Here is a 129,395-nt window from a genome sequence, read left to right on the forward strand (position 1 = left end):
CAGGCAAATATCTACTATAAATTAAAGTTTTTGAATTATTTCACCCTATAAAATTACACATTAACATATAATTATAAACATGTACCATGATCACGAGGCTCGATTTCTTAAACAGTGTTTTAGAGATTTTGTAATCAAAATACGAAGTGTGCAACTCTTGTCCGTTTAATTGTAATAAGTTCGTATACCAAATACGGAATTGTTTAGTTGAAATTATGTACGAATACAACGGAATCTCTTTTGCTCTGCCAATTCTTATGGATTGCTGGATTAGTTATTATTTCTAATTCTAATTTCTAGCAATTGCATACAATAGGCCAGATAAAAGCGAATCCGGTCGAGTGGTAATTGCACAAGGGGATAATTTTCATGTATAATTTAAAAATTCATTTCAATAAAGATTATTCAATTATATTTCATTTGATTCTATTGCATAGCACTCCTATAATAACATTTTACTTTAATCGAAAAAAAATATAGTGAAAAATTCATTTAGAAATTGTCAGAACCATTATAGTGTTGATACCTTTTTCTCAAAATTTTAAAAAATATTACATTATTATGGAAAGGGAAAAAATATAGTTACTTTTCCCAACTTTGGGATACATATTTGTGCCTGCAGTTTTTAAGAACACAACTTCTTAAAAATAATTAAACGCAACGTTTATTATCAATTAATTTGTGGTTAATTTTTCCACCAATTCCTTTTTTCCACTAACTACTTTTTTGTATCAAACTCAATTTACTACAAATAGCATCTTAATGTTTTAAATTAACAATAAAAAGCATAAAATATATGAAACTTCTTAATAACACAGTACAAGTTAGCAATTATGAAATGCCGATTACGCCGTCACTGCGCCGAATTCATAAAAGTATAGGCTTTGGTATTCAACATACGAATGTTGAATTTTCAAAATAGAATTTTACCATACCCGCTCTCTTATTACATAACATCCGAGAAAGATGTATGAAAACAAAAAAATGTCTGAAATAAAAAGAAAAATAGAAAAAATTCAATGACAAAAGTTATTATAAAAAAAAAACATATATAAAAGAGGGATAAACATAAAAATAAAATGAAGGTCTAGGTCACTTTACAGAAAAAATAACAAAAAACAAAAAATTAACTATAGCACTGTCATGTCATTATGACACTTCCTTCAGCCACGTTATCCTATTTTAATGTACTCTCCATCATCATAACACCCCCGTTTAATTGATTTTTGTTTTTTTTTTTAATTTAGATATTTTCAAGTTTGCGTGTTTGTACCGAAACAAATTTAAGGTTTTTAAATTATTTAATTTTTAATAAAAATATCAAAATATAAAAAAATTACAGAAAAAATATTGTTTTTTTTAAAAGGATTTCTAATGCACTATTGTATTACATAACATAAACGCGAAAAGAATGGGAGGGAAATGTTATTTTTGTTTTTTACAATTGCAATTATTAAAACTACTTTGCATTAAAAATCAACTACACATATTTAATGTCCAAAACAATTAGTGTGTTTCAGAATTTTATGACTTAAATTCATTCAAATGGAAATTAAAATGTTCAAATTTTCATTTTATGCATAAATAAATTAATATTTTTCATAATAGTTACTGTCATAATAGTTATATTGCAAAAGCATTTGCGTATTGTCATAAAAATATCGTGTTAAAATTAAAATGAGAAATTCATGTCAACGAGAGTAAAAATTTTAATGTTTTCAAATTGGTTTTCAGTGAAGCAACCATATCTTATTAGATTTAATACTTTGACTAATAATATTTTAAAATTTATTGCCATTATAGAATTTAAATTTTAATCATATTAAACTTATTTTAAAAAATTATAACAAAAATATTTCGAATATAACAATAAATTAAGCCACATAATTCTTTCCTGATATTAACTATAACTTTCATATTTATAACACTCAAGTTACACTTGGGTATTATCTCAATTTTTAATAAAATAATAAAATTTGGTTATTGAAAAAGTAAATTAACCCTTACCACTCTTATATATCGCACATTGGGAAGAATAACGACACAACTCAAAAATATAACCTCGACTTCCGGAATTTAAGGTATATATAGCCGAATGTAAATTGGTAAACAACTGTTCTACAAGTTTATGAACAAATTTTCTGTATTATTTTGTTATAGAAAAGATTTGTAGATTTGTAGATTTGTATATTTGTACAACGGGGGCAACAGTGCACCGCGACCACGTATAAGGATCTACTGTGCGCCCCCATCCGAGTGCGGGGCATGCCCTACAACACACGCTTGAGACCCAACCTTCTGATAAACTCAAGCAACTTTTGAGGACCAGAAGACCGTAACTCCGCCACCGTTAGAGCAAAGCCCCCCAGCACCTTCCTCGTCCTATGAGGAAGAGCATCACACTCCCCCAGGAGGTGCCCCGAGGTCTGTCCATACTTCTCACAGAATCTGCAAGTATCCTCATTTTACAGGCCCAGCCGACTAAGGTGTCCCCTAAGCCTGCAGTGACCCGTCAAAATGCCGGTGAGGACTCTCACCTGGTTCTTGCCCATCCCTATAATTTTTTTAAATCGCTTCTGGACATAATCTCCCAGGAGCTCCTCGGCTTGCCGCAGCCCCGGAAACTTCTCCAGCGCACCGACCCCCTTCTTTCTGATTCCTTCCTTAATTCCCAACGAATAGTATGTGGTCCGATTCCGCAGAAGAGCTCCGGCCTAAGAATAGGTGTTTTCCCCTTCCTTGCAAGCGCATCAGCGACCTCATTTCCTTCCACAATCACATGGCCCAGCACCCAATACAGTGTGACTCGGTTACATCTGCCTAACTCATTGAGCTTCTCAAGACAGCTCCATACTGCCGCGGAGGATACTGAAAACGAGTTCAGCGCTCCGTTCGCAGCCCGGCTATCCGACATAATCATTACCTCCTGTCCCCGATACCCACTTTCCAGGCTGAACAGCACGCACATTTCAATGGCGTGCAACTCAGCCCAAAACACACTCGGAAAAGTTCCCATAGGTTCGGAGAATTTGGTTCTTGGCCCAAATACCCCCGCACCCGTCCCAATACTGGTCTTTGACCCATCCGCGTACCATCTGATGGCGACCTGAAAAGTCACACTCCCAGTTCCTTCTGTTACTCAGCAACGAGGCAAAATTTTTGTCGAAGCTGTAACTCTTTACCATGAGATCCCGAAGCATCGATAGTAGCGGAACCTCCACGACAAGACGACCTCGATCTCTCACTCCGATTATTCCGGCTCCATTTCTCCCCAAGTAGCCTTCGCTGCCATCTTCACAACGAGGTGCAAAGGGGTTAGTCCCGAAATCACCTCCATTGCCGCCGTTGGACAAGTTCTCATAGCCCCTGTGATGCAGACGCATGCGAGTCTCTGCAATCGTTCCAGGTTTTTTCTAGTCGTACCAAGAGCCGCCCTTCTTACCCATGCCACTGCTCCATAAGTTAGGAGCGGCACGACCATCATGGTATACATCCGCAACATGACAGATGAGGAGCAGCTCCACGACCTGCCCGAGATGGCCCTGCAAACCATAAGTGCCCGGGTTGCCCGTGTACACACAGCTTCCTCGTGACTTCGCCAAAGAAGCTTTGAATCAAATACCACTCCTAGGTATTTGACCTCCGATTTTCTCTCTACAGCCGCGAGCGCACACGTACATTGTGCGCAGATGCTCCAGCTTCCTTCTCCTAGTGAAAACTTTGCGACTCTGCATTTTGACTTATGTTATTGTTCTCGCAAATGTACGATATATTAAATTTACAGTAATTTTATTCTTATACACAAAAACAACAACCAATAATATTTTTCTACACTTTTACTCCACATATTATACGTATACGCGGCTACGTTGGCCGCCCATCCAAGTTATTATATTTCTCCTATATATTATGTAAACTAAAAAAATAAAAAAAAAATATATTTACGTTAATCGAATTGAACCAACATTTATATTTTATTAAATTACATTTACATGAATATTATAATACATATATATGCATATATATAATATACATATAGATTTTTGTGTAATATGATAATGTAAATATTATTCTATATATATGTATATTAAATTATATTGGTTTATACTTACATAGATTCCTTTTAGAAAATGTTAAAGGTAAATATTTGCACAAGAAATAAGTATGGTATGAATATATGAGTATAATGGAAGAAAATCTAACATTTTTGTTATTATTGTTGTAATGTTATATACAGACATCCTTTAAAAAACTCGGATTTTTAATTGTATAATGTATATAACCAAAATCGGCTTATTCTTATATATTAAGTTGAACAAGAATAATAGGAAATTCAAGTAGAAAAAATTTAAAAACAAGAAATAGAAATGCAAAAATTTCATAAACTTGGTAACTTTTAACAAAATTTTGATATCTGACATTTTACAAAGAATTATAAATTTTTCTTAGTTTTGTTATTTTAATAAACTATTGTAATAAATACAATTTCCAGTCAATGTATAACAGATTTTAAAGAAGATTAGTATAAGACAATCGTAAATTTCCTGACCACTTTAACGTTATGTTATATATGTATAAATATAATATAAAATCTACTTCATGTTTACTCATATTTTCGTGTATAATGCCAATCGTTTCCAAATTAGTACTTTAGCTTACGTGGAGGCTTCTATATACGTGGAGGTTCATAATATGGTTACGAAGCCAGATAGCCACTTAATAGACGAAAGAAATATACGCATTTTTCGAGGGATAACTGTACTTTTACGACATATTCTCTCTATATAATATAGTATTTCATAAATCATATTAGCTATATTAAATAATATAACAGTTTTATAGCTCATATATACAAGTATATTATACGATCATAAAAGTATTTTAGAAAACATCAATAAAAATAAAAGTCCTTTCTCTTTTCATTTTGTTTTTATTTTTTTATTTTGTTTTTTTTCCAAGAATATATTTCATATTCATCACCTTTTAATTCATCGTTCAATATTTTTGTTGATTTCAAGGATTAGAATTTATTCTTTTCTCTTTCTTTGTATTTTTTTTTTGTTTTTTCTTTATATTTACATACTCACTTACGCACAATATACTCAATTTATGATGAGAATATAAGTATAAATCAATATTTTTTTATTTATTAGAGAGAAATGTAGAAATTTTTTTTAAATTCAAGGAACTGAATGATAAAATTAATGTAAATTTCAGGAATCAATCATAAAAAGTTTTGACTTGAGTTTTATGTCAATGTTTTATAAATTGTAAAATTTATACGAGTATACGCGTTAAATTTTGAATTTTAAAATAAAAAAAAAAAATTAAATTTTTTTATAGCTTTTCAATTTATATTTCATTACTAGATAACAAATTTTTGGTTCGATTTATGGAATTTATAATCTATTTGGTATTGTAGGTATTTAAAATGAAATCAGAAAAGTTTTCAACATAAAATTTATTGCTCTAAAAGCAAGAAGTGTTAGAGAAAGAAATTATTTCAATTTTTTGTTCATTAATTCATAATTGATATGGAAAATAAGCAGAAAATCCAATACAGTGTGGCTCATTAGATCAAACCAAGAAGAATTTACAAAAAGAATTCAATGTGGTACCGGTATATGGGCGAGGAACTGAAAATCTTAAATAATCAAGTCATAAAAATCAAATTTTGATATAATCACAGAAATAATTTTCGAGGGTTATAATTAAAATTACATAACCCCATATTATTGTCGCATAATTGCTTCTACTTCTTAAATGACCTGTAGTTCAAAAATTTATTGCAAAATAAAAAAATTTGCGCGTATTTTGAACTTTTAGTTGTGTAGCTTTAACATTTTTTTTATTACATTTATATTCAGAGCTCCTTCACCTGGCATACGACAGGGCTGATCTCAGCGAACTGGTCCTCTTGCGGAAAATGTCCAAATGGAAAATGTGAAATATGTTCTTTGTGCCTGTCCGTCCCTGATGTGGAAAAGACAGCGCATCAGGGGGCTTGTTTTCTAATGGCCTAAGGATACTGTCGCGTGAGTCTTTGGAGCGGTTTCAGAGATTTCGGTTTATGGTTTTTGTATTATATGGTGGTTGAGGGATATTAATCCAAGGGTTGCTGATGGGACTTTGTTCATGGAATTCACGTTGGGGGCCAAGCGGTGGGTAAGGGGGCCAATCACCTCCCTTACTACTACTACCACTCTACTACTAGTATTGCTACTACTCCTACTGCTATTCATAGCTCCAAATACATAAAAAATTTGAACTCTACCTAAAAGTATGCAATTTTTATGATTAATGTTTTCTGTAAAATATTCAATCATTAAACACTACTACACGGATGTAAGCTATTTAAAACTCGAAAATACAAATTTTATCAGTCAAGGTTTCCCAAAATAAATTCCCATATCATTGACTATTTAATTCAACCAATCAAAAATTATTAATTTATTTTTATTGCATAACCAAAAATGTTTTTATTTTAACAAAATACAAAAATTTTTTTTTATGTTTTTGACATTAAATTAAAGTTCAAAATTAATTTTTTTTTTAAATTTCCAATGAGAACTTTTTTCGATTTAAGAACTTTCTTTTTTTTTCTTAAAACAAAACCTAAAGTAATGAACAAAATTTATTGCTTTCATTTTCTTTTTATTTTCTTTTCCTTTAAATATATAAAGAATTCGAAAAATACCAATCATAACTTGTATTACAAAAATGTCATTCCAAAAACATAAATACATATATAAATAAGCTTTTGAATAAATTTTCTTCAAATTAATTTCAATTAATTTTATTGTGCCATGTATAACTAAAATGTGGGCGTCAAACAATTTACGATTTATTTTAAATAAAATTAAGTACATAATTTTATAAATAATAGTATGTATAATAGTATACCACGGTACCATTAAAATATACACAATGTAAATACAATTGTAATATTTACGATTTCGTAAAATTTTGAAATTACATTTAGATTTTGGTAAATTTTTTATGATGAGAAGAGTACGTATATATAATGTCCTTACACGACTACACCATAAATTATTAATGTATACTGCATATATTATAAATTCAATTATTCTCTAACTTATACCAAATGGCAAATTTTGGATGTTGAAAGTATCCTTTTAAAACATAAAAATTACTATTTACTCTTAAATTATAGTTTCGTAACCAAACGTGACTTCAAACAATGTAACAAAAAGAAAATAATAAAACTATGCGTTGTCCCTTACGTTGATGTTCTTCCAGTTGATACTATCTACATACAAGCAACAGTATAAAGTAAGAATACGGGAGAATAAATAAAAAATTTTGAGTAGAAATGAAATTTTCGAAAAAAAATGAAAAAAAAAAATTTTAATATATTTTGAAATTAGTATGAAATCTGAAGTGGAATACTAAATAACTTTCATATTTCTTAAAGGATTTTCTTTTTATTGTTCAGTATTTCGTATACAATACCGATACATAAATTTACAGAGTGCTCTGTAAATGGGAAATTATAATGCAAAATACATTTATGTTATAAGCAACAGAGCATCACAACGCTCTAACTAACAGTCATCCTATCGCAAACAAAATTTTCTATAGTATGTAGAGTATTTTGTCCGCGATAGGGTTAACAAAAGCCAAAAAATTTTTCGTTCTAAATATCACATTATATATTTCTTCCAAGTTTTTCAAGGGAGACCGAATTTAATTTAAATGTGTTTTAAGTAAATATTCTGTACGAAAGAAAGGGTTTATTGTTTTAATTGTTCTAATTCATTCAATAATTCTATAGTAAGAACTTCATATTACAAAATAGGCGCAATTCAAAGATTTTCGAAAAATTCCCATAATTCTGTTCACCAATTCTTTCATTCCCAAACAAATTCTTTTGTATGGCCTTTTGATCTAGTATACCTAATATCCTTAAATTCATATTCTTTATAATTCTTTCGAGAATTTTCTTTTATTTCATATAAGTATACGCAAAAGAAAACCTCAAAACAACCTGGAATTATCGTATAAAGAATGTAATACCTTAACCATTAAAATATTTATATTTTTTCCATCATATATACATACAAATTTATAACAATACAAATTTTTCTTGCGAATACATATAAAAATTACTACTATATGCAATAAAGTCATGTTAAATCTATGTAATGAACATAATGCTAAATAATGATGAAATATGTATTTACAGTCAGTCATATAGTGTTTGGAACAACACATTTTATTCTAGAAATATAAAATATTTTCATTGTAAACATTCATATGTACTTATACAGTACGGTATAAACATAAAGTTTGTACACGGAATTGAATAAAATTTTAAAAATTTTCATAAGAAGAACACATATTTTGACTATTCAAATAAATTTGTAATTTTACAAAATATTTTCTACAAGTTTTTACGAAAATTTTTACATTATTATTAAATTTGAAAATTAATAAAACATTTTGGAATGCAAAATTATCGTCATGTATACGCAATTTTGCATTTTGGAAAATTTTAAATAATTTTAAATGATGATTTAGTGATTTAGTTGTAATTAAATTCAATTTATAAAATGTTTTTAAATTGCTTACAACCACAATATTTGTTAATTCAATAAATTTCATGTACAATATTATTATTTTATTCTATGAGTATTATAAATACGTCACATAATCACAATGACACACGTCATGGAAGAAAAATCACTCAGCTGTCATAGATTAACAATTAAAAAATCAGAGAATTAGTACACACAACACTTCTCTAGCTTTAAATTCATAAAATATGTACAAAATTACATTATAAATATATCGTCATCTCTCAATATTGGAATCTTGTCATCTTTCAGTCGGTTATCTCTATTCTCTCTAAGCTCTTTAATTATGAAAAATCACTGATAAAAGAGCAATTTGTCATATAATTTTTCTGCTCATTCTCAATTTTGAAATAAAAAAAAAAAATTTATAAATAATTTGCAATGAGACCAAACATTTTTTGTTCTCTCCCTGCATAAAATGTATAATATCTCTGTAAAAGATTGAGAACATAAAAATATTTTATTTTAGTTTTTACGTTAACAATAAGGAATGTTAATGGTTAAAGTTATAAATGATTAGGGAATTTAAGTTGTTAAATTTTTCTTTATACTAAAAGTAAAAGAATAAATTTATAAACGTAAACCATTCTGTTATTTTTATGTAATATACACACATGTACATATACGTATATCATCAACCCACAATAGCAACAAATAGCAAAAAATACGAACATATTGTATTTATACTCATGTACTCCTATATATGCAAGATAGAGTTAAGAATACTTTGAACTTTATGTTGTGAATAAAAGTGAACACAATACTGTTGCACACAATAAAATTACTGAAGACAGTAAATGTAATTTTAATCTCATCAGGTATAAAATATTTTGCAATCTGTGTTGCATTTTTCAAACTCATATAACAATATTTTTTTTCTCTATTGTTATACTCTCATAATATTTTATACATTTTTGGATCCTTATAAATTAATATTTTTCTTAGAAAATATAATTAAAATTATTTTTAAAAGAATTTTCATAACCTTTTCTTCATTTATAATATTATACGTGCAATATATACGTACTTATATGATTAAAAACTAGAATTCAATCCATCATTTGTGCATCTTGAACTAATCCATTTTAGAATAAAATAATTAAATTGTTCTATATATGAGTTAGTGTTATATAATACTACTATTCATACTTATACTCTTCAATTTATTAGATTACATAGATTACATGAGTATAACAAGTATGTAGTATATGTGATATGAAATATTAGAGTGGGTCATCGAAAACTTTTATCAGATCAGTTTTAAATAATGAAAATAATATGTTACCCATTGTGGTCAATTTCTATTTTGTAAAATTTTGATGCAAATCATTTGATGTTAGTATCAGAGCCTACACATCGCTCTCGACTATACGTATAGGCTTGTATTAGAACCTTCAATGCACTATATAAATTATTTTTTCGACTTATGACGTACAATAATGTTTCTTTTAAAGTTTGTTTCTACATACATAGCTTTATAAAACGGAATCTGAATGTAGTTATAGCTTCGGTCATACGATGGTGTCATTATTTTGGTTTTCCTTTAATGTAGCTTTGGTTTTCCTTTAATTTTCCTTAAACGTTTTTCTCTTACACCAACGGCTTATCCCTATAAACAAATTTATTTCAAAAATTTATGTTAATGCCCAATGCTTCCTCATATTCATATGTGTGTATGCTATGAATATCCATATGTATGGTATGAACCAATACAACACAAAATTTTTTTGGAATTTGAAATTGAAGTATACACAAAATTTTAATGCAATAAATAGTTTTACAAAATTTTAATATTATTATTAAAATAATTCATTTGTAATTTTATCTTAATATTTAAAATATTTGAAACTTCTAATAACTGGAAATTAACATGAATTATTAACAGAATGCTCACTGTTATTTTCTTGCTCTTAACTTGGAGAATGTAAAATTATTATTGCTACCACATAATTACGGTACGTAAACAGTAAAGAATTTTAATCATACTTCATAAAATTCTTTAAAATATAAAATTAATACTTGAATTTCGTTTTTGCTATGCAATGCTCAATTGTGCACATAAAATTTATTTACAGGTGAATAACATGTAAGGGTAAACCCTAAATACGTAATTCTTTTCTTCAACATTTTTAACCTCATTAAAAATATTTTTCAATTCTAATTTTTTTTTTGGAAATGAATAGATGAAAATACCAAAGGTGATTTGCTTCGGATTTCATTAAAGCCGAATGTAAAAAAATTTTTCTTTTACCTTGGAATACAATGACTTTGCGATGTAGATTTCAACAGATTTCTATTTTGGAAGATTTTCTAGATTCTAGTAGTATAACATAAAAAAAAGAGAAAATAGAGAAAAACTAAGTAGAACGATAAGAAAAATTAGAAAAAAATATTAATAAATTTAATTTCACCTTTGTATCTCCTTATCCTTTTAGATTTCATTACAAAAATTTAGTTTTTAGGATAAAATTATGATAAATGCCACACTTAACACCCTTAACATTAATAAATCAAATGTTAAAAATTCCATATAAGAGAAAAATGAAGACGTAATTTATCGTGTAAATAAGGATAAGTCAACAGGCTCAAAAAGTACATAATCATTCATGAGCAACGACCACGCAATGTAACCTAACCTAGATGGAAGATCCCGCATTTGACTTAATACAAAACATTGACTCACAGAATACCTACGAGCTCAATTCTCTCGAATAGGTCTGAAAATTTGGAAACTTTAACATTTGTTTATACTTACATAAAAATGCGGGATCATTTCTTCTTTTTCGCCTCAACTTTCAACTCCGTACTCTCCCAGAAGGCATATATCCAACTGCAGACAAAGTTTCTAAGGTATTATCTACTATATATTTTGGAATTCTAACAAAGTATTATCTGTTCTGATTTTTCTGTTTGAGTACTTTTGGTCGTATTTTCTTCAAGGAACCTAAATTCGATTAAGGTAATTTTCTGTTTTTTTCGTTCACAAACATATTCCAAATACCTACCTCTATTTATAATAAATTATATTTATACAAAATTAGTCATATATCTATTGGCATACAAAAACTATTGATATATACATATTGTTGTTTAACTCAGAAGAATTTTAGTACCCATACATGATATTATGCATATAAGATGTAAGAGAGCAGAAGTAATAATAAAATTTCAATTCTTATACAAAAGTAATAAAATTCAATATAACTGTTAATTTAATATTCAATTTTTACGGCACATACATATACGTTACATACTAATTTTCTTGAAGAAAAGCGAATTCACAATAATTGCAAAAATAAAATATAAAAAAATTAAAGTTTGATTGATTTACAAAAAGTAATTTATTTCTTTAATACCAGCAAAAATAATAATTTATTCATTTTTTATAACTTTTTCGTAAAAACAAAAAATTGTATATGAGTCCCACCGATGACAGTCGTAATTTGAATATTATGACAGGATTAAATTGTATTTCAGAATTAATTGGAAAATTTAGTTTTAATAGTGCGGCTTAAAAAGTTCTCTCCTTCTCTCAATTGTTGTGTACCAAAGTATACCAAAAGTTAAAGGAATAATTTTCATATTGAAATCTAAGCCAACCCCTAAGGTAATGGAAATGACTAAAAAAATTATGGTTTACCCTTAATGAATTCAAAATTCAAATCATCTTAGTTTTCATCTAAAATGGATGCATAACTTTCTTTAATAAAAATTTATTCATTTATTCATTTCGAAATGAACTCAAAATTATCCTTTCAACACAGAACAAGAATTTTGAAAACTACATGCATGACATTTCATTTTCTACTTCATAGAAATATCAAAAATTTCTCTATACTTCAAATTTATCTTTCATTAAAATCAAATTGCAAAAATAAATTATGTGATAAATTTGAATTCATGTTCTCTTTCCAATCTTTTTTCTTCTAATAAAAATAAAAAGACAATCTAAATTGAAAAAATTTCCTTCTCTCTTTCACAAAAACCCATAGTTTATCACAAAATCAAATTGAATTGAAAAATTTTTAAATTAATTGAGATTATTGGTTTGTTTTTCTCCTGATACAATCATATAATTTCTTAAATGTAATTTTATAGTGAATTTGATTAAATTATTCACGTATTCCAAACCTCAAAGGGAACATGGAAATTATTTAAGAATTAAACGAGTGAAAGAAATTTGAAATGAATTGTGCATTAATAAAATTTCATAAAATTTTTTATAATATTTTTAATTTCAAAGCATTTTTATAATTTTATTAAAATGGAAATTGAATATTTTATTTTTCAATTATCGTTCAAAAACTTACATTGTAATTACATTTAGCGTATAAATAAAATTTGCATAAAATTTTGAATAAAATTGAAAATTTCATACTAAATTGCGAATTCATTTAATAATTGAGTGGAATCAAAAAATGCATAATGTGACATATTTTAGAAAATCTGATATTACAAATCGAAATGATACTCTAAATTTTTATGATGTGGACGAAAAGAACTTCATATTTTATAGTATTATATTTGCAAATTAAACGTAGGACCCTCAAAACCAAAATCTTTATACTGGAATGAATTTATAACGAGAAATACTTCATATAAATGAAAAGCCTTTAATATCATTGCCGGATTTGTCAAAAATCTTATTCTTTAAAACAGAGGAGGAAAACTATAGATGGCACTATCAATAAAGTCGATATAATATTATAGTGGAATAACCATTAATTCTTGTACATTTGAAAATTTTGTTTTTATATTATTTTTATGTTCTTTTTTTCCATTCCAAATATTTCGTGAAGATCTGGAGCTAGCGTTAAGTTTCATAATATTCTTAATATTCCTTCTTTGAAATGAACAAGCGAAAACACTTATTAGTAGGTCAAAGTCGATGTTTAATACACAACATGACGTTTGATTAATGAATTCAATCGAATGTTCACATAAGCAAGTTATTGGCATAAATGTTTTAATGCGTACAATAATTTTATTAATAATCTGAAATATTTCAACTTATACCAGTTTATTGTCAACTACTTGACAAAAATAGATGCCTGTGTAATCCGTTAATTAAGCTTATCAGTTTACAGTTGATATTTTTGAAATAATATTATTGATATGCTATTTTATCCATTCCATGTTTGGTTAAATAATAACATTACGAGTATTATGTATAAAATACTATCACATACTTCTTTACAAATTAATTTCAGAGCATCGGTGCCTTATACTATACAACAAGTTGCGTTACAAAAATATCGATATATCACGGTAATTTTGCGAAGATATATCGAAAATATCGATGGTTGAATATTTCGATTTCTATTGCTTCAATATTTTTAGAATTTTAATAAAATTTCAATTTAATCCATTCTTACTTATCTAGAGTGCTTATTACCACCTCTTACATTTATTAAAATTTACTTTAATATAATTTCAATAATTTTAACAAGAAATTTTTCTTATTAAACAAAATTTAACTACAGTTGCTTGCAAAACTTTTAGAAAAAAACTAATTTAAATTTATTTACAGCAATTTATAACATTTTTTTTTTGATAAATTTAAAATAAATGTTATTAAAACTTTAACCGTAATTGAATGTTTAATAGAAATAACACGCCCTTCAAAAGTTGATGTCTTTTCTCAATATTTTCGTATCATAAAAAATTTTATCAAATATAAGAGTTTTTAATTTAATAATTTTAAGTGTATATGCAATATGAATGTAAAAGTTATGAACAAATTAGGGTTTTGAGAAAAGTACATTTTTACTTAGCATACTAAATTTTTATGTTTTTGATAATAGTGGCAGTAATTTCGATACCTTTAGTAAATAAGGAACTACATGTACAGTTTAAGTTTCAAGAAACAAAGTTCAGTTCAATATGATTTTGTTATTAATTTTCATCAAGGCTGTTTCTGGTAAATTTCTGAAATCTGTTCAAAATAATTTCGAAAAATTGTTTTCACTAAAATCTGTTAAATCACTAAACTCAGAGTTTTACATTCATTTCTCTGACACCTAAGGGTTAAAATATTAATTTTTAATTCAAAACTTTTTTGCAAATTGAAAAATGAAAACAAAACCGGCAAACCAACCTTAAATAGTAAAATTTATCTATAATTTTTTTCATAACATACTAAAAATACTAATTTAGATTGCATTTCAATTTATTCTTTCGTTCTTTACATATAAGAACGTGTAATAAAGGGAACGTAACAAAAATCCAAAATTTTGCACAGTAATAGAATAAAATTATTGTAACCACAGAACGATAAGCACACATACATACACCACATATCATCCATAACAATCTTTATTTTTCTAAAAGGTAAAAAAAAAACAAACTAAAAGGTCAAAAGTATATGAACACCAAAAAATTTGTATTAACCTTTTTTGTTCATTCGTTTCAATTCCAAGATATTTTTTTTTTCTCCCTTTATTCTTTCCTTTATCCCTTATTGCATTAAAAATTCGTAATAACTTTATGGATGACGTTTAAATTTTGCTTTTATTAAAATATAAGTAAGTAAAAAACAAGAGAACAACAAAAATGAAGCATGAAGTGGAATAAAAAAAAAAATTATTTACTATCCAATTAACTTTAATCCTGTAATTGATTGTGTTCAAATATGATGGAAAAACGTGATCAATAAAAGTTTACCTTTACCTGTTTATTTTCATTTTTTTTTTTTTTTCTCTCATTTCACAAAACGATTTTCTACGAAATTGACCTTATTATGATTTTCTCTCTCTTTTTTTATTCTTAAAGATTCGTATACTACGTAAGTAAGTGAGAGTATAAATAAAGTTTGAAGTAGTTGGAAAACTTATTTTAAAATACTAAAAGAGAGAAATTGAGGAGAATACAGTAGGTTCCTGATGTTGCCAGCAGTACTGACAAATAAATTAGCCGAAATATCTTAATTTTGAAGATTTGATAAAGAATAAAATTTTGATGAACCCTTCGAGATCTTCAATTGAAGTGCAAATGAAAAAAGTAGGAGTCCGAAATATTACGATTTGAATTCGAACCAAATCAAACCTTAATTTTGAGAATATTTTTGATAAAATCTTATTTTGAAGTTTTGAACAAAAAATATGACCAAACAATCTTCATTTTGAAGAAAAATTTTCATTTTTGGTAACGCCATTTGATGTTCGGCCATTAGGAGAATAAAGTAGTAGGTTTTTGTTGGATTGCACTTTGTAAAGTAATTTTGTGTATGAAACCTTAACATTTTAGTAAAGTTTAAAAGGGATACAAAATAAATGAAAATTATATTGAATAAAATAAAAAAAAAATAAATAAAAAAAAACTTTTTTTTTAGTGTACTTTTCTAAGAAAATAAGAAAAGGAAAGAGCAACAAGTTCTTATAATCTTTTTTTTTTTAGTTTTTACTTGACTTTATAAACTCTAGAATAACGTAAATAACTTGTAAGAAAAAAATATTGAAATTCAATTAAATCTTTTAAGTATACAGAAAAGAGTTCACTTATTTGATATTTAAGGGAAATTGAGAAAAAAACGATGAAAGGTTAAATAACTTAGAAAATAATATAAAAAAAAAAATAAAAAAAATTAAATAGAAAAATTTTATAATGTCCTTTTAAAAATTATTTTACCACACTTTTACTAATTACATGGTCAATTAGATTTGAATAAAAAAATTAAAAGAAAATTTTATAGGAAAGAAAATCGTGAAACTGCAGTGCTTTTAAAATGAAAATATTCGAAACTATTCTTAGTTATAAGCAATTAAAATTCTATTTGCATTAAAATAATGCGAAGAGTAATTTGAATAAAAAATTTTAACAATTTTTATTTTAATATTTAAGAAAATCTGTGGTGGTTATAGATGGTCGATTATACCGTCATGTGATCAATTATTAATTTAATTGTAAGTTTTATGTAGTTCATAAAATCAATTATTATATTAGAATAACCATACCTAGTATCACTTCCACTACACTGTCGCACTAATTATTGAGAAGGAGTTAAATTTGAAGAAGAACCATATTGCTTTTATAAGTAAAATTCAATATTCGTTGTAGTCAATAAGCGGTATTCGTGGGGATGCTACGAGAGTTCGATTTTACGATATTATTTTAGTTATAATAATTACCGCTAGAAATTCACGCACTAATTTGATTTAATTAATTGTAATTCCCACTACAAAGTGCTTTTGATTCCATTTAGATACCTAAAATTTCTTTCATCAAATATCGTAATATAATTTGTTCGAGTAATAATTATTTATACTAGTGTTTGCAATATACTGTTATAATTATTTATACTATAATTGTAATAAATTATATTTTTAACAAAAAAAGTATAAGATTAAAAAATCGAAATTTTTGCATGTTTTAAAACAACATTTACGACTTTTAAAAGGCGCGACTTTTAAAAGGTCCTATATTTAAGCAATTGAATATTATATAATTAAATATTTGCTAAAGTTTCCAAAACAACATGAATTTATTGAAAAATTCAATATTGCTCATCATTAATCAAAATTATTGCTTAAACGCATGCCTAATTTTATTATGAAAATTAAATGCAATTAATCAAATATAATGAAACAAAGAGACTGCTCTACGAATCTAATGGGCTAATCGAACAAAAGCAAACTCCCTCTCTCTCTATCTTTCTCTCTCTGCGTTCTAATGAAAGTAATTATCAAGTAATTTGAAAATAAAAAAAAAAAAACAAAATTATTAACATGCACAGTGTTGTGTTGTTATGCCTACATGAGATTTTTATTCTCTTTTATCTTTTTTCTTTGCATTTTTTTATTCTTTTCAATTTTATAACATCATCGTAAAAATTCGTATGTAATTACTCTTTCTTATATACCTACCAAAAGCAGTGTTTTTTTTTTCTTTGAAATTCCCTTGTGGTTTCCTTTTAATTATTGTTATGGGAAAAATAATTTTAAAAATAATTTTTAAGAAATAACCACCATCAAATTTTTTTAACTGATTTTTACAAATTTTTTTTCTGAGCGTGCAAAAATGTAAATTTTTTTTAATCAAATTTTTTTTTTGTTTCTTCTGTTTTTATTTTCGGTATCAACTTTTCAACTCATATCATAAAAAATATTCAATTTTTCTTTCTCTCATTTTCTTTAGCAATATTAAAGAATTACTATAATTTACGCTGTAGGAACATCTTTATTCAATTAAAAATAAAAAGAAAAGAAAAAAAAAATAAAATTTTCAAAAGAGTTAAAATAAAAAAAAAAAAAATAAATTATCCTTTCATTTCTTGTCCTGTAGTTTTCTTTTACATACCCCGAATACCATTTTCATAACGTATTTTTTTTTTTTTGTAATTCTTGATTTTACCATCATAATATAAATTCTCATGTTCTGTTAGATTAGAATACTCTATGCATATATATACTTGTATTCTTATAACCTACCTACATTAACAGAAAGTACAAGGTTTATAATTACAAAAGTAACAACAACAATTATAACAATAATAATAATAACAATCGCAATATTTACATAACACAGAAAAAGATAATTTTTTCAAACATTACCCACCTGTTATGAGAATACTGCCAAGATAATAAGATGTTATTGTTTTAATTTTCTCTTTTGTTTGTTTTTTGGTTTCATTTTGTTTTTTCTTTATTATTGTTATTTTTGTTTTAAAAATAATTATAAAGTAGCTTTATATATACCCTATTTCTCTCTCTCTCTCGAATAATATGCTTTCGTTTTATAGGTATACATAAGAAATTTTTAAACAGTACAGGAAATAAAAAAGTTTTAAATGAAGAAAAAAAAACAAGTATAAAATAGAATATTCTTTTCATATCTAAGCATTGATAATGAAAGAAGGTGCTCAATTTTTAAATAACAGCATTAAAATATTAGGGTTAATATTAATTTACATAAAGCTGTCCAATCCTGGTATTTTTATTGAGCAAACCAATGTTATAAATGAATATTTTAATAACATGTACAGATTTCAACTAAGCAAATGCATTTAGCAAAAGACTTACATTTTGCTCCAATGTAATTGCCACTTCATTTAATTTCTAAAATATTCTAATATCTAAATATGTAATTTGTTAAATGAATTTTAAGGATACATTTATTATTCCATAATATACATATTTCTTATAAGTATATAATTAATACATGCAATTTTTTTTTATTTTAGGATTTAAACAGATTCATTGATAGAGAATTTTCTCACAAATTTAAAATTTTAAATTAAAAAAGTAAAATATAGCATACTTACAGGGGCACGAATTTTATTTTTATGTGCCTAATGTGATTTTAATTTAATGTGCCTAATTTTGAGTAAAAAATTTCGCTCGTTCAAAAAAAAAAATAAATATTTTACAACAAGTGTTAATAGTTTCATTCTTTGGAGAATCAAAAATGCTGACCTTCTATATCTACAATTCTTCCTTTTTTTGTGTAGGTAGGCGTTGTAAGATATCTCAAATCATACATTACTGTCAAATTCATCTGACAACATTAATTTCGAAATTTTTAATGATATCAAATACAAGTTAAATAACACAATTACAAATAATTTTTGAAACATTTTAACAATAGAATCACAACGCACAAAAAATACAATCATAAAACAGAAAATTTGTTGAAAATCTCATACTCTTCTTCTTAATCCAAATTGAATTATTTGTTTTTGTTTTTTTCTAATTTAGTAAATATAAATTAAATCAATATGACATTTTATTTTCTGACAATTTCTTACAATTTATCATAAGTTTTTTTTTTCAGATTACTTTTACGCACTTTGATTCAACTTAAAGTTATCGAAAGAGATAAAAAAGGAAAAACCAGAATAGGAAAAATGTGAGAAATTGCGTGTTAACTTGTTAAAGGACAAAAGAAAAATAACAAATTTTTTTCCCTTTTTTTTGTTATTTATGAGAAAAAAACTGTTCATAGTGTACAAGAAAAGGAAAATATAAGATTTTTCTCTTTATTTTTTTCTTTCTGGTTTTTGTTTTTGGATCATAAATTAATGTTATAATTCGAAAGATAACAGAGCATATAAAAACATTACTATTTTTTTCATTATTATCTTCGTCCTACGCAATAATTACTGGAAATTTTCTTTTTCCCACTCCCATCTTCTGTTAATTTATTTATAATAAATAAATTTTCATTTCCTGGACTTCTCTTTTTGTTTCTCACTCGGCATTAAACTGGAAAAAATATCATTGAATGTGTTATCATCATACTTTTAATTGCGAAATCTCGAAATAATTTTAAAAAATTATCAAGAGGAATCCAAAACTAATTGGAATTTTTATTATTTTAATTGGAAGGTTAAAATATACAGATTGTTTTTTAGGCACAAGCATAATTGCCATAATATTGAACTCCTCTCCAAAACTACTATGATTTATTAATGCTCTAGTGTGCCAAAAATTTAAAAAGCGAATCAAAAGCATGTAAAAAATTTGTTTGCCAAAAAAAAAATGTGAAATTTCCTATTTTATTTCCAGCTTTTTTATAAATTTTCAATTCTCGTTGCAATAAAACGATTTTAAGCCGCAAATAGTTCATGGATTCCATATTTAACACATGCTGTGTACAAATTCTATAACACCTCATAAACCTTTCACATATACATAAACATTTAAGATTTAGTAAAATAACTAAATTTCCCTTACATTTTCACTTAATAAAGCGAAAAAAAAAAGAAAAAATTTATGAATAAATACCTAGTATATTAAGCCGTTCTAAATCCCAAAACGAAAATACACACATAAAAATTCAATTAGAGTGTAAATGATATTATTTTGTGTATATGTTCACGCACATATACTTTTATATATGTACATATTATATTAAGGAAAAATTAACAATGTTATGAACTAAGAAAAAAGTAATAAACGACAAAATGAGAATGATAAAAAAATTTTTTTACTTAATATTAATGTGAGTAATAAAAATGCTTCTGTTTCCTCTAGAACTCTCTCAGAAAACTCAATTTATACACGAATATATATGATGTTTGGTTGTTATAGTAAAATTTTCGGCTTACCATATTTAAAGATATTCGCAAAAAAATATTTATATATGTGATTTTTCTTCAAAATATTTATAACAATAAAGTCCTTCCATTATTTTAAAAAACATAAGAAAAATAAAAAAAAAAATTTACCACATACACGCACTTATTAAACGCGTGTATATTCTCCCATTTCGTATCAAATGAGTATGATAATAATTTTTTATAGCTTGTCTTTTCATCCGTTCAATGAACAAGAAAAATTTTCACTTGTAATTTTCTCGTCTCTCTTGGTTTCTTTCTTGATCCTTTAAATTGAAAACATTTTCTTATAAGTTTCGGGATTATTTTAGATTTTTTTCTTATATTTTATTTTTGTGTGTGTTTTACTTTTTGTTTTCTGGCCAAATTGATAAATAAAATATGAAATCAATTGAATTTTAAATATTTATAAACCAACCTCTATAATTTAAATACAGGGTGTTTTTTTTCACGTAAGGTGGGAAATAATTTCAGGGATGATTCAAAGAAAGGAAATTGATCAAAGAATCATCCCTGAATGCAATTCCCTTCTTATGCGAAACACCCTGTATAGCAACATAAAAAGTTTTATTAAAATTAATTTCCCGTTTTTCATATTATTTTTTAATAATAATTTTTGAAAGAAGTCAAAAAAGAAAATTATAAATAAGGGACAACATTAAATATTCCCAAAGTTTTTCTAAATTAAGATGATAACAAAAGAACAAATCACAAAAATTAATTTTAAATATAAGGAGGATATGCTTACTCATAATCATCATGCCATATGTGTGTGTATAGGGTTTTTTTAAGGAAATCTTTCTGATTTGTTTAAGTTATATGAAGCTAGAATAAGTCAAATATGACTGCGATGGCTCAGTAGGAGTTCTCCTGCGCCAAACGGTTCCCTTAAAATCTGCAATCTACACTCTACAAGATATACGAAACAGAATATGATTAATACCGTATATTTACTCATAGTATCTGTTTTTCTAACACTATATATAAACATTTTCTTAGAAAAAAAGTGGAATGTTTGTCCGTGATTTGTTGTTGTCCGTGATTTTAGGTGAATATAATTTTTACCGACATTGTAAGAATAATTCACTTAAAATAGCTAGAAATAAATTAATCGAAAAGCTTACCTTATTAGAGCTTCTTGCAAGCTGAAAAGTTCAGATTGTTTTTATATATACGCCACAGGTGCTTTAGGTATAAATTTATTTCACTTATAATTGTTACCGACCAGTTTAGGCCGTCAAGTCATCGTTATAAGAAATGCTCGGAACTTTCACTCAAACTCGAAATTCTGTTAAAAAAATTCTATTCTGTAAATTTGCATACATAGATTTCAATAAATTTTTTAGTAATATTTTATATATTTTATAACTATAAATACAATAAGTTTTAAAGTTATATATACGCTTTACATACGTTGGGTATGTAATGTATGTTCATAATATATGAAAAATAAGATGAAATTACTTAAAATACAAATTTTTCTCATATTTCTAACTGACAGCATACATATAACAGATAACTGCTATATACTTAAAAGATCCTTTATCTTAGATAGCATTATGTTGTCAGAAACAACAATCATTTTTTTTTTTGAACAGAGAAAAATCAAACAGGTGGAAAAAAAAGGAATATCTCTCATATTAAATTCATATTCTAAATCTTTCATTCTCCAACAGAGAATTAAAATTTTTTTGTTTTTTTTTTTTTTAATTTGTTGTTTTGAAAATAATTTTTGATTCTCAATTTAATTCCTCATTTTCCTTTATAGTGTGTATAGAGTGTTAGAAAAACTCAAACAGAAAAAAAAAACAACAAAACAAAATTAAAAAAAAATTTTTGTTTTCTTCTTTTACAGGATAATTTTCGTCCTTTTTCTCTTTTTTAATGTTATGTTGGCTTTTTTTTCCCAGACACAAAAGAACGGAAAATTATTATAAAAATAAAAAAAAACTTTTATGATTTTTGTAATGTCGATGAAAAGTTTTTCTTCTTCATTTCTCGTTTGGATTTTCATTTGTTTTTTTGTTTAGAGGATTAAAAAAGTTTTATTCAATTTTTATTTTATTCTGTTTTTTTTTGCGCTTTCTTTTAAGACTTTCATGGCCTTCAAATTATTTTAATCAAACAAATAAAATCAAAATAAAATTAAAATTATTTTTATGGGAAATTTTTCGTCCAACTAGATCAAATTAATTTTATTGCTAAAAATTTAAAACTGAACAATGGCCGCTTATGGATTAAAAATTATTTGAATTTAAACAGGAAATGAATTTTCTTTCACTGAGAAATAGAAGGCAAATTTCGAATTGAATTCAAAAATATTCTCATAATTTCACAACTTTTATTTATTGCCACGCTCAGACAATTTCTCAGGAGAAAAAATAATTACTGATTTGAGTATACAATGTTTTTGTGTATATATGCGTATTTGACAACCTACACCAAATCTGATTTAAGTAATTTTTTTTTAACTCCTCAAAATGTAATGAAAATTCAAGGTCCGTAAAAAAAATTGAAATCGTAATAATTTTATAGAACGCTAAAGGCATTGAAAAAAATCTTCAAAATAAATAGTAATAATAAATTTTATATCTAGATTGGGAGAGATGAGAGAGTAATCCACAAACAATCGAATTATTCTCATTTATTGTGGTGTTGTAGCAATAACGAACATAAAAATGAGTAAAAACGAACAGGCTTTAGTTAATTAGCGATTAATTTTATACCAGCAATGTTGTTATATTAATTTTACCTTTAATAATTATTCAAGTGCTGTAATTAAGGGTACTGCTAATAAGACGACCCTGTTATTAGCTATCCCAAAAATTTTTATAATAAAATTTGCTGTCATGAGTGAATTTGTGAATGAGTGAATAATAAGCCAAAATATATTAAAACCAAATATTATTTTAAAGCTTCTGTTGATTATGAAAAATTTTGCCATATAAAAAATAATTTCTAAGCCATAACGAATTTTTTTTTTTCTAGAAGACTATATTAAATAAAATCGCTACAGTAATAATTTTTCTTCCATTTTTATTTTAAAATTCAAGGACATTTGTATTTTTAACATTTAGACAATTAACAGTGGAAAGTCATTTTTGTATTTTAATCTTGTAAATGCACTTCAATTTTTAATGTGCTACTTAATATGGCTGCCATCAGAACATACACACAAAAACAAAATTAAAATTCGAATAAAATTTGTGATTAGCAAATTATTTTTTCGTTTTCTCTTTCTTTTTTCTAATTTCATTTGTCGAAAAATTAATTTTTACCATAAAATAATTTTTTTATCTGAAGTAATCGAAATTGTGAGAAATTGTTATTAAAATGGAGGCAATTTTATTGGTATAATAAGGTCGTAAAATCTAAATTTAAAAATTAAATATTTTTTTTTTGATTTTATGTTAAAAATTTCTGGTTTTATTAATATTAAATTTAAAAAAATTATTTTGGTAAAAATGAAAACAAAACTGCCTTGCGTTCACTTGAAATTAACTTTAAAGACAAAATACTATAAGCTGGACGTTTCTTTTCTTGAATTAATTTCTATTCTGGAAGAACGGTAATGTCAGTTTGAGTTTTTAATATCAAATTGTGGTGAGCAACCTGTGTATACTTCAAAGTAATGAGAGGCTGCGTAAATTTACCCTAATTTTGTGAGTATCTAATGAATTTAAGTTCCGGAACTTTTGTTTGAGGTTTCCCTTACTGTTTACTGCATTTATTTTGATAAACTCCAATTTCAACTACTCCTATACTATTTAGGACTAGTCACATAATTTTGTAACTGCTACATAATTATGTGACAAGTCGTATATGCATATTCTATTCATTAATTTACCATTGTGTCAGTATAATAGAAACTAAATTTCAAATTTATCAAACGTTTACAGTACATTGTACCTTTAATGTGTTAATAATAATTTAAATACCATTTATCGCACAAGACAATATTGTAGGAGAGAAAAATATCACCCCCGAGAATAAAATTTGCTGTCATGAATGAATGAGTAAATGAGTGAATGAATGATGCATATATGAACATAACACCTGTGTTCCCACTTATAACATAAAAAAAAAATAAGTTAAATTTCATGTTTTCTTCTTTTTACTCTGTACTTTATTTTTAATGTCCTTTTGTTTTTCTGGGAATATTATTTAAGGGCAATTTAAGTTTTTATTTTTTTCTTGTTGCTTTTTACTCTTTTTTGTTTTTTATATAATAAATTTCTGTGAAAACAACAAAATGAGTTGACTGAAAATGGCTAATAATAAAAATTAAGCATTATTTTTTTAGTTTTTTTTTTTGTGGGTTTTTAAAAGTTGTTATTTAAGTGCATGTATAATGTATGATAAATTATTGTAATTCATTTTAAGATATTATAAAGGACACTAAGGTATGCTTTGCTATATAATTAAAAATTAAATATTCCGTCAATCATATTTAATGTGGTTATAAACAAAATTTTAATCTATATACTTTATTAGACTTTAAAAAAAAAATTAAACATTTTCATTTGATAAAGGTCTTTGCACTATTTGAAACAATAAAAGTCTGGAATATTAAGCAAAGACATGTTATATCAAATAAAATTTTTGGAAAATAATTGCGGTTATTGGCTTCGAGAAGATATTCCTGAAATGACGTTTGCTTATTTCCATATATTCCTGATGTGTCGTTTTGGTACCGTTCTCTCCTAACTTATGTGTTTAACTAAAGGCAGTTCATTATATCCACTTCATTCTTTTAAGGTCTACATCCCTGATACTTTTGCTAAGAAATGAATTATTTGTAGTCCAATCATACCCACCGCGATTAACGAGAGCAATCTTGCTGCCTGCAAATTCGGACACTTTACAGAAGTAATGTAAGAGCGTATCTTTTTTATCAAACTCCTGATAACTGCAATTGATTTAAAGAAAATTTTGATTTGCTCGCGTGTTCACGGAGAGGAAAAGGCTCGTAATAGAAAAATCAAAAACCAAGCTCTCGTTTATTCGGTCAAATTTATGCCACATTTTCGCCCTCGTGCATTTGATCAAAGCACACCCATTCAGTGTAACTAATAGTTGAATACATCCGCGGCTATGATGCTAATGTAAACGAAAAACTGTTGCACCGTTGAGCTGTCTTCTATATGACCGATTACAGCTGGGTCAACTCATCCATCCGTTCATTACATTTACTTGCTATTTAATCTAATTTTATGGAATATTTTGAACTTTACAAATTTTACTTAATAAAAAATAGAATTTAAAATAATTTCAAAATTAAAGGCCAATCACTTTTGCATATTAAAACTTAATATGGCCGACTTATAAGAGCAGAACATAAAAATAATAACGATGACAGAACCATTTATTGCACTTCAAGTTCCTGTTCTTTTGTCTCCTCTTCTCTCTCTATGGTAATAAGTACATACATAAAAGGAAGACTAAATTTATTTCAAATTAAAATACTTTTACACTCTGTTAAAATTATCATTATTCCAAAAGTAAGTAATTTTTTTCAAATTTTTTATCTTAATTCAATAGACTGTTTGCTTAACTCAATGTACTTTATAATCTTTAATTAAAAGAGAAAAGTTTTTGATTAGAAATATTTACATACACATAAATATGAATGAATAAATAATCTCGTTTTATGAAAAGTTAACAAAAATATGAATTGAAATGAATTTATGAATAGACCTATTTTGTTATAAAGAAAAAAAATTTAATGTAAAAATGTAAATTGCATTGAAAACAGTTTTTTTGTGTAATCCCTTGCAATATACACACATAGTATGTACTCGTATATGTGTAGACATAGACTCTTCTTGAAACTCATAAATAAATTGCGTTCTATTTCTTTTTTCGGGATTTACTTATCAAAAGAATTTTTTCAAAATTTTTTTTTTCTAATTTTCTTTATAATTTTTGATGTCTTAATCATACTCGTAAATATGAACAGTATACATGACAGTCCGATGCGATAGTGCAATGCGTCTGGTTTAATACGAGATATTGTTGCCATAACCCTTATTCAAGAATTTCTTTTGAAAATTTCTAATTTATTTTACGTATGAGTATAATGTTTTGATATAACAGCAAAAGTATAACAGTAAATGGCAGAAGTTTCTGTTATTTGAAATATTTTACGTTATTCCTAATAAAACGTTTTAGACACCCGCCAAACTTAATTTTATACACACATGAGATTAATAAGAATTTCTTTTTGACTTAAAATTTTGAAATTTTTTTTGCGAAAAGTTAAAATCTTAAATATTAATCAATCATAAAATAATCATAATATATACGTATTGAAATTAGAAATTTTTTACAAAAGCTAATTTCAAATAAATATTAAAAAATAAATTCGTATTTTTTTTATAAATTTTCTTAAAATAAGCCAAAAAAATCCTTGATTTTTTAAATGCATTTATGTAATACAATTTTAGCCATTAAACGCCAAATCTTAAGGGAATTCTGAAAATAAAGTAAAAAAAACAAAATAAAACTTACAAAAAGGAAAATGAGGAAGATTTTACGGAATAAAATGTGCCAAAAAATATAAGAAAAGTAATTTCACTTTTGAATTATTCATAAATAACTGGAAAATGTCTAATGATTTTGCTCTAACTAAAGAATACTCAAAGGAATACTTCGGTAATGAATAAAATAACAAAGCTAAATACATAAGTACTTATATATATGTATATATAGATATAAAATTGTTTGTTTGTAATCTGTTATAATTTCTTAGTTAAGGTAGAAAATCCTAATTCCGTTTAAACTTATTGTACTCGAACAGGAACCCACTGCTTACAATTATTATAATTTTTAGATAATTTTGTCTGATATTTAAATAAAGTTATTCACCTTAATTTAATATACTTACCATTTCTTCAGAACAGTTTACTTTTTCTGGGATGATTTGATTTTAAACACTCTTCATTCAGTTTTTGTAAATTTTTATTTTTGTTACAACTTAATATTTTTCATTTCTTATTGCAAAAAAAAATTTTATTCTCTAAAACACCTTCACCTCATTATTCCCAAAAATTTTTGCTAAAAATTCTCAATCAAATACATATTTTTGCTTACTCACCAAATTCTCTTTATACTTTTTTATTTTATACTCTGAATAATCTCACATAATATTGTAATTTTGCTTTCTCATACACCAAAATGGAGGTAAAAACGTATACATTATCTTATTTGAGTAATGAGTTTTATAGATACACTAATTCACCATTTTACGCACTTCTTCCATTAAAAAATAATATTCTTTATTGTTTTCGTTTCTTTTTTAAAGTAATCGTTTAATTTTATGCTTGCATTTATCATAAATTATGAAAACAAAAAAAAAAGTATACCGAAAGTGTTTCACAGAAAATTGCAAATCATAAGTAATGGAATTCAAAACACAACAAACAAACGAGTCTTAATTTTGCCATTTTGTGATAATTAAAGTACTCTTAAGTTTTAAAATTACTTTTAGTAAGATGGAAGGAATATTTATAAAATGTGAAATTAAAATTAATATTTATCTTTTAGCAATAACTTATTTGTATTTCATAAAAACGATAACACTTACCTCTAAAGAAATTATATACATAAAACGGTAACACTGATTAAGCTTCCACTCTCTCTCTTTCTCTTAATTCAAATCGTGTAAAATCGAACCTTCATTTTAATGATTTAATTGAAATCGAACCTTTCTTTTTAATGATTTTGTAACATTTATAATATCTAGATTAGTAGGGTTATTTTTAATTTACAATAAGATTTTTAATAGAAATCAGAGTTTAATATAATAAATTATGAAATTCTATAAGAACAACAAAAAAACTCACCCAACTTGACTTTTTCAAAAAAACTTTAAATTGCACCAGTAATAAATTTTACTTATTGTCCTTCCTTCAGTTCTTATTTTAAAAAAAATACACGACATTTTTCTTTTTTATTTTTACTTCGTCTAAGATTATAGGTAACATGACAAACTTAACTTTTTCATTCATTTTACATTCAAAAATTTCAAAATTTAAATTCAACTTTTTATTCAAGTTCAATACAAAGAACAATTTCTCTTTATTTATCCATAAATCTTCCATAATCCCGCGTTGTGTTCCATATCGTAAAAAATAAACTTATTTATAATTTTTGTTTTCACAAAAAATTATTCTTGTAACAGAAATTTTGTTTTTTCTTTTCCATTTTTCCAATTTCAAAAGAGATTTATTATTCCAATGGGAAAAAGTTCATGTTTACATTGACATTGTTGAATTCCCCCCAAAAATAAATTCTATGTAATTCTTGTAGTATGTGTGTATAAAGTGCAACCGTTGTATTTTATCTAAATAATATTTTAACATTTACAAAAGGTTACAACAATGCAAAAAAGTTCTAGAAGAGTTAAGAAGAGTCATAATTCTTTAGAGATCACTCCTTTCTTAGAAACAAATGAAAAATAAAAATATTTTCAAGGTTTTTACCAGGAAATCAAAAAAAAAATGGAGCATTTTCTAAAAAAAAAAAACACAAAAAAAAATCAATAAATCGGAAATTTTACTTAAATTTTTAAAAAAAAATTCAAAAATTCAGACAAAAAATGCGGAATTGCAAGTGGCTTACAACATAAAAAAATTATTAACTTGGAGATATTAACCGAATTTTATGCAACACCGAATTCATATTGAATAATCAGATGGGCGGACGAGTACAAAGCGCTTCGGAACTCAAAATAATCGTGTACAATAATTAACGATTGGTTGACATGGCCGCTGTAGCAGATCCATATCACGCTAATTAGCACAAATATATCATTTTATTACCACTACCCCGTGATCACCATAGGCCACAATCGAGTGTACAATTAAAGGTGGTCTATCTCAGCCACTCGGTTCCCTTGAAGAAACTAACTAAATCCTTGCTGCTAATCTTCGATATATTGTCAAACCCCGCGACACTTTCATTGCCACGCGTGAGTAGTCTGGCCCCGCACAGGGGGTGGCAACCGCATGATAATAAAAAATAGTCTCCTTCTTGTCTATTTTCCTGTAGCTGCGAGACTTCGTATTGAAGGGCAATATAGCTTAGACGCATTCTCAACGGCAAGTGTCCCGTGTAGACTTCGGTTAGGCAGACAACGTTTCCTCATGACATAATAATTAATATTGAAATAAATTTTTTTTTCGCTCTTTTTCACCCATCATCTCTTATTAATATTCTGTTCCAATTAGTATGCTTAACAGTATACTTAAAAAATAAAATCTTGATGAAGAGCAATATTTCATCTTATAAATGGAAAAGGTCATAATAATGGTAAATATTATTCAATTTTTAAACCACAATTAAATCAATATTAATATAAAAGAGTAAATAGTAGTTACCTGGTTTATTTTTTTCCCATATTTTATTCATTAAAAAGAAGAAAGAAGAAAAGAGAAAAAAATAGAAAATTTGTAATAATAACAGTAATAAAACGATGACAGAAAATCTTTACACAATTTCACCATTAAAGTAATTATCATTTATTAAAAATATTATTATTGTGTTCTTATGTAAGTGTTATAATTATATATTGCTTATATTCATAATGTTATTATAATTTTTTTGAAAAATATAAACGCAGGTTAATTAAAATTTTTGTTTATTCAAACAAACTATAGGAATTCGAACAAATTAATTGACAAATTCAAAATTCAAATTAAAATTATTAAATGTTGTAAAAAAATAAATTTATTCAAAATGTGTTAAGCTTACTTATATTCCAAATTAAACCACAAAACCCTTGATGTTTTGTCAAAAGTTATTACGTTTTTGAAGGCAGCAGGAAATAAGGAAAATTAATAGAGTTTGAACATATCCGAAGCCCTTTCTCTAATATATTTTTAACTTCTCTAACTTCAAATTGTGTTGATTTCGTATGCCTTATTAATGATTTACTAATTAAATTTTTCGTATACCAGTATTACATTATAAAAAGTCTGTACTTAGAATCAATATTCCGAATATCAAAATCATCTATACCTGAAATAATTATTTGATCGCCAATCAGGATCAATACTATTCTCGCACTATATTAAAAGACTCTACTAAACTTACAAAATCTGAAACAAATATTATAAAAAAGCCATCAACAGTTTTATTCTACTTCCCAACCCTCTCAGATACCATTTTTATCTTGTTATAACTGAAATTAGAAAACCATCATATACATTTAATTTGATGTGAAATGTAGTACGGTACAACTATATAAACAGTAATAGAATTAAAAATCATAAAAAAAGAACGAAAATTAAACAAAAAAAAAAACAAAATTTATGAGTTCTCTAATGAAGTACCTACTCTTCAATTACTTCAATTAGTACTGAAATTAACAAGAAAAAATATTCCTGAGTGAGAAATGAAAGTGTGAAAAAGTGAAAATCTAACAAAAATGAAATATGAATGAGTATTTTTTAATGAGATTGAATATATAATAAAGTATTTTTCTATGTATACGCTTAAAAAAGAGAACCAAGGAACGGGAACACAAACTAACACAGTTGAATACATAATGTATATAAGTGAGTATAAGTAAAATATTCAACTGTATGTGGTAAAGGGTGAGAATAGAATAATCGCAAGTACAATTTATGTTCACATAAACTCAATTATTTAATATGCTTATGTAGTTCATGTGAAAATTTACAATCTTTTGAAAAAAATTTCACTATCTTATTTATTTTGCAAATCTTCATGAAAATTAACTATTAAAATTCTGATTTTATTTTGATAATTTGATTTACTACAAAACAATAACTCCAGTTAGTTGATGTAATACAAAATTAATAAGAATTAATCCTTCATTAGGCCCATAAACCCATCTTTTAATCATTAGAAAATTATCGTTGGTTTTCGATTAGCTGGAATTATTTATTAGTCTAAGTTTTTCTAAATAATGAATTTAAAATATTTGTTGCATTTGAATAAAAAATAGCTTTTAGTTAACATTCCTACAAAAATGTAAATTTAGCTCTTAGTAGAATTTGGCTTTGTTCCATTCGAATTCCCTAAAAAGTTTGGCAGTTAGTTTCGGCAACAACCTAGAAGTCAAATATTAAATTTCAAGCAACTTGGTTGATTATTTTTATTATATGCACAAAAATATACAATCGGCCCACAAAAAAAAATCGATTCCTCTAGGTCTATCATATTAATCTATTCGTGAGATACACGAAATAAAATCACATATACAATTTCACCAAAATCGGCTCAGCCGAACTTGAGATGCACATGTGCAAAAGCAGACAGTGGCCCAATGCGTTCCATCCAAAAATTCGAGATCCGCAATTTGGTGCCATTGTATAATCTCCCTTATTGTATGCAACACGATTTTTAAAAAGGTTAATAGTCGTTCTCTACACATAAATGTTTGTGCAACTTAAGTAGTCTCATGAGGTTTACATCCAATCATCAGCGTTCGTAATCATCAATTTTCTGGTCATAACTAATTTTTTTAGCTTTATAGCAAATTAAGAAAACAGATTGAGTTTGAAATTGTCTGAAGCTCTATCATATTTTCTTCAACTTGAAATTGTGTTGATTCCTTATGCCTAATTAGGAGTTAACTAAAAAATTTTTTTACATAACATTATAATTTCTTATAAAACCTAAAACTCAAACCTTTTAAACAACTTTCGTACAAATTCGAAGATGCATATTAGAAGATGCATATTAGAAAAAGATGCATATTAGAACCAACATTAAACCACACATTAGATAATTTTTGCAATAAATTTCATATGAGTGTCTATTAGTATTACTACGAGTATTCTATTGCACAGTTCGCCTATTATTAAATTTAAAAATATTAATTTCGTGTTCGTTTGCAGAACCTTGTATAATTGTGCGTCACTTGTCACTTTCTTGTTTTGTTTTCATTATTTCTCTCTGGGATTTTTTTTTCTTGAATTTTATTGCAAAAATTCATTCGTTTTCATATTTGTCAAAATGTTATTTCACATATTTTACGTTTTTCTTCTTCGTATATATTTTTTTCCATTTTACTATAGATAAATTGAATGTAAAACAGATAGGAAATTTTTCCAAAAAAAATCGATAAAAATAATCAGCGAGATATTCTATTTCCTTGCCAAGATTCAATTCCATTAGTTATATCCTTGTTTTGTTATTCTATATGTCCTTAATTTTTTATTTGTTTTTCTTTTTTTTTCATTGTAGTTCATATTACAGTAATGAAATAGCTCATCAATCATTCTTTTACAAATATATACGGCCCGTATATATATGAAATGTAAATAAAAGAAAATCTTTACTGTTATTATAGTACAAACCTAAGTACAAACTCACATATTAGATTTGTACATTCTTTATTTATAGCTACATTTTATGTATGAAAATATGAAAAGAAAACCAACAAAATAAAGGACTCTTGTAAACGATTAGAAAAAAAAAATTTTTTTTTTTGTTTTTTTTTTTTGTTTTGTGTGTCCTTCCTAATGCATTCACTATCTATCAAAATCAATCGTTTTCTTAAATCGATGATAAATCGCCTCACTAATTTACAAAGTGAATAAGTAGAAAAGCTTATTAGTATAAAATCACACTTCAATTTCGCATTGACTCCAATAGAAGAAATCAAAATTTAGATCTGCTGGATAAAAATGTGATTTAATAATAATTTTTTTCTTTTCTAACATTTTTTTCTCTCTTTTATAAAGTTTAAGGCGTTCAAGATTCTTTTTATGACAATTTACATCATAAAAATTTATTGTTATATTTAACTTTTATGTCAGTAAAGAAGGCAGACAAAGTTATTTTTGGAAGTTAAAAATTTGTTGAAGAAATTGATTGTATCAATTATGTTTTCAAAAATTATTTAGAAGAATGTTACCAAAAAGGAAATTATTTCATAATAAAATATATTATAGGGAATAAAGGAATTGAGATGAGAATTTGTATTTTTATAAAGAGAAATAAAAAATCTCGGAATAAGTCACTATGCACAGTTATTATAGGAGCCGTTTTCTGCTCAACACTGAAAGCACTGAATTAGAACTACTACAGAATATTCTCAAGCGTTTTATTCTTCTCATATAATGCAAAAATAGTCTACCATTAGCTCCAATTTATACCTTTATGACAGTCCACCATACAATGACCAATAATAAAGCCAGCTGTCATGCTACTCTCTCCACTGCCCGAAAAGCTCGCATTCCTATTCCATAATAGCAGTACTGATGTTATCGCCGCATATTTTGGTCAACAAATTGAATTCTACTTCAGCATCAGACATAGGGCGTAGTTAATATTTTCATTAAAATAAAATTAATATTTAATTGATTATTGATCTATTAACTGATAGCAACAAACTTTTAAAATTTTAAAATTTTACTGTCCAAAAAAAAATCCACAAAGCTTTGTTAGATCTTAAACGGCAAACTCATAAAATTTAATTTACTTTTCTTTTGCGTGGAAATCCACTCACTCTCTTTTGAAATTAAGGAATTTAATTCAAAGTTGTAACATATTCCAGTCCCTTATAATTTAATAAAACAATACAACCATAAAACACCTTCAAACTTTAATAATCTTTAAGAAACAATAAGTTAAAATTAAAAATCAATATTTATTCCAATAAATTACAACACAGCAAAACTATACATAGGTCCAGTCAATCAGGAAAAAGCTGCAAATCATTCTATTATTGCAAGTCTGGCGTTCATAAAATCCAATAGCTTATAAGCATGAAGAAAAAAAAACTTTTTTCAATGTTACCAATAAATATTCCTAAAAATATAATCGAAAAAAAAAAAGTTTCATCTATCAGGTGTCAAATTCAATAATGAAAAAGTTAAGTAGACTCTGGACTAAAACATTTCCAATTAATCAATAAACTATATGAAACGAGAAACTATTAAAGAGAAAAATTACACAAATTATTTTTTGTGTTTTTCAGTTTTATTTTGTCTAAAGAATTTTAACATGGAAAAAATTTTTCCGTTCCGATAAATTGTTAAAGGATAAAGAAAAAAAGAATAAATTTTCAAAAGGCTTAAAATGACCAAATTCAATACAAAATTGAACTAAGTAGAGGATGCTTTTATTTATATTGCAAAGTCAAATTATAGAATCAATTGCATAAATTCTAAATTAAATTAAAAATACCAAAAAATAAGCCTTCTAAACCAACACATACAGTTCACAATAATCCCAATTCGCTTTCAATACATTAAAAATAGAAGATCGCAACAATTAATCGTAAACCGGGAACGCGTGATAGTTACAAACAGTATAGTTATGATAGTTACCATCATTAAAATTTTGAAGGTTCTTAAACAAAACTGGCAAGTGTTTTTGAACTCTAATCTAATTTATTCATTCTTGAATTCATAAGCCTGCTACAAGCTTTAACAAAAATGATGAGTTCCATAAAATAATCTCAATGATCCTGTATTTTTGTGATTAACATTGACAGACTCAATATATTTTTCCCTAAAGAGCAAAGGAATACAAAAATCACTATTTTTCTTTATAATTTATTGCAAAACTGTTTTGTTACCATTTTTAATATTTTATTTCCATTGGAAATTTTTTCAAAAATGGTTACTTTTATTTATTCACCGATGATCATTTACCAACTTTGAACAGAATATCATTAAGGCACTATAAAATTAAAAGTTAGTTATAAAATTGTAAATGATTTTTTATATGCTTGATTTCTTTCTGTTTTCGATTTAAATTTTACTTTACTATTATAACGTATCTAAGCCTTCTTCCACCCAATTAAAATTTGTAACTTTCACAAGTTTGTAATTTAGCTTTTGTGAAAACCTTTCATCCGCACTACTTCACTTTGTAATACTTCGTAATATTAAAAATCTAAATAGAAAAATGCCTTATACCAATTAACTATTTATTTAAAGTTTAAATGGTTTAAAAAGGCAATCTAATTCATTATTTATATTCCAAGAACATAAGTCAAAAGCTACCATGAATGAAATAAATTTTATTTCCTGAACAATAAATAAGTAGAAATATGGCGTATTAAAGTTTGGCGTATAAAAAAAAAATAAATTCAACTATGTGTTTAAACTTTTAAATGCATTCCTTAGCGTATTCAGTAACATGCGCATTTCTCGGTCAGCGGTCCCTCCATGACAGTACTGTCGCAGCCCAAAACCAGAATAACAAAGTCGTCTTCATATGCAATAGCAAAGTCGTCTGCGTCACATCGAGTTTCACCAGAACCTCATTCATGACCATAAGCCACAGCAACTTAGGGACATTCCTCCTTAGGGCGTTTTTCTACTGATGTGCTTAATCACTTTGTTGCCAGCCAGTTCCGAAAAAAGTATTCTAAACTGCGGCATCGACACTACCCAACGAACAACCCGTATCTCCACACCAAACTTGACTAAAGGCCCGTGAATGGCCCACGGGCTTACATTACTGAAGGTTTCCTCCACATCGACGAAGGCTGTCAACTAATGGCTGGACCCGATACGCCCGATACGCATTCATTTTCATTCTAAAAGCTAATTAGACCCCATTCTATATCGCATCGTCCAAGACACCAAAGCTTTCAAACCAAAAGAGGATAGACTAATCGGTCTAAAATCCTTTAGATTTTTATGGTCCCTACTTCCCTATTTTGGAATGAAGATCATTTTCACATGTTTCCATAATTTGGATACGTGGCACAGTGAGAAGTATCTTGTAAACACTTTCAGAAGCTATTATACATTCCTTAGTCTTTTGCATACGATGAGAAGTTTTCCACAGCCCCAATTCTGTTGAACCGGCTCGATTTTTAGTTTTGCCTGTTAAAATATGCCAAAACTCATTCGGTCCGAGAGCCTCTAAACTTTCTTCGCTTTTTATGAGTAGGAAGGATTCGCTGTTCTTTTGAGGTTCCTCCTTTTCGAGGACCTTATCTCAAACTGCAACTGGTTAATTATCATGATATTAAAAAAAATAAGGTAAACAAACTAAGGAGTGGGGTTTTCGTAGGAGTTTAAAATTATTATTTCAATTATTTAAGCGAAATTCTCTATTTAAGGCATAAGAAACCTTTAGTTTGATCTTAATTTAACAAGCACAATTTATTTCAAGTAGCGAAATTTATATTAATTTTAAATATGCGAACATTTTAATAATTAAAAAGAAAACTTAATTAAAACACTTTCTTAAAAACACTATCACTGAAAATCACTTAAAATTAATTGAACCGTAAACTTGAATAAAATGAAGAAAAAACAAATTTTTTAAATTTAAAATTTACACGTTCCTTTCTTTTTTAATATAAATATTTCATTTTCGAAATTTAATTAGTGTAATTCAGGTACTTTTCACATACATATTAATGATTTTAAATCTTTTGTAGTTCTCTTTTACTTAAATCACCCGAAAAATGAAAAAAATTTCACTCTAATTTTACTTTCAAATATTACGCTTATGAATTTTTTATTTCAATTAAAAACGTAAAAGGCTCAACTTATAATAAAATAAAAGAAAAAAATCAAGTAAATCCTATAAAGTAAAACCGATTGACAGAGGGCGCATTATAATTTTTTGTTTTTCTTGAAAAGTAAAAAGAATTTTTTTTCTGTTATACCCATCTCAACAATCGGCATAATGATACCGGATTAACTAAATGTAATATACTGTGAAGTAGAAAGAGAAAAAACAAATAACAGAAAAAAAACAAATATGAAAAAAAAAATTTGTATACAAAAAAACCACTTATCGTACTATCCTTTTTTATCCTTAATTAATTTCTGGAATTAAAATAAATGAAAGCCAAAAAACAACAGCAAAAAAAAAACTAAAATATTTTGAAATGCGGGTAGCTATTCAAAAGAATTTTTATTTAAATATTTATCCGAAAAATATGCAAAATTAAAAATAAAAATGAAAATTTTCATTTTGATTTTTATACACTACCATATTGCGCATTGGTGATGGTATGCTCTTAACAGAATAACACATACACATATATTCTCTTCTCTACATTTAATTTAATCAAACCCACAAATTTTAAGTTTTTCACCTTTATTTTCACTTTTATTTTTGCTCAGTGCACCTTTCAATTTTAAAAATAAAAACAGTGAAATGATGATGTCCTTTTTTAAAGTAAACAACTTAAGCGCACAATTTTAAGAGATACATAAGCACTAAAAGAGAAACGAGTGTTTCACTAATTTTCAATCTCATTTTCTTACACAATCAAACATTTTCAATGCATTCTGCTTAATTAAGAAATAATCTCATAATCTTGATTAATTAAATTTTTTAATGCAAAAAATAATTAAGTTGAAGCAAGAAGATTAAATTAAGATTTGTTGGAAACCAAATCGAAATTGACTTTTCATGTATATGTGAGATTCTTAATTTTAATTGCAATATAATAATTTAATGCAGTTTTGAAACAAAATAGAGGTACGTACCTTTATTTAGCCTTTATTATCAAACTGCTTTCGAATGCCACTGCAGACTACACAATCTACAAGTTTTATTTCAGACGATGATTATTATAACTTCATTATAATCGTCATACCTTTATGTTGTAAACTCTTAATTTCTTTGGTATTACTGAAACACTCTATATTGTAAATAAATACGTAAAAATTTTCATGATTATTTAAACATAAGCATATTCCCAAATAATAAAATAAAGTTTGTATAAAGAATTCAAAAAAAAAAAAAACAAAGACTTAATTTTAAATATTCGTCCTTGTGAAAAAAATTTAATTAAAAGTTAACTGAATAAATTTTACTAATTTAAAGTTAATTTTTTATTAAAATTTTAGAGAAAATGAAATAAAGGTAGATGAATAGTATTGTTCACGCCCACTCTGTTATACCTGTATAAGTGAACAATTGTAAGAAATTTGTGATAACTACCACCCTGCCACCTGGATTTATACCACCTATTTGTATTCGAGTGCATACCTGCCATCCGAATTTATTACCACCTATTTGTATATTTAAGCGGGAGCCTTATTGCTATATTGTCCTTTATTTCAAATTTGATCCAAGGAGCTCCAGGCGGATTATGACCAGAAAATTATAGGGATGAGCAAGAATTGGGTGAGAATTCTCGCCAGGGTCTTGTCGGCTCAATGCAGACTTAGGGTGCACCTCATTCGGCTGGTACTGGAAAGTGGAGACACTTGCAGATTCTGTGGGGAGGATGAGACCTCAGTGCGCACTCTTAGGAAGTGTGAGGCTCTCGTTCATAGGAGAAGAGAGGCGCTAGGGGGGGCTTTACTCCCACGGCAGCGAAGTTGCGATCTTCCGGGCCTTACAAGTTGTTTGAGTTCATCAGGAGGGCGGGCCTCGCGAGTGTGTTGTAGAGCATGCTCCGAACTCAGTGGGGGGCATACAATATATTTTTATACGTGGTCGCGGTGCACTGTTACCGCTGCTGTACAAATCTACTATGTAGAATATTATATGATATCTCTGTTAGTTGAAATATTTTTTAAATTTAATTATTATTGTGAGAAACAGTATAATAAACTGAACAAAAAATTCATAATACTTTCAAGATTTACATATGAATGTTATTTATGTATGGATAAAAGTATAATAATAGATTTGGATTAATTTTATAAATTCTACTTTGAAGTCTGGAAGCTGTAATCATATTTATTCCCTATATATGTATATACATTAAAATATATCCAAAAACAAAATAAAATTTAAAAATTTCAGAAATTTTAACTGTAAAACTAAAAATAATAAAAACAATAACAACTTAATCTATACAAAAGAACAATATTTATAATTCACGTACAATTTCAAAGCAATATTTTCTATATTACATGGCGTATAATATAAAATTTATAGAAAAGAATAATATTATTGAAAAAATATATCAGAAAACAATTTTAGTGGCAATATTTTGAAAATAAACAAAAAGAAACACAAAATAAATTTTGTTAACAAATTACGTAATCAATATTCTGATTTTATTTTAATTCAACAATTAAGAAGGCACTCTTATACTTACAACGCAATATACAAAATAGAATTCAACTAGCAAAATAATTTTGCAAATAATAGAAATCAACTTTACTTGTACTCTATTTATATATGGTATATATGTATCTCGTCTTTTCTGTGATATTTAATATGTACTTTAAACTAGGAAACTAAACGAAAAATAAAATACAATTTAAAAACCCATAATTTTCTACAAATAAACAATAAAATTATAAAAACCGGAAAATAGCAATTAAATTTTTCTCTCCTTTGCCGAAATTAATCGAAATGCGGCCGAAAAATTAATCAAAATTCAAACAAAAGAAAATATTTTGCTCAAAATAATAAAAAAAAAGTCACCTAACCTAGTCAAAATAATTACGAAAATAAACGGAAGCATCGAAGAAATTCATATATCATCTGGCAATACTAACATAATAAATGACCATTAAAACAAATCCGTCCAGAAAAATTAAACTCAGATCACAAAACTAAAAATACCAATGGAAAATTTTTTTTTATTAATTGTAAATTAGAACCACAAGAAAAAAACCATCTAAATGGCAGAATACAACGTTAACTATAAATTATTCAATTCAAAAAAGTATTGCCAGACTAGAAAAATATCTAAAAAATTCATTGTTTCAATAAAAAGATGATACAATTTTATAAATGTACAGAACCGTTTCAAAAAGTAGTGACACACAAATTGACTAAAACTTTTCAAAAAATAAAAAAAAAATCATAGAAAAAGTGTGCAAAATTTGTGAAAAACACAAAAAAAAAAATATCCGAAAAGCAATAAAATCCGGAAACAAAACTTTAAAAAAAAAAAATTTAAATTAAAAAAAAAAAACAATTCCTGCTATTTTAGATACCTTTTTTGAATTTCACTTAATAAAAGGGAAAAAAAACAATTCTAAATGCAGTACAACCACCGTCAGCTTGTTAATATCAAATGCTGTCGGTTGTTTTAAGTTTAACAACGATAACAATGAATCGAGGGGAGCAAGAAACTCTCTTCAGGCAGTCACATAATATCAGACTGCTACAAAATGAAGCAAAAGCTGTACGACAGTTATTAAATACAAATTTTGATGGTGGTGGTAATTTAAACCGTTTTGGTACAACATTATCACCAACATCAACTATGACATCATTACAAACTGCATCAGCAATACAACAACAGCATCAACGTAATCGCGGTTTTTCATATGGTAATATACATCAAGTTAGTAATTTATATTCACAATCATATAATTCACGTTCATTTGGTGAAGATAGACCATTTGGTAGTGGTCCATCAGATGATTTAGTATTATCTGTATTAAAAACACCACTTAAAGAATTACCCCAACCATCAATAGCAACAACAATGACAACAGCAACATCATCAACAACACCAAGTCAACATTCATGCGCATATACAGCATTACAAGGTTCTGAAGATGAATTAGTTGATGATATTGAATCAGCTGCAACACCAGATATATTAGAAACAAAAAATCATTATCATCATTCAAATGAAACACATCATCATACATCATCATCGAAATCACCATTTAATTTTTTAAGAAGGTTTCGTCCCGGACGTGGCGGACCACGTTTTGAAGCACATCATAGACGTGTACCGACACCGATTCGCCGTAAGAGTCGTGGTCGTAATAAATTAGATACCGATGATATATTAGATAAATTAGCAGCGGAAAGAGATGGTAAGTGTTAAAAATTATTAATTACAAATTTATTTTATTAAGAATGTTGTTTTGTATTTTGAAAATTTCTGTAGTAAAATTTAAAGAAATCAATTTTAATCAATAATCCTTTATAATCGAGCATTTAAAATTAATAATAAAAATTTCTACATTGAATTTATCAAATTAAAGATGATCTACAAAAGAACATTCTTAATTAAAAATTTTATTGAAATTTCTTATAAAATTTTTATATAAAATCAATAATATAGATGACCTTGATGGAGCTGAAGAAAATGATCCAACATTACCACAAGATCCGACTGCACCAACTGGTATACCAGATCCATATTATCCTATTGCACTGCCAATTGATCAAGCATTCAAAGCCAAATATGTTTTCCATCATCGACGTGGTAAAACATTTCAAGAAAAATGTTATGTATTCCTTGAACATCCTGGCGGATGGTGTTGTTTTATGTACCATTTTTCAGTGTGAGTTATTTTTTACTTTATATATATCTGTACATATGAAATATATTTATATAATATAAAAATAACAATATAATAATGTTATAAAATAAGCAAAAATCTTAATAATTTAATCTTATCCTTGATTCTAAATAACTATGTATATAAATTGATCTATTTTATAACTATAGTGTAATTTAAATTTTTAATCAACTTTCTACTGTTTTAATAGAGTCTATAGAATCTTACATAAATAAGCATTATACAATATTCTTTAAGTTTAAAACAGCCCAGTCGGATATTTTAACAATAACCCAGTCTGATATTTTAAGATAAAGAATTAAAATTTCGTATAACATGTAGAAATTTTAGAAAATTTGAAAATTTTTTGCATTATGTGATGAACGCACTGTAATAAATGTAGAAAATCTTTTAATCAGGAATATGCACTAGGAACTACTGAGGTTTAATATTTATAAAACCCTATCGATTTTCAAATTAGGTTGAGTTTGAGCTACATAAGTGTAAAAATCCCTGAATGCATATTATGGTGAGAAAATTATGCAATATGTGAAGAGTTAAATTCATCATATTCCGACACAATTCAAGTACAAAAGTCGGGAATTTTGTCAAAAAAATTTACTTGAGACCAAAAATAAATTCTTTTACCTTATCCCCTAGTTCCATGAAGAGAATTGCTTATCCTCGCCATTTAATTTTTCTTCGATCGAAATTTTCTTTTATTGTTTTTGAAGTTATTATCAGTTCCCTTTTCATCAGTAATACCACGGAACTTAGCCGGTTTTTGAAAAGCCCGGACTATTTCTTGAGAAAGCGAGGAATTTTGCGCATCCGGCGGTAACACAACAGCCCTATCTGGCCTATATGTACCTTATTGGAGCTGCATTAACCTCACCTAACCTTCTTACAGTCAAACAAAATTTTATAAATTTTTAAACTGCAAATCGCCTTAATTTCAAAGACGTAGTCTTTTTTTATAGTAAGCAATTTCTTATTGGGATTTTTACTGATACAATAAAAATCTCTATAAATATAATACAAATGTATGTATATCCATTGTACTCTTCTTTTAAGAAAGGAATTATTCTTATCATCTCTCATCTCTTCATTTTTTATTTCGTTTTTGTTGAAAATAACAACATAAATATCGTAGCAAAATAATCTCTGACGTAAGATAACTTGCAACATGACTATAACAACATGTTGTATGTATACAAAAAATATTACAATATTTTCTACAAGTATGTATACGTATATATTCATATACATAACGTGGATATTGTGATATTAAGAATTAACAGAATCCCAAGATAATTAGCTTTTAATTGATTACATTTTGTATATGTATATGTAATGTAAAGATATGGGGAAGGGGTTTATCAATAAATAAAATGTGAAAGGTTTTTCCATTCTTCTTCTTATATATATATGTATAAAATTTATTATACATACATATTAACCTTGTATATATCCTTTACTAAAAAATTAAAACAATAAAAATGAAAATTGTAAGATTAACTTGTAATATTGAAACAGAAAAAGGAGATAATGAGAAAAATCATAGATTTAAAAATGTTAAATCCGACGAGGTTCTTTGTACACAGGTATATATATACAGATGCATGCATACGTATGTACGTGTATATATACAAACTCATGTAAAGCAATAATATTATATAAATGTGTTGGCACATTATAAACATATATTACAAGAATTATTTATTAAATTTCTATGTAAGGTGAAATATAATTGAGTATGTACAAAAAAAGTATAGCTGTGTTGAAATATTTTCAACATCACATATAAAATGAAGAAAACTAATTAAAGTAAATGCATAAATTTTTAATGAAATTTTATAAATTGCCTTGTTTTTTTAAGGATTTTTTATTTTGCAATCTTACATTTTATTAAAAATTTTTAAGCGGTATTTATAAATTATTATATAAAGTCCGATAGCACTCTTAATTCAGTAAATCCTTTTGTCAGTAAAATGCAGGTTCGTAACAATATTTTACAATGAAAAAATTTTAAATATTTCACTATTATAAAATAGGTAGACCCTAGTAATGAGCTCTCAACTATATGAATTGAATGCTTGTATTATTTAGTCAATTTTTAATATTCTGGCACCTTAATGTTCTTACTGCTAGATCAGTCAAAAAGACCTGACTCATTACGGTCAACTACGGACATAAAGAAAATTATTAAAATGGTTCCCGTTACCGCGACAATTCTTTGTAATTGCCAATATCGTACGATAAAAAAAATTTATAAGTACAATTTCAACAGGTAATTAAAAATCAAAAAATTTTCTTGATTTGTTTGTTAGTGACCGTCAGTCTCTCAAAATAATAAAAAAAAATATATTCTAAGGGTGACTGACGAGGCCATTTTTAAGTAGCTCTTTGTCAGGTAGAAGTGCCTGTCAAAACAATTTTGCAGTTTATTTTGTCTTGCTATTTTTGACTAGTAAAAACCTATTCAAAAAAAACTTACAAATTTCGTGTTAGTGAGATTTTTAATTAGTATTTTCTGAGATAATAATTAAACAATTTTGTGAAGCTTGATGGCATCTCTAACAAGGAATCATATAGAATTTCAATAAAATATTTCGAGGACTGCTATTAAACCTTAAATAGTAAGAGTTTGACGATTAAATTTATAATTAATCTCCTAATATGCGGTTAAACTTCGTGAATATAAAAACAGCTACTGTTTACTGATTACATTTTTGATGTTGTATGACAATTTCTTAAACGACTATCTAAATAACACGTAATTTAAATATGGAATTGTGAGTTTTGCAGTGAAAAGTCGTTACTTGAAAAAATTTGCAATTATCACAATTAGTTTTAGAATTGTCTCTGGAAGAGATACATGAACGCATTCAAATACACCCATAAATCGAAATAAAATTGAACAACTTTAAGAAGAATATTTATATATGTATATATACATGTCTATATTACAGGCTATTATTATTATTATTGCAGACTCATTATTACAAACGAATTGCTAAAATTATAATACCCAAACAAACGAAGCTTTTACAGGTATAGAAATCGCAAATCCCTAATTCCATATCTTTTTTAATTTTTTTTTTTTGGTATAATGGTCTTCTTCAACAGAAAACCTTTTTAACACGCTTATGTACAATATTTTAAGCATTTGTTTATAACTTTTATTTTTAACCCAACTCAGAGGGTTTTTTTTTCCATTTTAAATCGGCTTACATATTCTATCAAAAAAAAAATCACATTAACATAAGGAATTAAATATTTTTTTTTCACCAAATTTTACTTTATACACACGTATACTTAAAAGAAAAAATCCCCTACTTATTAACATCATATTCTTTTTGAGTACCTAATGTGTTTTGTTATTGAGGAAAACAGCGATTATATTTAGCACATTTCCATTCACATATATCTGTATATTCAATTCATTTTAATTAACATGAACCTTTGAATCTATATTTCAAAGACTTAAGGCTACTATACACAGAATGGAAATTATTCAAACCTAACCTTCTTATTATCTAATTCCATGGAATTTAAGTCAGTCGGCTATATCAACTCTATCGTAATAGTGTGTTTATATGTATGTAATTCCATAATAACGAACTTAATTTCCTCTACTTTACTGCAATATTTTTCGACTGCATTATTTTTAATATAGAGAAAATATCATAAACAAATCTTTGTAAAAAGTTTACTATATAAATATAAAAATTATTACACAATTTTAGTAGAAATATAGAGAAAATTTTATGCAACTCACAAACTTACAAAAATCAATTTCTAAAGTACACACACAAGTTATAGCAAACTTTACAATTTCAACTTAATTTTCCTGCACAACAAACCGAGAAAACTACAAACACTACATACCACATAAAATTTAAAAAAAAAAAGACTACAATAAAAAAAAAAGGATACAAGAAGATTAGAAAAATTTTTCTATCCTTTTTTTTTTAGTTTTTTTTTTGGCAAAAAACATTGTACAGCTTGAGTAAACTACACTGGAAAAAATAAACTAAAAAAATCATAAATAGAAACAATAATAAGATACGATAAAAAAGAAGAACATAGAAGAGAGAGAGAGAAAGAGAAAGAGTAGAATATAATCTTTCAAAGATATAGGGAAACATATATTAATCAGGAAGCATGATATCATTAAAACTACTGCGGAAGTTATACCAGAAAAACAAAAAGATTATAGCAAATAATAATTTCTTTAGTAAATAAAAATTGCAACAAGAATTTTTTTAAAGCATATTTTTTGTTTTCTCTATTTTTTTTGTAAATATTTAAGGATTTTTTAAAAAAAGGATTCACATATAGATGGAAAATTAAACTATTAAAATTAAAGGACATAAAAGCTAGAAAAATATTTTAGTAATTTTTTCGGATTATTTAAAAATGTAAGAATTTTCAAAGTCTTATGCAGGTTGGCAAGGTTATTTTCAATTGTAAATAGAATAGAAAAGCTCAATAGCTCTAACATGTACCATTATCCATAAAATGCTAAGAAATTTCTCTATATTTTATTGTAATAGAAGTTAAACTTAAAGGTTATGAATTAATAACATTTTGGCAATTCTAAACTCGGCACATTTAAACAATATTTTCGAATTAATACCAATTAAATATTTTAGTTTAGTCAATCTGATTCTCTCATCTTCATTCTTTCTAATCAAAAACTCTTCTCTCATCAATACTGATTCTCGTATCTCAAACTTGATTTTTAAAATTCTTATGACAGAAACTTTATTAAAAATTTTACCTCTTTATTTTTAAAATTACTAAAAAGTTTTCATTATTGAAATTTTTTTACTCTACTTTCCCATAAATCTTCCAACTGCCTAATATAATTGTTTTGACGAATGTTCAACTAATTTACATTTCATTATACAAATACAAACAAATTCATCAAAAGAAATATTACAATAAGAATACATATAAAGACACAAAACGTATCCTTTTCCAAAAATAACAAAAAAAAAACACAAATTGAAATAGAGAAAAACAAATTAAAACACCGACGATTTTCTGTTGATTTTTCACAGATTGATTTTCCTATTTTTTCAGTTTTTTCTCTTTTCTTTATGTTTCCATCCTTTTTTTGAATCTTTTTCATGCAGAAGCCTGTATTTCGCATTCAAAACGGACATTCAAATAAAAAAGGAATAAAAAGCCTTTAGGAAAACAAGGAAATTTATCTGAGAAAATCAACCTACCTCTTTCTTTTTTTATATTCAAGTTATATTTCAAAAGTTCTGTAAGAAGATGAAAAATCCTTTGAATTAAAATTTCTGCTTTTCCTTCATATTTTTTATACTATCTATAAAAATAGTTGCAATCAAATGACCTTCATAGAGAATTTCAAATAATACAATATTCCAAATGGAAATTTAACCTCAAAAATATCAATTTGTTGAAAAGAAGGAAAAGAATAAAAATAAAAAATCAACAAACACAGAAATTTGTGTCCTTTGTCCTGGTTTTTTTTTTTCTTCTTTTCCTGTTTCGGCTATACCTTTTCCTATTATTTTTCGTTTCTTAATCGGTTTTGCCTTAAACTTGTTGAAAACGAACTTTATCTCTTATTTGCGTGTAGTAAATTTCGATTATTACATTATCGTATATTGATTTTTTTTTTGCCCTCCATTAAGATATGAGAAAATAAAATTATAGTAAAAAAAAAAGGATATTTTTAAAGGTTTCAATGTAATTTAAAAATATTAGAAATGAATTTTTTATTATTTTTGGTAGAATTGAATTAGCAAAATTGTTTGGAAGTGTCAAGCTCCCATTTGTCAAAAGATAATTAAGTTATTAGAGCAGGAGGATGAATAAGATTTTGGTTATTTTATAAACTATTAACGTAATAATTAATTTTGAATTCTTTCAGAATCAACCAAGGTTTAATATCGTATAGAATTCTCGTCCTCTCCTTTGCTATGCTCCTTCGAGACATTTAGAAATTACTTTCATTGCTTAAGATTATATGCCGGCCACATACAGTTAAAACAAGCGACCTAGATTCTATTTTTGGTAGAAATTAAAACTCATCTGGAACCGCAAATAGCTCAATCTATGTAGCCTATCTGTTTCTTTTTCTAGAAGAAATTTGACCATGATCTCATTCATATTACTCAACATACCAAAAACATTTTAAAAACAAAAATGTGAACGTATACAACTTACCTTAATATTTACTGTGCCAATTCTCATTAGTTGTTTATACTTCCTACCCTTTAATTTAATATAAACAAGGTCAATTGATTATCAGTTTTTATATAATTTACATTACCGATTAGTATTCATTAATTATGACATTTATAATAAAATTATTTAATACTATATTAATTATCACGAATCCTTATATTTTCAGAAAAATATTAATTAAAGAAAATATTGTAATTGAATAAAATTTGTCTTTTTATATTAAAAATTTGAACAAATTGAAAGCGACTCGGTTCGTTTATTTGCATAAATTAAATTTAATATTTTTAACAAATTCAAAATGGGTGGGTATTTAAAATATTGAACTTTCTTATTAAATATCTCAGTGAATTTTATAGAAGATCCAACATTTCAACTGGAAATTTAAAAGAAAAATTAACACTATATAAGTCGTAAGAATTAAAAATATGAAAGTAGAGGGGAGTGATGCATGTATAATGAAAATCACTCCTTTTACTGACTTATAAAATTAATTTAAATGGGTTTAACATTATAGCAACAATGATTGTAAATTTAATTTTTTCTTTACCTATTTTAAATTAAATGGTACAGAACAAATAGAACCTATCAATTTGATCTTCAATATTTAGAGCAATTTTCTTGCAAACTTCTTGTTATTTCTTGTAAACTTCTTGTTTTAACAACCTACATATTTCAATCTACACTGACTATTTTATTGATGTACACATTTCAGGAAGAATGTTCACACAAGATACAATTTACATAAGTATTGAGAACCCTTGTATACCCTTTGAACTTCAAGAAAATATCTTAATCTCAAATCATATTGATCCTTATCATTTTTTTAAATATTAAAGTTAACTATAAAAGGAATCTCATTTAAACAATCAATTACCGTCATTTTCTAGAATATTAAAATATTTTTACATTTTATATACCTATACATCTATATATACATATATAAAATTTAACCTATTTTGTGAAAACTGTCATGCTGTTTTGTTTTAATTTTAAATATTATATAAAATTTCCCCCATAAATTTATTCTATATATAATTACAAAATCACATTTTGAATTTTCCTTACTACACTTTTTTCGATTACCTTACAACACGTGTAGTAAATCTACATATTTATTACATGTGTATGTAAAATAGTTACCTTTTCCCTGTTCACAAAATATAATATTATGTATGTACAAATGTAGGTATGTATATACATAAATAACATACCTAAATTTCTATTTATACACACTATTATTAATATTATTACCCTAATTTAATATTATTGTTTGAGTTTTATTTTTTGTTTTTTAGGAGAAAATTAAATATGAAAATTCAAAAAATATGAAAAATGATTTCATTAAAAAAAATTAAAAGAAAAACAAAAGACAAAACAAAAATAAAATGAGAAAAAAAACCATTTTTCATGTCCCAAGACTGAAAGCCAGGTGATTTCTATCTAAAAGAAATTTTATAAAAAAAAAAAAACAAAATATTAAAGGAAAAATTATGAAACTTTTCCTTTTTGTATAAATTAAATCAAAAAATTTCATAAAAAAAAAATATATAACAAATTACAATACCAAAAAACATGAAAGTTTAATTGATTTAATTCACGCTGTGTTTGTACAATGAAAATCAAAAAATAAACATATTCTAAATGCATACTTATAGGCGACTTCCAAGAAAAATTTTACTAACTTGAAATTTTAATTGTAGGGCTCATCAACATATTCTGAATATCTTGCGTAAAATTGATAACAGCATAAATAAAACAGGAATAACCCTCGACGTACGTTGTAGTTGTTGTTCACTTTGAGCGCCGAGGATAATGTTTAATGGAGGTACCAGGCAAAGATATCTCACGTTAAATGTTTTCATAGAAAATGTTTTCGCAACGAAACTATATGACGCTGTCATGCGCATATTTTGACTAAAATGCGAAAATTGTAAATTTTAGAATTTTTTTGTGTATTTGCTTACTAACAGTGACTTACACATCAAATTTTTGATCCCTTGTACATCAGAAAGTACACTTAGAATTTTGATAATCACAATTGAGTGAGCTAGTGCCGAACTCGGACTTTTAATTTCGATATCAATACAATTTAAAGTATAATCGTTATACAACTGTTATACAACTTTACGTGTTTAATTGATGACTTCACAATTGGCATCATACATCGACAATTCTGTTTACGTGGAATAATACAAACGAAAGTTACAGAGTAAAATACAAAAATTAAAAACTAATCCTATATTTTTGTCATTGACTGTACTTGTGAAAAAACAATCTTATCATCATATTTTTGACATGCATTTATTTAACAATTTTTTTTGGCAAATAGTTTTTTTTTATTTAACATCGTTATTACCACAAAACTTTATCAAACTTTTTATTTAAATTTGTCATTCGATTATAATTAGCATTGAAAACTTGTGCTTATTTTCAAAGAAAATCATAAGTTACTTGAAATGCGAAGCTCAAAATTATATAAGAATAATTACAAAAATTAATTCGAAATTTCAAAGACAAAAAATTTTCCAAAAAAATTATTCCAATCAAACTCCAACGCAGGCATAATAGTTGCAAGTGTAATAGTCATAAATGTGGGTCTCGATATAATTTCAATACTCTAACATAATTATGTCTATAGGTAATAATACATGGTCAATGACCTTACCTTTCAAATAAATTTTTGATTAACAGCCAACAAACACTGAAATTATTGCTCCTTAACTTGAATATTTTGTACTCCACAAAGTTTTCTACTACACCAATAAAAGTTCTAAATTCGATTGTTGCCCTCATCTATTCATTTTCTACCTTAATATACAGCACAGATATTTTAGAATAAAGCATATTATGTCAAAATTATTAAAATTAATCAGGAAATTTTTTTTCAAGAATAACTTTCTTAATAAATTACTGAGTAAATAAAAGTGATTTTTTTTTCTTTATTATACAATCATTTAGGTTGACTTTATTGTTGTCATTCATGTCAAAAATAATTACTAAATTATAATAAAATTATTTTTATTTTTTTTTCATTTAATTTTTGAACGTTTAAATATGCAAATAATTATTAATAGTGTATGAATAAATAAAATTTAATAAATAATAAACAGATTAAAAAGTAAAAATATTAAATTTAATTAAATATTTTGAATACCGTCATAATTTTTAAGGATTATAACAGTTATAGTAGAGCTATAAAAGATAAATGTTTTGTAGAACTCTTTTAGCATTAACAAGCTTAACTCTTACGACATATATCAGTCTTATTGGTCATACACAAGTTTCACCCAAATTAATATTATACTTGCAAAATATAAGAATTAAACTTACAAGTTTTACCCGGGATACTCACACTGACGTCTGGTTGACCCCAACAGAATTTAATTTATTGATTTTTCTTTCAAAAGTAAGTTTTCTTTCAGTTTTTGAAATATATGTAAACTTTCTATTTCATTATTAGTTTACGATAAGAAGTTGAACTTTAAGTATCTTTTTGGAAAATACCTAAAAAATAGAGTTAAAGTTGCCGCTTTGGGGTCTTAGTGACCCTAGTTTAAGTAATGTGCAAGAAATTCGGATTTTAGTTTTTTCATTTTTTGGATATTTTGGATAAAAAAAGAAAGATAAAAAATTTTTTCTGTTTCTACGGCGTAAAAGTTCGTATTTGACGATAAGAAACCTTCCTTCTCGTGCAATTAATATTTTTTTGGCCATTTGCAATTTTATGGGTGCTCTGCAACCATTTGTTCTGATTGTGTCGATAAATTATGAATAAATAATAGTTTTGAATAAAAAATATGATTGATATTGCTTAAGAAACCTTGGTTTAAGCAAAAAGAAAATATATAATTTTTACTCATAGACTACATAAGGGTAAATTATTTCATGAAAATTAGTAAGAGTGCGCAAGAATTTGAAAAATATTTTCCACTGTAAACAAGTAATTCAAGTTACTAAAATAGCATAAACTATAAGATTTCCTTAAACAAAAATATTAGAAAATTGATCCAAAATAACTTTAGTGAGCACTTAATTCAACTATCAAGATTAAATTCAATTAAGTCAGTTTTGGGTAAACATTAAATGAAATATTTTTGAAGAAAAACTGATTAATATTAAATTAAAAATATTTCGAGTCTACTTCAATTATGCTCAAAAATTAATGAGGATCAAAAAAATTACCATTTTAATTGGATCAATCAAATGCTGCCAAATTTTAAAATATTTTATAATGTTCAATCTATTTCAAATAAATTTGTCAAAAGTCCTGAGGCCCTTACACAAAGTGTACATAATTAATTGTTGATCAACTTGAGTTGTAAAATTATTTTATAATTTAAAAACAACTTGTTTAAATTAAAATTTTTGTTTTTTTCTTTTGTGCTCTAATTTACAACAAAATTATAACAAATTACATACTTTTTTAAGTTTTAATGAAAATTCAATATTTTCCACAAAGAAAAAGGCAAAACATAAATATTTATTTAAAAATTTAATATTCAAATTCAATTTTTTAATGAATTTCAACACAAACGATACAACCTGAAGCTATTTTGATTGTAGTAAAATTAAAAAAAAATTAATACCAATGAATAAATTGGAAAAAATAAGGATTTATATCCTTTTTTTCTTATTCTATTTAAACTGATCTAGGTATTTTTATTTTATTGCTTTCTAAATTCTAACGAAAGAGAAAGCAAGAATAACAACCTAGAAACACAATGAAATTAAAAAAACAAAAAGGATGTAAAATTTTATTACCTTTGTGTATTGTTTCCTTTTTACATGGAAAAAAAATTTACCTTTATTTCTCTTATAGCAACAACGAAAAATTTTTTTTTTAATTTGTACGCAAAAACAAAAAAAGAAAATATTATTTTCATTGCCATTTTCTTACTTTGAAGTCTGATAACAATTTTTACATGTTTTTTGTTTTTCTTGTTTAAAAGATTAGAATAAAATTTCAAAGCAAAAATCGGGTTAAGCCAAAAAATGTTTCACTTTTCATATGAACGTACCAATAATTTTGAAACTGTTGAGGTATGAAAAATGGTTTTTCTGAATAATAAAAACAAAAATCAGAAATTTTTAAAATTATTTTCATTTTTTTGTTCTTGTAAGAGAAATGCATACGTTTTGATAGCAATACCGAATTTCTTTGTGCTAATACTCACTTTCTATTAAAATATTCAATTATTTATGTATTTAAGTAAGTGTACCTCTTCTTAGACCTTTAAAAATACATAATTTTGTGAAAAGACTTTTGTTTATAAAAACCAAAATTTTCCTGGCTGCCCCTAACAGTATGCAATTTTTACAAAATTTTAAATACGAATAAAAATACAACATAATAAATCTGATAAAGTCGGCGTAAAAGTCATCGTATACGATTTTTTATTTTTACAAATAATTCTTACGAAATTTCAATCAAAATATTTTTATTGTTAATTTAACGTTTAAATTACACTTAGACAAAAAATTTTCAATCAAAAAAACTGGTTAAATTACGAGAAAATTAAATAGAGAAATTAAATAGAGAAATGCATAAACAGAGTAATCAACTAACAGACTGACAGTACATCTTCCTAATAATACCAAAATATTTTCCAAATTTTTAAATAACACCATCCTAGGAATAGTTTATTTACGTTGCATTAAATTCCATATGGAAAATGGTTCATTGTTGCGAACATAAATATAAAATTTAGTGCACTCACTGCATTTCCCTGTATCACATACCAAGCGGACGATAATGCAGAAAATGAATCGAATGTCATGTGGGAAACAATTTAGAAGTCTGAAACTATTCATTTTATTTGAAATATCAAATTTATGTGTAAATAAAAATTATGAACAAACGAAAATTTCTTATAGATTTTAATAAAATATACTTTTATTATAATATGACCTTCTTTCTTCACCAAACATTCAAAAAAATAAAAATTTATTTAGTAAATTTCTCTAAATTTCTAACTTCAATTATTTAAAGTTTGTTTATAATAATTAGTGGTTTATATTTATGTAATTAGTTGTCCTCAGCTTTCGGAAGAAATTCGGAAATTTAGTTTAATAATTATGAATCAAGAAAATCTGCAACTAATTCAGTTTACCTTTAATTATGATTATATGATTTCCAAAGCAAACAAAATGCTGGGATTCATAAAGCGTAGAGCCAGAGAATTTAACAATATCTGTGTTACAAAATCACTTTATTGTTCTCTGGTTCGCTCTATTTTAGAATACGGCAGTATTATTTGGGATCCCGCTTTTGTAACACATAGTAATAGAATTGAATCCGTCCAAAAACAATTTCTCCTTTTTGCTTTAAGAAATCTTTACGATCCACATGACTTTCACAGTATCCCTTCCTACAAAGTTAGGCTGCAGTCCCTAAATATGATTAGCCTTGAATCTCACCGTTCTATGCTTTCTTCGTGTTTCACGTTTGACGTTATAACTGGCGTTATAAATGTCGAATTCATTAAAAGAAAAATGATTATCAATAATGACGTCAGGCCTACTAGACACACTAAATTTCTAAAAGAACAGACACATAGAACTGAATATGGTAAAAATGAGCCCATTAATAGGTGTTGTACTGTATTCAATCGTTTTAGCTATCTTTTTTCACCTACATATTCCAAGAACACTTTCAAAAAAAAAATTCTTGACACTTTATACTAACCATACCCTACCACAATTTTTAAGTAATTCATTGACCTAATTATAGTTTTTTTAGTAAATTTTTTGTAATATCATATTACACTATATTGTACTTTGTTATAATTTATGTTTTTTCTTTTGATTCACTTTTGTTTGTTATACTTAAAATTTCTAATTTTGCTGCATCAGCAGTTATGTATTTATTGTTTGTAGGTTAAATATTAGTAATATTTTTTTTTCTTGTTTCCTGTGTTAAGTACAAGCAATTTTTTTTGTATTTTGTATGTAATAAGTTTCTTTTTTGTAAATTAATGTAAATTATGTTAGCACCTTGTTTGGTAAATAAATAAAATAAAAAAATAAAATAAAAATAATATTTCTATGTGAACGCCTTCTAAAAACAAAGTTTTACCATAAGTTTTAAATTTAGTATGGATCAATGAGCTTTTACATTCTAGTATTATTTCTCAGTAAGTAAAATATTTTTTTGCCAGATTGAGCAGATTCTGAATTAAATCGAAAAGATCGAAAAAAATAAAATACGGAAATCAAAAAGTTTAAATTTGATCGATCCTTAAAATAAATTTTTTATTTTTTTTTTTTTATTATAATTTTCCTCATTTCGTACAAATCTTTCATCCGGGACTGAAAATTCAAGAACAAAAAAAAAGTATCCTTAATACATTTTCTTTTCTTTTCGAATTATTTCCATATTAAAATTGTATACTTCTTTTATCTTGGGAAAAAAAACCAAAAAATTTAGATTTTTCAATAAATTTTTCGATTTAGATTATTCAAACCAGAAAAAAAAAATATTTAAAATAAAAACAGGATAAGAATTTGAAAAAAATTTATTTTCCCTGTTTTTCTCATACTTTTTTCTTTCTCATTATTTTACGTATTTTATGAATAATTTAATCAGTCGTGAAAATCATTCAATTTGAAAGCTATAAAAAAAAACTTAATAAGAAAAATTATAAAATAAATATTTAAAATATAAATATTTTATTTTTTTTTATTTTTTGACAAAATATTTATTTTTTCATTATTATATCATAATAAAATATGGTGGAATATTGGAATTTCTGGTAATGATAATAGACGAAGACATTGGCCGCGAACACACGATGTGTTCACACAATTTGCTGTTGGAATTGGTGTTCACTTAATTTAGAAGCTTGTTTTTCGCATTCATGACCCTCACTAATGTGTTTAAAGAGCTTTTATCAAGAGTTTTTTTTTAACAGTTCTTGTTTTACTTTTCTACTTGACCTGAGACTTGGTTTCTATCTATATTTTTAATTCTACTTGATATTTTTCGATTATTGAAAATAATATGGAACAAAAATTTGTCCCTAACTAATATTCGCGTACGAGTATTATTAGATTTTTACATATATATACATATATGGTCTTCAAAATTCGAGGGATTGCCTTTAACTCGTACCTTTGATTACGTCATCCATCTGTTCTGCAATTGTATGAAAAAATTTGTATTAGTTATTGTTATTCGAATGATTTTTCAAGTAAATTTAAAACAAAATATCCCACTTAATAATACATCAACAATAGTTTAGTAGATTCTAGTAATAATACAAGAAAATCAACAAGTTCAACAAAGTTTTTCGATAAAAATAGAAACACACAACTATAACATTTCTTGAATCAAAACAAATGTATTTTGAATTAAACAATTGCTTTTAATGATTTGAATACCAAGCAAGTGAATTTTACATATATTAAAAATTGCATACTTTTAGGGTAAAATTAAAAAATTTTAAATTAAAATACTTGCTTTATTGTATTGCAAATAAGAAATAAGGAAAGGTGTCGAGAACTAACAATTACGAATACTGAGCCTTTTTCTAACTTAAAATTTTCCCCGAAATATCGAATATTTAGAATTTAACAACTTTTGAGCATTAACTGTAACGCACCTATAATATAGATAATAACATATTTCTTCCTTTTCAATCTTATTAAAATTATGATTGATGAATTCAAGAGAAGAATGAAATGTCATTTTTTTCCTCCAATCTATTTATATTTTAGAGAGATTTTTGATAGATAAGAAAAAGGAAAAAAAACATCTAAATATTTTATTAATTTTTTTTTATTCAAAAGATTTATTGATGTTTATTGACTGTAAAATTAAACCACACAATTTAATAAGTCATTAATGTAAATAAAAATTCAATTGATTTAATAATATTTACAAGATTTTGAGCATATGAAGATTCTATTTGAAAGAGAATTCAAAATCTGAAATATTAACAACTTGTAGCTGAATAATATTTGACATTGTGAAACCTTCTGATTATTTTAATTGTATTCCTTTCAAAATAAAAAAAGTCAATAAATATAATCAAGGTTCTATTGTGCCAAACACTCTTATGGAAGAGTTCATTAATGTTTTAAATCTTGGTCCAATAGAAATTTTGCAATTTTTTTTGATTAATTGATTAAAAACAGAAGAAAGGATTGTTTTTGCAATATGGTCCTGATAATTAAAGTATTTCAATTTGAAAAAGCACTGCTACCACTTCTATAAGTTAAATGTAATTTTGTGTAAGTAAAACTGCCTTTCACAATGACGAAATGATAAGACTTTAATTCTATTTCTTAATAAAAATGAAAAGTAGTACAAAACTTTCCATTGTTACACGGCACGCCTTAAAATTTTCATTATTTCCAATAATATCTTTTAAATATTTTCATATACTATACCTAGTATTTTAACATTTAATTTAATATTCTCTTGAAAACAATAATATTACAATTTAATTGCCAGCTTATTCTTTATCATTGTAATATTGAAAGAAAATACAACAATCATTATAGCATCAAATTCCAATAGAATATTGAATTTTTTTATTCACTTATTTTTTTTTTTTTGAATCGAATCATTGAGAAGGAATAAATTATATATGTACTTTCAATAATTTACTATACATATCTACAATAAAGAAAGCTTAGACATCCAACAGCAGTATAACCTACCATGTATATATATAAAAAAGCAAAATATAATATCGCATAAGGACCCAAAACAAAATAAAATAATCGAATTGAAAAGGAAACCATTTTCTAAAATTTATTCCAAAAAAAAAGTAAAATAAAATATTTTGTGTTTTGCAATCAAGCCATTAAATTATAAATATTCAGGATACTTTTATCGATTTGTGTAATGGTCATGTCCTTTTTACAAATACAAAACAATTATTATCATTTTTAATATTATCATACAACTCTTTTATGAATAAACAATAAGATAATGGAAAGTCTATAAAGAAACAAAAAAAAAATAATGATTTTTTATTGCTTTTGCAATAATTTTTCTTCAAATTTTCCTTACCATAAATTTTATTTTATTTTTTTGTTGTTTTTGCTAAATGAATCGCAAAAATACCATCCATAATTTAAGATAAAATTCATTGTAATAATGGTTGTGGAATTACTCACAATTAAATATTTTTTTTATTATTTCTAAATATGAAAAATTGAATACGATTTAAAAGAAAAATTCCAGTGATATTAAAGGACATCATTAAAAATTACTGCTTCAGAATGAATTAAAATGTCTTTATTTTTTTCCATTATGGCATTTTTTAGTTCCTTAAATGGCTAAAATTTCATTATTATAATCATAAAATTTTATTTTATATTATATTTGAATATAGCTTAATGGATCTTAATGCGTTAATCAATTCGTTTCTCGTTTTTCCATATAAATCATAAAATTTTCTATATCTCGTAATGTTTACAAAGACAAATCAATTTTAAACTAAATTAAGTCGAATTTAATTCGATTCATAAATCAATAATATTGTTAACAATTTAAAAGAATAATATAAAAAAATGTCCTTTTATTTTTTTTGGATTCTGCTTGAGAGAAAAATTTCTAATACCGATAGAAAATAAAGCTTTAAGAATTTGATAAAGTGAAGAAACGTAACTTAAAAGACCCTTGACTTCCAAAATGCAGTAATTTTGCATTAATACACAATTCAGCAATTCGCGCTTATGAGCTGAATTGTGTATTAATACCGTGTTACTGTATTTTGGAAGTCAAGGATACGGTGTTTTAAAAATTGTATATACAAATCAAATCTGAACGGAAATTTTGCACAAAGGAATGATTTAATTCTAATCAAAGAAATGATTCTTATAAAATGGCACAATTTGACAAAAAAAAATTCAGTTGTTTGAAAATCCAGTTTATCAAATAGTTTGTGATTTATTCTCATTATGTATTTTTTTATAATCACTTCTCCCAATGCATACTTTTAGGATGAAAATTTGAATTAAAACCTTAGAATATATTTGAACGACTAACTAAGTCAATGAAAACAAAACAATTATATTTTTTGATGAAAAAGATTTATTATAACTTCTTTGCTTTCATAAAGTTTTGAAGAAATCCAGAATTTCGAAGAAATAAGTTGCTAAATATTAAAAGTTTTTTTTAATTTTGAGAGGTGATAATTTAATAAACTAGAAGGTCCACAAATTGTTAAAATTCCAGGAAGAAATTTTCAAGTTTCTTTCTTTTAAAGAGTTTGGAGTTAATTGCTTCCTTTAACTCTATATAAACAAAATTCATTTTGAGTTCTTAAAATATGAAATGTTAGAATACCCAATTATTTAAAAAACAAAAAAAAACATTTATAACAACAAATTCCGAGCGAAAACGAGTGAGTAAAAACGGTGAAGTTTTAAAAAACTTTTTGCATCTATTTATTAAGCATTTGCAATAATTAAAAAATTTTTAAATTGATTTTTTTCTGCTTTTATTTTATTAGAAACTTTAAAAACTTGTAGTTTATGAACAGTTTTTGCCAAAAGAAACCAATTTTTTTCTTTAATTACGAGTATTTAAAAAAAAAATTTTTCTTTTATTCAATAAACATTTTCTTTTTATTCTCTTACAGGTAAGTTATAATTAAAATATCGAATATTGTAAGTATAAAATTAAATTATTTAACTAGAATTTAAAGTTCCAGTAAAAAAAATAAAGTTCTAGTTCAACTGGTAAAGTATAAAATATTAAATTTATGTAAAGGGATGTTAAATTTTAATTAAAGTGTTAAACAACGGGGAAAAAGTGACTTTTAATTATTAACATAGGAGTACGTTCAATAGTAGTAGTACTAGTATAAATAGGGGTGACCTCGCCTGATAACCCACCCGAAGTTCATGAACTAGGCCAAAAAAAATCCCCATCGATAACCCTCAAATTAACACCCCAAAAACCGAAACCAATCAACCTCCTGTGCGAGTTTCAAAAGCTGCACCAAGAACTCTAGGAAATCATAAAAGCCAGCAGAATGCATCCCCTCTTCCACATCAAAGATGAAAAGGCACAAAGAACACATCAATGTGCAATATCTTGACATAAATAAAATCCCACAGACATCGCAGTCACTCTAGGATTCTTGGCTATTTTCCCCAATAGGCAATACACACTAGTATGCTAAGATCGCCATAACTTTATGTCAACAACGCCTTACTATTCTCCTCCATCCATACGACTTCACTCCTCTTTTTAGTTTTCCTATCTATGATGTCAATGAATTCATTCAGCGGTATACGAAACGATCCATCCACTAGATCAGCACAACCGCGTGCTCCAGCCCTTACAAAATACGAAACAGTCCCTTATACCAGTTCTCTGTACCCCGCTGTAACCGGAAACTTAGCACACGGTCACCCTGCACATAGCGCAAAATGCCCTCAATCCGTATTTACACCAACCACTTAAAGCTGACCTAGCTGACCTGGGGCCCTGATCGCTGTCCTACTATACACAAAAAATAGTCAGATCACATTCCCTCATCAACGTAGTTGCAGTTGATTCCGCCGTGAGCTCTGCCAAAATCTCTGCCTGGAAAACCACACACCCATCTGGCAGTCTTATCGAAAACCTCATCCCCAATTCCTCGGCAAAAACTTTATGCCAACAACGCCTTACTATTCTCCTCATCCGAACAAGGCACCTTGCGCATGTGAGCCTCCACTCATACGACTTCACTCCTCCTTTTAGTTTCCCTATCTATGATGCCAATGAATTCATTCAGCGGTATGCGAACCGATCCATCCACTAGATCAGCACAACCGCGTGCTCCAGCCCTTACAAAATACAAAACAGTCCCTTATATCATTTCTCTGTACCCCGCTGTAACCGGAAACTTAGCACACGGTCACCCTGCTCATAGCGCAAAGTGCCCTCAATCCGTATTTACACCAACCACTTAAAGCTGACCTAGCTGACCTGGGGCCCTGATCGCTGTCCTACTATATACAAAAATAGTCAGATCACATTCCCTCATCAACGTAGTTGCAGTTGATTCCGCCGTGAGCTCTGCCAAAATCTCTGCCTGGAAAACCACACAGTCATCTGGCAGTCTTATCGAAAAACTCATCCCCAATTCCTCGGCAAAAACTTCCGCTGCCGTCCTTTCTCTAATCCTAGAACCATTCGTATTGATGGACTATCCCACTTGCGTGTCTTTGTACGGAGCGACTGAATGAAATTTTTTGTAAATAAGTTTATTTCTACGTTGTCGGTTGACAATAACTTACCTTTATAATACTTTGAGTAATTTATAGAAATTTCGTCCCTCCTGAAAGAGGCTCCTAAATTTATTTACTTTAATTTCATATAATGTAATATCAGAATTTGGTTTTTAAAATTTTTTTTTTGTTATATTGACCTTTTGATAAAATTTTTTTTACAAAAATTTTTTGCACTAATTGTTTACTTTGTTCTTCTAAATCAAAGTTTAGTTTAAATAAAAAATTTAACTTTAAATAATTTTTAGAATATTTTCAAAACCTGTTAGCCAAATAGTCAAATATTTAAGATGAAAATGCAACAAGTTAGAAATATAAAGTAATTATGTTCAAAAAGCACAATTTGCTACTTAAATAACTAAGTAGAATGTTTGCGCAAGCTACAGTATTTAGATCTTAGTGATCAAAAATCAGGCGAAATTTGAGATGAGTGAAGCTTAGAGACATAGGCTTAGATTCAGACTACCCTTACAAGTTCTATAATTTCGATTTATTGGTTCGCAAGGTTAGTACATGTACATAAAAGTTATAAGATTACTCGTTAAAAATAATTTTTAAAACAAGAAATCTATATCTTAAGGGACAGATGGTCAAAATTTAACTAATTAAAACAATTTGAATTTGTATAAGAAATTTCTCCCTATTTCTTGGAAAATGTTTATACATACTATAAAAATAATAGTAGAAAAATTTACATTACATGTAAACAAAATATAAAATCAACAACATAAACAAATACCTACAAAAACAATATCGTAACAAAATTAATGTCCGAAGGATATTCTATATTTTATTCTATATTTCCAAGAACTCTATAAAAAAAAAGATCTATCCATGAATATGTAGAAGGGAAATTTTTTCTCTAAGATTTTTGAGTAAAAGAACTTGAAAACAAATAACATAATGAACAAAATATTGGAATGATAAGGATTCTGTAGTCGCTTTAACGTACTAAACAATAAATTTTCGGCATATCAAACTGATTCAGATCGTAAATTTATTTTAAGAATATTAAAGATTTTTTAAAATTTATTGCTATTAAGATTTTATTGTTACCTACACTCTTATAAAAGAAAAATTAAAATGAAGCTAGAAATTATCAAAATTAAATTGAAGCAAAAGCTCAATACCATTAAAGTCCTGTATTATATGTGAGAAAAATTTATAAATATTCGCTTAGAAATTCTTAAGTTAAAGGCATAAAGTCTTGGGAGATGGCAAAAATGCAATGGCAAAACTTATTAAAATTTTGCACCTCAAAGGCACTTATACAAATCGCGATTCCGCAGCTTTTTGAGCATAAAAACTTATTGACTTCTCTATTATCCTCTATTCTAATGCTGTAACCTCTATGCTTATATTCAAGCTGATGAATAACAATATTCCAAATACACAACTTAATTTTTATTGACGTGAAATTTTGAAAAACAAAATATTTTTTTGTTTACTTTCATAAAAATTCTTGTCCTCTGCTAATTGAAATTTCTTTTACCGTTCTACTGGACTAGAATAATTTTTTATTTATTTATTTTTCTTTTTTTTTTTGTATATAAGGTAAAATTTTCTAAATATTTTAACAAAATGGTAAAAAACAAGTAAAGAATTTGGTGTTAAATATTTTCGTGTCCACAACAAAGGACCACATTTAGTTCACGATAAAGTAAAAAACAAGAAACTATTCGGTTTTTTCTTTTACCCAAAAACAACGTCAACTTTTTTATACACATTTTTGTATGTCCGGTCATGAGAAACAGAGTGTTTCTTCCCACAATGAAGAATTTACCATACTAAATTAGATTATCACTATTCACATGTAACAAATATCGGAAAAGATATTTCTCATTCTTATTCTATTCCAGGATAATTCAAGAAGGTAAACAATTCCAGTTTTCTCATTACTCTTCTCTTAAACATGTCCAGTTGGGGAGTCCATTCTGACTTTCATCTCGCCTATTTCTATTGTTTCGTTTTTATTACGTATCTACTCATAATCATCTAGAAGGCGGTACCTTGTAAATTTACATGTTCTACATATTTTTGTTAAACTTAAAAAAGAGAATAAATAAATATTATGTAATATGTATGTGTACATGATACGAATGTTGTATATATGAATGTGTACGTGCTATGAAGCTATTGCATGCAAGAACACACACTTAAAAAAATGACTGAATTTTTGAAATTCTTTCGTATTTATATAGAGTTATTGTTCTAAATAATGTTGGTTTAAGCATTGTTAATAAAAATATCATATTATATATACATATATGTATACATAATATTGGAATTATTGTGCACATATAAAATAGAAGTGGTAACTGGCAAACATACACTTTATGACTTTTTTTTATTTATTCCCTTATAAAAGGTGTGAAAAACTGTTTGATTTTTTAAACTTTTGACAAAAAAAAAAAACAAAAATTACGTTTAATAATACGTCTTATTGGTCTTATGCTCTGCCCGAGGTAATTAGTCTGGTCCCGCTCAGAGCAGAAATAGTGAAAAATAGTCGCTTTTTCGTTTATTTTCCGACAACTGCTTCACGTCGTATTGAAAGTCAATTTCGCTCCATCAACTGCCAAAGTCCTGTGTAGACTGCCATCAAGTAAGCAGTGTCTCCCCGAGAAACGCCAAAATCCCATCCGAATTTCTAAGGTTGTATTTTGGCTACATATATAATGTCTATACGTATCTTCGGATACAACAGCGCGCGATCACATCAGTTGTTCTCGCACGAAGCGACCCAAGTACACTATCGTGGCCACAGGGCTTCGGGCTCTAGCCTCCTTTAATTTGACAGCACAGCTGATTGCCAGGTTAGCGATATGTAATTTCGCCGAAAGTAAATAGAGAGGCGTATTCAAGGCATCCGCGGGCGTCTAATAATTATCGCCTTAATAATAACAAAAAACGTAGCTCTCTGAACCCTACCTATCTTAGTGCAGTTAGCTACCCTCTTCATCATCGGTCCCCAAACAAGCACTTACAATCATAAGTGAGAATTGATCGCACAACCGCTGTGTATTACTACATAACCATGCCAGGTTGCTACGCCCTCCGCCTCCAAAACAATTTCTTGTAGAAGTAAAAGAGCCTCGCAACCAAGCTTTACGTTCAACACCATACCAAAGTACCTTAACGTTGAAATAACCTCTAGGGAAACGCCATCCAGTCTGGGCAGGCAGTAGTCAGAAATTTTTTGTTGTAACGAGTACTAGCTCCGTTTTCCCTGCGTTTACTCCCAGTCCCCACGTCTCGATACTGCTAATCGTTGGATGGTCGAAGCTCGAAAACAGAATACTGAGGTCATCTGCATACTTTTATATAAGCTATGTTATTATTAATTAATAAATTAATGAGCTAAACTAAAGTCTTACAAGAATTGGAACACTTTTTATTATTTTACGTCGTTAATAACTATTTCTTAGCATAATAAATTTGGCCTTTAATTTATAAAAATAAAAAACTATATCTACTTACTTTTTGATTCGATTGTATAATTAACAATTTTGTATGAGTTCTCACTTATTAAGTAAATAAATTTAAATTTAGTGTGTCCTTTCCACATGAAAAAGCATTTACACCGAATATAACTGAAATAAAATTAAATACAAATTATTAGTCGCTACTTTGTTAAGAACTGCTCTACATCCTCTCTTTCTATCACCTTGTTTCTATTATTATTTAAGCAAATTTACTATGTTTTGCAAAAAAAAAATTACCAACCATTCAATTTATATAACGCAAATTGAGAAAAATTTAGTTTTATTCAAGTAAATTAATAATTAAGTTTCATGCAAAAACTATAATTAAAATGATGATATCATTAACAGAATTTTTGGGTGGAATTAAGATAGAAAAATAATTTTATTCTAAGAAAATTGAAATTTTGGTAATTCTATAGTTTTTATGAAAAAGAAATTGTTATTATATTACCAAAATGAGATTCTGGTGGTTCTAACAATATGGCAAAGTTGCAGTTGAAATTAAGAGAAGTATATTAACAACTTCCGAAATCCATCTTGCCATTTACAAATTCCAATCCATTGATTGATTAACATAAAATGACTTACAATATTATTGCTGATCGTTAAAATTTTACAAACAGATAATCTACTATTTTTAGGTTCCGCTCTTAAAGCTATCTAACCTTTTAAGAGCAATCGGATTCGATTCTATGGTAACAGAGAATTGTTCTTAACAAAGCCCTTAATTTGTGTTATCTCATCGATATTTTTGAAAAGCTATAATAATTTTCAAAATCGACTTATTATACACCATTTTCTAAGCTATTAATGATAAAGATTATCCTTGACTATTTTGAACACATTATTATCAAAATAATCTTGTTACCCAAAAAATATTCACAAGAATGAGCTAAACAAGTGAAATTTATATAAAAACCGCAGTAATTGATGTAATTAGTCTTGATAAAAACTTAATTACTAAATTTTTTTTTTACTTTTTTGCGTACTAATCCTTTTTGCGTAGATTTTTACTACTGATAATCCAAATTGAACAATATGAATAATATTCCAAATTACAGTCACACGAACGTGTTTATTTATTTAATAAAATTTTAATTGAAACTATTAATTTCGATAATGGATTAAAATTTAAAATATCTACTTATATTTTTTAGTAAAATTATATTTTATCAAAATCGAATTGAAACTGGACTTTGACAATTAGTATCCAAATTGAATCATTCAATTTCTCTCAGTATTTTGTTCTCTTAACAAATATTGAAATTTTCAAATAATAAGAGGCTAAAATTATTCCTGTTCTCAGATAAGCATTAATACACGGTGTTAGAGAACAACTAAATACCCAACTTGTTATAGCTGAATTCAGTTATACTATATAGAAATAAATTTAATTTTGAAATCGGGGTCCAGGGAACGTATAATACTATAATGAAACAGAAAAATTTGCTAATTATTATAATGGTATAAAAAATTACATACTGCAAACGAGAAGAAATTACTTAATAGGTGCGATTAAGTAAATGACTGGACAGATTTTTTTTTTTTTTTGGAAAACAAATGAAAATAATGAAAGTCCTTCACTTGCAAAATATAAAAACTAATTTAAAATGACAGCGGATTAAAAAGCTTTTAGCAATAGATTGTCTGATAAATTTTTAGTAAAAATAATAGACTTAGAAAAGTTAAAAAAGAAAAATTTCATAAGTAGCAATTCTTTAAAACAATTATTCTTTAATGCTTTAAATTAATTACCAAGTTTCCTTTATTCATTTTTAGAGAATTTCAATCCTAAAACAAAATTAATTAATATTCTTTTAAAAATTCTTTCTAATACAAAACGAAGAATAATCTAAAAGGAATCCAAACCATTAGAAATTCATTATACAATTCCGATATGTTGGAAATGTTCATTCATTGAAATATTCTAAATTAAAAATAAATTGAAGAAGCACAAAGCAATTTTCGTTAAAAGTGTTTAATCTGGCTTCTGATTCAGTCAGAAATTTTTCAAATATTACCCAAAATATTGCTTTGACAGATTTTTATCATAAAACAGATCGAGCTGACCTTGTCTATTTTATACAAAATTTCTGTACTGTACGTGAAGAAGTTTCTATTATAAAATCTAATAATCATTAAAGTTGTATGGCAGCTACTACAAGAAGTCAAGAAATTTCAACGATTTTTATCTTCCATATGAGAATCAATAACATTTTTGCTTTAGCAAAATTTTGGCCTTATAGTATCAATAATTTTTGAGATATAGCCAAATAATTTTTCATGTTGTAGGGCATACCCTAACCACTGCCGCAATCACATCCAATTCAAATAGAGTTTGCTATTATAACTCATTTGTGAAAATTTGTTGAGCTTTGCTCAATTAATTTTTGAGTTATCTTTGAGCCGGACAGACAGCCATGGTTAAATTAACTCTGAATTCAATGCTGATTAAAAACATACACTTATGTCACATCTCAGACTGTTACAAGAAATTGCAGCGCTACAAGAGATTGTAGCAGGCCTAAAGTGAAAATAATGGAAAAATAACCCTTAAAGTTAGCATAACCAGGCTTACACATAGTATAAAATTAAAAATACAAGTAAAACATTTAAACTCCCATACTCTTAAAATACATACATAGCTAGTTTAATTTCCCATTTTTAATTAATTAAGGTATAAAAACAGAAACGAAAAAGAGGAAAATTCATTCTCATATTATCTTTTATTTCATGATGGTGCCGTGTTTTCTCAAATATATTATAGGTCATTAAAAAAAAAATTAAAAAAGAAAAACTTTTTTCATTAAAATTTTTCAAAGAATTACAAAAATTGTCTTATATAATGTAAAATATTATTACAGTTAGGACATAAGACGAGAGTATAACTGTAAAATGTGGGAAAAAAATTAAAATACAATGAGAAAATTCATTATGACAATTTCATTCGACGTAATTTCCATATTAATGCGGGCACATCAATTTTAATATTCTCCAATCAGAAAAAAATCTCTTTTTTCTGGTTGTTTTTGTCTTTCCATTTTATCCTTCAGCCCTTACATTTTACATACAATATTTCATTCATTAAATTGTTTTAATTTAAATTTAATCTTAACTTATAATAGGAAATTTTGTCTTGGGTTTCACTTAGCCACAAATGATTCTTATTATTGCAATTGCTTCGTTCTGTTATTATAAGCTATTCCACAAAAATCCACCATACATATCGCTTTAATATCATTTCGATTTTCGAACAACAGTTACTTTCTATTAATACAAAAATATTTTAAGAAACTTCCAAGCGTATTCAACAAATCAATATTTATCCAAGAATTAGTTTTGTATAACACTCTAGATACAATATAAATACACAGTACATTAAAATTTTACATGCACACAATATGAATAAGTGCATGCTTTGCAAAATTGAACAATATTTCATTTCAAAAATATTATGATATTGTCCTTTGAAAAAGGATATTTGAAACACTCATGAGATTTATTACTGTTTTTCTTTTTATTTAAAGAAAAACTATTCTTTAAAAAAATGTGCACGTTCAAAACAATTTTGTTGCACTTTTATCCTTTTACTTAAAGAAAAACAAAAAAGAAGAACAAAACCAAAGCACATATGCAGCCAAATACAAGTATCAGCACTTTATTTATCAGCAGCATACCAAAAAGGTTTTTAACAGTACTCTTGTGACACATTTTAATGTCAAATAAGCTATTTCATGTTGCTTCAAGGATCTGATTATGATAAGAAGAAAAATTACAACATTATGGTATTTTGTGAAATTGAAATGAAAATAGAAGGAAAAATTTACTCTTAATAAAAATATTCTTAGATTAAAGTATTCTTTAAGTAAATCGATATTGCAAAATCCTGTGGATTACGTTAAAACTAAGAATAATGTTATTTGTTTGCTTTAAAAAGGAGTATAAAAGACACGATCACAGTTTTTCTGTGCAGATCATTTTAAAAATGGTCATCTCATTGCAATTAGCTACAAGAATCTGTTACACTTCACATATTTACTGTGCAAAATAAATATTGATTACGAGATATAGGGTCGTAGGGTATTGATTACGTTAGAGCCGGCACTCCACGAATTAACGGGGCATTGTGACCGCGTGTAAGAATCTATGAGTGCGGGATATGATCCTGCAGCAAGCATTCAAGCAATGAACTCGATCCCTTTATGAGGCCTGCAAGACGGCAACTCCACGACACCATAGATTCTGCGAGTGACTTCATTTGCCAATATCAATCTGCTGAGATGTCCCCTCAGTTCGCAGTACCCGACAAAGCTCCGGTTAGAAAATTGTATTTGGCCAACCATACAATCTTCTGAAATAACTTCTGGTAATAATCTATCAAAAGGGTGTATCTATGGGCAATCCACTTTCACCATTTATCGCAGAATTATTATTGTCCAAATTGGAAAAAAGAATGGAGGAGGATTCTCTGATGCCTAGAGTATGGATGCGGTATCTTGATGGCGTCTTCGCGATAGTGGACAAGGAAGAACTGGAGAATATAAACAGATGCATCAACAAATTACATAGAAACATCGAATTTACATTCGAAATTGAGGAAAAAGGAATGTTACCTTTTTTGGACATACTGGTGAAAAGAAAATCTGAAAAAATTGGGTTCAAGATATATAGGAAGAAAACAACAACACAAAGATGCATTCCAAAGGATTCATACCATTCAACGAAACATAAAATGGCGGCGTTCAACTCTATGATCCATAGAATGCTAACCACACCGATGGACAGACACGACTATAGATCAGAAGTAAACTTCATTTTGGACACGGCTATGAAGAACGGTTATTCTACTGAACGTATTAACAAACTCAAGAGAAGAAAAAACAAAAAATTGGGCAGGAGAATATGAGCACATTGTTTAAACAGAACAGGATATTGGAAGAACAAAGTACAACATGGGCATCTTTAAGTTATGATCATCACTGTACAAACTTGATAAATAAACAACTAAGGAAACACAACATTCGGACATCGGAAACCAATAGTAAATATACACTTAGGAGTTTGTTAAATTCGGCTAAGGATAAATTGAAGACACATGAAAGATGCGATGTGTACAAAATCAATTGTAATAATTGCGATAAATTTTACATAGGACAAACGAAGAGACCCGTTACAACAAGACTTAAGGAACATTTAAGTGAAATAAAACGTGCAAGGAGAGTAGGATTTAACCGGATTTTCGATTCTATGGTTGCAAAACACATTTATGAAACGGATCACACAATCACGGAAGATAACTTAAAGGTATTAAAAGAGATAAAAGGAAAACACAGGAGAGAAGTTCATGAAAGCATGCAGATATACAAATCAAACAAGGACTGCCTACTGAACACGGACGAAGGTAACGCGGCTTCTTGGCTCTTTAAATTAATTATTTGACCAGTTTTAAGGTTTAAAACAGGTATAAATTTAGTTTGTAAATAATAACGAAAAAAAAAAATATATAATCAAATTCTAGATTAAGTCAGGTAGATAATTATATTAAGTCAGGTATAATATTCCTAATTTTAATAGATTTCAATTTTAATTGTTTGTTGTCTTAATTAGAAGAAAATCAGCTTTGATAAAGTACGTGTGTAGCGCACGAAATGTATTAGCAAAAAATAAAAAAGTATTTTATTCCGAATAAAAGGAAGTCTTCTTTTCATACCAATAAAAAAAAAAGAATTATATTTCGGAAAAATTATCAACCATTGAAAAGAATTGATTCCTTTCAAAGTTCCCAACGAACAATATTTGGTCCGATTCTGCAGAAAGGTTCCGAGTCAAGGAGACGTGTATTATAGTCCCTTTATATTTACTTTTTCTGTTTGCTACCCGAAGTAATATATAGACAAGACACCTCTCGGCCGGTTATGTGCTGACCGCAGTAGATTTTTTTAACTTTAAACCCTTAGTTTGTACAATAGGAAAAACATTTTATTACAACATTTTTGTTTCTTTAAATGAAAAATTGTAGAAAAAAGAAATTTTACAAACATTTGGTTGAAAACCCTTATTTTTTTGGCAAAAAAAAAATTTAATCGATGTCCTTGTTTATCATAATTTTTTCCTTTGTATTTTTTTCTTATTCTTATTTTATTTATTTGTTTTTCCTTTTGCTATTCCATATATCCAAGAATTTTTAGAAATTTTAATTATTATATGAAAAAAGACCAAACGCATAATGTGTCCTTGGTATTTCTAAAGGAAGGTTCTATTTTTTGACAACTTTTTCTTCTGATGCTTTCTTCTCTTTATACAAATTACGTTCTTCAACCATTCTCGTAAATTTCAAATGATTTTCTTTTTTACATTATTATAAAGACGGCCATTAATATTTTGTAGTGAATCATAATTTTTTCACTATATTACCTTCATTTATGCTAAGGATAATATCCTTAGCCGTAATATATTATATTATGAAGTTAAGGACATTAATTTAATTGTTCATCTAACTCTCTTTTTAGCACTTTTCCAAAAAATTTTTTGAAAAAAGTGCTTATTAGTTTCACTCTGTCTCCGTCCGTCCGTGGACACTTTTTTTGTTTACAAAACTTCTACACCCTTGAAGATAGAAAGCTGAAATTTCATACGTACATAGATCTTTACTAGAAACTTATTTCCGTTGAACAAAATTTTTACCTATCTCCCACCCTCTAGAAGTTATACCCCCCCAAAACCCTAAAAATGGCCTTTTTTAAATATTTGTTGCAATGAAACCATAAGCATTTTTGAAATTTTTTAAACGCAGAAAGGCAGCGGCTTGCTTCTCCTAGCGCGGTATACTATAATTAAACTTTAGAAAAACAAAATGGCCGTTCAAATTTACCGTTATCTAAAGTTCTTTTTTTCCAAATTTTTGATCTCGTTTTTCTTCTATACCCCATAATGTAGAACTTTGAAATTTTAGGGGCTTTTAGACATTAACAAATAGTTCATTTCGTTAGAAGAAAATTTTTTTCCATCTCCACCCCCTCACTAGTTATCGCCACTTGAAATTTGTAAAATTTGAATTTTTGACACCTTACATTTCCGAAACCGCAAGTTTTTTCAAATTTTTATAAACGCAAAAAGCTAACGGTAAATTCCATGAAATTAAAAAATATAATTATTTTTCTTAACTCACACAATTAACCCTTAAAATCGAGCATTATGTTAACCCCTTTTTATATTAATTTTTGCTTTATTTCAAAGACTGCATATATGCATCATCCTAAATATAGGCAATCCTAGAAATAGTTTTATATATGAATGAAAATAATTTTAATAGTGTGGTAGGTACAAATAGACTGTATTTAAAAGCAAAATTTTCATTTGTTGAAGGGAAAAGTGCTACAATACAAACCATTGGTTTGACCCAACTTTATTTATACGTTAGTTGCGCTTTCAATTTTAAATGTTTAGATAATTGGCAGTGCTTTAAATTTTATAATTGTTTTTGCATGAATTATAAATCCTTCATTGCATTGGGTTCTTGCTTTATTTGTTAGCTCTCCAATTATCGTTTTTTGGAATGATTTTTTAAATTAGTATGGGATTAGTTATAAGTTCTTCCTTGAAATATTTCATACAACTGTTAAAAATTTAACTTCAATTACAATTTTATGTTTCGTCAAAAGATTTGTTAAATTCCAAAATCCTATTGTACAACTGATTTTTTTTTAATTCTTCATCCTGATTACAAAACATCCACAAAATATCAAAAGATTTGATAATAATTGATTTTTATTTTGCTCTTATTTTTTTTTTCTGTTTTGTTCTTTTCGCTTGAACACTTCCGTTCTTTTATTGATTCTTGATTCCTTGATCCATTAAAAATAAAATTCTATGAAGATTTTTAATGAATTTTTTACATTTCCTTATTTTTTTTTTGTGTCATTTTCCAACCATTTCTTTTTATGATTTTCAATGCTAATAGTGAATTCAGCAGGGCTTTTATACTATTTTTTTCCATTTTTTAAATAGTCTCGCGTTTATTGTTGAAAATATTGGATCTTTTATTTGAATAAAAATTTTATACAATATTGTAATATTTTGTCATAATTCCACGAAAAAATGCATACATAGTTTTGGAAATTTAAAATGAAATTGAGTTTATAATGATAATGCGGTAATTTTATTATGATTTTTATTCTTTCAATGCATATTGCTAATGGAAATTATAGCTCTTAATGTCTACCAGAAGGCCAACAATAATTTTTATGTAGACATTATGGCATACCGTGTGCTCGTTAAAATGTGGTTTATAATTGAGGTTAACTTTTATATTGCAATATTGTAGGACTTATTCAATATATTTTTGTTTAATTACACAACTAAATTATGAATTGCTCTCATATCCTTAAATATTATTCATAATTTAATTTTTAAAAGCTAAAAATTTTAAAGTATGTAGTAAATTTTATGAGCGTTTCTTAAAGTAATTCTTTCAAACTACATTCAAAATTTTAAACAGATTCGATCCATTGGAATAATTCAATAGATTTCCAAATAAATTTCCTCGAATTCAAATATTTATTTTCTGTACAAAAATAATGTTTTAAAATAAAATTATAAATTTTAGTACAATATCTTACAAACCTTAAGAAACCCCGAGTAACATGCATATCAATGAACATCAGCAAATTTTGAAAACCCTTTTGTGGATTTCTATTTAGTTTCCTTTTTCAATTTTATTTTTCCTTTCTCTTTTTACTCAAAAACAAAAAAACAAAATCAATTGTCCTAAAATTTATCAAAAAATTTAAAAAAAAACACAAATTTCAATTTTTATTTTGTTTACGTTCCATTAACATTTTGACTTTCTTTTGATGGGTTAAAATTTTAGGTAACCCTAAAGCTATTTTGTGTTAAAAATGAAAAACAAAATTGTTCTTTTGCCTTTTGATTTTAATCAAACCACAACTAATAGTGATAAATATAAAAAAATATCATTCAAAATTACATTATCCCTTTTATCTCATCGTATATTCAAAACCTTTCTTAGCTGACAACCCCAAATAACCAAAAATTAACAGAGGAGTAACAAAAGAAGGAAAAAGGAAAAGAAAGAAATTATCAGTAAAATTTAAAGTGTAAAAAATAAACCTTAACCCATCAACAATTGACCATAACTTGGAATGAAACGCAATCATATTAAATTTCTTTAACAAAAGAAAAAGTCATAATTCTTTAACTATAATAAGAGAAACACCATTGTTATATTAACAGGTAACTAGTTTGACTGACAGAATTAGAGCTTTTCAGAAAAGAGCCACTTCTGTACACAAAAGTTTATTATATATAACAGTTTTGATATGAAATTCCGTGATTGTTTAATGATCCTAATTGGTTTCAAGATGTTTTGCTACTTTAGAATCTGTATTCTCTCTCATTCAATCGAACAATTTCACCCCATCGCAGTTTGCCGGATTTTTACATATTAATAAATGACATACATTTATATGCATATGCGAATGTAATCTGTAATAAATCGTTTTTCTTTATCCAAAATTAGTAAAATTGTATTTTTTTGTATTTCCAAAATTAAATCAATTCATCTGTGTACAAATACTGCCAAATTGTCTGGCTATTGAAAAAAAACAATTTTAAATGTAATAAGTTAAGTGTTCATCTCTTTAACAATAGGATATTCATTCTAGGTGAACAATTGCAAAATTATTCGAAAGATTGTAAAAATTGCGAAATAATTATAAGCGGTAAGGCTAATAAAAATTATAGAACTTCGCACACCCCCTTAATATAAATAATTAATGTAGCACCCAATTTCAGCCTGGCAAATCAACAAAAATTAGCATTTGTTTTGAAAACCAAATTTGAAATTGGAAAAGTATACAGATAACTCTCTTAAAAAATGTATCACATTTCATGAGCTTGGAACTTAGGCCACCGGGTAAATTTTGTATTCATTACCAGAATACCAACAAACATATCACATCCGTTATATTCTGTATTACAAATAAATTTTCATATCTTGAATATGAGACAAAGTATATACAACCACAAGTTGTAAATAGTTCCATAAATTTAATATGGTGAAAAGGATTGAACAGAAAGGATAACTAAAATTTTTTCATAAAGAACGTATTAAGAAAGTTATACTCGAAAAAAAAAAAAAAATATTTCGTTTATCACTTAAAAAAAAAACAAATACAAAATTATGAGGAAAATTTTAAGGACATAAGAGGTTTAAAGAATTATTTTAACCTTTTGTAACCAGCCACTTTAAGTGGTCAATTTTTAATACTTGTTTTTTTTTTAAATCTGTTTCATTTGGTCTTGATTTTTGTTGTTCATATTTTTATTTGATTCACTCGATTATACTCAAAAACTTACACGTTTCAATGAATTTTTCAGGGTTATTTTGAGTTTCGTTAATCTGGTCATGTTTTTATGGTCAATATTTTAATAATTGTTTCTTTTTATATGAGAGCCATGAGATTTTCAAATAATTTTGGAATAAAAAATTAATTATTTGATCCTAAAATACACAATTCTTGGTGAACTCTGCAATATTAATGGCATTAACGTGGTTGTCGGAACGATTAATAAACTTAAATGAGACAAAATTACCACGATTCATTCAGTATGTGAAGATATATGTAAATTTGGTCTTGAATTAAAGAATAATATATAAAATGGATGTCTTAAAATGAAAAAAAATATTATAACAGCATTTATGATTTTCTTCGCTTTCATCCCTCAAAACCAAAAACGTTAAGTTCATAATCTATTTGGGCCGTTTATATTTTTCATTTATTTTTCATAAAAATTAGGAATAACAATTTTGAATTTATGATTGACGTTTTTTGTTTGATTATTTTTCAACTTTACAAAGTCAAAAATAAATATTCAAGTTCATTAAGTACAACAATATTACTTGGCATTATAGAAATCACAATATTATTATGAAAATAAATAAATAGAAGATATTCGAATTCCAGTAGAAGATATTCTGTTCCAGTGCTATATTATTTACTGTGCGTCGAACATCATTCCAGCTCGCTCTCGGAATAGAACAGTTCAGATGTTATTGTCTCGTAAAGAGGCTGAAGTTGATAGTTGTTTTTCTTGTAGGTTATTGTTAAGTGCTCTTGGTAAAATTTATTAAACTTTCAGCGAAAGTGAGAACACGTCGGAACATTTCACGTATGTTCTGTTGCATTTATTGAAAAGGAAGACTGTGCACAAGAAAACTACAACTTTTTGGTTTTCTTATATTCCCACATTTACTCTATTCTAAATAAAACTTATACATAACAGCAAAAATTATACATAGGATAAATTTTCATTTTCGGTTTTTCCATATGCTATTCACATTTCATTTACCATGACATTTTCTGTTTTCTATACTATTTTAATTTTAATCAAAACACGTCCACTATTTCTATTTTTTCAATTTAAAATGCAACTTATTTTAGTACTTTTTTGTCTCTGACAATTGAATTTTAATGTTATAATAGTAACAGAGAGAGAGAGAGAGCTCTTAATCCTTACATACAATTGAAATTATATTTTTCTTTTCTTACCACAACTAATGCAACTGCGCTTAAATATTTCGGGCACATAAGCAATATAATATGAAGTGCAGTGTTTAAAAATATAAAAATTAGTTTTTAGAGAAGAAAAAACTGCAGCATGACACTTTATTATCACTAAGGATTTGGCAAAACATTTTTCTTCTATTCACTATTTTCTTATACTCCCAATTTTTTTGTATAAATTTTTTCTTTTCATTTTGTGTTCTATTTAATGCTAAAGGGAATTATATCTGCTTTTTTGGAAAAAATATATCTTATTGTAGAAAAGATACAAGTTACACTTTAACATTTTCATTCTTAATAAGAAAGTTTTCTTGCATATTCACTCACACAGCCATACATATATAATCATCTAATTCACTGTGCTACAATGAGAAGAAAAATTGAAGAAAAAACGAAAAAAAAACTGACATGACACAATCAGAGTCATTATATCCTTTTTGAAATTTTATTTTCAGAATAAAAGAGAAAAAAAAATTTGATTTACATAATGAAGAAAAGAAAAACCCAAAAATAAATATTAAGAAATTTTTCAAATTTAAAATGAGTTTTGTAATTTTCTTTTATATTTATTTTTTTTCCTCGACTGAAAAAAAACCAAACCTTTCAAACTGAAATTTGTTTGTCCTTGTCTACCAATTTCATATTTTCATACATCACATTTTAATTGCAAGTAAGAGTCGAACTTTTGGTGTTTGAGTTGTTATTACCTTTTACAAATATGATTTTTTCCACTGAATGCAATAAAGAAGTAATTAAAATATTAAGAATTAAAATATTTAATTTATATTTTTAACACAGGAGCAGAATGCCCCGTACCGCTGATGTCCTACACTTTCTATAAGCACGGTTATTACCCAAAATATTACTTTTCTACTCGCAGCTCATTATATGACTCTCAAATAGTTTTTCCATTGTCTTCAGCAAAAAAAAAAAAAATTAATTAGTCAGTAGCTTTTATCCTCCTATGTTCGCTGCGGAAATGCTTTGAGATCAAAAATACCCCAATTTCCCTTCACTGCTTAAGCAGTTGAGCTGTGCATAATCAACTGCGAAAAATCAGCAGCAAACAGTTGAATATCATTTCCAGTGCTTTGTAAAACGCAAGTGAAAAATAGCAATTCCACTTCCAGTAATGTAGAAGATACTAACAACTTCATTATTCACAGAGCTTCTATGGCCTCAAACAAAGTCACAGGTCCTTCATTTTTTCTCCTTCGGTCACGACTTCGCTATTATAGTTTTGTCACCATTATCAAAAATATTTTAAAGAAAAAGTATAAATCTTTCCTTTTCAAGCTTAGTTTAGTTAAACTTGTTTTACCTTTTAAGTGTTTATGGATACTTGCTTATATACCCTATGAAGTTGAAGTAGAACCTTGGAAGATTGCAACAAAGCTTGCCTATCCTCACCGTACTCCATTCGGTAATCGCTTTCCGCATTTTCCGCTTTCCTGCTCGAAGTTTGTTTTCACTGACAACTTAACCCCATCTGAAAGCAAATCGTCGTTGTCTCCCTTCCATCTATACAACGTTTCCATAACGAGTTTTGGGCTTCCCCTTCTACAATATTCACCGACATTTCTCCTGGGTCTCAAGTAATTAGCACCACCACGACAAACAACTCAAAGTTGTCAAGTGGAAGTTAAAGGGACTGAAACCTGATGTTTCCTAAAAAATTAAATCAATTCATCGCATCCATAAAGGAATATTGAACATAAAATGTACATCTTTTTTAAATTGGATATTATGCACTTATGCAAAATTGCATAAAATTTGTACAATTTCATTTAAAACTCAAAGAAATCTCCCAAAATAAGAAAACAAAAACCTAAAATTTTGAAGTTCCAGAAACACATGTAATTTTTTGTGCAAATTTGCAAAATCCACTTTTTACTACACAATTACTTTTTTCTTATTTTTTATTATCTATATAAAATTGCATCCCTTTTATATGTGCTATTGTACAATATACATACTTTATGTGTCTGAACAATTTATCATTCAAACAGAAAATGCAACTGAAAAGAAAATACCATTTGATTGATTCCTTTCTTGCTGTTTTTTTGTTTACTTCGCTGAACTCTAGAACTTTAAATAATCTTTATTTTATAAAAAAAACCAGTTTGAAAGATCCATTGTAGCAAAATGTTTTTAAATTTTCATTTCGGTTATGGAAGATTTAAGAATTTCGAATACAAAATTTCTTAAAACTTCCGAACCAAGATTAAAACGAAGGTTGTAATAATTATCAAGCTCTAATTTTAATACATAAAAGTTATTACTGCCTCATGTTTTAGTCAAACAGTAAGTTATTAAAAATATCGTAGTTATAAGTACATGTGACACGATTACTTTGCGACACGAAGTGGTTTTTCATTACCGTAATTAGTGACTGTTGAAAAGTTAATAAATTGTGTCTTCCCTGTTCATTTGAATCTTACACTTAGGTTTTATAGAATGTTTAACCTTAAACTTATAAATACGAAATATTCTAGATTACAAAATTACAATCGATTATAGGTACTCAATCATTTTAGAGTTTATAGAAGCATCACTTGTTCATTGACACCCACACCTATATATTACACTTATATGCATATTCCATTTATTTCAACAAGAATTTTCAAAAAAAAATTGAAATAAAATGAAAGTCAATAAAATTTTTTTTTCTACTTTCTAATTCAAAATATTGTTGAATAAAATAAAGAAAAAACTAATTTTAAACAAATAACACATAGGTTACCTTTGAATTCTATCGGAAGTAAACTTATTGAACTGGAATAACATCTATACCTATACTTATATACATACACCCTACACATTTGTACATAAATTCTTATATATAAAATTTACAGCAATATTATGTAGACATAGTATTTTATTAACGAAAATATAAGAGGATTTGAAATTGTGAAGACTTTTACACAATATATAAATTTTGAACTTCACATAGAAACCATATATGATTATATAATATTTATTATTGGAAAATAAATAATGTAACATCTTGTAAAATAAAATATTTTGTAATCAAATATTCTTTAGTAATATTGTCTTTTGTTATTTTCTATAGTTTGTTATTTTACAAATATTACAAAATTGCATTTATTATTCAATCTATAGCTATATATATTTTATTTACTACCCTATATATATTTGATTTAATAAAAAATGTATCCTGTACCTGAAAAATATTTGTAATGCTCTAAGTTGGCATTGTATGCAATAAACAATAAAATTCCTTCCGATCTATAAGTAAAATAATTATTTCCGTACAATCTAGTTTTTCAATAAAACAATTTCTCTTCATACATAATTTTATAAGTACAATATATATTTATGTATGTATATACACAATAATATTCTATGGTATTTGGAAATTTCAGAATATTTTATTATTTCAAGTAAAATATTATTACTCCAAAAAATTTTAACACGTTGGGTTCAATACTCACAGGTGAACATATAAAACAAATATTTATATTACATTGAGTCCTAAAGTTTCAACACTGAATAAATTTGAATTAATTCGCCAAGAGTCCGTGCTCACCAATGTACAAAAAAAAATTAACATTAAGTTGCATGTGTATCACAGATGTCATTTCCGAATTCAACAAAACTATTATCAAAAAAGCTATAATATTTTATATTTTTTTTCTTTGGCAAACGCCTATCCTCTTATCATTATATCAGAATTCTTGAATTTAATTATCGAATAAGAAAACACTTACCTACTCATTCACTCACTACTAAAAATACTTGTATAAACAAAATGGATGTAAAGCGAATAAATGAAATAAAAATTAATTGAATGCAGAGCGAATAAGCTCTTCTTAGACAAAATTTTACTTTAACTACTTTAACTACTTTTAGGAGTGGAAGAATAATTCATTAGTATATAAATTACCTACCTTATTCGCACTCCCAATTTTATGCAAATGTCATTAATAGACTTAAAAAAATTAAGATATCTTAATCTAATTAAATATATGACATTTAATGATGTTAATAGCAAAAGTTAGTACAAATGTCAAGATAAAGTTTAATGTACAATTACACAATTTTCTAACGTCTATACAAAATTCTATAGTAAATTTATTTCTTATTAACTTTAAGTTATGCCGTCCTGAGAACTTAACATGTATCATTTGTTTAATTTCCACAAAACTCAACTTTTATAAATACGAGTATAAAATGTTAATAATATTATTAATGAAAAATATAATTTATTGTTTTGACCCAAATTTCATTTTGATATACTTTAGATTATAATATTAAATTAATCAATTATATTTTTTTAATATAATTTCGTATATTATCTAATTATATGTATGTATGTATGTATATGTAAATACCCAAAACATAATTTATTCAATTGAATTTTTATTAATTATTTCTAATAAAATTTAATAAGAACGCAAACGAGTTAATGTGATCTCATTAATTCATTTATCCATCATTTTCTTTTATATATATGTAATTCTGGAATTTGTTAAACAATATTAAAAATAAGTATAAAGTGTGGCGTGCTCCAGCGAATTCGCCGAGGAGTTGCTGGGGATGAGCAGGAGCCGGGTTCGCACTATTGCGAATTTCTTCACAGGGCACTGCCCGGTGAAGTACCACCTGCATAGGCTGGGGAAGGCGGGCTCCCTCCTTTGCAGATTTTGTGGTAATGGCGATGAGACCGCCGTGGACATTCTCTGCGACTGTCCGGCACTGGCTGTTCGGCGCCGCAATTGTCTTGGACATGGATCCCCAAGTGTTCGGGAACTGTTGTCCAACTCCCTTAGGGATATCTCCGGCTTTGTGATTGGGACGGGGATATTATAGACGGGGGAGTGGGGTGGCTACAATAAGTCAAAAATGGCTGCGGTGGCTTGGGGGGATGCTCCTGTCCCACTCGGATCCCTTGGAATCTACAATCTACAAGTATAAAGTGTTTCAATATAATATATTTTTGTAAATATGTTTGATAACATAAGAATACGCATATTATTACGACGTCATGTACAAACAGAGTTCGGTCTTAAAATTTACTACGACTATAGAAAGAATTTCGAATTAAAGGGTGTTAGTACGGCATTATTTTACGGCAGCCCAGTCACCTACCTAATTAAAACTCTATAATGCCATAAAACTGGGGCATGACTATCTATGATATCGTTCACTAGCCCTATTAAAAAAAGTACAAGTATTAGCAAAGAAATTGTGTTAATTTTCAACCATAAATCTTTATCCGATGTTGAAATCGCTCGGAGAGGGCGTTCGAAAATAAACAAATTCACCAGGGATGGCAAATGAAATTTAAACTTTTTCGTACTTATTCGAAAAATTGGCTGCGACAAACAAATATCAAAAGATCAATATTAAAAATTTTATATTTTAATGCATTCTTCAATTAAAACAAAATTATTGGGATAAGTATTTTAAATCTAAATTGGCATCCAATATACTCGAAATGACTTTCACTCCCAAAACTTTTAAAATTAAATTCGAAAAAAATTTCAACCTTAAACCTGTTTTCAATTTTTCCTGCCTTTTAAATTAAAAATTCTATACGAAACCACTTGTCTATTGATTCATTCTTCTTTTTTTGTGTACTTACAAATTCTATGATGAGATGAAAAGGATCTATTTCCACCTTAAAATTTTTTTTTCCTATACCTACCTTAAGTATTTATAACATGAAGAGTCAACACTTTATTAAGTTTCGGTTTCATTTTTTTTTTCTCATTCTTTTCTTCTCTTTCTAAACAACTTTTTCTTTTTTTTTTCTTATTCTTATACTTTTATTCCTTTCCTTAAGTTCGTTCGGGTATCATCCTTAATTCTCATTATCCTTATAGAATATATTATTCTATTATTATATATTTTTTCTTCTATTATGTCTATATGTCTGCGTCTTAATTTAAAAAAAAAATAAAAAAATTATCCTTAAATGAAAAACTCTATGCTCTTTAATATTAAAAACATGAGATGTAAAATCTAATATTAGATATATTTTCTATTATAGACAAAAATATATGTATGTACACATGTTCTTGATTCCTATGGAAATAATATCCTTACAGAAATCTTATTGAAATTCAAACCAGCATGTTACTTATAAAATGAAAATCTCTTCATAATCAATTTGTGAGTGAGTGTTTTTCTTCGTGTTTTTTTTTTATTTCATTTTTGTTTTTATAATTTTTTTGTGTTGCTAAAAATAAAAAACCAAAAGATCGAAGGAAAAAGGAAATAAAGGGAATTAAAGTAGAAAAAAAAAAGACTTGGTTTCCTCATTTACTTTTTTGTTTTCGGCTTTTTTAATTTTGTCTTCACCATTGGTGGGCTTCAGCTAAATAATGGGATAAACACCAAAAAATTGCTTAGATTTTAACTCTTAATGAACCGATCGCAAAAATTAATAGTTAAGGAAAAATGAAAAGCCAGCCCATCGTAGCAGTGGAAGGAACGGAAAATCAACAAAATATTTGTATTTATAGAAAGGGCCGTTCTCGACAACAAATTATTCTTATTTATAGAAAGGGCGTCCTACGTCGAAGGGTTAGTATTTGCCGAAAGGATGGAAGTTATTAAGTTTTATAGTAATAATTGGTCAAAGGTCAAACATTGGCACCCTATATTATTATTTATAGTTTTACAGTTAATCAACTATACAATCAGAGAATATATTCCAACAATATTAAAACTACATTAACTTGCTGTAAATTTTAATTTTAATTATAAAGGCCAGAAGTTTTTTATACAGAATTACAAGTGAAACTGAAGAAATTAAGAAAATATATATGTAGGTGATTTTCATAAACCAAAGAAAAATAATTTCAAATTAGTTATAATTGATAGTAAAGGCATTTTGTTTTCAGAATTACCTTTCAAAGTCATAACGTATAGACGTTAAAACACTTGAGTATTATAAGTGGAAACTCCATTTTGATTAAGTGATTGCAAAAACTTATTAGACTCTCGCCCATATTATATAACTGTTCAAATTCCTCATACTACACGAGCATTGGGTATATGTTAAAGTTTTTGCCAAAAATTTATTAAATTTTATTCCAATTATTACTCACCTGTTGCAATTAAGCAATTATTAACAAATGAGTAATAATAGATTGTAAATAGATTGTAGATCGGAGGGACACTTGTGCCTTACTCGGTTCCTTAAAAATCAATTTACAATCCACAATTATGTAAGTTACAATAATTACAATGATAAATCACAGCAAATTTAAAAAAACTTTGAGCGGCATTTTAAAAACAATGTAATGTACAAATACTAATTGTGTCCATTTTGAAATTATCAATTGAAAATACTTCAGGTACAGTGGTATATTGTTCACATAATAAATATAAAGTGAAATAGTAAAAAATAAATTAAAAATACAATAACCTATTGTACTCATTTATATACATTTACATATACATATTATTAATATACATATAAAATATTCTAATATATTCAAATTCCTAATGTTTTTTTTTTTCAAATTTTTTATTTTATTTTCAGATTTCTATTAGTATTAGTCTGCCTAATATTCAGTGTCCTTTCCACAATAGATACATATCAAGATTTTGCAAATGAAACACTCTTTTGGATGGAAATATGTTTAGTTGTATTTTTTGGTGTTGAATATATTGTTAGATTATGGTCAGCCGGATGTCGTTCAAAATATATGGGTTTTTGTGGTAGATTACGTTTTATAAGGAAACCAATTTGTATTATTGGTAAGTATAAGTAATTTTGTAAATTTTTTAAAATTAAATTTCTAAAAACTAGACCGTATACTTTACAATTGTGTTATAGTATATCTAAGTTTTTGGCTCAATTATAAAATGAAGAAATGACAAAAAAAAATTAGAATTTACGCAGTTAATTGAAATGACCTACATTTTTGGATTTTTATATGATTTATATATTGAGAATGTTATAAATTACCTTATTTAAATAAAGCATATCTAGAAAGAGAAATACGCACACATCCTTGAACTGCAACGACGTAATTTGAGGTCTCTTAGTCACGAAACATCAATTCGAATAATATCAACCTTAATAGTAAAGAATTTATTATACAATATTAGGCGTGCATATTTTACAATTTATTACATATATAATAAGGGAAAGGTTGAGTAGGAAACACACGTCTAATAAATTGAACAAAAGATTGGCCTTAATATCAAAATTTATTGAATTCCAACTCAGATCCTAATATTTAGAAACGAAACATTATCGTTCATTAATTTCAAAATTTTCTTTAGCAATGGCAATAAAATGGTGCCATTATCAGAAGAATATCCAAAAATGTCCAAATTTCTTATCATTCTGTTATACCATTGACTAAAGCAAAGCACTTTTAAAATATTTTTCAAAGCTTAATTAACATTTAAATTATTTCAATTGGTTTGTTATATAAGAAAAACTCAAACGATGCTTTTTAAATTCTTCCATAATACCCGTATTATCCACTATTTTCTAAATGTTAATTAAATGTTAAATAATTTCCATTTTTACTGACTGAATTGCATATTATAGGGGAGGTTATGTGATAGCAACAAATTTAGCATAGATATCGAATTTTCGGTTGAAACGCACTTTTCCATTGTAGGGAAGCGTAAAAAAAATAATTTTAGAGAGATGTAAGTCAGTCGGTCTGTCGGTCTTTCTGTCTGTGTGTGCGCGCGTGTATCTTAAGATCGGCTGAACCGATTTTGATGAAATTTTATATGTGAATTTATTTTGGCTATGACACGGAAGGATCAGGGCTTGGAAACCGAACTAGGGGCCGATTTTACATTTTTTATCATATCTACGAAACGGATTGATGGAGTTTCTTGAAATTTGATATCTTATTTTTAGTTCTTACCGAATTTTTCTAGGTATGTTAACTAAAAGCTTACTAGAGCCCTTAAAATTGTAAAGAAGAGTTTAAAACGCATTTTCATAATCTTCTGTATCACTTTCACTAAACTAGACAATATAAATTGCGGTCGATTATATGCTGATCACATTGAATTTTTTTCTATACCATACTAAATGTCGAAACTCAATTCTAGAAGAGATTCTTTTTTAATGAATTTCACTTTTAAGTTTCAACTTTTTTTAAGAATTTTTACCAATTTAAATAATTACTTTCATTTTTTCTTTCTTGTTATATTTTTTGGAATATAATAAAATTTTCAATATTCAAGCAAGGAAAAATGTAATTGAAAAAAAAAAGTAACATTTTTTTCCTTTTTTTTATTTATGGTTTTAAATTATTGAAAATGTTATCGAGGTCATACCCCAGGTTTGTTACAATATAAAATTTCTAAAGATTTTGAAAAACTTCAGTTCATTTCCCTTAAATTAAATTCTCTTCTTCGAACTAAAAAAAAAGTAAACATTTATAAAAACAAAAAAAAAATAAATAAATACCCCAGGATCCATTATTGGTTGGTGTTAAATTGCAATTTTATGTGTAAAGAATTTTTCCACTATGAATACTTTAAAAAGGACTTTTTAAAATAATTTATATTGGATTATTTTGTGAACTTTTATATACAAATGAAAAATTTTATAAATTTAAAACAATTTCTAAAATATAAACGGGAAAACGTTGAATTATTTTTACTTTTATTTATTTAAATTTGGCAATTAATTTTGAGAAAAATACTCATATAGTATTCTGGGGTTCAAAAAATTTCCTGATATTGCGTCAAATTTTGAATTCATGAGATAATCCTAATTATATACATATATGTGATATTTGGCCTTGTTACTACTCACATTCTTGAACATAACACCAAAATTTGATTCTTTCATTTGAGTATCACTTGAAACTATGTAAACATAATTTCGTTTCGGAAACGTTCTTTCAATAATAAATAAAGCAAATACAATGAACAGCTTATTAACAAAATAAGAATAAAACTGAAGATTTGGGACATTCTCCTCATTAAAATTTAGTTTATATTAAATATTTTTTTAATTTCGCAATTAAAAAAATATTAAACAAGTAAAAATGTTTCAGTCGGCACGAACCGATAATCTGAGTTTAAAAGTTTGTTTTTAAAATATTTAGGGTTAGCGAACCCATGTAACCGCTCTATAGGAACTTGACGGATATGTGTCTGACTTACAATTGGATGTGTCCATCTGCCAAATCTTATCAACCTAACTTTATTTATTTTCCGAATATATAAAATTAGATTTTGGAGTTGTATTGCCGAACAAGTACAGCCGTTCCATTTAAATTTTTATAGTATATGTAGAATATATAATTGGACATACTTGTGTCATACGAAATTTCATATTTGTCCTTCATTAGTTTTTGAAATATTTAATATAACCTCTGTGAGTTGTATAACAACTATCCGAACCCGTTGTCTAAATCGGTCCAATTGCAATAGCAGCCGTCTACGACTGACGAAAAAGAAACAACTTGTGAAAGTTTGATGTCGATTGCATTATTCGTTTTTGAATCATCATGCGATTTAACGGATGGACGGACATATCTAAATCAATGCAGAATTTTTCACTGAGCAAGAATACATGTCCATATCGCAGATGATTGTTTTAAAATTCATACTAGAGTTTATATACCCTTCACAAAGTTGCAGGTTTTAATTATACAATGGAGGCGAATCAGAGATACTTGTTGCTTTTTTGGTTTTACAGAAATTAGTTAAGCGTACGGCGTGAAAAATATGGAATTTCGCAAAATTGAAATTTTATGAATTTTTAGGAATTATAACTCTGAAATAAACTAACGGTTAATTTCGAAATATCTTGTGTCAGACGAACAAACCTACGGACACAGTGAAATTTGAAAGTACATTTTTATATTATAACTGAAAACTCAATACCCTTAATACATAAGTACAAATTAATATGAAAGGGAATCATAATTATTATTAAGAGTTTTCAATATAAAAGAAAAAAAAATTCTCTCAACATAACAGAAAAAAAATGGCTATTTATTTCAATAATAAAAGATAATGATCCTTATATATACTTTCTATTTCTATTCTCTTCTTTCAATTCAACCAAGTATACTTAATACTATTAGCAATTACAATAACAAAAAAAAAAACAAAAAATGAGAGAAAAAGAATCACTCAAAAAAACCAAAGCACTACAAAATATAAGTCTCTTCATTTGAGTGTTTATATCTACATCATTGTCTGTCTAGCTAGAATTTTTTCTCACACTCTATTTGAAAAAGCATTTAATTTAAATAAAAAAAAAAAATAATACACTTGTTGCTTACCAGTTAACCATTATATTGGTATAATGCTTTTAAATAAGTTGGAAATTTTCTCTTGAATTTTTTTTTGTATTGAGTAGAATAAAAATTAATGTGTATGTATAGTGAAATGAAGTGTTCTTTTTATTTTTGAAGAGTTCAAGATTTTTTTTTGGTTTTTCTGGTTTTACTTTAAATGATAACTAGTTGATTTTATACTTTCATCATTGATTCTTCTAATTAATTACATTTCCACATAATTTATTTATTTTTTAATAATTAAATATAACCAAAATATTTAAATTCAATAAAAATAATATTCACTTTAATATTTTTAATTAAATAATAAAAATTATCATGAGGATTTATTCTCATTCTTGTATGTGTAACAAGCGCACGTGTATTAAAATTTTTAAAATTATTAAATATTCTCTTTTAAATACAACCAATACAGCTAAGGGCGTGAAATGACCGATGACTTTAATAAAAACTGAAAAAAAATTGCTTTTTTTTATAAGATGTTCATCCAAGTTATTAAACTGCGTTCACTCGATTTAAAAAAAAAATAAAATTTATTTCACACAATTACAATTATTACTTAAAAAACAGATTCTAAATATAATCGAGATTCTAATTAACAGTTTATTTAATGCTACTGTTATTAACACTAAATTAAGACTTTTCCGATATCTTAAAATCTAACGGTATTTATACTAATGAAAATTAACTTCATTTCCGGCCTCGTGCAAAATTGTAGACGTTACGTCAGCACTTTCTTCATGGTTAAACATGTTCGATTGCAGACGCTGTGCCAGCAATTTACATGTGAACAGAAATTAGTATTGTACTAAAGATGTAATTCGATGCCTCTTGAATTTGTTACTTGACACCGTGATAACTTTCATATATCCCATTTCCACATTACAATATAAACTCATATTTACTCATATTTACATATATGTACAAACTATGTACCATGAAAAAATTCTGTAATTGTAGACTGGCAGTGTAAAAATTTGAATAATTTTTTTTTTAATAAAGTGATTATATTTCTGGCAGAAATTGGTAAATTCAATTTTATATTGTGACTTTAAAAATATCAAATTTTTTTAAAATTTATTTAATGGGTTTGGAAGTTTAAATTTTATTCGCGGAAAAAACAAAAAACAGTTTTCTTTATATTCGTTTCGAATATTGCAAATTATAAGTGAAAATATTTTTGTTTTAAAAAAAAATTTAAAATAAAAAATTTTTTTAAGAATTTCAAGTTTTGATTCTATTCTCTGGACTGGGAGACACAACAATTTTAATAAAATACAATTTTATATTGCTTTTTTCTACCTACCCACTAAATGAATTTTAAAAAATCGAAATAAAGTTTCATTTTATTTTAAAAAAAAAAAAGTTTTTGCCCCAAGAGTATTGACATTCCCACAAATGGAAATTTATTTTTCTTTATTTTTACTTTTTTTTTACTTGCTTCAATTTTGTTTTTTAATTGGGAACGAGAAAATATTAAATTCCCATTAGGGTTTTTTTTTCTTAAAAAGCAAAAAAATAAAACGTAAATAACACTGCAATTATGCGCTTCGAAAAAGATTCCCTTGTGATCCTTTTGTTTTTTGTTAGGACACATACATATACACGTGAAACCAGGAGTTTTTTTTTGTTAAAGAGTCCCTTAATTATTTTCCAAACCCTTTTAAAAATAACTAAATTCACTTCGGTTAAAATAAACTTCTAACATCAAATATTTGTTTTTTTTTATTTTATTTAAATTGTAGGGATGAAATTTTTAATATGAAGCATAAAAATCTATATATATTATGAAAAAATACTCAAAAAAAGAATAATATTTAAAAAGATTAATTTTTATATTCTTATTCTCGTTATTCAACTTATTAAAGCATTACTGTGAGGCCAAGAATTATTCCGAGAAAAAATCACCGCGGCTCTTCACGAAAAGAACAAAATACTTTAAGCCTATGGGAACGTACCCGAACGTGTTTCAAACTGAGTTACGTGCTATTAACATATAATCATTCTCGAGGGAGAATACCGGGCACGATAAATAGTTAAAATTTCTGACAGCAGAAAAGCTGAGTGTAAACTCAATCAATGACGCATGAGGCTAATTGCGGAATTGTGTCGCAAACGGTTCGTGTAGAACTGCAATGAGAGCGCGGTTGAGGGGCGATTGCGGCGATTAAAAATCCTTACGCAGCTTCAAAAAACTTTTCTTCGAATAGAAACGCTTCAATAAAACCATGGGCATTAATAGGAACCGCAGGTGAGATAGCTCACTAGGATTTTGTGAAATTACTGTGAGCTTACGGAAACAAATTGATGGCAATTTTAAATTCCGGAGAGAAATGGAGAAGAAAGTTCTCAGTGCTCTGTTGGTGTATAGACTTGATTTCCGGGAGAAAGAAGGTGCTGGAGAATTATGTTTTTATTGCAACGGATTCACTGAAAAAATTTGTGCGTTCACTGTAAAAAGACATTTTAAGTGCAAGTGATCAGTCAAAAAATTTTCTAATTAAACTTTTCTCATTTAAAAATCTTTTCATGAAAAAATTTCTCAGTAAAATTCACTTAAATAAAGTCAATACTTTCCAAATTAATTAATCATCATATTAAACTTGAAAACTTTTATTCCTGTGAAATGGAAAAAGCGAATTAACAGGTTAATAAATAATTAACTTCTACACACACACACACACACACCTCAAACCCACTGCTAACATTAATTTTCTAAAGAAAATAAAAGAAACAAATAATTTATTGTCGATTTAATGGTGTAAAAGTTTCAGTAAAATAAAATTTCCATTAGGAGAAAAAAAAAAACTAAGCCAAAAACTATGCAATTAAAAATGATGGTACCGCAATAATATTGAATGTAAAAGAGCAATAAATTTTGAAAAATAAAAATGCATGAAATAAATTATTTGAAATTTTCAAAAAGAGCTAAAGTTCATTCGTAAAACAAAAAAGAAACCAAAAAAGAAGAAATGTGTTCCCTCACGCAATAAAATCCTTTATTGATTACACGCACATACGCATATTTCTTATGTTCTTTCGTATAATTCACAATAATAATATTATACAAGGATTAATTTGATATTTTATACAACACTGTTTTGCGATATTCCTTTTAATTATTGAAATATCAGAAAACAAAATTTTTTATGACTCTTAAAAATGATGATGGTGTGATTTTAACATACACTAAACACATTTATATACACTATATGCGCCTTTATTATGAATTGATGTGGAAAAATGGTATATTAAAATAAAAATAAACACAAAATAAAAATTTTATATAAAAGAGGATTATTTTTCAATCTGCCCACATTTTGTTTCTTTTTTGAAGTTAATAAGAATCTATATTGAATATTAATTAATGACGCTTAAGTATTTTAATATAAAAACTTATATATACTTTATATTTGACTGAGACTTTTAATATTTTTCAAATTTGTGAAATGAAAGATATTCTTTGTAAAAATATAAGGGAAATCGTAGGATCTGTCAAATATGATTTTAGCAAAATTTCTTTTTTTTTTGTAAGCGAGCGATAGAACGTTTGCTATCAGAACGTGCGCTCTCTCGTTTTGGCACATGGAGAGCGTCTACCCTCATTTTTTATTTTATTCTCATTTTTTATTTTATATTATTTAATATGTTGCTCTGGTCAGAACAATTTTTCAAAATCTTACTAATTGAAGCGATAAGTGGACAAAGGGCTTAACTTGCATTTGCATTCTGACACTTTTTTTCATTAACAAATTGTAAATATATTTATTTTTTTGTTACTTATAAGTCCTATGTGCACTGCCAATCTCGTCTTCTATTAAGTTTCTAGCTATAAGAGTAATCACAGTTGAAAATACATCAAATTTAATGATGTTCTATCCGAGCAACTCGATTTTCGTCAAAATATAAGTTAACTCCTTTATCCACTTACCTCTTCAATTGTCAAAATTGATTTTTAAAATTACCCCGTGTGAATCACCGAACAATGAATCTAGTAAAATGATGGTAAAAACAAACCCTTTTTAATATTTTTATATTCTTCATCTTTTTGACTTATTGCCAAAAAATACTCAAAATAAAAATTAATCTCATAAAATATTGCGTACTACCTAAATTTCATTTTTGAGTTCTAGCAGAAAAACACACAATATGTGAAAAAAATTTCTTCATCTTTAGAACGTGAAATCGCAATAAGTTTTATTGATTTTAAATTTTTCATTAAGTGCGTTTGTAGTATGTGTGAATGAACGTGTGCTTGATAATTTTCTCCCTTATAACTTTCTTTTGAATTTTTTTCTTAAATGAGAATTTGTAGAATTCTTAATTAGTGCGAGGGTGTATTTATAAACACCGTAATAAGTTTTGCTTTATTATTTACTCTTAATTTACCGTACACGCTAGAGGGCGGTAATTCATACAAAATCCGCAAAAAGTCACTTATATTTTAAAACATTGATTTAAGATGAATTTTTGATCAATACTTTTTTGTGTGTTTTAATATTAGTGATTTTGCATATTAAATATGTAGATAATTTTGAAATTTGTAACCCTTTTGGAATGTTGTTAAAATTAAAGCGAATTTTTACAATAGCTTATATAGTGCCTCGCTTTCATTATTTTCATTTTATTTTTTAAACATTTTTAAACTAAAAAATAAATTTCTTTGAATATTATTTTGAATTGTTATTACTATCCGGTTAAAGAAAGTAATTGGCATTAAAAATTTTAGCAATTCGACTACATTTTCTATTAAGTAACCCCAAATCTTAAATATATGTAAGTAATTATAATTAAGTTAAAACTAATATTTGAAAATATTAAAATAAAAAAATTTCATTTAATTTTTAATGGGTAAGATGTAGTCGAAATAATTGTTAAAACCAAAAATCACACACTTAAAAATTTTAACATATTAATAAAAGGGCTATAAATGGAATTAAAATTCCATTTTCAGTACTCTCGTACATTATTATTCCCAAAAAAATGACTTGTTTTTTTTTTTATTATAATCCTTTAAATTTTATTAACAAGGACTATATTGTTGTAATAATAATAATAAAGAATCCTTTTCACATGTCTTCTCTTAATTTTTGGGTATCAACATAAAAATTTTTAATACTCTGACACTTTTTAACTTTTACTTTTTTTTTGCACTCAAATATTACGTTGAATTCAACCTTGGATTATGTTAAATCATATTGTAATTAAATTAAAATTTTTTATTTATTTTATGACTTAAGAGTATTTATACCTAATGAAATCAATTCAACGGGGGTTAAGTTTTTTAAATTATTACTTATCCAAATTATTATAAAATTAAATTTTACTGTGTATACTTAAAGTAAAAGGATAAAAGATTATATTTTTTGTGACGTTTTATTAGTATGATTTTTTTCTCACTTATTTTTACGTTATCTTCTTCTGCTGCATATCCACTTTTGGACATAAGCGATCATATGATACTATTTACTAGTTGCTGATGTTTGATGCGATCGTTGGCCGTATGCGTCAGTTCCCCTATATTTGAAATACCTGTTCATTGCCTAATACTTCTTAGTCATGACATCTGGTTTCTTCAAAGACAAGGGGTATTTAATTCAATTTTTCATTGGACTATAAGCTGAATCAATTCGTATTTCTCTCCTCTCAAAATATGATCAAAATAGGACGCATTTTGTCGTTTAATTCTTTGAAGTAATTCTCAGTTTTCGCCAATTCTTATTAGAAATTCTTCGTTTGAAATATTTTCTGTTGATGAGATTTTCAGTATTCTTCGGTAGACCTACATTCCAAATGCTTCGAGTTTATTTATGTTTTTGATTTTTATTGTCCAAGACTCCATCCCATGCAGAAGGACTAACCATACATAGCACTTCATAAATCTTGTGCGGATTCTAATACTTAAATCTCTGTAACAAAATAGTTTCTGGTATTTTAAAAAAGCTTCTCTGGCCATTTCAATTCGGCATTTGACTTCTCTACTGCTATCTTAATCACTATTTAACCAGCTTCCAAGATATTTAAATTTAGTTCGGTCGAAAGGTTGTTGATTTTGATTGACTATTATGAATTTTTTTTTGAAGCATTGATTGCAAGCCCTAAATTTCTGCTGTGGTGGTTAATTTTCTCAAGTATGTATACGTCAACATTAACAATAAAATTATTTTCATCCCTATATGAGATTTTGATCCTGATCAACTCAAAAAAATTGACTCAGTTGATTAACGCATCTGGACGGTCGATCTGCCTCCAAAAATATATATGCTATAACAAGTTTTAACCAAGAACAAAATGTCGGCGAAAAATTATATTTATTTCTAATAATTCTTAAAAACAGAATTGGGAAACAAATTATATGCTGATTTTCGTAACTACCTACATAATGAAATTCCACAAACAAACCACCTTCTATACTTTAGCAGAACAATAGTCACTACCCATAAATTTCTATTTAAAATTATATCTGTACCTTGTATACAGGCTTAAGAATAATAAATGTTCTCGGAATTTCAACATTAATTTTCTTTACAACAATTAAATAAATAAACATGAATTTGAGATAAGTTTTATATAAATTGGTTTAACATATTTTACATGGTTATTTTATTTTTTGGATAGTAAATAAATATTGATACAAAATTGCTTACTCTATAAGAATACGAATGATATAATTTATAATGTAACAACAAAGCGTATATATAAGTATCAAGTGATCAAATCAAATTAGGTCATAAACATTATCCAAAATCATTAATATAAATGATTTGTTATTATATACCATCCGCAAATATCTAGTATACCAATATAACAAAAATGTATTTAAAAAATCTTTCAACATAATGTTATGGTAGCACTCCCAATATTACCATTATCATTAGTTCTGCGTAAATCCTCCTATGTTAATATTTAATGTCAATAATAATCAAAAAGCAAAAAAAAAAACAAAAATAAAGTGAAAGGAAAATGCTTTCCTATCAGTTTTGCTGTTTGTTTTTCTGTTTGTATCTTTCTCTCTTCTATTGATTCATCGAACAGAAGCGGGTTCAAGGGATATTACAAACTAACACAAGGGTGATATATACTTATATAATCATATTCTTACTATTTTCAGTATTGTATACCAAATGTAACTTAACGCGATCATATTAGTGTCAGTCCGAACAAGATTTTTTAAAATGACTCTTTTATACAAAAGTCATGTTGATGACACTTAGCTGAATTTCGTAATTCTCTTGTATAAAATAATCATATTGTATGAAAAAGTCATATTGATTCCTAAAAAAAATTAAAAAGCTTTCGAAACATTTGGAGAAATTTGAACTATTACGACCGTCAGGAGAAGTCATCGCCCCAGTAAGCTAATCTTTTTAATTCGTAATACCAATCCGCTGCCACTCTCAAATGTGTTCTCGAAAGACGAAGTAACTTTCACAGCTACGTTAAATTAATTTATAATTTCATAATTAGATGCTAGAATTACAACAATAACGGTATTAATAGTAATCGAATCCGACCCTGTATTAATTCGCATATGTACATTCAGGTAGAAAAATAATATTTTATATCAGCAATCAGGACAGTAAGGATAAAACCTTGGGATAAAAGCTTCTTTAATATTGATGATGATAAATAAGTGTACATAAAAATATATATGTATGTTTATATGTATGTATATTTCAGTACAATGATTGTTTATTTAAAACAATATTTTTATTGACGTTATACAGTTAAATCAAAGGCCTCTTAATAGGTCGTTATTTCGATTGTTGAATTTCATTTTCGGTTATCCTTTTCAATTTCTGTAAAAGAATTAAACGAATAATTTCTTCATATTTAATAAAAATATTTTTATTACATCTAACAGGATTTTATTTAAAAAAAGAATTATCAAACCCATGGTTTATAAAACAGCACATTTCCCTCTAAAGACGACATAACTTTGCGTCTTATAGAAGGAAAAATAAAAGACCTATGCTTAGCCTATGATTTGGATATAGTTTTTTGATGAAACTGGAAATTTCAAACCTTTTTGATTGCAGTACTTTAATCAGGGTTTAATAACACTGAAATAATATTACAAAGAATAAATCGAAGGAACAAAGACGTAACTGCTAATCTACTGCTTTACTTAGACAATTTAATTAATGTCGATATAATTTAATTGCTTTGACAATTTAAAATGTATTTTTAATAATACTATTATTTTTCGTTTTTATTTTCCAGACTTAATTGTTGTGGTTGCTTCCATGGTAGTTTTATCAGTTGGTTCTAATGGACAAGTGTTTGCAACAAGTGCTATTCGTGGTATACGATTTTTGCAAATTCTTCGTATGTTACATGTTGATCGTCAAGGTGGTACATGGCGTTTATTAGGCTCAGTAGTTTTTATTCATAGACAGGTAAAATATTTCGAATATAAATAAATTTATTATTTGAAGTCAATTTAATTTTTTTTTAATTGTATACACAACTATTTTGCAGGAATTAATTACAACATTGTATATTGGATTTTTGGGATTAATATTTAGCTCATATTTTGTATATTTAGCGGAAAAAGATGCTGAACCAGATGGTAAACGTAGTGATTTTCGTTCATATGCTGATGCATTATGGTGGGGTGTTATTACGGTAACGACAATAGGTTATGGTGATACAGTGCCACAAACATGGATGGGAAAAATTGTAGCATCATGTTTTAGTGTATTTGCGATATCATTTTTTGCATTGCCAGCTGTAAGTTAAAAATCCTTTAATCAATTAAAAAACCAAAATTATTGCAACTTTATTTTAATGTTTTTTTTAGGGTATTTTGGGTAGTGGTTTCGCTTTAAAAGTACAACAAAAACAACGTCAAAAACATTTTAATAGACAAATTCCAGCAGCTGCTATGTTAATACAATGTTTATGGCGTTGTTATGCAGCTGATAAAAGTTTTCATAGTGAAGCAACATGGTTAATACATGTCAAACATGATAGTGATTCAGCACAAAATAATTCAAATACAGTATTGCCAACACAATTAGGAAAGGTAAGTTTGAAATTTTTTGAAATGTTTTTGTTGTTTTTAATCATAAACTGTCTGTAGTACCTATTTAGTATAGTATAAGTTTTCGAAATGCTTTTGGTGTTGTAGAAATTCTTTTAGAATTTTAATTACTTTATATTATTATAGTTGTATTTTAATTATAATTTTAATTCAATGTTGTTCGTACTAAAATTTTACATTTCAAATTTGTAAATTGGATCATCGTATTTAACATACAAACTCTTATACAAAAACATTTAACAAATACAATTCGCCCATTAATAATCTTACACACATTAATAAACTCAATCAAAACTCCATATTCGATTTAATCTGCCCTTATACAATATAACTACTTTATATTAAATTAATTTTTGACATGCAACATTCTAATATTTTGAAAGCATTCCTTTATTCTATACGTAGACATGCCAGTAAATATCAAATATTTCATAAGCGTCCAAAAATTAGAGTGACTCCTTGTTACAATTAATAATAAAAAATCTTCACTTTAACCTTTTATCTAAAGGACTACAACATTTAATTTCGATAACAATTTTTTATAATGAAATTGGTAACATATTCAATTTAACACTTTTAATAGCCTACAATTTATCAAAATAAAGAATTTAAAATTTACTTTTCTGTATCGATGCCATCTGTTAATGGCCTTAAACATTAAAAATTTTATTGTTATAATATACACACTTTAACTTATCGTGAAAGCAATCAAATAAAAATACAATAAAATAAAATAAAATGCCTTTTTAATATTGTACGAAAGTGTTTAATACAATGCGTAGCTATTAATTTCTTAGATCGTATCCTTAAATCTAAAAAAAAGCTGAAAAAAATAAGAAAATCACAAAATATTTTGATTTCTCTTTTTCCTTCCATTTATCGTTTTCGTTTATATATTGTATGGAAAAAGAAAATTTATGAAAAATAATTACCTAAAAATTTTAACAAAATGAAAAAAATAAAATTGAAAATGAAAGATGAAAAATCACAATACAAAATAAAAATAAAAATTATAAGTGTTAATGGATTCTTAAATGATAATGACTGTCATAAAATTTTAAGTGCTTAGATACAAAACAAAAACATGAAATTATTAAAGTCCTTATCTAAAAATATTTTGGTACTTTAACAAAAAAGTTCAATGTATCTTATGAGTTTGGAAAAAAATTTTAGCAATACATAATTTCAATTTGAAATATTGTGGTAACTACATAAAATTATTACATTCTCCTATAAATATGCAATAATTATACAATAATAATTTGATTACACATAATAAGAAAAGAATGACATTGATTATTTTCATTTTGGCGTTGAATTACTAACAGGTTTCAGCCAAAAAATTTTCAATCAGTATTATCTATGTTCCTATATGAGTACAAAAAGCATTAATATGACGTCACTACCGTTTAGACATAGTTTAATTATTTTATTTCAGATTATTCTTTTTAAAACTATTAAATTAACAATAATTTTGTAACTTTGTTCTTAACGAATTTGCCAGTTAAAATCTTAACTTTTCAAAAAAAGGAAATGTGTATACGTACTTTTTTCGAATCTTTCCCATTTTTACAAAGAAAGCGATTATCCAATGGTACTTTATTCAATTAACGTCATCACACATCATATTGTCTAAAATATTAAAGATATAAAAATGACTATAGTAAATAATAAATTTTAATTTGTTACCTTTTGCTTTGTGACAAAATTATTAATTATTTTAGTTTTACTGCTACAAATCACAACTATATTTTATTTACTATTTTTTAGCAGAAAATTATGTAAATTTTAGTTTACATAGGAAATTCCAATTCAAGGTGTAATAAAAATTTTTTACAAATTTCCTAATAAAAATTAATTTAACATTAATTTAAGGACAACGAACTCAACTCTGTGAGGCAATGAATTCAATTACTCATCACAATATTTTAATGAATCCGTAAATGGAATTGGAATTATTTTTCCTAAGAAACAGTTTTTTTACAAATTCACAAAATTGATTAATAATTTTTCTTAAAAAATTGCGTCTTAATAATTTTTTTAATTTTTTTACTGTATTTACTGTATTTTTGCCAAAAGAAGATTTTATTCATTGTTATGGAAAATAAAAATTCTTAAAATCTCTTTCCATTCCTATAATTTTAAAAATCACAAAATCATCTCCGTTAAGACAAGCTTTTTGGCCGCGTTCCTTTATCAAAATGCAAGAGATCTGTTCGGACAAGCTTTTTGTCCGAGTTCCTTTTCAAAGTGCAAAAAATATGTAGATGAACCTGCGATCGGATGACTGCAAAAAAAAAACACCGGCGTCTTTTTTCTTACAAAATATTTCTTTTATTTAATCCACATTGTTCAGCTAACATCCACTGCGCCTGATTTACTTAATCGAACTGAACTCAACTACATAAAAAAATATTTTATTTATCAAATTTGTTTACAAAATTAATCGATTCAATAATGTCGATTATATCGACTTAATTAAGACATGTTTACCAAAGTTTGAGACATAATTAAAATTGATGTGTTTACAATAGTTTGATACAAGAGTTTAAGTTAAAAAATAAGAAATGTCAAATAAAACTTTTAAGAATATAAAAATTATTGTATAGAAGAGTATTTTAAAAATTTAAAAGATAAAAATGAAGTAATTTAATATGTTCATAATTGTCCCACGTGACGTGGCCTAACAACTTCTAAAAAATAAATTGAAAATATTTTAAAATATAGAATTAAATATAAAATAGTATTTTGGATTCAATAATTAAAATTAATTAATTCTTTTAAAATAAATTTAAAAAATTTTAAAATTATGAAAAAATTTATATGCGCGCCATCATACAGAAATTAATAGCTTTTTAAAATCTAATTAAAGTTTGGATTTTTACCGGATCAGCCTTTTTTAAAGGTCTTAATTAGTTTTCTAAAGGAAAAATATGAAGTTAGTCAATTATTACACTATGTTCTTTTGTATTCTGCTTTCATGCCGTTCAAATTTAGGCTATATATAGGCAGATTTATAAACTGGCAATAAAATCAAAATTAAATAAATGAGAAAACCTATTAATATGTTTTGCTCTCTTTTAAAGTTATTGACAAATACTATTATATTGCAAAATAATAATATTTTAAAAAATTGCACAAAATTAAGCGATATTATTTTATTTTAACCAGGAGTTTATCCTATTTTAAACTATTTTTAAGCCATTTTTGTATGTCTGTTACATCTTGATTCAACTTTTAACTACTACATAACCTCCAACTTTTTTATAACTTGAATATAAAACTGTTCTTTTACTGTCAAAGAGTTACAATTTTTTTTATACAAAAGAAAATTCCAAATCAAACTGTAAAAACAAAAGAGCACCCATACTTTCTCAATAAATCAAAAGATTTATTGAAAAAAATTTTGCAAGAAAATAAAATTAAATTCATATTGTTTTGATTTTCTTATTGAATTTTTTTCACTTAAACATGCAAGTCAGGTGTACACTATTACCTATACACTGTTATATGCAATGTTATACATAATATTATAGTGTTATAAATCTTTAACAGACTTTCTAATAAAAGTTTTAATTATTGTAATTAAGTGTACCGTTCTCTTCCAAAATGTTAAACAAAGAAATTAACAACAAAAAAAAAATTTACAAACTTTAACGAGTCAATGTTTTAACGAGTGAAATGGTAGTATAATAAAATATTTTGCGTGAATATAAATGCAATATTGAAAGAGTTGAATATTTTAAATAATTTTTAATATCAAAAAACTTTTTCATAGCAAAAAAAAAAATAAAAAAAAAGTTATTTAATTGAAGTAAAGTTTTCATAAAAAAAAATTTTTTTTTTTGTAATATTTTTTTTATACTTTCATTTCGAAATTAATATACTAGCCATTAGTTATTTATTAAGCGAACAAAAATATAAAAGAAAAATTAAATGAGATGTTATAAAACTACAGAATTATTTTGTTACAATGTAAAAAGAGAAATTGAAAAAATTTTCCCATTTGAATTGATTCACGAGAACATTGTAAGAAAAATAATTTGAAGTTTAAGTGAAACAAAAAAATATCTTAAAATTAATAAAAAGTTAATAAAAATTAAGAAGGAATTAGCAGAAGGACCTTATGTTACCATAAAATCAAAAACAAAAAATCATAACAGATTCGAGATTTATTCATGATTTATTCAAGGAAAATATTGAGAATAATTAAATATCACTATGTAATTTCACTAAAACTTCAGAAATGAAAAATCATAATAAATGCAAAATGAAATTTCTACAGTCACTCTTGAAATCAAAGTTTTTATTTGTTTTCAATAAGTTATTGGGACTTCAAAAGCATCAAAATTATATGACCTTAGCAGTCGATTTATAAGATCCAACTATTAAATTAATTGTTTATTAATATTTTAGAGACGTTATTCAAGACCCCTGGGTTTCCGCAATCAAATGGCAAACAAAACTGGTTCGAAACTTCAAAATCACCCTCTATCAAATTTATGTAACAAAAACAAAATGGTATTTTAAGATAGAATAAGTAGATTTATCCTCAAAATTCATAGTTATTTCGTAATTGTGTAGATTTTTACCACAGTTAATATTGTTGTGTACAATTGTCCTTTATTACGTACATATCGTTAACTTCTGACGATGAACTTGTTATACTTGTCCAGTTGCATCATGAGCGCGTGTAATATACAAATGTGAATAAATAATGAATTTTATATTTATAAAATTAAAACTTTTAAAATTATTGTATAATATTTTTATATGATAAAAAAGTTCAAAACTTTTTTAAAAATTTCAATTATCTTTTACATTATGATGTTGAGTTCTCTTTCTTCTCTATATATACGATTCTTGAAGAATTTTAATACTTTTAAAGAATTTTTAAAGTTTTTGAAATTTTTTCTCATTTCTACCATTATAGTTTTAAATCGCTCGCGTATTAAATAAATTATGAATAATTTTTTCTTTCTTTCTAACTTCGCTAGAAAGAATCTAACATTATTAATAAAGTATATACATGCATTTTAAAATTTTAAGATGAAGTGCAAAAATGCTGATAAATTCATCCGATCCTTATATAAAATGAATGAGTTTTTATTAATCTAACATTCTAATAAATTCTAATAAATTGGAAATTAATCCTGATTAGAATTAAATTTATCACGCAGTAGCTATATGTGAAAATTTATTATAATTTTTAATTGTATAAATTTAAAACGACTAATATAATAATCATACTAGCAATATTATTAATGTAGTTTGTAAGAAGGTGTACAACAAAACTGAGAACAAAACTGAAACTTCAATCAAATATTTCAAATTTGAATATTTAGAGAATTACCTGGTAAATCTATCCGATTCAAAACTTAATTCATGTTATACATAATTATCTTAAAATATTTTGCTCCTAATATCAAAATTTAATCTCAAATATCAATGATGCGCAACAGATACCTTACATTATGTAATAAACTCTTATGTAACTCTTATGTAATATTAAATGAGGAATGCAATTCCAAGATCAAAATGGAAATCAAAAAATGTTGGATAAATTTTACAATATTTGCACTAATGGAAAAAATTTTATGTGTACATACAAAAACATTATACAGATTAAATAAATAAAGAAAAAAACTTCTAAAAACATTAAATTAAATAATAACAAAATAAATAACAAAAAAAAATGTTAATAAAAATAAAAAAATTACTCAAGTCCTTTTTTTTTTGAAAAACTCTCAACCGAAAATTATTTATTTTAATAAAACGAAAAGATAAAAAGCTATGGACAAAAAAAACAAAAATTAGTTTTTAAAATATTTTTTAAAAATATAAAAAAAAAATATTTTTTTTATTGTTTACCGAGCAAGAATGAAAATAAAATTGAAGAAGCAACAAATTTTTAAAATAATTTTTTAATGATCATATTTTTTTTTTGTCCATACGAACCGAAATGAATTTTGAATTTAATTGAAAGAAATTTACTCTTAAATTACTCACATTTTATGTGAGTAATTTTTTAAAGTTATATGTGAGTAATTTTTCAAGTGGGTAATTTCCAATTTAGCAAAGCTTATAGCAATATTTCTAAAACCAAGTTATTTGTACAATAACGTAAAACCGAACACTTTCTGCATATTGAATTTCAGTAAAGAATAACGGAATAAGAAAGAAAATATGATGAAATCAGATTTTCAAAAAGCTTAGGGAATTAGATGATCTATTATACATAAATAAAGATGATGAAGGTAGTGCCTAAACATACGACCGAGTTTCAGGGTTGCCTTTTAGTCAATAATGCCGTTCTTATTTGGTTCCTAGACATTTTTTCACTATTTCCTCAAATAATCCATTCTTTTTGGGTAAATGTATATGAACGAACAAACCATGTCAATCAATCATACCCGTCGTAATCTATCTCTTTAATTCCGTACATTATTAAATTCTTTTATCATAATAACATCAACTATTTTTTAACAATTTTTATTCAATATTTTGTTTGCAATTTTTTGTTATTCTTTACTTAAATATTTATTATAAGAGTAGTTCATAAAAAAAAATCTCAAAACATCTAAAATATTTTATTATATATGTACGTATACAATACGTACAATAATGGTGTGTGTTTTTTATTTTATTTACTATAAAATTTATTTATAATGAAATTCAAATAATAGTAAAACAATTTTCTCCATTATTTTATGCTTTTTGCAACACAATACATACGTAGAGCAACAAAATTATCTTTTATTATTTTTCTTGTTTCCATCAAAATATTTTTGAAAGATATTTAAACAACTGAAAATATTTTCTTTACTTATATAAGTCCACAACTAAAGCATTGCAATAGACTAATATAACTGAAACGAGAATAAAAAGAGTTGACCGTGTCATGTCTGTGATACCCGTACGAATTAATTTAGGTCAATGAATAAGGAGTCAAGAAATTTAAACGATTTTTTTCACATATAACAGCCCCAATAATATATGTACTTGGTTGTGCGAAATTTCGATATTATAGCTTCAATAATTTCTGAGATATAGCCAAATATTTAAAGTTATAGAGCAACTACCCGACTCCCTGCCTCGAATACATCTAATTTAAACAGGGTTCCGGCATTTACTATTATAAATCATTTGTGAAAATTTCTTGGACAACATTATCAATTAGCTATATATAGAACGACAGAGATTAAAATTTAAGTTTTATTTAATAAATATTATTTGTAAATTTTTATGATCCAAAACTATTCTCCAAAAAATATTAATTCTTAAAATGGTTGTGTCAACTCAGTGTGTTAATATTGCCGTAAATATAGTTTTAAATTGTTAATTTTCCTTACATTTTTGGCATTCTTAAATTCTTTAAGAAAAAGCCCCAATATTAAATACTTCTACACTTAAAGAAAATTACTGAATTTCACAATTATTAATAATTTCAAATAATTAAAATATTTTGTATTAATGTAAATTAAATTTTTAACAAAAAATTCTCGTTTTCTTAAAATTAAATTCTTATAAGGAAAATTTTAGTTATACAACGACATTTATAACTAGTAAAATTTACTGACGCTGAATTTTTTTTACAGTGTAGCTACTACTTGTACTTTTATTTAAATTGAGTATGATTATTTAAATAAACCTTTTAAAATAACTTTTCATTTCTAATCAAGTACTTATATACATAATTAAATAAACATATATTTTTACATTATAATAAATAATATGAACAATAAAATAAATAAGTACAAAAAATACCTTTTTATAAATTACTCTGACTTACTAAAATAAATTTATTTTTAATAAATTTTTGTAAGTGCTTTATAATTCAATTTCTTTGTTCTATATGTAGGTATATATATTCGTATTTAATATAATAAATTATAAGTACTTGAAAAAAAAAATTTAAAAATTAAAAACTTTAAATAAACAAAGAAAATAAGAAAAAAAAAACAATTATCCTTGTGATATTGATATTTTAATATTTAAATAACAAAAATTTCCATTAAATAATAATAATATTATTGTACCGTCGTCCTGCCCTGTCATCCTTTATAATACCCGGTATATATTAATGTTAAATATGTATATGTATATAAATAATACATAATAAGTACATAATACTCAATAAACATTTAAAATCAGAAAAGAAAAAATACAAATTCGAAAGCAATGTGCACATTTTTTACTGCCAATTTCAAAATGATTTTTTCGTTTCAAAAAATTTTATATAAAAAAAGAATTTTATTTAAAATTAAAGCAGACATCGTAAATTGGCTAAAAGACAAAGGAAAATAAAATTTCATTTCCTTTTTCTTGTTTTTTTAATACCTTTATTTTATATCGAACATAAATCACAATAAAATTTATGTGAAATTTAAAACCATAAGTTCAAGTGTATTTTTTTTTTAAAAGAAATTTACAAAGAAATAAAGTGAAATCACTAACACTTTATAATTCTCAATTTCTTTATTTCACACAATGTTTTTGTTTTTTTGTTTTGTTGAAGAAAACTATACAATAATTTGTAAATAATATTGAAAATTGTATAAGAAATTTATGAAGTTTAAATATATAAAAAAAGAACAACAAGAAAGTAGAGGATTTCGTTTTCAAATATGCCTGGCATTCCGTGTATAACACTATATTATTGCCAAACACAAACCATTCTACGATATAATGGAATATTTCCTCAAATTATTACCATTGATATTTTTTTTTTAATCATGAAAATGAATCCTTTACGTTCATTAATAACATATGAAAATTTTCTTTTGCATGTAAAAGTGTTATACACAATAAAATATAAGAAAAATATTTTATTTTTAAAATTTTTAAAATTATTTTGTTTACATTATACTTAATAAAACAACAAAAAAAATAACAGCTATACTTAAATTTTTTCAGTTTTTACCCATATAATTACTTTAAAATATAAAAGAGGTATTGTGCCGTATTCGAATTTTACCGAATAAACTTTGAAGAATTGATTTTCAGGGAAATATCTGCGGATTAGATCGCCTTCCCATCTGTCTAGTATCTTTTTTTCTTTCTATACTCCAATATAACAGTTTATATCGATTTTTTTATGTGAATCTAATAATTAATTGACCTCTAAATATAACACCCTATATATATTCCTATTACTACTACGACGCTGTAGAACTGCATTTAAATCAGGGATTAATTTTATATTTTTGATCTTTTCTTAAATTATAAGACAGGTTCTCATTTCTTAGCACTTTTCCAAAAACAATTTTTTTAATTTTGTAAACTAACTTCTTCTGACAAAATGTAGTTGAGAATAAACATGACAAAATGGCCACCATTATTCTTTCAAATTCTTTATACTGATTTTATTCTAGACGATAAGTCATAAAATTCTGAAGAAATTATTTTCCATCCCGGCTCAAGTTATCGCCTCATGAAATTTGTAAAATTTGAATTTTAGGCTCACAGAAAGCTAACGCTAAAATACCATGTCTCCAAAAAATATAATTATTTATATTAACGCAATTTTCAATTGAAATCGGCCGTAGACTAATGTAAACGCTAATTTTTTTTTTTTTCATCCTAAAAGTATGCAATAAATTTAAATATCTTGGTATATGAATGAAAGTAATTTAAATACTGCAATAGTAATATTTTTAATTGTTGAAAAGCAACTTCACAGCTTTAATATAAGTTAATTTATTAATGTTTCTAAAAATAATTCATATTTTGAAATTTTTTTTAAATTAAGAACAATACAGTTGATCTTACGTTGACCACATCATAAGTACTTTTGTTTTGTTACGTTTTTTTTTCTCAAGGATTTAAAATTTATGTTTATTGACATGTACAAAAAACAAATTTGTACATTGTAAAATGCAAGAAAAAAAATCGCAAAACAATTTTTATTTTAACATAACATTTGACTTAAACATAAACGAAATATAAACCGTTATTATATAATATGTCAAATGTACACACACACACCTGTTATTGCAAACCTTTATTTTATTCCAAGTAAAATAAAATACGTTCATGTATACAAATTGTATGCATAAATTGTAGGATGAGGAAAAAGAAATTTAGTTCTTAAAAAAAATGAAAACCAATATAGTGAGAGAACAATAAAATGGAGTTAAGTTAAACAAATAAAATTTATGTGTAAATATACTTACATAATATATAATAATATGTAGATGTTTACTTATGTAAATGGAGAAAAAAAAAACAAACGAAACTTAAGTAAAATTAAGTATGAGACTAAAAATAAAAATGAATATTATGGTGACATCACTTGATTGCCTTTCAACAATTTGACATTCGTATGAAGAGAAATTCAACAAAAACAAATTTTATTCTTTCTTTCTTGATTTTAGCAATCATTTTTCAACACGCTTGAATGATTCCAAAAATTTTTTTATGTTGACATAAAAATATATTAAATGAATACCAATCATACCTTTACATGACAATTTTTATGTCAAAATTGAAATTGCAAATTTTTTTTATTTTAAAATTAAGTGCGATCACTGATATCTATAAATTGATGCGATCACTATATATAAATAATTAATAATTTTCCTATAACAAATGGTTTTATTCAAGAGTTTGAACATTCGATCTCAACAATTCTGTTTGAAATTCAATTCAATTTCGAGTTCAAACGTCAAGCTAAGTGTTATCATAGTTAATTTACTACAGTCAAACTAAACTCCTATAATAAATATTACAATAACGTATTAGGTTATTAATGTATATTTGTTAGATTGTGTCCTAAAATTAAATGTTCCACTTAATATGCTTCTAATTTCTTTTCTCATTAGATGTCACTATATAGATTTATTGCCCGTATGAAAGATTGAATGACTATTTTTATATACTACCGTCTAGTGTAATGTACTTCCGTCTAATGTACTCAATATATTTTTATACTTTAATAAATTAAGACAAAAATTTTCTCTATTCAAAAAATTTCCATTTTAATATACGAGTATATACGTACATATATAAATAACTAAGGTTTTTATTCTGTCATAAATTATTAAATGCATTAAAATCTCACAATATACAAATATACAGAGGATGTGTCACAATTATTCTCGTTTTTTACACGTTTATCTTGCAATTTTTTTTTTCATACATACATACATACATATTTCCATTCCGTTTCATATTTCATTTGTATGAATGTATATGTTTATAAAATTTTTGTTTTGTCTCTTTTAATAAATTCTTTCAACATTTCAATTTCCTTTTTAAATACCATTTGACATTTAAATTTTATGAATACTTTCGTAAAACTTACTACCTACCTATATAGATAGTCATATAAAATAGTCAGTATAGCGTATAATATATGTAGGTATAAACAAAATTCCAATAACTGTCATAGAATAATAATAAAAATAAGAACTAAAGAAAAAAGCACGATAAAAAACATTAAGAGTAGAAAGAATTTATTTTTGAAATTAAAATTTTACGATAATACCAAATGCGATATCGAAAAGTATAATATCATGTTGATGTTCTAAAATGGAACGGATACTAGCAAAAAAATATAATTTTCGAAAAACGAAATATTTAACGTACTGTCTACTATATATCTTTCTCTTTTTAATAATAATTTTTTATGCATTTTTAATGTCAGTGTAAAATTAATATAGGAATTGTTTGGGGATCAAAAATTTTTGACAATTTTCACAATTCATGTAGGAATGAGTAAGCATCCATTGCCAAAATTCAAATAATAAAAACTGACAGAGAATACATAACTTCATAACTTAAAATATAATAATATGACACTTATCTGACGTTTAATGACAGTTCAAATTCAAGGGTGGAAAAAAAAGAGATCCGACGGTACCACAACGAGCCTAAGGAGTGCAGGTTTACCCTTCGGAGGGATGATGTAAATTTTAACAGAGACCTCTCGAACATAAAATGTCATTTCAAATATTCACTCTTGAATGTTTAGCGTCCTATATTTATTTTATTGTTCTCATCAAACATCTTTGCTGATGTATGTAAACTGAACCTTATACTTCAATTGACGTTTAACATTTAAAATTTTTTATTTAACAATATTAACTGATATCTTTATTTTTAAAAAAAAAATTCGATGATAGACAAAAATTGATAGCATTTTTGTTTTTCTGTCAGAAAATACATAAAACAATGCGAACCATAAAAATATTATGTGCATTAATTTTAAAATATCCTTAAGGATATGCAAAAGAAAAAAATAATATAAATGCAATAAAAATGACATAAACTGAAAGAAAGGTTTTCAAAAATGATAACTTAAAAATGTCAAACACATAAAGAAATTTCAAGAATTTATGAAAGAAAATTTTACATTTCTGTAAATATTATTATCCTTTGTTCATTTTATTATTATTTAAGTAGTTAAAGACATTTTTATATTTTCTTATGCAGTTTTTATTATCTAAGGCAACCATAAATTTCATAATTGCTAAGTATTCCATCAACCCTGCTCTTTTGCATTGATCTTTGAATTTAATTAAAATGCAGTTTGAAAATAGTTTTCAAAAGTACATTCATTTTTCGAATAAAATTAGTAACACCAAAATATATTTGGAGCCACCAAATACATTTTGTAACGCAAAAATATATATTTCTCCGAAAAAAGAAAATTTTCGCTCAGTTTTTCGCTCTAATTTTTTTTATACAAAGCCATAAACTATGGTTTTTTACATTCATTTATCGACCAATCTATTAAGCGAAGAAATAAAAACACTTTAAACAATTGACCTTTATACGTTTTGCACTTCATAAACTTCGTTCAGTATTAAAGATTTTCACAGCGAAAACGATAAAAATCCTCTTAACCTTTAGAAAAAATTTAAAATTAAAATAATATATTTGGCATATATTTTTTTTTTTGTAAAAGTTTTCATAATTTTCCCAAAAATTTTCCCAAAATTAAAAAATATAAAAAATAAATTTTTTTAATTAAATTTCAATTGATCAATCAATATTCTTGAATATTTTATGAAAAAAAAAAGAAATAAAATTTCTCATAATTATTATTATAAAAAAAACTTTTTCTGATTTCTCATCATTTATTCATATATGAAAAACACAAGAGCAGAGGTTATGATTATTTATTCAAGGTTTCGAATAAATTTTTTTTTTTAAAATACGTAGAGTAATAATTTCAGAAATTATAATTTATAAAATATAACAATATGATTAAGGCAATCATATTGTTATATTTTACTTAATAATTTCTTAAATTCAGAATCAATACTATAGTCACAACAAACCGTGTCAAATTTGCATGAGTCTAAGCGGCAACATTGTGGAATAATATTGCGTATATTTGGCATTTCTGGCAAAAAATTGGAGTTTTCTAGCACTGAGGTTTTATAACTTTTACAAAATTATTTTCTCGATACTCTCCAATTTCTCCTGGAAAGTCTAAATCTCGATAATTTATATATAATCAAAAAACTTATATTATTTTATTACAAAATATAAAAACCCTTAAAATTCACCGGAATTCATTAAAAATTTCTTTCAGAAAATTTAAGTGTGTAAGACTCAATACAACACCTATATATACATTTTAACTCTTTTAGAAATGCACTGCTATTAAAAATACTTTAAAATACAATTGATGTACCGTATTTTTTTTTTGTTAATATGTTCACCTTATTAAATTCTAATTTAATTTTAACATAGCAAAAACAAAAAACGAATTTTTTTTACATTTTTGTAAATATTTTGTAAATGTATTAATCTGTCCTCATATATATATATATGTACATGTAGACCTATAATTAAATTCTTAGAACAAATTTGAAATATACAAGACAATTTATTATTGTTATACTGCCATGCATATGAAAATTGTTAATTGAGTTTATTAATTGAAATTGATAATGTTTGTAATTAAGATTATTGTTTACTACAATTTCAAATTTGAAAAAAAAAAATTGTAGAATAAATTTTTCGCTAAATAAATTTTTTGTATATAAAATTGGAATAATTAAATTAAACAAAATTATTAAAAATTAAGTACAAATTGGAATTCTTTAAGAATTGAATTAAAATTACAGAAAAATTTTAATTCTTAAAGAATTCAAAAATCCTCAACACAATCGTTTGTGAAACTTTTAATCTTAATTACAATATTATGCTATATATGTAATAGGGCTATTAGTTAACACCGATTAAATATTACTGTTATTATTAACACTTTCAAATAAAAAAATATTTTATTATTTTTGAGCAACTATAATAATTACATAAATCTATTATTCTTTATTATATATGTATATAGTTTATTGCTTTATATGTGCATGCTATTTTAACTTCACCGTATATCTCGCTTAATATTCCTATATCAAAAGCATCATAACGTTAAAAGGGAGTCAAAGGAATCCTTAACAAACTAAAATAAAAAAAAAAAAATTTTTCATTATCCTTTCTTTTTTTTTTCTATTTTATTTTTATATTTTTTATCGTTTCAATTCTTTTCTTTTCCATTTTTAGCACTTTTCCAAAAAATTTTTGAAAAAAAAGTGCTTATTAGTTTCACTCTGTCCGTCCGTCCGTCCGTCCGTCCGTCCGTCCGTCCGTGTGTCTGTTTACAAAACTTCTACACCCTTGAAGATAGAAAGCTGAAATTTTGTACGTACATAGATTTTTACTAGAAACTTATTTTCGTGGAACAAAATTTTTACCTATCTCCCCCCCTTTAGAAGTTATACCCCCCCAAAACCCTAAAAATGCCATTCTTTAACTATTTAGTGCAATGAAACCATAAGGATTTTTCAAATTTTGCAAACGCAGAAAGGCAGTGGCTTACTTCCCCTAGCGGGGTATACTAAAGGTTAACTTTAGAAAAACAAAATGGCCGCTCAAATTTACCGTTATCTAAAGTCCGTTTTTTCCAAATTTTTGATGTCCTTTATTTTCTAGACCCCAGCCTGTAGAAGCTTGAAATTTTATGGGCTTTTAGACATTAACAAATAGTTCATTTCGTTAGAAGAAAATTTTTTTCCATCTCCTTCCCCTCTCAAGTTATGGCCTCTTGAAATTTGTAAAATTTGAATTTTTGACACCTTATATTTCCGAAACCGCAAGGTTTTTCAAATTTCTAAAAACATAAAAAGCTAACGGTAAATTCCATGAAATTAAAAAATATAATTATTTTTCTTAACTCACATAATTAAACCTTAAAATCGAGCATTATGTTAACCCCTTTTTATATTAATTTTTGCTTTATTTCAAACACTGCATATATGCGTCATCCTAAATATATGCAATTCTAGAAATAGTTTTGTATATGAATGAAAATAATTTTAATAGTTTGATAGGTATACATAGACTGTATTTAAAAGCAGAATTATCACTTGCTGAAGGGAAAAGTGCTACAATACAAACCATTGGTTTGACCCAACTTTATTTATTTTTTTCTTAACCAAAAATTATAAACAAACTTTCCTTATTCATTGCGCTTTTTTTTAATCTTTTTAATCAAAAAGGACACATTCTGTTCATATTTTTCATTTCTCTTTTTCTATTTTCCTCTATATTATTTCACTTGAAATATCTTGAATACTATTTTACTCAGAAATCATGATAAAAGGCAAAAAAATGAGAAAAAAAAAAATTAAATCGAGAAAATTTTTCGCTTATCTCTTTCTCTTTCTCTTTTCTTTCCTGTTTTCTTCTTTCCGTCCGTTCAATTTCATCGTAGTTTCGTTTATATGCAATTATGTCCTGCTAAAAAGAAGAAAAATAAATTAATTACTATGTTTTTAGATTTATTTTTTGTTTTTGATCAGATCATACCGTATCGTTATTAATTTCTATAACTAGTTGTAGGGACATTTGATTAAGAAAAATGGCTAATTTTTTTTTTCACTTTATTTTTTTTTTATTTTATTTTAAATTAAATTTTTCTATTTAAAGCGAGATTATCTTTGCAAGAACACAAACAAGTATACACAAGTTTATTTCCTTTATAATTCTAATAGTTTTAATAAAAATATTTTTTCAATTAAATTGCATTTGAGTTCATTTAAATAAGAAAAATTTTTTCCACCCATTTAATAATTTCTACTCAGTTTAAAATGCATAAATTTTTTAAAGAAAAAATGAATTTTTTTAAAATTTAAATAATTTTATTTTACTATTTTGGTTTTTCTATATTTAGTAATTCATAAACATTCATAAATACTCTTCTATTTTCATTAAAATTCTATTAACACTTTTTCAAATTTTAAACTCTTCATATAATCTTTCTATATGCATTTTACATATAGTTTACACTATCCTTTTTAAGCTTGGTTTCTCTTACCATTTATAAGACTAGAAAATATTTTCAATTAAAGCAATTACCTTGAGAAATGAATGTTATTACAATAGGATTTAGTTAAAAAAGAATAGAGAGTCCAATCAAATTTCTTACAACAAAATTTTTTCAAATGAATTCAAATGCAAATAGCATATGATATACAGTCGAATCTCCATAAAATTAATATCATAATTTTGTAACAAAATTAGTTCATATTTTAGAGTCAACTCTACCGGGTATAAATTTAAAAAATGAATATGTAGGATGCAAAATAGAACAAAACGGTTCGTATTAAGTACTTCATTTTACTTCATCTTACGCAAATTTTTGTTATAGAAATTTGACTGTATCCTAGAATGGTTATGTCGTAATTAAACTGGTTCTATTTCGATTTTTATCAAATATAAAAGAAAAATATCTTTAAACTTACAACGAATCCAATTTTTTATTTTTAACTTTTTTAATTGATTATTTGTTACAATTGGACACCAATTATCTTCCGGCCGAAAAATCCTCAACCATACCCATTCGGTCTAAATTTTGTAAATTTTATCATTCAATATAATGACAAGAATATATAAAATTTCTTCTCATACAATATAATTGTCTATCAAAGGACACACGATGAGATTTTCAAATTAAGCTTTTACCATACTTAAATCACAAAAAATTCATTGACTTTGACATATTTTTTTATGAAAATTGTAGTGACCGTATACTGAAAAAAAAAATTTCACTCACTAATTCAATATTAGTGAATAGTTAAAGATATATGTATATGACGTATATGATGTACATTGAACTATAAAAAAGTCACTAACATTTTATTATTCAAGATTTTATTTATAAAAATAATATAAAAAAAAAAGAATTGCATTTACGGTCTTTAATTTTTATTATTGATTTTCATTTATTTTTAATTAAATTAATGGTTAATTACTCATACTCGCCTTTTCTTTTTCTATATACATTATAAAATCATTCCCAATACATTTAAAGTATAATGGTTTCCAGATAAGTTTCTGTCTATCTACTCATATGATCTGATTACCCAATAGTATAATAGGTAATATACAATAATATTATAGCATATACAAATATATTATACCAGTATATTATTTGTATTCTCTTTTTAATTTTTATGCTATTATCAGGTTGCTGTATAATATATTTATTTATTTATTCAGGATCTTCATTTTAAAATCTACCCATTTTTTCTATATTTTATACTATAGGATAGATAGAGTTAATACAAGTTCTTATAGCTAAATACAAAAAAAATTTATATAACAGACAAAGAATTTATATCCTTTTTTAGAACTCAAAATTCCATTATATATATATATATACATAAACTCATATATTTAATATAGAATATGCATGTATGCATATCTATCCTGTATATTGTAAATACAATTCGCAGGTATTACACATTCATAGATATTACACATATGCCATAATATCATACATTTGTATTATTCATGAGAAAAAATGTGCATTCACATATGCATTAAGTAGACTAATTTCTTATACACATATGTGTGTTCATATATAAATTGTAATACATACATACATATTATATATTCCAAAACGATTTGTCAATTTATTGAACTATTGATTTATTCATTTTGAATATAAAATTAATTTTCCATTTTGTTATTTTTAAAGGATTAAAAATTTCAAATTCATGTATTTAATAAAATATTTAAGTGGATTTTAGTTGGAAAATGTTAATGTTAAAAAGAATGTTAATGATTAATCCTTAATTGTATTTTTGTAATAACAAGCAAATTCCATTCAGACGCGTTCATATGTATGAAATTGAGCCTAAAATACAGTAATTTTCATATACTAATGAAAATAATTAATTATTTGTGAATTTGTATTTATACAAATAAATTCATATTTAATTTTAATTAATTATGTTGCAAGTTTTCAATTACAATGCCAATATTATTGTCAACTAGCTCATTCATTTCATTTTTATGCTTTATGAACATAGTATTCAAAACTTACCATAAATTCTAGTTTGCATTTGCTTCTAATATTTCGACTCTAATTTATCTAGAACGAACTTTTACTTAAAATTTCATACTTTCAATTCAATCTACATAATTATCATTAAATAAATTATTAAATTATGAAATTATTAAATTTGATATTATAAATTTCTGTTTGATTATCATTGCATTTAAGATTGAATAGGAAGAAAACGACTTCAATAATAATATTAATATTAATGTAATAATTTTCTATATGAAATCCTTAAATTTTAAACAGCATTTTAGTTACTTCATATTCTCTAATTACTTCTCATATTCGTCATATTCTTTTTCTATACATAAACTACCTTAAACTTGCTTTCATTTTGAAATACATGCACACATATCAATATTAATTTTTTTCTTCAAATCTTTTATAAGAAATTTGTAAAAAAAAAAAAAAATTAAAAAGTTTTACTCTTTCGTATAATAGTTATTTAATCTAGTAAATTAATTACATAAATAAAAACAAAAAATTAAAAAATATTTTTATACATATACGAAATAAGTACAACCATACATACATGCACAAATTTATAACTTCTAAAGAATATCCTTTTGCTATAAAACTTTTATTTATTTTTATTATTATTTTACGTATAATCTATACAATTTATTTTAAAATTTTAAAATACTTATTTTGTTTTCAATAATAATCTCTCTCTGCTTTGTCTGTTATACTTTTATTCCATAATACTTTAAAATATTTCTTAAGACCTTCTATATCTACCTTTTGTATCTGAATTATCTCGATTCTTTTAATACTATGTACATTGTACGTGCAATTGCAATTTAAAATTCAATTTTTAATTAAAATTTACCCATTTATATTTTAAATTTTAAGCTTTTTAAGTTTTAATTTGTAACAGAATAGAAAGAAATAGAGAATTAATTTTTTGTAGTTCAAATAATATGAATTTTATCCAATTTAATCTATAATCTAATGGTAATAGATTAAAAAATGAATCGACCCCTCTTTAAAAAAAAAAACCAACACAATCTTCCGAAATTGTTAATTATTTTTTTATCCAATATGTTGTGAGAAAATTTTATTGAAAATATTAGAAGAAGTATTTAAAAGATTCTTCTAAAAATGAGTTAAAAAAATTGAGCATATCCAAATTATTGCCCCCAAAAGTATGCAATATTCAATATTTTTCATAAACAATAAAAATTTCTGAATATTTTGTGTTTTAATTAAAGAAAAAAAATATCAAATACAAAAGCGCTAAGAACTTAAGAAAATTTTAGTACTAATTCAAAAAGTAAAAAGTTACTTTTTTAATTATTTTTGTTTTTGTTTTGAATTTTTGTCGATTTTCAATTTAATTTCATTATATTTGATTTAATTATTAATTCTAATTAATTTTACCTTATTTGTACCCTATCTTAATCATTTCACTTCAATCATTTATATCTGTATACACCTAACTTCATTCATCAAATGCAAACTCAACAAAAAAAACAACACACACATTAATAACACATTAACAATCACACAATGCATTTTTTTGTATTAAAAAACAAATATCCATTCCATTAATGTTAAATTAACATTTACCTAAAAAGAGCATACTGTTCCATAATATGAATAACAAAAAAAAAAAAAAAAATAGAAAATGACTCAATGAGAAACGAAAATCAGAAAAAAAATACTTCATCATAGTGTCATGGAATAGTGTAAAAACTAAACAAGACCGATTAACAATCAAACGATCAGTGTCGCTCGATGTGTTCAATGTGTTGTTGTTTCTTTTTTTTTTTTCATTTTACGTTATATTTGCGTTTGGTGCGATTACAAATGGTACAGACCCTCATGGTACAGGTTGCCAAACGTGGTGCAAGTGTTTTGAAACGAAGGAAATCAAGAAATCGTATGGATGCTAATCAACAACAGCAATCATCCCAAAATCAACAGCAGACAACAACGACATCAAGGACACAAACACCTCCTCCAAATAGTATGATAGCATCTGGTACAAATGTTGGTAACGATGGTAGTGGTAATACTGGTAGTGGTCCAGGAAGTGGTACTGGTACTGGATCCAATCAACAACCAATTAGAAGTGAATCAAATGATGGTGATGTTGTATTTTATGTTGAAGAACCAAGAGCAGGTTAGTAAATAATATTATCTTTAAATTACATTCATATCAAATTCTTATACGCGTATATGCACATATGTATATGTGCATGCTATATGTATATATATATTTAACGTGTATATGTAATATATAAAGTGCAGATAAAATAACGATTTTCCATTAAAGTAAATTTTTATTTACCTTTAAACATTTTATATATTTGCGAGCGTTTTTATAATATCAACATAATATATTTAAGATTTTTATAAGATTTTCTTAAAATACATAACTGATATATTGAGTATATAGATATTGAGTATAATAATGATATATACATACATAGCTTTAAGGAAAGCAGAAACATAAATGCACGCTAAAGAATAATAATAAATTTTATTTTATTTTCTAATAGTTTCGAATTTCATTTAATGCAATTCCTGTTCATTTCCTTTTCTTTTAATGCTTTAATGGAATAATAAATAAATTTTTAAAAATAAAACTTAAAAGAATAATAAATTTTCATTTAATATTAAAGTTTGTATAAGTTCATAATGCTTAAAATATTAGAAAGTTTTTCAAAAAATCAAAATCTTTAAAATAAAAAAAAAACATTATTTTACCAAAGAGTAAACAATTGAAAGGTGTGAAAATCTTTCCAGTTTAACAAAATTTATAAAGAATGAGTCAAAACTTCGTATTTAAGAAAATTGGAAATAATATGGTTGCGACTGCAATAATAAGACTTGTATAAGAATTGATTAAAATAATTAAATTGTGAATTGCAAGAACTAAAAATTAAAGAATGAAAATCATAAACAATTTTATAAATCATTTGCTTTACAAAAGTTTTAATGAATAAATTTTCTAAATGAACATTATTTTCAAGATTCAGACGCACTCATTGAAAACATAATTAATTTCTAATCATTTAACAAATATAACACTATTCATTAAAACAAGTTTCAGAATCAAATTTTCGAAATTAAAAATTTAATATAGAAAAATTATCGTATAATACTGTTCTCAATTAATTTCAGGAACACCAAATCGAGTTCGAAAAAATGAACAAATTACACGTGCCCCATTTGTTAGTCAAAATAGTTCTGTAACAGAAGCACCAAGTGATGAAGTTGAACCAGAACAAGAGCAAGATGAAGATCCGGAACCGGCTAGAGTAACTACGTAAGAATAAATAAAAATTTTTTTTTTTTAATTAAATTTTGAATTAAAAAATTTAGTTTATTAAATTGAGTAGATACGTTGAGAATTCGGTGATCTATATCTACAAAATATTTAAATATAGCATGTATTGCATTCACTGAATCCTGCAAGGGTTTAAATTTTTGAATTCAGAATGCTAACAAATTTAACCATTATTCTTCATTCGAACACAAATAAAAAAATTTTATCAGATCATATAAAAATTTTGATATTTTTTATTTCTTTTCCAATATTTTAGTTTAACAGAAGCTCATCGTAATGCAATTAGAGCGATAAGAAAAATTAAATATTTTGTAGCGAGAAGAAAATTTCAGCAAGCTAGAAAACCGTATGATGTACGTGATGTTATAGAACAATATTCTCAAGGACATTTAAATATGATGGTTAGAATAAAGGTAGGTAAAAATTGAAAAAAAAAATGGAAAGGTAAAAAAATTTGTGTACTTTTTTTTTACATAACCATAATCAACAAATATTTAGGTAAAATGCGCCTCCCTTTTTAACAAAAATATTTCTGTTATCTCCGAAAAAAAAAAATGGAATTCCATAATGAAAAATTGTAAATGAGAAAATATTAAAAAAAAAATTTTTTTTCAAATCATTTGTAATTTTCAATACAAAATTTATATGAGTTCTATTGGTTCTATTTAAACGACTCAATACTTGTATAACATTTTATTCTCTCATAGAAAATACTATGATATCCGTTATCTCTATTACTTTTGAACAAAGCTCAATATCCTTAAATATACTAATATAGGTCTTATAAAATGCTATTACATTTTGTTAAAGAATTTTTCAATTAAATTTTTGGAACTTTTGTATTGGGAATACCTAATGAGACCGAAGTAAACAAAAAATTTAATGTTATGGAAACAAAATTTTTTGAATGAATTCATGATAAAGTTCATTATTTGCGATCAACATAAACCATATTCGGAATATTTAATCTTTTATAAAAGAAATCTTTAATAATGAAATTAAATTTTGTCTGTACATTTTGTTAATTGATCATAGAAAATCATAAGATAAAGCAACAATTGTTTTATTCACTCAACAAATCTTGTACAGATATTATCAAGCTTCTTTTAATTCAAATACAATTTGCTTAATATAAATTTAATTTAATAAAAATTAATTTTTTTTCTTAATTTAATTTTAGGAATTACAACGACGTTTAGATCAAACATTAGGTAAACCAGGTAGTTATTATGCTGGTATCGATAGAGTAGGTAATGTTAAACCAATGACTGTTGGTGCACGATTATATCGTGTTGAACAACAATTATTTAATATGGAAAAGAAATTAGATCATATGATGCATGCAATAAATAGTTTAACTGTAAGAGCATTATCGAATGCAGCAAGTACTACAAATTTATCTGGTTACGGTCAATTGCAAGCATATCAAACACAACCAAATCAATTAGTTTCAGCATCATCAACAGTAACACTTGCTGCACATCAAATTGCACCTGCAGCAACAACAAATACAATAGGTAGTATTATATCACCAATACAAAGTGGTAATATTAATAACAATAGTGGAATTGGAACTAGTACTATTAGTAATGAACAAAAATTTTTAAATGATATACAAAATAATATAAGCACAACAATACCTGGTAATAATTTAAAAAATAATTTAATAAATGATAGTGATCCATTAAGTGGGACAATTATAGTTACGGGAATATCATCATCAATACCATCATCATCATCAGTAGTTACAACAGGTACAGCATCAACAACAATAAATAATGATAAATCTGGTAGCCGTTTATCATCATTACCATTATCAAGTACTGAAATATCAACGTCTCCACTACTACAACAACAGCAACAACAACAAGCAATTGCAACAGCAGCAGTAGCAAATGTAACACAAAAAATTTTAGAAGATGATGTGTAGGATTTATGTTCCCTTCCCCTACCTCCCAAACGTCAGTCAAATTCACATACTGAAGTTTTATTGTAGTAATTATTTTATGTTATACTTTTAAGTATAATTTAGTTAACATATCGTTTATTGTTATTTTTATACAAAATAATTTTAATTTTTAATATAACATTATTAAAATATAAAAGCTCAATATGTTAGTTGAAATTAAAATTTTTACAAATTATTTCTTTTAAGAAGTTTTTTTTTACGATTGCAACATTCTACTACATTAAAATACTTAATTTTTTTATTCATTTTAATTCTGACATTATAAACTACAAACAGTAAATTCATGTAAATTACAATAAACTATATGCTATTGTCATGATTACCAACTCTTTTGTTATAATTTCAATTGCCACCTACTCAAAAATTATCAAAAATACAAATATCATAAAACACGGAAAAATTTTACATAATCATTAAGCGAAATGAGCTGATAACGCTCAATATATAATTTATAGATTTTATTTAGTTAAATGAAAAAAAAGCACAGAAAAAATAAATTTATTACAATTAATTAAATAAAAATTCAATTTAGTTTTTTAATGCCTGTAAATTTAAACAAATATTCTTCCATTTTAAATATACAAAATTAATGTATAAATTTATATACAATATGTAAATTGCACCGAAATATTATTATCAACCATATTATTATGTTAAATATATAATATAGGTACGAATATTAAATTTAAAAAAAAAAAACGACATTTTAAATAAGCAATAAACTCATTTTACTTAGTATAAATCTACGAAAATAGTAAATTTTTACTATAAAAAAATAATATTTGAAAAACTCTTCGTCAACAACGATTTACTATGTCGCTCTATAATTTAGAAACTATTTTTTAACTATTGATATATAATATTTAGAATGCAATAATTGAATGAAAACTAATTGATAATTAACTACATTTATAATAAAATATTTATTTTACAAAATTTATTTTTTGTAAAAAAAAAAAAATTCAAGTAAAAGGGCAATACTTGTATATTATTTTTAACAATAATTATAAAAAATATGCACAGTAACAAAATTTAAACTCTATCAGAATATTCATAATCTTTTGTAATCCTTCTTTTGCTAAATTAATAAAAATTAATTTTAATTCTGGATATTCTAAAGTAAAATTAGAAAATACACAATACGTTCATCATAAATTTTCTAATTCTAATTCATTTCTTATCAAAATAACGCCTTTTCAAAGCATGTATTTTTTTTTTAAATTAATCTTACGAATTATTTTAAATAAAACATTAATAAAAAAAACTCATGATACAAATTTGTTTGTTTGTTATACAAAATATCTGTAAATCATTAAAAAATAATTTATCAATAATTTTTAATATTATTTGTTGTTTTACAGAATCATCTACCTAATGTTTTCATTTAATATAATATTTAATAGCATTTTGTTAACTTCTTAAAATCATTTTCTTTTTTATTTGATTTTAAGTAGATAAAATACATTATTTTTATTATTATAAGTAATGTAAATTAATTTGAATTAGACTAAAATTATATTAAAAAATTTTTATTTTTTTTAAGCAATAATTTATAAATATAATATAAACAGAAAATCGAATCGGTATACAATTTGATTAGGGGAAGGGAATACTTTAAATAAAAATAAATATACTTTCTATGTGTATTAATACAAAAACTAAATGAAAAAATGTGAAATAATATTAAAATTACAATTATTATTAAAATATATAACAAATTTCAATTCAATTTCAGCTGAATATATTACATAAGATTTGAAACAAACAATTTTTAATTAATTATCAATTAAAATAAAATGATTCTAATGAACTTGTATACTCAAAATTTCGGGTAAATTTCATATTCAAAATTTTTATTTAAAATTTATTTTTTATTTTAAATTATTGCCTCTCTTAAAACAGCATAAAAAAAATAGCAATTCGATATTTGCTTTTATAATATAAAAAATTAATAAAGAAAAAATTTACTTAAATATGCAATTGAATAATATTTGAATAAAAAAATTTAAAATTGATTGTTTCAAATACACAAGCAACTCAAATTTTATTTTTACTTTAAAATACTCAAATATTTATTTCGCTTCTTCTTTTTATAATTTTAAATATTTTTTTTTTATTTTCGTACTAATAAAAAATAAATTTAGAATAAAAACTAAAACAGAAATTTGCTATGCAAATCTTACTTTCGATTTAATATTAAAATTATAAAAAATAACATAAAAAAAATTGTAAAATAAAAAAAAAAAATTTTTTCTAATAATTTTTCTGCAAGCTGTGAACTTTTTTGTAAGCTTTATATATAATTATAAAATTATATATTAAAAACAAAAATTATAAAATAAAAATTTATAATGTAAATTATAATCATTATTCATTCATATAAAAATATGATGAATATTACAATGTATTTTAAGTCTTAAAAATATTATAAAAGAAAAAAAAAATTTAAATACATTTTTAATCATTTCAGCTTTGAAAAACTATAAAAGTAAATAAATAAATAAATTTTAAAATACATAAACAAGTTGTATATATAGACACACTTTATATATTAACGATAATGTAAATTTATATATAATAAATAATATATTGGAATGATGTACGGTTTCATCATTACAACATTAAAAATTAAAAAACAAAAATCAATTAAATTTTTCTATTATTCTCTACTTATTTTATTAAAATATTATTTTTCGAATTCCATATTAAATACATGTTATAGCAATAAAATAATTAAATCTTTTATAATTTCTTATTATGTGCAAAAATATTTTATTTTTAGTTAAGGAATTTACGATCAAATGTTTATAGTAACAGAATATATTATGTTTGCTAAATTCTTTTAAAATAACAATCAATATCAAATTATATTATGATATTTAAATAAAATTATCGAATTTTCTATATTTTATAATTTATTAATATGTTGAAATTGGTTTAATGTTCCTCAATAAATTTTAGAATTATTATTAGCTCATGCTTTTTCCAAAATATTAAATCTCTTTGTAATTCTATCCAAATTAGAAAATTTGCATTTTTATTGTAAATGTGCATGAATTTTATCCGTATCTTTCGAATATTAAATCCTAATTTCGAACTCAATTTATCCTTGATAACTCGTTTCCTCAATTTAGACAGGTTTCCCCTAAAAACACAAAAATATATTCTTAATTTATTTACAAAATCTAACAAAAATATATATAGGACGATAATATATCATGTTATATACCGCAAATTCTTTAACGTCAAAATTTTGATTTTAGTCTGCAAACTGTCTGAAACTAAAACTTTTACGGACAGAAATCTAGTAAACTTTTTACCCGTAATTGACTTTGAATTTTGATCATCCGTAAAAGTCAAAACAAAAAAAAATTTTTTTTTAGATTTAAAATAATTTTATACTTACATATTAAAAATTAACAATAAAAATATTTTTTATATTATTTTTAACGTAATGATAGTCACTCAACACATCAAATTTATTTACTGAATTACTACGTCAGACTGTCTGCATGTAAAAAAAAAAATCTACAATTTTGACGCTTAATTGACTTTTTTTAAACGTTTAAGAATTTAAACTTTGACTGAGAGTAAAAACCTAGTAGAGTATCCGTAAACTCAGACAACTCAGATTTTGTAAAATTTGACGTTTAAGAATTTACCAATAATGTGGAAAAATTTTATACTCATATATAATAAAACGCTGTAATCGCACTCATATAATACATAAATTACAAATTGTTAACTAGTTTTTAATTTAAATATTAATTTATTATTATGTGTTTTCTTAAAAATATGTTTTATATTAAGTTCTTCTTATTTTTATAATCAAAAAATATAATTTTAAAAGAATTATTTTAAAAGAATGTGAATTGAACGACTTTCTATATTTCGAGATGGTTTTAAATTGCATAAAATACGACACATTTGGTAACTTAATTACAATTTCCATTTTATTAGATCATACGTGAAACTATTTATGATCTTATTGGAAAATTAATAAACTACGAAAAATATTATAATTACTATTTTCAATTTGAAATTTTATTTGATTAATACCCGTACAATACAACTCTTAAAACTGAAACCATTTAAAAACTTCAAAACGCCTTTATTTCTTTTTTATATATAAACATATAATTGTAGTTTTAAAAAAAATTGTCATTATAGATTTTTAGTATGTGTTAAAATTTAAAATAAAATATATAGGTTTAGTTGTACAAGAAAATCTAAGGTTAAGTGGAACAAAAATAGGACAAAACAAAAAAAAAATTAAATTGATAAACGGAAATAAAAGTATAGGAATAAAATATAGAAAGCCACAATTTAAATTTTTAAATAAAAATAAATAAATATATTATTGTAAAAAAAAACAAAAAGTTTAATAATATTCTTAATATAAGAATTATGTAATATATTCCAAAAAAAAATTTAAAACTCAAATATTTAATAATTTCAAAAAAACAAAACATAAACTAAAGAAGCAAATTCATAAAATGTACATAAAAAATATTATTAAATAATTTAATTATAATTAATATAGAATTATAAATAGTGTAGAAATATATTCCGAATGCCTTTAACATTTTAAAATACTTAATTAATTTAATCAGAGCTGTATTCTTTTGATTAAAACAAAGATGTTTAATAAAACAAAAAATAAAATTTATTTTTTTAATGAAGTAATTTAAAATTAGAAGATTACAATTAATTTGATCAATTATTATATTCAAATTCTAATGTAATATTTAATTTAATCATCAATTTCAAAAATAAATTATAAAAATAAGTTTGATAAAAGTAAAAATAATTCGAATCAAAATTACAAAATTGCAATTCAGTTTTCTCAAACATTACTTGCAAATACAAAACTATATTTTGAAACATTAATAATTTTAAAACATTATTGATTTTACATAAAATTTTATTTTTAAGTCAGAAAAGAGTAAATTAAATTGTAAGAAAGGTTAACTTGGCGTATAAGTTTAGTTGAAATTTTATTTTTCGCTTAGATCACAAACAAATTATTTTAATTCAAAAAATTCAATTTCATATTTTGTTAAATTACATTTAAAGGAATTGATTAACCCGAGTATAGTTTAAAATTTTTACAATTTATAAATACATATATTAAAAATACATATATTTTTAGGAATTAGGAATAATTTTGTATTTTGTAAAATTATACAATAAGTAATTTAAGAAAACTGGAAAAACAATAAAAAATTATAAAAAAAATGCAAACTTATTTCTTAACTTTCCTAAATATTCATAAGATATTCACATGATAATATTTTGCTTTATTTAAAAATTTTAAAATATTTAAAAAAAGCATTAATTAATTATTACTTCATAGGAAAATAAATTATTTTTTTAAAAATTTTGAGCCCAACATCTTTGTTTTATCATAAGTCAATATAGCACTGTGTGCCTATATTCTTTAACAAAGAAAAACAAAACAAAAATTTAAAAAAAAAATACACAAAAACTATTTTATTTATTAAATTTAATTCCCGAAACCACAACTAAAAATAGAACTCGTACCACCAAAAAAATTAAATGTTTTAACAAATTATATAAAATATATTTTTTTTTTTACCACAAATCACAAAAATTTTTGAAAAATAAAATAAAAACTAATAATAATGACATGATATAAAATATAGCAATAAAAATATACCTTTTTATTAAATAAAAATAAAAATTGTATAATATTAAAAATGAAAAATTCACAAAAAACCCAATATGTTTCAGCTTTATACAATCAAGGAAACAAAAAAAATAGAAATCCAATAAACAATGAAATGGTATAAAACAAAATGGATCAAATAATTCTAAAAACAAAAATAATAAACTAACTTTTTAATCTTCAATATTATCAAAGTAAAAAAAAAAACAAAAATTTTAAAATTTTTAAAATATCATAAAAATTATTGTAAAAATATCAAATAAGTAAAAATCATATAAAAAAACAAATGTAAATTAATATAACAAAAAAAAAATGATACATACTCAATAATATTAATTTACTTATTTCTTAAAATCAATGTACATATAATAAATAGTGGAGTGAAATATTTATTGAAATGTGATAAATAGAAAATGAATTGCATATTAAATAAATAAAAAAGCATAATTTGTCAATAGACACCACTTAAAAACTTCTGACCCTAGCTAGAGCAAAGTTTTATTTTATTTTTTGTAAGTGTTTATATTATTTTGGGCAAAAAATAATATTACAAAAAAAAAAATAAATAACAAAATAATATACGAAAACCCTAATAAATGTATATCTTTTTTCCTAATGTCCTCTAGCTTTATTGTAAGTTTTATCATGGAAAACAAATTCTTAAATGAAATACGAATTAGTTTCAATCATTGGACTTTTAAATGAAACACAAATTGTTTCACAAATTAACGTTAAAAAATTTATGAAAGGTGAAAAATATTTTAAATAATTATATGTATTTATTAAACAAAAAAAACAAAGTAGCAAATCTTTGTTTGCTGACTATTCCATTAACTTTTGGATTGTTTTATAAAAAATAGAAAAAAAAACTCTTAAAATCTCAATAATTTCATAAATAGTATTCTAATTACATATGAAATTTCATTCCAAATAAAATGAAATAAAGAATATAATAATTTTTTATATGATAAATAAAAACAAAAAGAAAACTATTAAAAATTTTCGTTTATCACATTTCATTTTACATTTTAATTTAAAGAGAAATTGATTAATAATTAAAAGTATTTTACAATTAAAATTACATATTATATGTACATATACATATATTTTTTTTTAAATAAAAATGAAAAATTAAATTATTGTTATACATAATGAAAAAGACAGTATCAACCTGTGAATATAAAGAAATTTCTTAAATGAAAAATGTCATGGAATAAAGTTTTAATATATATATATATATAAAATAAAATCTTAAAGAATTTTATGTGCAATGAAAAAAAAAAAATTCATAGTAAAAATTGTGCAATTAATTGTAAAAATAATTGAAAATTGCACATAATGTAATTAACATAATAATAATATAATCAATTTATTTAAAAATCCATTAAAATATTGATGTATAGTTATTAAAATAATAAAAGATTTTAAATTTTTGTTTCTTCAAATCCTTTAAAATAAAATTAATATTTTGTTTTAAATAAAAAAAAAAATGAAAATTAATATAATTTCATGTTCACTTAACTTATTGTTTAAAATTAAATAATTTTTTTTGTAATATTATATTATTTATTAACTTATTTATTTAAACAATACTCAATAATTGGGAAGAAACAACAAAAAAGAAAATTTCATTATAATTATAATTGTCTTTAAGCTGAATCATGGTTTGCTATTTTTAAATTTAAAAAAAAAAATAATATTTTATACAAAATTTAGCACTTCACGTATTTTCTTTTTCTTGCAATTATGTTTTTTTAATTTTTTTCATTTATATAATAAATTTTATATAAATGAATATTATATAATTTCATTTATATAATAAATTTATATAAAAAATTAATAATGTTAATTTTAAAATGTAAATAATTTGTACAGAAATATTTTAATATAAAAAATTCATACCACATAATTATATTTAGGTAAACACAAAAATCTTAATAGAATAATAATTACATAAATTCATAATTTTATAATTATATACATATATATTCACAAAATTATTTTCATTTTTATTTTCATGCCTCTAATAAATTATGGTAAAGCAAAAAAAAAAAATCCATTTTAAAGCAATTTTATAACTATAGATTATTTAATGTAAATTAAAGAAAAAAATTTTTATATATAAATTAATAAAATTAATTTATTATAATAAATATATACATATATTATATTCTTTTCTATTAATTTTCATTTTAAATTAAAAGCAATTTAAATGTGGTGTATTTAATATTTAAAATATATTTGTAAAATATAATACAAACATTAGGAAAATAAGATTTAAAATTTTATTCAATTTTTTTTTAATATTATTAAATTTAAAATTAAAGCTATATTTAATATAATATATATAATTTTAAAAAAATTATCTATATTTATAAGTGCATATGTAATGTAAATTATAATGGTATATTTGTTTATAAAATAGCTTTTAATCTGCGATAATAATTTTACACTAAAATAATAAAAATGATAGTGTGCTTTTAAATTGACAAACAAAAAAAAAAATTTAAAAAGAAAAAAAAATATAATATAAAATCGCTTAAAATAATATTATAAGAATTTTTTTCATTATCTTAAATATAGTAAAAAATTTAATTGAATTATTTAAATAAATTGTGAAACTTAATTAAGAATTTGTAGAATTTTCATATTATTAATTTAATAATGAATTAATTTTATGCAAAACAAAAAAAATACAAATAGAAACAACGCTTGTAAATTATGTAAAAAAAAAACAATTGTATTAAAAAGAAAGAAAACAAACAAACAAAAAAAAAACTATTTTAAAAACTTTAAATTTTTAGTAATTTTATTAATTAAATAAAATATACTAAAGAGGAAAAATAAATTATATACTTAAATATTATGTAATATATAATATATTACTTATATGTACATAATTATTTACATATATATGTATATAGAGATTTACATTTTAAAATATCCTTCTTGTGCCTCTTTTCAAATTCACACTAATTAATAATAAAATATTATATAAAAAACTAAAATAAATAATATTATAAAATTGTATGTATGTATATACAGCCATATATACAAATCTTATTGTATATTTATTTCTACGAATTGCACACCTGTATATATGGGCATGTATACATATTAATGAATACTAAATATTATATGAACATATTATAATATACTCGTATATAATAAATAAATACAATAATATAAATTGAAGCTATAATATATATACATAAGAAATATAACACACAATCTTTAATAAAACTAGAAACTTATGTTTGAAACTTTTAAATTAAAAGAGAAAAAAAAAACACAAAAAAAAAATAATTACAAAAAATAAAACCAAAGTTCTTTTAAAAAATTTTGTGAAACACTAATTTATTGATTACTTAATTAAATAAAAATAAACAAAGTTTTAATTCTATATTAA

General features: G+C 25.3%; 1 protein-coding gene across 2 annotated transcripts; it reads left to right on the top strand.

Moving 5' to 3' along the window:
• Positions 1–39,801: 39,801 nt before the first annotated feature.
• Positions 39,802–120,402, top strand: LOC129613937 (potassium voltage-gated channel subfamily KQT member 1-like). 2 transcript variants are annotated; one of them, XM_055528283.1, is made up of 11 exons: positions 39,802–41,348; positions 41,600–41,822; positions 83,873–84,090; positions 95,850–96,025; positions 96,108–96,359; positions 96,430–96,654; positions 116,852–117,158; positions 118,163–118,307; positions 118,585–118,741; positions 119,509–119,971; positions 120,032–120,402. In XM_055528283.1, exons 1-11 carry the CDS (start codon positions 40,592–40,594, stop codon positions 120,256–120,258), a joined length of 3,150 nt encoding a protein of 1,049 aa, XP_055384258.1. In that variant the 5' UTR covers positions 39,802–40,591; the 3' UTR covers positions 120,259–120,402. The 2 variants fall into 2 exon arrangements, with proteins under 2 accessions (XP_055384258.1, XP_055384257.1); XM_055528282.1 differs by having other exon boundaries at positions 119,509–120,402.
• The last annotated feature ends 8,993 nt before the right edge of the window (positions 120,403–129,395 follow it).

This window comes from Condylostylus longicornis, unplaced genomic scaffold, assembly GCF_029603195.1.
Source record: "Condylostylus longicornis isolate FDR11 unplaced genomic scaffold, ASM2960319v2 ptg000098l, whole genome shotgun sequence".
Taxonomy (NCBI): Eukaryota; Metazoa; Arthropoda; class Insecta; order Diptera; family Dolichopodidae; genus Condylostylus; species Condylostylus longicornis.

Bases quoted from the DNA above. Each gene is read 5' to 3' on its own strand.
- LOC129613937 (XM_055528282.1), top strand. From the start codon at position 40,592: ATGCTGTCGGTTGTTTTAAGTTTAACAACGATAACAATGAATCGAGGG. The intron at 96,026-96,107 runs GTAAAATATTTC...ACTATTTTGCAG, and splicing joins TAGTTTTTATTCATAGACAG to GAATTAATTACAACATTGTA. The intron at 117,159-118,162 runs GTTAGTAAATAA...AATTAATTTCAG, and splicing joins TGTTGAAGAACCAAGAGCAG to GAACACCAAATCGAGTTCGA.